This window comes from Passer montanus, unplaced genomic scaffold (assembly GCF_014805655.1).
Source record: "Passer montanus isolate IOZ18808 unplaced genomic scaffold, ASM1480565v1 scaffold20, whole genome shotgun sequence".
NCBI lineage: Eukaryota > Metazoa > Chordata > Aves > Passeriformes > Passeridae > Passer > Passer montanus.
The window spans coordinates 5,006,800-5,150,978 of NW_024366592.1; the positions used below are offsets into that span (position 1 = coordinate 5,006,800).

General features: G+C 40.3%; 3 protein-coding genes across 5 annotated transcripts in view; 2 read left to right on the plus strand and 1 right to left on the minus strand.

Annotated features, from left to right (window-relative positions):
* SMC1B (structural maintenance of chromosomes 1B) overlaps window positions 1-983 on the minus strand; it is a 28,533-nt gene extending 27,550 nt beyond the window's left edge. Inside the window, exon 1 of the mRNA XM_039708111.1 lies at window positions 834-983. Within this exon, the coding sequence (XP_039564045.1) occupies window positions 834-942 (109 nt within the window). The 5' untranslated portion in view covers window positions 943-983. The remainder of the gene's footprint in view (window positions 1-833) is intronic.
* A 290-nt stretch (window positions 984-1,273) lies between these two features.
* Window positions 1,274-12,206, plus strand: RIBC2 (RIB43A domain with coiled-coils 2). The gene is made up of 7 exons (XM_039708150.1): window positions 1,274-1,486; window positions 4,941-5,022; window positions 6,474-6,818; window positions 7,387-7,505; window positions 8,293-8,520; window positions 9,861-10,027; window positions 11,154-12,206. The coding sequence occupies exons 1-7, from the start codon at window positions 1,370-1,372 to the stop codon at window positions 11,233-11,235; spliced, it is 1,140 nt and encodes a 379-aa protein (XP_039564084.1). The 5' UTR covers window positions 1,274-1,369; the 3' UTR covers window positions 11,236-12,206.
* Window positions 12,207-46,061: 33,855 nt separating this feature from the next.
* Window positions 46,062-120,824, plus strand: FBLN1 (fibulin 1). Of its 3 annotated transcripts, XM_039708075.1 has the most exons (17): window positions 46,062-46,792; window positions 59,209-59,308; window positions 67,422-67,557; window positions 73,396-73,567; window positions 76,078-76,137; window positions 77,825-77,926; window positions 79,089-79,226; window positions 81,335-81,472; window positions 82,968-83,111; window positions 83,928-84,056; window positions 84,558-84,683; window positions 85,799-85,918; window positions 86,731-86,862; window positions 87,922-88,045; window positions 100,768-100,910; window positions 102,735-102,866; window positions 119,656-120,824. In XM_039708075.1, the coding sequence occupies exons 1-17, from the start codon at window positions 46,717-46,719 to the stop codon at window positions 119,793-119,795; spliced, it is 2,112 nt and encodes a 703-aa protein (XP_039564009.1). In that variant the 5' UTR covers window positions 46,062-46,716; the 3' UTR covers window positions 119,796-120,824. The 3 variants fall into 3 exon arrangements, with proteins under 3 accessions (XP_039564009.1, XP_039564010.1, XP_039564011.1); XM_039708077.1 differs by lacking the exons at window positions 46,062-46,792; window positions 59,209-59,308 and adding an exon at window positions 62,859-62,927; XM_039708076.1 differs by lacking the exons at window positions 100,768-100,910; window positions 102,735-102,866; window positions 119,656-120,824 and adding an exon at window positions 95,959-96,406.
* Window positions 120,825-144,179: the final 23,355 nt, after the last annotated feature.

Sequence of the window (144,179 nt, forward strand, 5' to 3'; positions counted from 1 at the left end):
GTATCAGTAAAGCAAGAACACTAGGAGGAAAACAGAGAAATAAAAATACTCAATTCAGGGATTATGTAATATTCACACCTTTTATTCTCCTGGATTCATGTATAAAATGTACTCTGATTTAAATGAAAGAGCACCTGGAAAAAGTGTCATAGTTTTGAGACTTGACAATGCGGAACAGTGGGGATAGGATGACAAAGAACATGATACTAAATATTTTCAATTTACATTCATAGATCTTACTTCAATCAGGTAAGTGAGGAAACTACAGGGCCTAAAATCTGAATTATACACTAAATCATTAACAGACTGGGGAAAGAAAAGTGAAATGCTAAATCCATCCTCATTGCTCTGTTATGACAGCCCTCACCTCCCACCACTTCGATAAACAGACATAAAATCCCTTTTGTTGAATTGTACTTTCTGAAGCAGAGATCAAATGTTGGGAAGTTCCCGCACCTTGGGATCACCACGCAGCTGCACCTTCAAAGCCGGGCCGGTGCGAGCTCCCCTCACGGCAGCCGCCATTTTGCAGAGCTTCCCGGAGGAAGCGCAGCAAAACCTTCACAGATTCCCCTCAAGAAGCAGGTTTCCAGATACAACCCGCAGTGTTAAAACCATCTTTATGTGATCCTGCCCTTCCATCTTGTAAAAAATACTTTCAGCTAAGAATTACAGCGCAGGTGCTTCCTACGCTTTATTTATACTGCCACACCTCCAGGTGCACATGGTGAGATTTTCAGCATGTCCGTGAGGTTGAATTCCACCAAAATGCGCCCTTAACGTCGACAGCTCATGGAGCAGCTGCCCTCTACCCGCACCCCCACCCACAATACCTGATCCATTGGGCCCGATGATGCAGTTGAACCTCATGAAGGGTCCGATAACCTGCTGCCCCCTCCACGACTTGAAGTCCTTCACCACCAGCAGCTTCAGGTAACCCATCCCCGCGGGGAGCTGGGGCCAGGAGCTCCTGAGCTCCGCACCTCAACCCCCTCAACAACGACACCTCACCCGTTAGTTTACCGACAGAAAAACACCCCTAGCCCTCTCCCACGATTCTATCGCCTCAAATGGACGGGCGGCCCCGCCCCGCCCTCACAGCCTGCGCTCCTCGTGCAGCGGCTCCGCCCCGCGGGGCCGCTCGGGAGTTGCCGCTCCCGTTCCCCTCGCGACGGGCCGCCCTGCGTCCCGGCTGCCAGCGCCGCCGTCCCGCTGTTCCCATCGCGACGGGTCGCCCTGCGTCCCGGCTGGCCAGCGCCGCTCCCGTTCCCATCGCGACAAGCCGCCTTGTGTCCCGGCTGGCCAGCGCCGCTGCTCCCGGCTGCCGCTCTCACTCCAGCCCCGCCGTCGCGCTGTTCCCTGCGGCGCCATGAGCGGGCTGGGGCCGCAGCGGGAGCTGGAGGAGGCCGCTGCCCTGGAGCGCCGGCGGCGGCGGGAGCTGCTGCGGCGGGGCCGCATCTTCAACCCGCGGATCCGCACCATCGGGGTGAGGGCGGGCAGGACGGGAGGGAAGGCGCCGTGTCGCCCTGGATTCCCAGGAGTTCTGAAGAGAGCGGGGGTGGCGGGGGAGACCCCCAGTGCGGGGCAGGGAGGGAAGGGGCGGCTGAGCTGGTGTGAGCCGCTGCCCCCGTGCCCCCTCCTCAGGTGTGTGTGTGTGTGAGGGGCAGCCAGCAACAAGGGAGAGCCCAGATGCAACTTTCAGAGTCGCGTTTAAAGTTATTGGTGAAAGAAATCATAGAATATTTACGGTTGGAATCAGTGGATCTCTGAAGATCATCCACTCCAGCCCCCCAGCCACGGCAGGGTCACCCAGGCAGGTAACACAGGAACGTGCCCAGGTGGGTTTGGAATATCTTCAGGGGGAAAGACTCCGTGACCTCCCTGGGCAGCTGTTCAGTGCTCTGCCACCCTCGATAGAAAGAGGTTTTTCCTCCTGTTGGGGCAAAACTTGCTGTGTTTTACTTTATGGCCATTGCTTCTTGTGTGTGCCTGTGCCCCACTGCTCTGGATTCAGGGGCCAGGTGTCATTGCCCCCTAACAGCAGAGGGATCAAGCCCTGTGTTGTATCTCTGTGCAGTAGTACTTGGATGGAAGCTAAGGGCTTCCAGAGTCAGTTCATGTAATATGGCTGAGGCAAGTAATTATTTTTAACCTCTCTGCTTTGTGATACTGCCCTTTTCTGTCTGGACCTCGCTAGAATTGATGCTGTGGGAAATTTAGTGCTGCAAGTGTCCTGCAATTAGTCCACATTTTGTATCAGACAAAATAGGACAGATCCATCCTTGTTTATATAGAATTGTTATTAATATAATTGCAATTAATTATTAATATAATTGTAATCGATACAATTATATATATATAATTGTTATTAATTTTTGTGTCTGATTTTCCTTGGCGTGGATGTGCAAATGTGAACACACTTCCAGCTAGTGGATTTTCTCCAGAGTTTACTATGCAGTTTGCATCCTGAACGTCAGGAAATAATGTCCTCTATACCTATTTGACTTTGGATGTAATAGTATTTTGAATATCCCTGTGATATGTCCAAAGGCCCACATTAATATTTTGTGAGCATGCATGGAGGGAAGAGTACTGTGAGGTGATTTCATTGAACTGGTAAAATTGCAACAGGTGTCAGTTGGATCCTCTTAGGTACAGGAACACATCTCAAGTCAGTGGAAAAACATCTTCACCTTATCTCTGACAGGGCCTTGAATTTATTGTTTTCACTCTTATGCAAGAGTCATTGTATCTGCAGAGCAATTAGCAGTTCCCACTTACTGAACCTGACAGGTGTATGTGTCCACCTGGTACAGCATCCCAGCACACACCAACAGTGTACCTAAGTACCCAACAATATACTTCAGTGGAAGGAGCTAATAACATTTTTTAGCAGTTGTGGTATGGGTTAAGATACTTGAAATTTCTTAGTCAGAGACTCATACTTTCTCTATAAAGTGGCTTTTCTAGAGCCTTAAAAATGAACATCAAACCATAAATTCTCAGTTAATGAAATAGCTGACAACTAACGTATCCTGGTGTGTTTTATTGAGCTGTACTGGAGTACACCATCTGAAGGTTTTACCCAAATACTTTTGTAAAATTGACTTGTTTGGTAGAACTGACTCAGGCAGGTTTTGATAGATCTGTTTACATTAGACAAACATCTAAAATGAAAGAGAGTTCATCTGGAGAATTTTGATTAACAGCTTATTTTGCTTTAACATCATTCAATTTACCTGAAAAATGATGCTGACAGAAGGGCTGTTCTTATGGTTTGAAGTTAGACCAGCTTTGAACCATAAAGAGCCAGGAAATCCTACAGAGCTCTTCTGTATCAGTATTTCTGTGTGGTTTTATGATTCATTGCTTCAGTTCTCTGACCAGTTTACCTGAGTGGCAGTCAATTTCAAGCTGAGAAAATTTAAAAATCAAGACAATATTTGACTTAGAAACCAGAAATCCTAAAGCATGGTTTGAATATTTTAAAAACATGGAGGTAATATACTGGAAAGCAGAATGGGAACCCAGATTTTCTATTTTTTTCCTTGATTATTACTGGTTTTATTACTACTTTGACTTCTGTATCTGTTTTGTCATCTGGGTAATGGAAACATAAGATAAAAACATAAGATAATGCCCTCTTTACTTACAGATTGAAGAATCCATCCTCAGTAAACCACTGATTTTTCTAGAGTTCAGATGAGTAATCCAAATGAAATACTACTTTCAATTTACATGTAAACTTTATACATAAATAGAACAAGTTTAGAAATTAGCTGCCTCAAACTGTTCATAAATTTTTTATTTAAATGCTTAAAAATGAAACCTGTAGTTTTATGTGACTGGGAATGTTGGTTTTAGGGATGTTTTTGTGTAGAGTGAAGGAGTTTTCAAGAGGTCAGAGCCAGTAGTGTAACACAAGTCGATTCACTGACCTACCTCTATTATTGCCAGAATGCCAAGAACTTGTATTGAATTTCTCTTAACAGTATTTGCTGTAGTTATATTGTCAGCTTGGCTTTCCCAATGAGAGCTGATATTTAGAGTCCATTGTTTTTGGAGGATAGAATTCTTGATGGTTTCAGCCCTGCTTACAAACTTACCTCTTTGCTTGATGGCTCTTGTCCGTTGTCCTTTACAGCACTAACCCTGTCTATTTTCAGCCATGACCTGTTTCTGTTTTCATCTGAATAGGTTTTAGACAAAGGCTATTAAAATTGATTGCCAGATTCTTGATGACATTGAGTGACTTGTCAATAAAAAAAAAAAAATAAAAAAAAAATCCATGTTTCTGCCTGTTAATTTGCCACAATCTGCCAACAAATGTGGGGCCACATTCTTTTGCCCAAAATGGAGGTGGCTGCTCCCATTTGATGTTGTGGCCTCTATTATCCTTTGCTCAGGTCCCACTTGCCATGGATGTGGATGTTCTGTACCATATCTGTCAGCTCATCACAGATTGTGTATCCTGTAGTGTGTTTTGGCAACCATGTGTATCTCTCTGATAAGACTGGAAACATTTCCATTCCTTCCTTATACTGAACTCTTTGTATTTTTTTCAGTATGAACTATTGCAACTTCTTGTCATCTTTACTGTATAAATGAAAGCAGAACAATAAAATGGCCAGCTGTAATGGGAAAAAACATATTCTATGTAATGCAACTGAAAATATTTATAGCTCTATGTATTATGTAAATGTGGTGTTTTCATCTGATCAGGTGCAAGAACATACCTAGCATTATTAAAACAAAGCAAAGCAAAGTAACAAGAATATTTCTGTTTCTGGATTTTGTTTTGCCTACATTAGTAATGTGTATATTCTGTTGCTAGTGGGATTATATCTTGTGCAACTGTGAGTCAATGTAGCTTGACAATACCTATTTTAATTGTTCAAACACTGTATCTCCTAAAGAGCTGCTTTTTTTCATTTTGATAGATTGATAAAGAGGCATTGGATGCACAGGTCAAGGAGAGGAAAATTCAAGAAGCAGCTGAAAAAGCAGAACATGAGAGATTTGGTATATTCCTAGATACTGTGATATTTCTGTGAATAGCTAAATGTTTTAATCCCTTTCTTGCTTTCTTTTATCCCTTCATATATTCTCTAAATTCAGTCATCCAATTTATGTCCTATTTATTTTCATGCATCTACATTGGCACAGTCTGTATTCTCCTTGTTATTTTAAGATTTATATTGTCATGATTAAACTGGAATACATTGCCTAACAGGCCAGAATTTTTAGTGTTTTCTTTTAAAAGGTATTGAGGAATAGCATCATTTAAAAACCTGAATATGCAGCAGGATTAAAAAAAATAAAATTAATTCCTTACCACTGTCCTGTTCAGTATGGTGGTGGCTAATAATTTAAAACCTGAATATGCAGCAGGATTGAAAAAAAAATTAATTCCTTACCACTGTCCTGTTCAGTATGGTGGTGGCTAATGTGTTTAGTTGTTTAGTGTTTTAGTCTTCTTCCATAGAATATATAGATTCTCTGGAATCCTCTCTAGATTGTTATTGCTGGAAGCATGGGTCATGTACAGTACGGTGATAAGAGGAGCCCTTGCTGAGTCAGAACTTGCAGCCACACCAATATTTCATGCTGTGCCCTGACCTCAAACCCTTTGTGGCCTTCTGTGCTTGGCATGCTTTCCTGTGCCATCAGATGAAAGGGTCCCACAGCCTGAGCTCTCTGTGTGCTTCAAGAGGAGCTAAAATGGAGCTGTCACTTCCAGCTGCTTGGGATTTTCCTGGCTGGAAAATGCCCCTGTCAGGGTGTGACTCCTGGGAAACTACCAGCAGCAATGTGGAGTCTGGCAAAAGAGGAAATGATCTTTTCTAGCAAATTATTTTAAATAACTAAAATGGCTAGTTGGGTGGGAGTTTTGTTGTTTGTTTTTCTTAAAAATGCTGGAATTTATTTAGTTCCAATTAAATGGGCAGGAGCTCTTAAGCTGTTCAAAACTTAATGCCAGCCAATGATTTTAGTGCTATGGTTAGAAAAATCATTGGAACTGTGGAAGAGCTACCTATATTCCTTTCAGTTGCTGCCCAATTTTGGTTTGTTTCCTGTCAAGTAACAATGTAATTCATCTGTAGCTGTAAACTAAGAGTAAATGGGAACAACTGGTTTACTGTACATTTCTTGTGAAGCAGGTTTTCACCAAACAAAACTTCCTAGTTCTAGTACTTATTATTGTATTTGTTTCACATGCACGTATTTCATTGTAACATTAATAAAATAATTTATACCTAAAAAGCTGAAAATATTTCATAAGTAAATATTACTAACATTAGAGTGTTTGGTGGGCTGGTACTTATGGATCAAATACTCTCCTAAGGCATAACAGTTTGAAGACTTATATTCTGTGTATTTATCTGGAAAATTTTATTTTCACCTTACGTGTGCACTCCAATGACTCATGCACCTCCAAGAGTTGTGGTTTCATTGTGTTCATTTTTGTCTAGCTCATGACATGAAGAAAAATGACAAGCTCATGTGTCTGCTAGAAGAACGCCAGAAAAATGAAATCAAAGACATGAACAGGGCTCTAACTGAATTTCATAAGAATTTTCAGAAGCCAGAAACAAGACGTGAATTTGACCTGAATGATCCACAAGCCCTAAAGAAAGACAGACCTGCTCGAGTTTCAGACGATGATCCTCGGTGTACCATATCTGGCATGCAGAAGTTTATGGGTGAAGACTTAAACTATGATCAGAGGATGAAGTTTCAAAAGGAGCAATTGAGGGAGTGGTCTCTTCAGCAACAGAAAGACTCAAAAAATGCATTAGCCGACCAAAAATTGGCAGGTAACAAAAAAGATAATGTAGTTTTGATCTTCTTTTTCTGAAGTTGTGGTGTATCTGATGAAAATATGGTATTGTATGTTTAACTTAGAAATACTAGACCAGCTAGAAATACTAGACCAGTTTTTACTTTATAAGCTTTAATGTATTCACTGTTTCTCTTAGGAAGTTTCTATTTCATAACATGTGATTGTAATATCTCCCAGGTTTCATGTCTGGTTTGTGCCTCCAGTTTGTATCTTCATTAGGCCAAACTGTCCAATCCCTACTGTCCTAGAGCAGAAAAAATAATACTGATTTTTCTTTCCCAGCTTGTCATGAAACATTACTTTCTGCAGTACTTAACATACTTCTTTCATTTTAACACTAAATGTTTAGACAAGATAGGTTACATATTAAATTGATTTACGAGTCACCTGAAATCCCAAGATGGACAGCTTTGATGGTAGGATTTTTGGAAATAGTTATTCATCCTACTGTATCTGTAGCTCCCTCCTGCCCCTTCTCCTGGTTAACTCATGGCACACCATGTCCATGAATATTGACTATGTTTTATTGTAATCTAATTTAGATGATCTTTATGACAAGTTTAGGATTGAACTTGACCGAAAGATTATGGAAGAACAGAGAAAAGAAGAGGAAAGCAGGCGTGCTGTTTGTACAGCTACTAAAAATTTCAATAGAATCCAGGTAAATGATTACTAAGTTGGTTTGTTGTTTTTTTAGAAAATGTGGAGACAGAGAAGGAAAATAAGATGGACAAAATCAGAATAAGTAGTGATGTTTTCAATGGGGGTTTCTTATCACCCGACTTCCAAGGCTGCTTCAGCTTGGAACAAGATAAATTTTATGCACTTTGCCAAGTGAGCAATCGATGCAAAGATTGAGATGTCTTCTATCTAGTTATCCTCTGCAAAATTGTCCCTCCTGGTTCTCAGCTTGACTGGTGGGCAGAAACAGCTCCCCAGTCATTCAGAGGCTTTGAGCTGGTAAACTGGGGTATGGCAAAAGCCTCCCATGCTTCTATCTGGGTTTACATCAGACCTCCCATACTCTTATGTGTCTGTCATGCTCTAGTTCTTCATCTTCCTGCAGAGGGTTTTCTTCTCTTCAGCTTCTACATACAGCCCAAAGGGTTACATGGATGCTATTAGCTTAAACTATATTTGTTGTGACTTAGGTTTAAATGTTTTTATCACATCAAAATAAAACACATTAGAGTTACCTACATTAAGTATGGTATTTTTTGGTTTAGCTGTATAAGCATGCAAGTCTTTAATGTTGCTTGAGCCTTTTGGGGGGCATTTGTCATATAATTTTGTTTTTAGACAGCCCAAGTTAATTGAGAATCAGTTGCTTTTGACAGCTGTATACATGTTGGAAAGACATCTGTTATGATGTGCTAACATTTTTTCATCCCTTAGTTCATATTTTTCTTGGGAAAAAAAAATCACTTCTGTCTTTCCATTGAATTTAGGCTGCTGAAGTAGATCATAAAAATGAATTGGAAAAGGCTCAAAAAATAAAAGATGACATGGATGAAATTACCTGCCTCCTTCGAGGAGACTTCCTTTCTGAAAACCCTGACCAAGCTTTCAGTCCCTGGGCTAAACGTAATGTGCTGGTGAATCGATGGAAGGGAATGAATCAGGAGCAGCGGATGGCAATTCGTGAATTTCAGAAGGAACAAGCTCTGGAGAAACAGGTATTTAAGCTCACATGCATTTTCATGCATTGTTTGTTTTCTTGGTTAATAATACTATAGACAATGTTTGTAGAATAAAAAAAAACCACATTGTTTGCCCTGACATGCCAGTTTGAGACTGTGTTTTCCATTGATCTGCATTTTACCCAAACTTTAATCAGTCTAACTGAACACAATACCTCTGAAGCACCTGGGAGATGTCATGGGCTGGAGCCCTGGAGTTGGACTGGGAGGAAGGTTGCTGAGGACCCCAGGTCCAAGGGCATCTCAGGGCATGGTCCATGATGGTCCAGCTGAGCAGTAAAGTCCTGCCCAGCCTAAGACCCAGGCTTCTTGGTGCAATTCAGGACCTGAGAGTGCACAAGCTGCCTGCAAGGAGTAGGCTGCTCTGTAGGGGAAGAAGATCCAGGAGCTGAAGGTGAAAGCAGGGCAGGCCAAAGCATTCTCATGCTCATGGGTGCCCAAGCAAGGCAAATAGAGCAGGTCCAGTGAGGTAATGCATGTTTCAGAGGCCTAAAAGTTCATGAGTGTAAGAATGTGATGGAGTTTCATTTCTACCATTTCACACCACTATGAGCCATGCTATAAAATGGAATTTCAATGGTAATGGTTGATGCTCTAGAGGTGTATAGAAGCAGGCAGTTAAAATGAAGATGTCTAGGCTCCAGGCCTGCATATTGTGAAATAGGAAGTGACTTCCTCCCTTGTGCAGAGGCTGCATTTATGACAGCTAAGGAATAGTGTTTCATTTTTATCTTTTAGTCCTTACAGTACTGTGGGCTATACTATATCTTACCTAGTACTGTTATTAAACCTGAAGGTAGAATTGTTATTTTTCTGCCTCTCCTATTACTCTGAAATGAACCCATTCAAGTCATTAGGCTGGCTGAAAATGAGTAAAAACAAAAAAAGTAAGTTTTTTGTGGGCCTGTTTTTTTTTTGATTCTGTTCAGGGAGGTATCAGACAAGAAGTGAGACAGAGGAAAAAGGTTTCTACTCATGTGGTGTTTGTGGCTCCACTTTTTTACCAAGTTAGCCATATCATAAGCCATACTGATGTCTATGCACCTCTTGCTTCAAGAAGTTGCAAGTTGCTAACAATAATAAAAAAAATAATCTGTTGCTGCTCTGGATTTTTACAGAGAGAAAAGAATAACTCTTTCATTGGCTGTATCTTGCTTCTGCCTGGTTTAGAAATCCTTGCTCCTTTCTCCCCATTTCAAATGCTACCCCTAGTGTTCAATAAAGGGAAGGAAGTTTGTTTGGATGAACCCATGAGCCTTTATGTACACACTTCCACCTTTGAAAGAGAAAATGAAGCCTTTTGCTCACTCCTGCAGAGAGCCAGAGAGCAGGAGCGCCGCAGAGATGCTGAATGGGACAGGCAGCGTGTGCAGGCTGCGCGAGCCCAGTTGCTTCAGGAGCGGCACCAGCAGCGGCAGAACCAGGAACAGCGCCGAGATTTGGATGCCATGAATGCAGGGCTCTCTCAGGAGCAGAAAGCAAAGTAAGGACCAAACCTTCATCATTATTAACCCAACAGCTTGGCTTTCAAAGAGCTCTTTTGACTTGTTCTGTTTGTAACTTTATTAATACATTTGTTACAAGTTCATGCTTTTAAAAGAATCAATGCTTTGCCTGAAGTGTGTTTTCCAGTATTATTTAATCAATCTTCAGAGAGTAGGTTTTGAGTGTTACTGACTGACATGAATGAGTTAGAATCTGGAATCCTTAAAAGCATTCCACTGACAACAGACTGTTTATATAGATGGCAAAATAGTGAATAAATATAATCAGCTATGCAGAAAATTATATTATCAGGTAAAAAAACATTACATGTTTCTTTAATTTATCTTAGTTTTCTGAAACAAAAAAGGATGACCTGCTGGTAACCTGCCAGTTTCTCATATCTCAAGGTTAAACTAGCACCACAAAGAGCATTTCCATTATGTATGACACAACTAGATGATTCTTTAGCTAACCACTGGATGTGTCTTGAAGGGCAGTTCTTGTGTCTGCTCTTATGGGAAAGGAGAAAGATAATACATGCAGGAAAAGAAAAACAAACATAATGATTTGAAGAAAAACAAACATAATGATTGTTCTATTTTTCCAGGTTTTTTTTTGTTGCTGTTGTTTTTTTGGGGGTTTTTTTGGGCATGAATACAGAAGCACAGAATAGTCAGAATTGGAAAGAACCTAGAAGGATCATCAAGTCCAGCTCTTAAATGAATGGCCGATATGAGGAATGAACCCTTGACCTTTGCATTATTAGCCCCATGCTCTGACCAACTGAGCCAGTCTCAGGTTCATATATACCTTTTGCAAATGAATTTCCAATACATGATGCCTTCTTATTATGAAAACAGAACTTTGGAATTGTGTTAATTCAGGCTTTTTTACTCTGGAGATTGCTGGAGGGACATTTCAGGAAGAAAAAGCCCCAGTTTGCTATATTGAGATGTGGCATATATTTTGCAGAACAAGTTCTAGTTACATTGAATTCCATTTCTAATAATTTATGAACATTTATGGGTGTTAATGCATTATATCTTTTTTAGATTTCTCAGGCTACTTCTGAATAATAGCAAAAAAAATTACTAATGGCTTTAAAAAATTTTATTTATTTCTAGGAATATTTATCTTAAAGAGGAAGAGTATTCAAATGTTCCAACAGAGGAGTTTTACGCACAGTTTAATACAACCACCCGGTGATGATCTGGATAAATCAACCAGAATTATACAGAAGTATGTAGACACATTAAAATTTTCAGTTGAGCAATCCCATGTTTTATTGTTTTTATCTGTTCCCTGCCCTGTTCAAACACCGCACGCAAACTAAAGGACAGATCTATTCTAAGAAAAGGAAAACATTGTAATAATTTTTAAACATGATTGTTGTTCTGATAGGACTAGTAGATTCAGTAGTAGGTTGTTTGACTCTTGTGTCGCAGGCTTAGCTGTAATATTTACATTATTCATGCCTATAGAAATAAATTTCTGGAAAGAAATCTGAATTTTAACTACAGTGCTGCTTTATGCAACTTGGCCAGAGGGGAATGCTTCCTGCCATAGTCCACAAGAGATGCCCTTCTCTGGGAGGGGAGGAAGATGACCTAGGCAGAAAATTTTGTGTTGGTTTGTTTGTGGTTTGGTTTTTTTCTTTTTTTTTTTTTTTTATTTTGGATTTTCTTAAAGCTAAAAACCCAGCCAGAGAGAAAGACAAGAAAAAAGGAAGAAGTGGTTAAGTTGGTCAGAAATGTTGTGAACAGTGGGAATAAGGAGAAAAAAGTTCAATAGTCATTGAGGTGATTAGTGCACTGAGACATGGCACTGAAACAGAATGTGTGTAAGAATTAGTGTGGAAAAGCAGGGGGGAAAGTATTCTTACGTCCACCCTGATGCTTTGAATCACAGAATCACAAAATCACAGAATAATGAGGTTGGAAGAGACCTCTAAGATCATCGAGTCCAACCCATGTCCTAACACCTCAGCTAGACTATAGCACCAAGTGGCATGTCCAGCCTTTTAAAAATACATCCAGAGGTGGTGATTCCACCACCTCTCTGGGAAGAGCATTCCAGTACTTTATTATTCCGTCAGTGAAAAAGTTTTTCCTAATATCCAACCTATACCTTCCCTGAGGTGGCTTGAGACTGCATCCTCTGGTTCTGTCAGTGCTGCCCGGTGGAAGAGACCAAACCCACCTGTGTACAGCCTCCCTTCAGGAAGGTGTAGAGGGCAATAAGGTCACCTCTGAGCCTCCTCTTCTCCAGGAAGAATCCTAAGTTTGTCCAGTTTTTCCTTAGTAGAAGTTGTCACACAGATTTCTCAGTCCTTTTTACTGACTTATGTGCTATAAAAAAATTGACTATATAACATTTTTGAGATGAGGGGGTCAGAAGATTTTATAGTAATTATATTTTCTGTTTAATTCCTATTTTCCTTAATGCAAATACTTGTGTACTTATATAGAATTCTAACATTGGGGGTTTTGGCCATTGTTTACCACTGAGAGGCATTTTCATAGAACTCTGTAGTATCTCAAAATATCTCAAATATATCTTTTTCTTCAGTGTATCAACTCATTCAGATCCCCCAAAATGTATATTTAAAACTGGGGGGAAAGGGGGAGGTGGTTCTTGGTATGTGTCACTTTTGGGTTTTCCTGTATGAAGCTTCGCCTAACCTTTTATCTGCCCATCATCCTTTTGCTGCACAGGTAGGTTAATAGGATCAGGAAAGTATATGATCACAACATTTACTTCCTTCTTTAGGGTGTTGAATAGCATTTCACCCAGGGCTCATGGAACTTAGCAATTTCCCTCCAAAGGGAAGTTTCAAAGGGAATTTTCATTCTGTGCAACCTGTTACTGTCTATTTTGTTACACTGTCCTGGACTGTCTGTAATCAACACTACAGCTTGAAACACTACCAATAAGTTCCACATAATGCAGTGTTCTGCTTTGGAAACATCCCTACTCTTCACCACTGTATTTTTGTGCATTTTTTGTGAATACACAAAACATCTCTTCAACTGTTTGCAGTGACCTTATTTTTTCTGCTGCTTTAAGAAATTTTGTCTCCTACAGGGTTCTTTTTAAGATCACCTGCTTATGAGGCATTCAGAAAGGAACATAAATTTTATACCTTTATTTTAGAGATCCTTAAACTTTATTTTTGGACTATGTTGTTAAGTTTTACATCCAACTTGCCACAGTTTGATTTCCCCTCTGCTTCTGGCATGGACCTTTGGAGGAGTTGACAGCTTCCTTGAAAAGATTTTCTCTGCTACCTAATGATGCTTGGGGAAGATTTTTCTTCTAAGGTTTGGATAATGTTTCATTTTGTTTACTCTTATTTTTTTTAGAAGTATTTTACTTAGCTAGGAATTTTCACATTTTCTGGCCAATTAATTTAAAAAATCACTATGTTAAAAATATTTTCCCATAAAAATATTTACTTTGCTTTTATAGGTGAGAGAGACAAATGAAAGAAAGGAAAAACTGGTTCCCTCTTACCCTCATGCCAGTAGGCAGTTTATTTTCTTCTGGAAAAGTACTTTTAATTTATTTATCTTTTAATCAAAAGTTTAAAGAAAAATAAGTCTGCTGCTTACTTTGCTATTTTACAAGAAGAGATGACTGAGTTTCCAAGTTGTGATAATCTCTTTCTCTCACTTCTGAAGCTCAGAAAGGCCAAGTAAGAGTCTTGCAGATGTTGTGAGCTTTGAATCAGAAGTGAGCAGGCACAAGTTCAGCTCTTTTCTCTTAAAACCCCAGAGATCTCTGCAATTAACTTCACAACAGCTAAGAAAGACAGCTTTGAAGTAAAATTTAATACTTCTACTACAGTTACATTGTTTGCATGGTGCAAGGAAGATGTTTTAAGTGTATTTTCAACTTAACCACACACACTGACAAACAAAGAAAATTTTCAATTAAAAAAATAAGCCAATGGAACATCATAAATCAAAAAGGAGTGATCAGACTTTATAAAATAGTTTCTTGATGTTATTCTGGCTCAGGTTTGACCCTTCACTACTTTTTTTTTCATCTGTTCACATCAGTAAAATAAGTATCTGAATTTGAATAATCAGAATGAAACCCATTATATTACTGAATTTTGTATTTGGTTGGGCAGATGACATTCCGTTTGTAGTCATTAAGTTCTATGCAAATAAAAATATCTGCTGAAAGAGTTAAAATGTGTATGTGTAAAGTTGTTATAACTAATGGTTTTGAAGGATTTCACCAAGTAAATTACTGCTTTTTTATTGTTTTTAAGTGTATTACTTTTTTTTTACTGTTATGTTGGCAAGTTGCATAAGCAAGTAATGGAGAGTCAGGTTGAAAATAGCCATTACAAATACTGAAGTCTGATTACAGAATGAGAAAAAGTGCAAATTCCCTTTCTCTATTCCGTTTCATATCTCTGTGAGGATCCTGTTATTTCTCTTTTTGAGTCAATTATTTTAGAACATTTTCTCAGAACCAGTTTTTAGTTCCTCGTTTTAAACTGAAGATACTGTTTCATATCAAATGCAATTCAGAGAATACTAATCTCAAAATTTGGCAATGCAGGCAGATATGTTATATAATCCTAAATGTAATTTACAAATGAACAAGCGAACTATTCATGGACAAATGGGCTTATAGATTTCAAAATCAGAAAAATAAATTCTGAATGGAGAAAAAGATCAGTTTCTGAATCAATAAACTACATTTCACTAATTTCCTCAGTTTTCTCCTGCAAAGGCAAAGTTTTGTTTGCAGCTATTACTGAAATGTTGCTTGTATTTTCAACTTACCTGGTACAGTAATGCTAAAAAACAAATAAAAGCATATAATGAAGGAAGCTACATCAGTCCTGGTTTACCTACTGTAATTTTTTAAAAATTTGCTTCACATACTCTTCCAAATTTATTTCCTGAGGATATTGTGTGTGTTCCCAGCCCTGTAGTACCAAACAACTGTACTTCAAATTCTCAAAGCACAAAAATATTCTGTATGAATTTGGGAGGAAATTAATGTTCAGTCTGTTCCAGTGAATTTTATGTGTCATTTCTGTCATACCTTGTTGCAGTTATTAATGAAGTTAAATGCTTTTCAGATGACAGCACATGGAACCAGGGAAAATTTGATATCTAGTAGATATTCTAATCAGTTAAAGGCTGATGATACAATGGGAGTATGAGGAATACTTCAGGTGATCATTTAATCAGGATAGGTACTGCTTTTTGAAGGCCGAGTTTTATCTAAATATGATTTTTTTTGAAGTTTGGCTTAGCTTACTGATTTTAGTTAACTTTATTAAATTGATTATTATTACTCTTCTGTTGCCACAGCTATGTCTATGTGTGTGTATATATATATATATCTGTGTCCATTTTTGCATGAATCTTCCAATACTTTTTTGGGACTTCAGCATACTTTCTGTTGGTTTAAATACTTTTCCAAATATACTGTCATTTTCTAGATTTATTACAAGAGTTATGAAATGAGGACTTTACCTTTGGAATGTTTCTTGCTATTGATGCTCTAAATGTAGTGCTGCTTAACAGAATTGTATGAACTCTCACCCTGAGAAATCTAATCCCTGTGGCTTCTCATTAGCAATCCTGGTTCTTCACAGAAGAAACCACAAAAATCTTACCCATACAAGAAACCACAGAAAATAAGCAGCAGCCTCTAGATGTCATAGTAGAAATTGCACAATTGCTGTTCACACAGCAAAATATATTCATGCTGAGCTCCTTAGAAAATAGGGAAAAGGGTATTTTTTTCAAATAATACAAAGACTAATCTAACTATGACATTTTGCAATAATACAAGAGAGTGGAAATACTGAGGCTCCAGATGCATCACTGTCATATCAACTTGAACAAAACAGTGCTCCAGTGTGTGATATGGCCCTTCTAATAAGAATATTTGCTATTGATGTGGTGGTTGAAATACACTAAAAAACAGAGTACTTTAAATATTGTGGGTGTTTGTTACAGAATATAAAAATGAAAATTATTTGCCTTTGAGATTTATTAGATTTTCAATGAGCTTCATCCCTCAATAAAATTTAAGAGTTAATTTAGGTTTCTTATTTGAAAATGCTAGGAAGGAAGTGAGGATTGAAAATAGAGTATATACAGGAAAAATTGACAAAAAGAAACAGCCACCTACATAAAGATGTTAGTATTTTAAAAAACAAAATATTTAATTGGTAATATTAAGATATTAGTTGCTAGTTTAATGCTGTCACTGGCAATTAAGTGATGAGATGTTTATACATGATGTCTTGAAAATTGGTTAAAATGCCTGAATGACACTGCTCTGAAATCAGAATGAGTGGGAAAATTAGTGAAAAGGTAAGTGAAAAAAAAAATGGTACAAAACTGCTGAACAGTTTCATAGTATGGTATATGAGAAAATTCAGTTTAAAGAACATAATAATTGGGGTTTGCTGAGTAGCAAAATGGGTAAAATAGTCAGTTTCAAGCAAAACTTCGAACTGGAAAATACTGTTTGTCTTTTCACATGCAGAAGGATCCATGGTCATTCCCTGGGTTCAGGCTTCTGCTGGAATAACAGCCAGTGTGAAACAATGACAATTTTGAGTTATGACTTCTTGGGAGATGCAGGTCTGCTTTTATCTGTAGTTACCTAAGTCCAGCTCAGAGATCCAAGTACCAAGCCTAGACTCAGGATAACTGAAATTGCAGTGGATAGATGTTTGTAGCCTCCCACAATACATGTGAGCATGTAATGTGTAAGTATAGATGTGTGCACATAGACAGAACTTAAAGTGCAATTTTCAAAACCATCTGTTTAGCTCCTGCTGGCTTAAAGAAAAAAGAAAGATAAAATAGTAGTTTTTTGGAAGGATGACCAGGGCCAGAGTTCATTCCAACAGAGATCATAAGCTTATTTCTACAAAGAAAATGTTTTTCCCTCTAAGCTTTAAGGACTGAAGAATGAGAGGTTCTGCTAAGGCTAGCCAAGTGTTATCCAGCTGGTTTTATCCAGCTGGGAAATAGCTTATTGCTTTGATGAACTGCATTAAGGAATGGTCTGCAGGCTCTCTGCTTTTCTGTTTTTGAGGCCTTAGTAGGATGTGTAACAGTTCTTCCAGAAGTGAGAGCATGAGTCATGTATGGCATAAAGAAGTGAGCTCTGGTGGGGTGTGTACCTTTGTATGCTTAAAAGGTACACAACCTGTGTAAACACAACCCCTGAGTGGAACCAAAATTTCATCCCTTACCTCTCCCTGTTGGATTTTAGTTTGGTAATCTATTATCAGCATCCCACAGGGAATACTGCTATAGTTTTTATTTAAGGTGATGAGATAGAATTTACTGATAAAAAGGTTAGTGGCAAATTTTGTATTAGCCAAGGGAAAAGAGATTTTATGCTGGTTAACTGTATCATCTGTGTTTTCAGATATCTAAGCAAGAAACAGAATGGAAAAAGAAAAAAAGTAGAAAAATAATTAAGTAAAATACAAATGAAAAATCAGAAACACCAAAGCATGGCTGTATAAAAATCTGAGTAAATTATGAAAGTAATACTTCATGCTTCCAATTTTTGCACTTTTGAGCTTCTTTACAGGTAATTTATGAACAAAACAGAGCAGAGGTCACTGAGGTTCTGGTCAGGACTATGGACACTGTTGGCTGCAGCCATGATTTGAATGTTCAGGTGTGTACAGCTATGTGGCCACTCTGCCAAGCATGGGAAGCAGCATGTACTGACCTCAGGAAAATGGAAGGTGACAGTTTCAATAGAGCATCTTCCACTCTGAAGTAAGTCAGCCCTTCTTGTTCTGTAGTTTACAATGGGTGTTGATGCATTAGTATTCTGCAGGGAGGTCACAGTTTGCCACATACCTGTTAGAATCTTTTCCTTGCACATTTCTAATTTAGTTGTTTATAATTTGACAAGAAATTGCACATTCTGCACAGGTTTCCTTAATGCAGAAGGACACTTGGTAGACTTAGTCCCCTTACAGTCTGAGTACCTTTTTTGAAACATGGAACATTAAAGTTTGAGTTTCTTCCTGCATGATTATAATCAAGGAATGGGTTGCATAGAGATGGAAGAATCTCAGGCTACCAGATGGGTATGTATTTCCAGTTACATTCCATGTTGAAAACAGTGAAGCACAAAAAGGGAATATTACAGAAAAAGGGAGACTCTCACTGCAATGTTCTTCTGGGTTAGGATTTTCTTTCCTCCCTTCCTTGTAAAATTCAAATTGTTAATTGCATGCATTGAAGAAGAAAATGATTTTGCATCCTTACTGAAGATGAAAGCCCTTGCTGTATTAAATCTGGAATACAGCATCAGTTTTCAATTTGACCTGTATATAAATAAGCCATAGAGCTGTGACATAATTCAGTTTATGAGGAAATGCATCAGCTTGGAGCAGAAAAAGCCTTCTGTTAGACATAAGTAAGGCTGAAAAGATTTTAAAGAAATAGTACATATTTTTCTCTTCTGGAAATGTGACTTCTGCTAAAGAAAGTATATTTTTCTTTTCTGTCAGATAAAACCCATGTGCCCTGAAGTTACCAATTATGGCTCAACATATCAAAGGCTTGGGGAAAAAGAAAGGCCTCAGCCTCCTCCTTCAGGGCTTTTTTAAGTGCTAGAAAACTGTTTTGTTGTCATATTTCAGTACAAAAGAGCAACTTACTAGAAAAAGTCAATGAACAAAAGATGAGTATAACAAGTTTGTGCATCACAGTGAATTACTTCTATTTATTCTAGTATTATTTGTTAATAAGATGAACTCTTAAAGATACCTGTATAACAATCATTGTCCCAGGGCTTACAGACCTGCCTTACTATGAATTTAAATGATTATTCAGTTCTGCTGTGTGTATTAATTAATGTTTCATTTACTGGAAAATTTTGTAGTTTATAATTACCTGATGTAGGATAGGATTGTTGATGTTGTCGTGAACATAAATGTCAAGAGAAAGTACTTGAGTAATACCAGCATCTCTACTAAAGGAAATTACTTTGTACAGTAGGTCCCTAGCACATGAGACTCAGTATATTCTGGATATTATGATGTATTTATAGATGTTAGATTTATAGAAAAGCGTTAATTCTGACTGATGTAGTGTTATTTTGACTTCTCCTCCATGATGCCATTTACAGTAAAATTCTCAGTGTCCCTCCTGTGTCACCTGACCATGAGCTGTGCTTTGTTCAGGCCGGCAGCTGTGCTGCCTGACAGGGCATGGAACAGAAGCCACGTGGAACAGAAGTGTTGAACTGCTGTGTCCTTTACCTACACAGGTCAATCACCTTTGTTCTTTCCACCTCCTCCAAGCACAGCTTGTGAAAATAATAGAAAATTCTATTTGAAAACTTTCCCTTCTTTTGTTTGGATTGAAACTGGTAAGGGATTCAGTGTGTGAATGGAAAGCAGGAATGCAAGACAGGAAATATGGCTTCTGTCACTGTGCAAGCCCTATAACCATAGGAAAAGAAACAAGTCACAGGGATCTATGGACAAAGCACAAAAATCAAACCTTTCCTAGCCCAGGTCTCTGGAAATACAAGACACATTAGGAAATGCTTTTTTATAATAGCAGCACATATAACACTTCACTGATAAAGCCAGTAAGCAGCACAATAATGCCTTAAACCTAGTGGAAGACAATGACTGCTAAAAATAATAATGACACCTATTAAGGAGAAGTTGTAGCCACTGAAGAAGAAGAGCTAAGACAAGTACAAACTGATGAGGGAAGGTTTCTAGCCAGTTTGTCACAGCCCCAAACCCCAAACTGATTAAGGAATGACATAACTGGTAACATGATCCAATACCTTATGCTTGGCTGTGAGCGTCCTCTGCCAAAAAATTCTGAACTACAAGAGGGAGCATTTTGGAGATGAGAAAGAAAAAATATCTGAATCTCAGAAAGAATCAGTTTGTGCAATAATTCAGAACACTGGGGACCATGATTGCGTATCCTTGGTCTGCCCCATGTCATGTCTGACCAGGACAATTTTAAGATTTCTCCAGTTTCATTTCTAGTCTGCAAAATGAGAATAATTCAACAGCAAATAGTATTAAAAATATATATAGATTAGATCTATTTTCTATGCTCACTTTGAATTTGAAGCAACTATTTCACAGCACTGCAGTCAAATGATAAAGTTAAATAATGGCATTAAGTTATAAAGATAGATAAAACAGAAGAACTGACTAGAACAAAATATAATAAAATATAATAAATATATCAGAGATTTTATGTCACTAGACAGAGATATAAAAATACATAAGACAAACTGATAAGTAAAACAGATGTCAAGTACTGGGCAACTGGTAGGCCTGAATATCTCAACAAATACCCACATAGATCAAGTCATTGCAGGTCTCATATTATTTTTACTTACTAGTTTTGTAGTTCTCATGGGCATCTTGAGGTTGTAAGTGACTTTTGTTTAACTGCCTTCTTTGCAACATGATAACATCAACTGCTCCTGAAATGCAGCCAACCTCAAGAGTAGAGAAGTTGCATTTATGCAGAGTTGCAAACCAAATCAGGTTTGGGTTAGCTCAGGTGTCTCCAGCCACTTGAGCTTTGCACAAATACTACAGCTGAGAACACAGTGAATGGGCTGTCTAACTGAGTCTCTGCTAAGGGAAGAGAAGACAATGAAAATGGAAGGCAATATGCTTACCATTGTAGAAGGAAATGTTTGAAAGCAGCACGTAAAGTAAGGAAATAGAATCTTTGAGAGGGTTAAATAAAATTGAACAATTTCCTTATATACTTAGTGAGAAGCTATTGAACCACTTTGGGCGTGTTGTGAAAATGATGATGTAAACAGTCATGTTCAAGGCTTAAATTATTAAGGACCACTGTGTGATAAATCACTAAATCAGGTTAGGAGGAGGCATGATTTCATTGAAGGCTGTTCATACTCAAAGATAAAGCATACCTCAGTGCTCCACTGGCTCAGAAGCTCATAGCTCAGTGGTAGAAGTTCAGCTGTGGGCAGGTTCTTTGGAAGGTGTCTACTATACCTTTCTCTTACTTCCCTCTAATGCATAAGTTACTGTCCAAGGCAGGATATTGTGATAGATGGACAACTGGTCTGATCCAATAAGTTGTTCATGTTCTCATAGTTTCCTGTAAAGAGCAAATTTTCAATATTTTGTTTTCCTTTCTCTGTAGTACATTGAGGAAAAAAGGAATTATGAGCCTTATCTTCTTCATGATCTGTTTGACCTCTCTGAAAACAGACTTGTTCCCACTGGGAAATGTCAGTTTCATGGACATGTATATGGTAGGAACAGACACTCAAAAAAAAATGTTATATAGTATCCAGGTTTTTTAAGTAGCCAGGAAAATAATTTCATTTTTCAGCAATGATGTCACTGAGCTTGTAGTCCAAATGGTGTTCTCATTCTTGGCAAGGAACATTAAACAAAAAATGTATGGTTTTCAAATGCTACTCAGATTCAGTAAAAAGCATTTACGCAAACAAAAGATGTTGTTGTGTCTAGAAACTGTTGTTTATCTTTAGAATGGAGCCATGTTAATAGTTTTAATATGCTAAAATGTGAGGTCCTAGATGCACAGAATAATCAAATTCTGCTCATCTGCCTAAAAGCAGTCATCCTGTGAGCTGAATTAGGGCTGTGCTGAAACCTCAGGCCCTGAGTAATCTGTGCATGAACTAAATATCATAAAAGATATTTTTTCATTCTTACTTTCTATGGAAAGTATAGTTGTCTTTATCAGTGTTACCTGTATTTTTTGGAATGTCTAGAGAAAATATATGTATAATACATATAATTGTCATCATGCTGCATCAATATACAAATTTACTGATGTCTGTTTTTTTTTTTCCTGGAATCTTGAAGGCCATTTACATTGGAGAGACATTGTGAGTTTTGGTTCAGATTGGTTTATGTCTACATCCAAAAGTATTAAAGTCAGCAGTGGGATCTCTCTCAGTACTTTTGGTATTGTCTGTTTTCTTATCAAGTGCTTAGGATTTAATCAAAGGATGTGATGGTATTGAGTGTGAACATGTAGGGTTATCTTCATATTCATGTCACAGAAAATAAACAGAGAGTGAAACTTTTGGTTGAGAGTATTATCACTAATAGTTGGTAAGAACACACAAATAGATATGAAGTAAAATGAGCAAATATTCTTGTGATGATTTGACTGCCAACCTGAATTTTCAGTTTTAGCTTTTCTGGCTTTTTTCTAAACATTTATATTTCATTGTAGGACAGTGTGTGGTGCCATTTTTGCATGGGGCTGTGCTTTTGTACTTGGAAGTACATTCCCAGGAGAATGATAGAGCACTCTAACAGACTGCCCAGAGCAAATGAGTCTTGATTCTCAGAGATACCCAAAATTCATCTGGATACAGTCCTGGGTGGCCAGCTCTAAGTGCCTCTGTTTGGCTGAGGGAGTCTCCACATCACTTCCAGAGGTTGCTTCCAAACATAACCATTCTGTAATTTTGTGCTTTCATTTTTTGTCTCTAAAAAATGAAGGGAATATATTTTTTCTTCATTTAAAATATTCCTCTGTGTATCTAGGCATATTTTATCTCAATATCACTGTGACATTCAGAGAGGAACAGAAAAGGAACAGCTGTATGTCAGACAGTTCTAAAGCACAACCTCAGGGCCATTTGGATAACTGTGTAATTTAGCAAGGCAAATGAGACTTTTTAAGCCATTTCTGAAGTAATATACAAGTAAAATAGATTGTTAGTTTCCGTGGGTTGGTTTCTCTTTGCTTTCATTTGTTCTTCCATTTTATTAAATTAGTCTCAAAAGGTCTTGGACAGAGAAATAAGAAAGGAAAAACATAAAATAACAAAAAGGAGGAGAAGGAAAAAATAAAGTAAAATGAAGTAAAATTAAATTCGTTAATGTAATACTGTAATAAAAGTAATGCTGTCCACTGACAAGAAAAAACTCTGATGGAGTAAAATTCTTCTATGTAAAACCAGGAAGTTTTAATCCCTTCTGGGATTATTTACTCAGTAGTGTTATTCTGGACAGAATTAATCAATCTACCTTCATAATGAGTCAGCCCATATACAAATACATATATACAAAGTGTATGTTTTCCAAAGAAATTCTCAGAAATTACACATTCTTGGTTGTTTAAGGGGAGCAGAGCCAATATATTTCTATCTTTAAATAGGGAAAAGCACTGTGCTGTTTCGAAGGCAAACCAGCAGGATGAATTAACTCCACATAAATATGTTGCTAGAGATTCCAAATCAGAACTACACTTTAATAGGAAAAATTACAATAAAGGCAACAGTGCAGAAACACTGGCTTAAACCAACAATGTCAGAATGCAACCTGGCATCCTGTTGGTCAGGGTGGTGGCAGCAGTGCAGTTGGAATGATGGATGAAGTGGTGATCCTGTACTGTCAGAATACAACCTGGCATCCTGTTGGTGGTGGCAGCAGTGCAGTTGGAATGATGGATGAAGTGGTGATCCTGTAGAAAGCTCTGGTCCTTCTCTGGAGGTCCAGTGGTGCTTGTTGAGAGCTCTTTTTCTCTGGACACCCATGGTGCTATTGTGGTGTCCCAGCCCCAGATTATGCACAGGTAGGAACATTCAGTCCCACCCCCAGTGGGGCTTTTCACAGCAGGATGGTGTAGTTCTGTGGGTCATTCTGGGAAGCCCTGTTAGCAGAGCTGGCCCCCCTTTAGGCTGAGTGTGCACTGGGCAGCTGTTGCAAAGACCAACAGTGACAGATCATCAGAAGGTGATGCAGGTGGTCATTGAATACATTCCTTACATTGCAACCAAAGACAAACTCTGCAAGATGCACAAATAGTACCAACAACCTGCAATTGAAGCAGTTCTATGAGGCAGAGAAGGAAAGGTACGGGTGCTTGAGAGACAGGGAAGGTGATTTTTATGTCTTCTCCTGCTGTGAAATACTGTTCTCCTCCAGCTGAGGTAGAATATTCCAAATCATTTTAGAATATGGAGAGTAAATGTATAACCCTGTGGATCTCCACCTTCTTGAGAGTATGGAAACTCTGTCTTACTCTATCTTACAATTTGAGGCAGCCATGAAGATGTGTAGATTCTGCACAACTTGCTGTTTAAAACTGTGAGAAGAAAAAAAAATCCATTTTCTTCCATCTTTTCAACTTGTGCTTTTTGTTTTCAGTGACAGACGCCAAGATCTAGTTGCTTATTTTCAGTTGTTATAATAGGCCTCTTACACAAAAATGTCAATTTGCCCATGTCACATTCCAGTCCACAGACTCGTCCCAGTGATTAGGAAATAATAAACTTTCCTAGAGCATGATACATAATCTTTGTATCATCTATAATGCAATCTTCCTCGTATAAATCTGAATCTTCTGTTTCTGAGAATCCAAGGCAACTGTGTGTGACCATTTTGGAGTTCACCATGCCAGTTCCTAATTTAGCACTAATATTTTTTGGAAAAAGTGCAAAATAACCAGAAGTGGTGCTTGCTTCATGTGTATTTATATCTCAGATTTGGAGTTTTGTTTTTGCCCAAGGTTATTCTTTCTCTCGCTGGCTCCCTGTCATGTAATAATTCTCTGTCATCTAATTAAGTAGAGACCTGAGATCAGATAAGGCCATTCAGTGTGTCTGTTGAATTTGGCCCAGTCTGTGAAATTAATGTACAAGAGGGAGAGATGTGTGAAAGCACTAGGAGCAATTTAATTTTGTTTTTAAAAGTATTTTAGACAATCTAAAATTCTTTATAAAACAAAATTAAATTGCTCCTTTTTGCCTCTGTTTCTTTAATTTTTTTTTAGCCTTTAATGTTTGTTCTGGAAGAAGACTTTTGATCTACAGTGATTTACACCAGTTCAACTGGAAATCACTCAGCAGAGTTAAATGTAAAAGGAAGTTGCAGTAACACAGAACAGGAATGGGTATTTTTGACGTGCCAAGGTAAAAACTGGTTTGCAAATGTGACAGTGTGCTGAACAGAGCAATGTCTGACACATTCCCCTGACACTGGCTCCCTGGCATGGAACAAAATGCAGGAGCATCACCGTGGGAAGCATTTGCCATTCATTGCTCAGGCAGGTCGGGTTTTCTATTGTGCAGAGAACAGTCCTCATCTGATACTGAGATGTGGCATTTGTACTTGGGGTTACAGTGTTTGGGCTGAGAAAGGAGGGATTTCTAATGGATTCTTCACTTACAGAAGTTTCTTTGTAGGCAGATTCTTGTCTTTTGGAAAATTCTTTCGTCCTGCATTGTATGGTGCACTGAAGAGGTGGGTAAACTGAATTTCAAACCTGCACTGGAGGGAAATAAGCCTCTGTTATCAGAGACCTCTAAGTGTTCCTAATGCAGCAGTTTAGTAGAAGCACAACTGGTGCAGAATTGAGGCTTTGTGTTCACAGAGATGTTAAAACAAAGGATTGTCTTCCCACACTCAGTTCTTACATCTGGGTATAAAATGTTTTGGGGAACTGAACAACTACTTGCTGTACATAGAGCAAATAGATTGGGTGGAGAACAGACACTGACATAGCTATTTGATTTATTTGAATGATATTGAATGGATGTTGGGTTTTGCTAATATTTTAGACAAAAAAATTTTTTTGATAAAGATGTATTTTGTTGAAGATACTCTGCAAACAAATTAAGTCTTTAACTCACTGCAGTCTCAAATGAATACAGCAAATTTTAAGTTAAAAAAACCAAGTAAAAAACAAACACACCATTTCTTTTCTATGCCTGGTGTTTAATTGTATTATTATTTTAACTACTAAAGGCCAAAAAGTTGTTCACTCATGTGCACAGCTTTTATTGACAAAGACCCAGCAATTTCCCCTAAAATATTCTGATTTTCAGCCTGTTGCTTTTCATCCTGCCTTGCATCCGTGCCAACTGGACTTCCAGTACGATGCTGTAATTGGAACATGCTCCTTGCTGCCTTGAGTAGTTTTCAGAGCAGTATTTTCCAAGTGTTTGTGACACTTACCATATGGTTTCCAACTTCAGTGCTGGCCAAAGCCTGGCTGTCACCAAGCAGACATGAACAGCACAGCTTCAGGAACTCACGTTCTTTATTCCTTGTGTCTTGCATCAGTTCCCTTTTGCAAAAAATCTGCACTGAACTACTCTTCATTAAAAGAGGAGAAATTGAAATCAGGTGTTCTATACCTGTAAAACTGCTGCTCACACACAGGACAATGACCTGCATCTTCTCTACCAGCACTGTTTGTCCTTTCAAACCCCCTGAATTTACTTTACAGTTCCTTTGATGAATGACTTAGGGTTGATATTGGTAAATGAATGAAAAAATAAAGATACTGAGAGGGGGTAAGCAGTTAATCTATTATTACAAGAAAGACAATTCTGTGAATACTGCCATGTTTCTGTTAGCCTGTGCTCCATTTGTGTGTTTACCTCTCAGTGAAGTTTTCTGTCCTAAATTTTAATCAGGAGTATTTTGGCCCATGTATACTTTTAGCGTCTAAAAGGAATTCTGTTTCCCATTTTGTCCTACATGGTGGAGTTTTAAATATATTTAGGTGCTAATTAATGTTGAATGCAGAAAGAATTAAATGCCTTTATAAACATAGTAATAAAATAAATAATATAGACTCAATATAAATAATAATTAGAAATTTATCCAATACCTTTGGAATCTCATGTTCCAGACAGTATTTTTTTACTTATTGATTTTGCATCATAGGGAGCTTTCATGGATAAGCCTAGGAGACTTGATGTCTTTTAGACAGTAGAAAAAGAGTATCTGTTTGGGTCATGGTTTCAGAGGACTATGAGCCAGTGTTGTATGGAGAGGATACAGGGTGTGCAGCTGGCTATGGAATACTGGCTGTGGGTATCACTATAAAAATGTAACTGTAATGAATGCAATTGTTTTTAAATCAAATTATTTGACAGGGAAGGAAAATATTCACAGTTTGCTGTGTTTTTCCTTGAAGGTTTTTGCAAGTACTTTTTTTATCTGGCTGGAAAGGGTTCAAATAATGATATGAGTTTTCTTCCTAGACAACTTTAGTTTTCTGGGTTTCTAGGTTTTCCTAATGAATTAATTAGTCTTTTTTCTTCTATGAATTAAAGCAAAAGAATGAATCATTTGAGTTCACATTTTTGGTAAAACAAGATTCAGGCTTACAGAATGGTACATTCCAGTGAAAGTAAAAGCCAAGCAATCCTATTTACCACCCATGTAAATAGAATCATTAAGGTTGGAAAAGATCTCCAAGATCATCAAGTCCAAATCAAGGCAGCTTCATAGAATCATGGAATTGTAGAATGTTAAGGGATTGGAATGCTCCTTAAAGATCCTTAAAGTCCCAACCTCCCCTACCACGTGCAGGGACACATCCCACTAGACCAGGTTGCAAAAGGCTTTATCCAACCTGGCTTTGAACACTTTTAGGGATGGGGCAGCCACAACATCCCTGAGCAACTGCCTTTCTTTCTTTGCCATATTCATTTGTAAAACAGTACCTTTTGGGTTTGGAAATACTAACTTATTCCTGTTTATAATGTACAGTGATCTGTTCCATGCAGAATTCAGTTATAAATTCATAATAACAATTAAAATGGGGAAACCTTACTCAATATGATCTACATAAGAGAATCAAGAGACTTTTGCCTTATGGACCTCTGGGTGATCTTTCAGAGGATCAGTGAAGTTGTGGATAATGTTGTTATTTCAGGCCATAGTTTGTGTAGACATGCAGTGCATTTAAAGAGGCCTGGCACTGAGAGCTTTTAAGAAAATTAATCAGCACAGACAAAAAAAGGAAGGTCCTTGCTTAGCTAAAAAGTCACCTAAAATACTGGCTAAGGAGGATAAGTCTAAAATGTAGTTTTTACAATGAACAGTCATTTGTAAATTTAAGGAGTGGTCTGTGCTAAAATCTACTCTCTTCAATGTACTCAAAATAACCGAGAAGCAGATGTGAACATTCAGATTAAAAGTTTGGAAGATAAGTAATTCAGGATAGATGGAAGAAGAGGAGATGGTAAAGAAGAGCTTATAGGACTAAATGACCAGGCAATAAAATGGCAGTTGAAATTCAGAGTAAATAAATGTGAAATCAAACACATGGCAGAAACAACTCAGGAGTCACATAAAACTGAACCAGCTGTTCCCACTCAAGAGCAAGATTCTGAGGTTATGATCTTTAGTTTCATAAAACATTGATTCATTGCTCAGTGACAGTCATAAAACCAAATCAACTGTCAGGCATTTTCAGGACTGAAAACAAAACAGAGAACACTATTGTGCCACTATGTTCCTTTACAGTTCAATCATGGTTTTTTGGATTTTGTGTAAGTTCTGATCTCTTGATCTCGAAAAGGAATGTATTAAAACTTGAAAATATTCAGTGAAGGCAAAAAAGGTAACAAAAGTATGGAGTTTCTCTAGAAGGGGTGGGTTACTAGGCTAGCCATTTTTAACTCAGAAAAGGGTGATTTAGAGGGCTGATAAGAAATCCACAGGATCCTGGCTTTCACAGGGATAGTTGATGCAGGTCAGCTGTTCCCTGTCTCTTTTCATAGAAAAACGAAGGACCATCAAATGAAGATGATTTCAGAAAAAATGCAGTTCTTTATGCAAAGAGTGATATGCCCCTGGAACTGCTCACCAGGAGGCATTGCTGATGCTCATATTTATGTGGACTTTAGGGGGAAGTGGACAAACACTTTGAAGAGGAATCCACTTAAGATTACTAATCAGAAAAGAATCCAGTAAGCTTAGGAAATCGTGTGACCTGCATATAATTGAAAACTGAGAGACTTCTGAAGGAAAAGTCTGTTTTTTCTGTGTTGCTCTTCACTGAGCATCCACTTACAGCTACAGCTAGAAAAAAAATACCAGTCTAAATGGCCCCCTGGCTTGAATTCTTGTTCCTGAGAAGTGCAAATAAAGTGTTTCTTTTTTAAAAACAATGAAGACCAAAATCACAAAATTTAAGACAAAAATCACCTGTTTGGGGCATGTGGTGCACTGTATTATGAGACTATTTAGATATCCAGGCAAGAATTTAGAGATGATATTTTCGTAAAATACTAAGGGACTTAATGACTTCCAAAATTACTCAAATGGACTAAATGGCTTCCAAATCTCACCAAATTACATTCTGGTTTAGACATTTCATTGTATTTGTTGTCACTGAAAACTGAGGCATAAAAAACTATACAGGCAAGATCAGAGAGTATTGATTACAGTAAAAATTGCATTTACTTTGGCACTTTATTAGGGATTTATGTCTTCTGATATTTTTTAAGGTTATTTATCTGCTGTACATATTTTCAATATAGCGTGAGTAGAAACTCATGTTTCTGTTTTAAAAGCCTGGTATGAGAAAAAGGAGATCAAAACTAGTTGATGTTCATTCAAGTAGAATAGTGTTTTCTTAATTTGCTGACTTATTGAGGCTGCTGTAGCACTCTAGAATGCAAAACCCTTTAGAAGGGTTATTTCTGAAGAACTAACTGGGGCTTGGGGTTTTTTTTGTTTCAGCTAAAACTCAACAAAAAATTATGTGGTTCTTTAAGGCATATATTTCTTATAACTACGCAGTTTAAGATCTAGAAGAATATTCCAGTACAAGATTATAATAATGCTTTCAAATATTTCATCTGAGAATTTATGTATGAATGGGCATTTCCAAAGCATATGTGTTAGATTAACATTCAGTCCACCACAGCCACAACACAGTTTCCTTTAATGGATTCCAGGGACTTAAGAAAAGTATATTTTACATTATTAACTTCAGCTTAGTTCTATTAACAGCAATTAATCCTCTTTTTTATTCAACCTCATGAGATTTATGTAAGTTTAGTATTTTGAAATTAATATTGTTATATTAGCATAAAGCTCCTAAAGAAGGGATAAATAGGGAAATCACTCTTCACTGTCTGTTCAGTGAAAATGCCCTGTCTATCCAGATGCTAGCATGCTGTCCATCATTAACATACCTACTTGATTCACAATTAAATGAGGCTTATATTAGGCACCCTAGGATGCTGAGTTCACCTAAAGACTCCTGCTGATTATGAAATTAATGTATTTTTATATATGTACAAGTATATGTTATCTCTAGCAATACATTACAGCATTTCTGATAAAATTAGGAATTTTCTTACTACACTCTTTTGCTTATTTATTGTCTGAAGTATATATTGACCCATAATAATAATAATAATGATAATAATAATAATAATGTTCTGTAAAGTTAGCAAAGCACTTTAGTTCTTCATGTCAGACTAATGTGTAATGCAATAATATCACGTTGCATGTGACAGCCAATTTATTGGGCTGCCTATCAAGTAAATAATAAAGTGCAAGAATTCAAAATTTTTAAGTTGGAATAAGAGTATTTGTGAAGCTTGGAGTGAAGGAGGAACATTTACTGAGAATTTGCTCCCAACATCAGTGCATCTAAGACTCAAGTCTAAATTACAAGCAGCATAGATCATAATTTTGTTATTTTGATTGGACTTAAGAAAAGTATATTTTACATTATTAACTTCAGCTTAGTTCTATTAACAGCAATTAATCCTCTTTTTTATTCAACCTCATGAGATTTATGTAAGTTTAGTATTTTGAAATTAATATTGTTATATTAGCATAAAGCTCCTAAAGAAGGGATAAATAGGGAAATCACTCTTCACTGTCTGTTCAGTGAAAATGCCCTGTCTATCCAGATGCTAGCATGCTGTCCATCATTAACATACCTGCTTGATTAAATGAGGCTTATATTAGGCACCCTAGGATGCTGAGTTCACCTAAAGACTCCTGCTGATTATGAAATTAATGTATTTTTATATATGTACAAGTATATGTTATCTCTAGCAATACATTACAGCATTTCTGATAAAATTAGGAATTTTCTTACTACACTCTTTTGCTTATTTATTGTCTGAAGTATATATTGACCCATAATAATAATAATAATGATAATAATAATAATAATGTTCTGTAAAGTTAGCAAAGCACTTTAGTTCTTCATGTCAGACTAATGTGTAATGCAATAATATCACGTTGCATGTGACAGCCAATTTATTGGGCTGCCTATCAAGTAAATAATAAAGTGCAAGAATTCAAAATTTTTAAGTTGGAATAAGAGTATTTGTGAAGCTTGGAGTGAAGGAGGAACATTTACTGAGAATTTGCTCCCAACATCAGTGCATCTAAGACTCAAGTCTAAATTACAAGCAGCATAGATCATAATTTTGTTATTTTGATTTTTTCTCATCCTTTAGCTATAATAAACAATGATAGTAACTGTTTTGCAGGATGGCATTTAGATTTTTTTTGTGTTCTAGCATATTAGTTGAATTCTCAGACAAATTGCCCCCCTTCCTGTGTGTTGGGCATTCATTCATTCATTCATTCATTCATTCAGACAAGTTTTCTTGTTAAGAGCACTGTTCAGATACTTTGGAGCTGCACTTGTGTTTAAATTCCTGCTGCAGAGGAAATTTGTTTCCTAAAGTAACATATGCCACTTTTGACATAACCAAACCATTTCTGTCTTGCCAACAGATGATATGTGTTTGGATTCAGGCAAATTGCCAAAGAGGCTCCACTATATTACCTTTCTTTTACTGTTTAAAAGTTGCCCTGAATACATTAGAGGGGCTAGGCAAATCTGTTTGGAATTTAGATTCTAAAGGGGCTGTAAAGAGCTGGTTTAGGAGCAATGAAAATTTTAGTCTAGAGGAGAAATTTCATTCCCTTGTTTTCTTTTCCTCACAGGAAAGACTGGAGAGCTGTGTGTGGATATCTTTTAATATGAACTGAGTGTAGTCTGAGAATTACATTTCTGATCAGCACAGCAGATTTATTTTCCCTGTTCCTCACTGGGAAGCCAAACTGGCTGTTTAGAAGGAGACACAATTGGTACAAACAAAACCATTTCTTTTGAAATGTTTTGGTCTGTTTCTTCTTTGCTTTGTACTTCAGGGAGTTTGGTAGAATAGTAAGAATGTGATGATGATTTTCATTCTTGCAGTAATCTCATTGTTAATTTCCATAATGAATTTAATATATGACTCATAACTGATAGTAATTACTAGTAATGCTTTGAGCACTCTGGATGCCAGAAAGCCAGACATAAGCACTGCTCCCTAAATATTGAAGAGGAGACATTCTGAGCTTGAGAGGATGCTTGGGACACTTCTTTGAGACCCTGAAATATCCTCTAAGAAAGCTTGGTAAAAACTTAGTGTTCTTACTTGCATGTTCTGTGCAATTGTTACAAGAAGATGGCAGTTTGCTTTTCTCCATTTCACATACATTGTTAAGCCTTCTGTTCTGTTTGGAGACTTTTTATGAATCCAGTACTGAAACCAGGGATTAAATGAACAGAAAAATTACTGGGTAGTTTTAAAACAACACAAAGGTGACTCCATGTTGGAATTCAGGTGCAGCTTATGATTGCACTAAGTGAAAAATGCACATGAATTTACTTTTAAGTGAAAAACTCAATTTTTTGGTGAAAGTTAAGTGCCATCTCTCCTTCTCCTAATCTGATGCTTCCATAGGGATATACCTTCCATGAAGACCAGTGGCTCCCATAATACCTTGTAGTATGCCAAAGACCTCTCTTACATGAAAGGGAGTCAGAGTCTCTGGTGTTACTTGTCAGAGTAATTATATCACGTCATGGATCTAGTGACAAAAAGTGATCTTGAAAGCAAAAATGGGATCTCACTATTTAAAACCTTTCTTTTCCATACCAGTGTATTTCAACTGCATGATTCAAATGTGGATCTTAATATTCACCTGACCATGAAATTAAGTGGAAAAAGAACTTACACATTAATAAATGGCATGTTAAAATCATAATTATATGGTTAGTTAGTATATACGTACATATTTACTGCCTGCCAGTTTTCATTTTATTTGAAGGACAGAGTATGTCTAAAGCAATCTCCACAGCAGAAAATGTTGCACATAACTTGGATTGGATCCTATTTCCTATGAGGTAAGGAGTGTATTTCAATGGACCCAAGTTCTTATATAGTCATGAGACAATGAAAAGAAAATGAAAGACAACTCCCACTTTTTTTTGACTTACTCACAATTAGCACCAGGGCTAATGACTAACATGAAACACAGGAAAATGGACAATAAGCCTGACAAAATACTGTAATTGGTAGCATGCCAGAATTTGTATGTGCAATTGCATTCTTTTATTGTATAGTAGGAAAAAAGCCTTATAAATAAATTTGAAGTAAACATTTCTAATGGAACCCAGGTGTTAATATCTTAATTAAATAATTGGCCAATAGTGAGTGCTCTCTGGCAGTTTCAACCAGTTGAAAGGTGTTTAGAATTGTTAGTTGACTTCAGTGGTCTCTGGACTAAGCTTGCATGTAAATGTGCAGAACTGTCTTGATTATTTGTAATTTGATAATTTATTTTTTAAAGACTAGATTTCAAATTAAGTATTTGTGTTTCAATGCAGTGTTTTAATCCCATGGGCAGGAAGTATTTCTGTTTATTCATTTAGTGCAACTGTAATATAGTTGCTCAGCCTTTCTACCCTTGAAATTAATGGCAATGTTCCTGCTGATTCCAGCAGCAAAAGCAAATCTGCATCATAACTAACTGAAATTCCCTGTACTTCTCCTTCCCTCTCCAAATAATGCATTTATTAGAGAATATTAATTTTGAAATGTTTTTTAACTAGTGATTTGCTGAAAGACATTTAACTCCTTAAATTTAGTTTTTAAATGTCAGATGTTAAGAAACAAAAGACACAGAGTAATGTACTTCTCAGTCTGTGCACATGCTGAATCCCTGGCTAGAAGAGAGATATTTACATGGTACTTGCTATGTTACAAACACTAAGAGCTTTTAGAAAGACCTATATTAATGTAATTTCCCTGCTTAAATGTGTCCTCTGTGCTTTGCGTGGTGCTGGTTAAAGCTGATTATCATACAATGAAATGAAACAGCCCAGTGAAACAGGCTGTTGTCAGATCCCACATGATGATTTGTAACTTCAGGCATCTCTGTGTAAATCTCTCTGCTAACCTGTTCCCAATTAGTGACATCTGGCACCAGATTTTCTTGTATTTGAAGCAGAGGCTGTAAGAAGTTTTTACTCTGAAAAAAAAAAGCATAAAAAAGAGGAGATGGGAAATGTAATAACAGAAAGAACTTTAAATCCAAGTCCTATATATGATTTTACAAGCAGTGTCAATAATTTTAAGTATGACATCTCAGTGTAGTGCATTATACTCTGAAATATTAAAGGTCTGACTTTACAGTGATTGGTGTTCTTCCAAATCTAAGTTTCAAACTTTAAAAGGCCTTTCCTTTTTCCTTTTTCCTTTAAATTAAGAGATGAACTACAATATCTTTGAGGACACACTAATAAACTTCCTGCCTTACATATTGAAATTCATAGGATACTGCACCTCCTTTTTTCCCCCAAGAGTTGACGATCCTTTTCTGTTGCAAATTGTCACAGTTTTGATGAAAAGAGTGGAGCCATGAGGATTTATATAAGCCATGAGATTGAGATTCTTCACATATAGATATTTGTGCTTCCATTGCATTTTTAGTTATTTTATCACTTTTGTTTTTCTCCATGGCATGGATGAGTTTTTAGACTTAGTATCTGTTCAGTCTTTCCCTGAAATTATGGTTAGAATGTAAGAGTCTGAAGGCAAAACCATGTAACTTCCTGAAGTGTACAAAAGGTCTTTTAAACAAGAATTTTTCATTTTGGGAGACACTGAACATTAACCTCCTGAGCTTTTCAGCTGAAATTGGGCACATGTTGAAGAAAGAGCCAGGCCAGCATAGCAATGTATGCATAGATACATAAATAAACAAAAAAGGAAAGAAACACGTTCTCAAACTTGGCACTTTTGTGATGTTTCACTACTAATTATGGGTGCTTTTTGTAGGCATTAGTGTCAAAAGAGAAGGTGGTTGTGTTTGTCCCAGAAAACACACATCCTGTTCTCGAGATAAATACCAGTGCCTAGACAATTCAATATCTAAATGTAGTTGTACGTGCTATAGTGACAGTTCCAGCTCTATATTGCAAAGTGCAAAACTTGTATTCCTTTGTTGAGTCCTCTGAAGTAGAGAGGAGCACCATGAAAATGCTTCCAAATAAAATACAGCTTGGGTGGTACATAGGAATGCCAAAGCCAAACTTAGTACAAACACATAAAAATGGGAGCCAGACAAACCCACATTGCCTGAGCATTTTCTTATATTCTAAATAAATATTGAAAAACTGTATTTTGAAGAGTGCCCCGTGGGACAGACAGAGAGGAATCATTGTGTGTGCATTCTGGCTCTCAAGTGCTCATAATACAGAGCTTAAAATTGCTGCAGGCTGATGTGTATGCTTCCCATCTGTTTGTGTTCATGTGTTGGTTTTGCATGGCCTGGTTTTTGGTAGTGGGGGAGCCACAGAGGTGGCTCCTGTGAGAAGCTGCTGGAAGCTTCCACCATGTCTGGCAGAGCCAATCCCTCCTGGCTCTGAAAAGGGACATGCCACTGGCCAGGCTGGGCCAATTAGAGATGATGGTAACGCCTCTGTGATAACATATTTAAGAAGAAAATCAAAATAAAGAGAGTGGGGGCAGTTTTAATTGCAGATATAGAAGAGGAGGAGGTGAGAATGTGTGAGGGAAACAACATGGAGGCAGCAAGGTCGGTGGGGAAGGAGGGGAGGAGGTGCTCCAGGGGCCAGAGCCAAGATTCCTCTGCAGGCCATGTGAGACCTGTGCCTTTAAGCCGGGCCAGTTGTGCCCTTGGAGTGTTTTTCTCCCAGTCCTTATCTCAGCTCATTAACCCTTTATTTATTTATGTATGTATTTATTTATTTATTTTTCTCTCCTCTGCCCAGCTGTGGCAGGGGAGGGCAGGAAAGTGGCTGTCCTGAGTGCCTGGCATTTGGCCAGTGTCACACCACGATAATTAATAACAAAGATTGCAAACAGAACTTCAAACAGAACAAAGGACTTTAAAGGGACTTTATCAATCAGTGTGTCATAAAGGCAGAGAGTAGCCATGGAATACAGTGGTTCCATGACAGCCAAAGCAATCATCAAAATGAGTGCAAAGGGGAAGAAAGGGTAAAACCCCCAAAGAATAACATATATGAAATAATGAAACATCAGCCTGAGGTGGGAGAAAAGTACAAATTGTTGTTCTTTAGCCATGTCTTAAATGGCAGCTTCATAGATGACTGTCCATAGACAGGACAGAAGCCTTCTGTAGGACTTTCCAGTTAAAAAAAATGTAGGAAGAGGTATTTTGACATTCCTCATCCATATGTCTGGATGGAAAGGCAATGTGGGACATAACACTGTAGGTAGGCATTAGAAAATGCTGTGAATATTCACAATAAGCTTGGAAAATAATCTAATTCTGAAAGCATTATAAGAAGTGATAAAATCTTTATCATAAGTACTTTCTGACCTTGCCATCGTGCTGGTGAAATAGTGAGGGCTTTTTTAAGTCACATACATAATAAAGTCTCGTTTCTATCCTGGCAATGCTCTTAAGAACAAACTTGTCTTTCTAGCAGGAAAGCTCTCTAGTTAATCTTTCATCTCAGAAACCATCAATCTGCTGAAAAGGTATTAGCAGCTCTGACAGCTTAAAGCTCCAGTATTTTATCTGGTGTCAAAGGTAAATATTAATTATATTGTATGAGGAGGAGAATGTAGGGAGAGAGAACAGATGAATTCTTTAGGCTTTTATTAGTATTTCATAGATCATTACTACTGCTAGTTGCCGTTTATATGAATATGAAGGCAATATCTAGGGGCTCTGGTTTTACAAATGTCACTCCACAGTGCTAGATCCTCTAGGAGTGGCCAGCTAAAATCCACGTAAGCAAATAAAGGAGTGATTCTGCTGTATAGAACCATGCCTGGAAGAGATGACTTTCAGCTAAAACACAATGAACAGTCAGGGGGTTGAGACAATGTGTTAATGAGTTTGTCTGTAATCTCCTGAAAGTCCCTACTCCTCTATCTTCACTCATGAAGAAAATGAATACAGGGTACACTTTTCTGAGATACAAACACATTCTTGTTCCTGTGAAAGTAAATTCTGAAGAAAAATTGAATGCCAAGATTGCTAGCTCTTTAAAAAGAACAGTCATTGCCTCCTTCACAGAATAAATAAACTCAGAATAGAAGTGGGAAAATTTCTTTTTTTCTTTTTCTTTTGAAAATCTACATATGAAAGCAATGCTGACATTACTATTTGGGTCCTCTTCCTTACTTGAGGAATGAACAGAAATCTGGCAGTAAAAACTCCAGCATGATTTTTTTTTTACTAGAAACAGAACAGCAAACCAGAAGAGAATTTACAGACATTTCTAGTAAGTCTGGCTTTACTAAGAAAGGAAACAGCTCACTGTGACAGGCAGTGAAGTGAAAGGGATGTCAGATTCTGTGAGCTGTCAGAAAATACAGAAGGAGGCATGAACACCATGTGTGTGAAAAAGATTCCTTTGACCCGTGATGGAGTCTGGCAAATGCTGGCTTCCGAAGTCATAGTGAAAAACTACAGTTCTTAACATACAGTTTGGAAAATGAAAAACATGAGTGGACTTTTTTTTTTTTTTAGGACACTTTATATAACCCAGTTCAATAAAGAATTTAAGGGCAAATATAAATTAAGGTCTGTGAGTAATCCCAGTGAAGTTAATAAGCCTGTTAAATAATGATGAAGTGTTTGGCTGTATTGAAATCAGGCTACATACCATCCCATGAGAGCAAGTCTTACAGCACTCCAACAGAAATATTACCAGTTTCTTCATTGGCAGTTCTTTGCAAAGTTAAAGCTATTCTTAGCTTTGCTGCTTCAGAGCAAACAGACCAATTTCTTCCAGCCATGATCAGAACAGTACTTGAACATCTACTGTGAAACTTTCCAGAGTCCAAAACAAAAGCAGCTACAAAGATTTGCAAGGGAACACAGAGAGTTAATGACCACTAATGTGGATCTGCATCTGTGTGTTTAGCAGAGGACTCTAAATATGGACAATCCTTGTAGAACTTATAGAGGGAACTCTCCACAGCTGGATTTTTAGGGGTTTTGTTGCACTATCACAATGTTGCTGAATTTTCTGTTCCATATTAAATTAAGTTCCCTGTGTTTTTTTCCTATTCACAAAGTCATCTTTGTATTTTGATGAGAACAAGGAAACTGAATGGTTTGGTGTAGTAAATGGTCTGTAATAGACATATATTTAAATGTCTACATTTAAATATACAGCCCACCCCATTTCACTCCCTGCCATGGGCAGGGACACTTTCCACTATCCCGGGTTGCTCCAAGCCCTGTCCAACTTGGTCTTGAACACTTTCAGTGATGGGGCAGACACAGCTTCTCTGGGCAACCTGTGCCAGGCCTGACCACCCCCCTCACAGCAGAGAATTTCTTCCTAATATTCAATCCAAACCTGCTCTCTGTCAGTTTGAAACCATTCCCTTTTGTCCTGTCACTCCAAGCCCTTGTAAATAGTCTCTCTCCATCTTTCTTCCAGGCTCCCTTCAGGTACTGGAAGGGGCAATTATGTCACCCCAGAGCCTTCTCTTTTCCAGGCTGAACAATCCCAATTCACTTAGCCTTTCCTCACAGACTATAAATCATCCTTAATTCTGATCGTTTCAGAAGATACAAAACAATATACTTATATTTCAACAAATTTTATATATTTTAGTGCATTTATAATGAGATGTCAAACTTGGAGGCAGAATGTTTCATCAGTGTTCATTTCTTTTGGGAAATAATAAATTTTTTAATTTCTGTAAAACTGTCAGTGAAACCACTGGAATATGGAAGTCTACATAGGTACTTTCATTTATAAAATGAGAAGTTTTGCTTTACTCCAGGGTAAAAGTTTGGGGATAATTTATTATGCTAGTTTTGTCTTGAGGATTTGGCAAATTCTCAAGAATAACAGCTTTCGTAATTGTACAAAGTCAGTTCAACTTGTAAGCAGTCTGGTCTGAGGTCTTAGCAGAGTCAGGCCAGCTTCCTAGGCAATCTGGGTTTTCCTTGTAGGGAAGAGTTAACAGTACTGGCCCCACTGAAGTCAGTGGGAATTTTGCCAATGTTTTCCATAGAGCCAAGCTTTCACTTGTCTTTAGCAGAGCTATTAAATACAGTATATCGAATAAACGGAGATGAACAAAGGCATTTCTCTTTCTGGATTCATGTAAATGCTTCTGCAAGTGCTTTTCATGCTACCTATTTGTTGCAGGAGAGGTAAGACATCCTTTATACAGCCCCCAAGTACACCTATTTGAAAGAACCCTGTTTTCTGACTTGCAGTGCAGCTATTACTGACATGCACAAGTTAGATCTCCATAATGACAGCCTGTGTGTTTGTGGAATATTTCAGGAGTACAAATAAAGTATCCAGCAAATGTCTATATCTACTATTCAGCTGGAAATGAGCCTGTCTGTACATTTCTGAGTTTGGAGAAAATATGAGAGCTCTTCTAAACACTAATGTTACTGTAATATAGACTATATAGGATGCAGCTTTGAAACAGAGCAAATAGAAGTTAAATTAAAATTGGCCTAAAATACTTCATGCCACAATCTTGGGAAGCTAATGGCTTAAAGCTGCTAGTTTCTAACAACTAATTCTTATGTACCTTGTTTAATTTTATGAAACTCAAAACATTTTACAATTCAGGCTATCCCTATAGACAACATGAGGCACCAAGAGGTCCAGTATTTGGTCAAAAGAGATCTCAGAAGCCAGAGAGAATGAGCTAGAAACAGAATGTCTGTTAAAGTCTGCTCAAACTTGCTGTTATGCAGGCCACATTTCTCCTGGATAATTAATTCCTAAATATTTAGAACTTTCAGGGTGTGGGGGGTGATTTTTGTGAGTAACCTGGATGTTTTTTCTACCTCCTTTTGGTGTAAGTTGCTTCTGTCTGTCTGTCTGTCTGTATGCCACGCACTATTTTCATACATTCACTTGGGGCTGTTCTTCCCTCTTGCAGGAATGTCTCCATGACCCAATCCCAAACTCTAGGACTATATGAAAGAACAGTTGTGAGATCAAAGTCAAAATAAATAAGAGTGTGAGGAAAGGGTAGTCTGGAAAAGAAAAGGTTAGTTGTTTCAAGTTCTTTTAGCCAGAACCTAATTTCTGTCTGTCTGTCTGTATGCCACGCCCTATTTTCATACATTCACTTGGGGGCTGTTCTTCCCTCTTGCAGGAATGTCTCCATGACCCAATCCCAAACTCTAGGACTATATGAAAGAACAGTTGTGAGATCAAAGTCAAAATAAATAAGAGTGTGAGGAAAGGGTAGTCTGGAAAAGAAAAGGTTAGTTGTTTCAAGTTCTTTTAGCCAGAACCTAAACTTTGTTGATTACTCTGCTTCCAGAGCTCAGCCAGCAGCTAAGAAAGGAATGACAGAGTAGTCCCTGACAGACAGAAAAGCTCAATGTTATCCAAAACTTGGAATATACTATCCAAAGACTCTGAGCCAGCCTCCTGATCCTCATGGGCTGTGGCTAATCCTGGAGTACATACAAATGAAACTGGCTGTCCTGAGAACCACAGGACACACACAGCATGGAACATGAAGCTCATTCAATATTTATATTTTGCAGTTGTACATAGATCTTCTGATCCATTCACCTTTCCAATTAAAACTCCGTGTGTACAAATTTCACACATACCAGGTATCAACCAGTTTCTGTGGAATTGTACCAGATAATATGGTAAGTTTATAATATTTTTATCCTAAACAGTTTGCTACGCTACAATAACTTTTAAATTCATGTTTATTAAGGTACCCTCCCATAGCCATTGCTCAGAATTGTGTCAGCATTTTGTAAATGCAAGCCACACTCCCTGTAAATAGTATTATTAACATGTGTTTGTAGAATCAGACCATCAAGACTGATCTTGGGCTCCTAGGACAAAGATATTCAGCCCAAGGCTGTGAAGTCTGAAAGATATGGCACAAGAGTAAATAAAGTTTGAGAACCTCTGATAAGGAAATTGAGACTGAGGAAAAGAAACAGGCTGTTTGTGAAACTGGGGGAGAAGGAGGAAATGAGTACACATGAATTTGTTGCAGAGTTTTATCAGTCTTCATACTCTTTCCACTGACTGCCTGCTTACATTATACTGTTTTAAATCACAGTTTTTACTAGTAAGATAAAGGTTTTCTGGCAAGCTGGAATTGTTTTCGGATGGGTAGGATAGGTTCTTGTTCATTAGAATTATGCAAAAAATACTTGTAATAATACAGGAAATTCATAAAACAATGAAGAAACAGCACTGAATGATGCAGGTCTTCAGTGACCATGAGGAAACATAGAAAATTATTCCTGGTTTGAAGCTAGTAGGTACAACTGACTCTGGGATTTTATTTATGCAAGACTGAAATGTCTTATATTCATTTGTATATTTTCTGGTGCCCCGAGATCATTGGGTCACATACTTGGATATTACTTTTGTTTGACAAGGGATGGAGTTCAGATTTCCCGGGGTTATCAGGAGGGGAAATGGCCTTTACCAGAATAGCCATTTATTTTACTGATGGATTTTCCCCACCCTTTATAATGAGATTTTATTTAGACTGCAGCTAAAATAATGGCTGATCCCTGCTGTTGTTGGATTTGTGGAGGCTCCAAGCAGAGTCTAAAGCAGATGCTGTTGTCCCCTCAAACCTGTGTGTGTATGACTCACACTGTTCTCCAGTTTATCCAGAGGATCCCAGCCTTCCTAGGGCTCAGTTCATGGAAAACACCTTGCAGATCCACACATCCAGCTAGTTCAATGTGTGGGGACATGAGAAAGTTTAGAAGAGGAAAGGAAATTTATGGGAAGTGAGATCTGAGAGGCTGGGAGGATGCATCTCTAGAAGGAGAGGCAGGAAATGCCCCATGAATGTCAGATTGAGTTATTCCTGAATTCTACAAATAATGCCACAAGGGAAATGACATGCATCATCAAAGCGTTTCTTCATGCCCAGATAAACTCCCCTCTTGTCTTAGAAGCAGTCCCCAAACATATTAATGGACAACCAGTGTGTGTTCTGTGTCCAAGAGAGCTATAACTATTTCCCTAAATCAGACAGGAGAGAAAAGAAAATGTAGGCAACCTGTAAAAAATGGATACAAGCTCCAAAATGGCCAAAACCTCAACATGCTTAGAAGCAATGTTGTTGAAAAGTACTCAGGGTTATGAGTCCCAGCCTGGAATATTTAACTGATCCATGCAAAGTGTGAAAAGAGGTTTTGTCTGTGACAAGGAAAGCTCTTGAAGAAGAAAGCCAAGCTTCTTCTGACAGTCTTAGGCATTTGAAACAGAACCCAGGTAGATTCCCTTGTTTGGATACAAGCATCTGTATTTCTTGCATATGCAAATGGCATAGGAGCTTGGACTACTGGCATCCATGTAATTATACATACACATATATAAATATATTATATTACTTATTTATGTATTTCTATTTATATGTAATACAATTTATATAAAAACCAGTCTAAATTTAGGATTGTTATGAATGACATCATAATTATTCTAGAAGGAATTCCAGCTCTGCCTTTAGCTACAAGATGCTGTAACAAGGCTGGTGGTGGTGCCTGGGTGGGCTTTATTGAAGGTGCAGTTTTGTACTTGTAGAGCAACAGATGAGGCTCACAGCCCTCCCATTGCCTTTTATTTACCTAGGCTGGGAGCCATTTATATGGATGTTCCATAGTTTGGGATTTGAGGATGGGGATGTGCCTACATCCTGATTTATTCCAAATTAACCCCTCACAAGGATATGGAAAGTGCACATGAAATGTCCCCAAGTGATACTACCCAAGGGCCTTTGGTGATTCAGCGGGATGCACAAAGTGACAACTTCACCATGAACACAAGCCCAGAGAGCCATTAAAAACTAAACTACATTGATTTTGACTCAAAATAAGCAAGCAATTGTTATAATGACAGTAGCCATTTCAAAAAATAACCAAGGATTACTGTGCATCCATCTCTGAAAACTGTGCTGAACTTCTTTTTGTTTTCCTGCTCCAGGGAGGAAAGAAGCTGAATGTCAGTTGTACCATGCTCATACCAGTGTTTGGAGCTGAGCTGAGTGGTCATTTGCTCTCCAACAGCCATGGATTTACCTAATGTAGAGTTTGAGATCTTATATTTACTGTGGGAGATGGTAAGATCCACATGAATCCTCTTAATCCTGGTGTGTCCGTACCAATCAGTGATGTATTCTTCCTATTAAGTACGAAAAGAGGCCTTTTTTATGCATCTTTAATGCAGCACATAACAAGAGACAATATGTAGCTTCATTTTCTGCCATAGGCCCCAAGGAGTTTCCCTTTGCAGTTACAAATCTACAGTTAGATTTAATTTCTAGGTGAGTTCTATTAACTTCCTTGCAACATTCTTCCTGAAAACAGGAAGGATAGTACAATTTTATTTCCCTCTCTTTCACTCAACTTTTGGGACAGAGAGGTGGACTGGTAAAAAATCAGGCTTTGGGAGCTGCAGTAAAAGAGATGAGCTGGAAGACACAACAGCTGGGACTTCGTGTCAGCTTTGTTCATTAGACAGAGGTTGATGCCCTTACAGAGACTTAATCAGGCCATCTCAAGAATTCCTAAGTAGACAAATGGGAGCTGTGAACCTGCTGCCATAGATGGCTGGATTTGATAAAATAATTCTAAGTTCTTTGTCAATCTACTTGCATGCATCTACTCTCAACAGGACCCTTGGAAATGACTTGTGCAGCGGTTTGTTACGCTGTCATTACTCGTTAATCTGAGCTTCTGCAAATGATTTTTATTCTTCTGAAGTAGAAACAAAATCCTCATTAAAGAATTTGTTTGTTTTAGAGCTACACAAAAGATTACACAGCTTTTACAAACAGATATAAGAAAAAAAAAATCTGGTTATGCAAAATGTTCCCTCTCGTAAGCCCTTGCTTTCCATGGACTCCCAGGACCTCTGGATTGAGCCTGCAGTGCATGGCTCAGCTCATTACAAAGCTCGGGGTCAGTAATTGGAATCACATGTACTCAAGGCCTCTCAATCTGACTGTAGGTGAGAGTGCCAATTTATAGTAGAAATGTGTATTAAGCAAAAAACCCCCACCCCAAACCAAGCTAAAACCTGTTGTCAGATCTGCAGATGACCACAGCCATGATGTTTTCTAGAAGTACTTCTTAAACTTTTATTTAAATTTGCCTCATTTCTAGTATAGTTTGTGGTGGGGAACTAAATGGGAACAAGGAATTCTTACTCTGGAGTAAAAATGTCCACACATGGTGTTAATCAGGGTAACTCCATGTGTGGACAGGCTATTATGTATGACTTTACACTGTTTTAGGCATGCTGGGTGAAGTTCTTTCTACCCATCTTTAATCAATTAGGGGAGGTTTTAATGTAGAGTGAAAAAGCAATATTGAACTGAACCCAGAGTTACTATAAGAGGGGATTCCTCTGGTTCAGTAAACTGGCATGAATTTTAGACAAGGTGCAGTCTTTGTTAGGTGACTCTCCCAGCTGTCTGACATATGAAAAATGGTAGCTTGGAGGTTGGAATGAAACACTGGCAAGGTCCTGCTGTAACTGATATAAAATCCTTTTAAACGGAGTTAGGGCATTTAAAGAAGGTAGAGAAATAGACATGCTTATGGTAGAAAATCTCCCAATTAAAATCCCCCCCCAATAAAATCAGCCATCCATCCTTCTTCTCCTTTTCCAGCTGCCCCTTCCCAATAAAATAGAGAGGAGAAAACCAACCAAAAAACCCCACCAAAAACAACAACAACAAAAACCACCAAAAAAACCACCCCGACGCAAAAAACCAAACCAAACAAAAAAACCCCAAAACCAACAAAACTCTCCCTCCCAAAAAAACCCCTCACACAAAACCACAAAAAAACCACAAAAAACCAAACCAAACAAAAAAACCCCAAAACCAACAAAACTCTCCCTCCCCAAAAAACCCCTCACACAAAACCACAACAAAAACCACAAAAACCCAAAGCAAACAAAGAAACAACAACAAAAACAAACAAACAAACAAACAAAAAACCCCAAACAAACAAACAAAAAAAAAACCAAAAAAACCCCAAACCAAACAAAAAACCCCAGGAGTTAAAGGAAGACAATGTGGACATTTGAGTGTGGATGGAGGTCAGTTCTTAGATAACTCTGCAATATATGTGGGAGGCAGCACCAGAAGGGCGTTGGAACCAGGTTCAAAAGGAACAAAAGGAAATGGCCCTTCACACAGTCACTGGTAAGTGCATGAAACCAGTTGCCAAAGGGTATTTTGGATGATAAAGTTTTACAAGAACTCATGGGGAGACATGATAAATACCTGGAACAGAAATTCACTGAGGGCTACTAACTACACATAGACCACATTTCACTGAGGAAATGCTCCAAACTCAAAGGAACTGAAGGCTGGGCGAGTAATTGTGACAATTACCACGTGTGTTTTTCTTATTCCACTCTTCCACTACTTTACAACTGTGGCTGAAGACAGGCTATTGAGATAGTTGGACTCTTGGCCTTATGGTGGTATTTATGTTCTTGTGTTAGAAAAGTTCAAATAACTTGGTGTGGAGGAAAAACACACATTCAACTCTTACTGCCTTAAACGCTTTTTCCATTTGGACATTTTGAGGGGAAATACTCAAAAGTTGCATTATTGAGTAGTTACAAGAGGAATAGCCCAATCAGACTCCGCGTGGCACAACCTGGAGGCAAACACACAATGACTTCCAACCCTTTGTTTGTGTAAAATCGAGGGCAAAGTATACAGGGGTGTTGAACTCTCTGTGTGTTCCATCTCCATGCAAATATTATCCCTCCCATTATCTAAAAGATCTCAGCAACAGCATTGCCAACTGGGTCCTCTGACCACTATCAGTGTTTGTGTTCCTGTTTAAATAAGATAAGGAGGTTAAAAAAAAAAAAAAAAAAAAAAGAAGAAGATGAAAAAGAAGGGAGGGGAGAGAAAGCAGAGCTGCCTCATTTGGGTTGAAATTCTCATCCTGACTTCTTGAGAGTAGGGGGAGGGAAGAAGGGATTTTTATTTTCCCCGATGAATTTCATTGAAAGATTCTAGAATCTCTCTCCTTTTAAAAATCATATCTGACTGACAAAAGCTGTCTTGGGGTAAAATCCACGGAAATACCTAGAAGGGGGGGTTGAATATCTCCCCTTTAGAGGTTAAACCTCTGCTAGGTGGTTTCTTTTGTTTTATTTTGCTCTGCCTTGCCTTTGTTTGTGGCTTTCCCCTACTTGGAAACGAGAGAAGTCGCTGCACTTCTCTTTCACACAATCAGTCACGGCGGGCCGAGGTTCAGGCTGAGGATCCGCAGCTTCCCGAGCTCAAGGAGTCACTTTCAGAGCGTGTGGGGGCGGCGGGGTATCAGAGGCACCAGGCTTCGTGCCTCCGAGCTGCGCTGACGGCTCTGTTCTGCCGAGCACTTGCAGGCTGTATAATTAAGCGGGCAGGCACTGAATTAAATCTTTGTAAAGCCCACCGAGCGGGGGGTTCACTGCGAGCTCTTTTCCAGCCGGTCTTGGGCGGCTGGGACAGCAGCAGCAGCAGCAGCAGCGAGCGAGAAGGGAGAGCCCGCCGGACGCCTCAGGAGAGCCGAGCCCCGCTGGCAGCGAGCGCTCCCCGCCGATGGACAACCTCGGCGGGCCCCTGCCCCTGCCCCTGCTCCTGCTCCTGGCGCTGCTGCCTTCGCTCCGGGGACAAGGTAAGGGACAAGCCGAGCGGCTCCAGCCCCCGAGCCGCCCCGCTCTGCCGGGCATGGGCTGCCGCGGGATGGGGATGGGGCCCCCTTCTTCCCCGCGTCCCTGCACGTTCCGGGCAGGCTTTAAAGCGCCGCTGCCACGTCCAAGTGAGCAGAAAGGCGTGGTGTGCTGCCCCCGCCGCTGTCCCCGGGCGGGCTCGGTGCGAGGAGCTCTGTCGGACGGGACGGGCTGTGCCCGGGGAAAGGGAGCGGGGTCGCCCCGCGGACACCCCCGCCCGGTGGATACGGCAGGAATCGCGACGCGTCGCGCTGCCCCTCGTCCCCGGCGGTGGCACCGCGCCTGGTGATGGGTCCGAGCCCGGCGGGCAGCGCAGGCGTGGGCTCCGGTCTGCCGGACACACAGCTGCACCCCAAAAGCACGGGAAACTGCGCCCGCGGCTCAGGAATGCCGGAGGAGAGGGAGGAATAGCGGAGCAAAGGATGCAGGCTTTTTGGAGAGAAAACGTGGAGCGTGTGCGAGTGGTACCGTGTGATGTGGTTGCTTTTGAAAGCAGGGATCTGGATCCGAGCCATGACTCCTTTCCGTACTGCACGCTTTTTTCCTGATCTCTGTCTGAAGAGAGGATGTGAACTTATTAATTCATTGTAGAAATCTCATGCAAATCTTAATTTGTAGGAGGTGACAAAGAAAGTATTTGTCCTCTGGTGATAATGAATTTATCACAGCTAACAGGTAAGTGACTTTTCCATTAGAGTAACCCCAAGGGGTCCATTGAGGTTTCATTACACTCTAGGCAAGTACTTGGAAACACATGGTCACTGGCCTAGGCAGACAAAGCCAGTGAAGTAAATAATTTATTACTATCACAGTGTCTTGAGCCTTGGATTTTCATATAGCAGAGCACTTGTCACAGATATCTGTCAAAATACCTGCTTTGTAAAGAGATTTTAGTGCTCATTTTAAAGAGGGACACAACAAGGTGGTCAGAAGACCGGCATTCACCTCCAGAATCAAAATAGCTCCTACTTTGCCTTAGACAACAGAGCACATCAGCAAAACTGTGGCTTTGATGTGTCACAGTGAGCAGGCATAGTAATTTTAAGCATTCAACATTATTGCAGAACATGGATAATTTCAGTTTGTAACCTCTGTACATTTAACCTTAGTTACTGGATAACTTTTTAGAAAACTGGGAAGGCGTTAGCTCTATAGCTTCAGTTTTTTAAAAGTTTTTTTAACACAAAAATTATCAGTAAAATATATATCAGGGTTTGATTTCCAAATTAGAATCCATACTCTAATTTGACTGAGAATTTCTATTTCTTAAAGCTGAACAGTACACTGGATAAAATTAGACTTAAATGTCTGAAAGCGGGTGAGGATCCTTGCTTAGGAGATCAGCATTTAAAGAATATACTTCACTAGGGTGAAATAATTAATCAATATTGAATAATAATCTGTGTTTTGGAGGTAAATGAAGTAATTACATGGTGAAGTCATGTTGTTGAAGTCTTTGGGGCAGAGCCTGTGCTCCCCTGCAGGTCTGGAATGAGGGGCTTGGAGCAAAGAGGAGCTCCTATGTGCTATAGTGATACAATTGACAAGTTACTAGGATAGCGTATTTATGAAATACAGTTTTCTTCTGAATTTGTCACCATCAGTTTTCTTAATTGCTTTTCCTTACTAATGAATCACCAAATCATCAGTAGCTCTCAAAGTCTTCATTCTGAAGAAACTGAAGGGACTGCCTTCAGGGGAACTGCCCAGTGCACATTGACATAGGGTATGTACATGATTCTTTGCAACAGTAAGGATCTTAAAACATTTCATGATGCAACTTTGTTTTACTGCAAACATTGCATTATTTAACACCTATCAACTACCATAAAATGAAGAAGATTAATTCCACCACCATGGCCAGTCAGTGTATTAATAGTTCATCCTGTAGCTCTCTCTTTGGCACATCTTGGTACTACAGGCACAGTTTTAACTCACTAAACATCTGGAAGCTTGTCTATTCAGGGGAAGCTTACTGTTGTAATAAAGAAAATGTTCCACTGACTTTGTGGAATGAGTTTTATTTTAAGATTATGATTTTTACATGTGCTTTTATAACAGTACATTTGTAAGAAGTATATGGGTGGAGGTAGGACACATAAAAGGCCAAATCTGTGCTTTCTTGTGTGTTACCATAAAGTCTGCCCCAAAAAATCACATACTACCAGTTCTAAAACATGAGTGCTACCTCTGAATTAGTTTTTGGTTGAGTTTTTAGTTGAGTTTTGTTTTAAGTGGCCATTTTCAGAAGTGGTATTTTATTGCAATCAGGAGAAGAGCAAGATGTTAAAGCTCTTTGTTTTTCATCTGTGTAATTGAAAGCAGACGTGTTAGTGAAACCCAAGAGAAACCCCCATAAACCAGCTTATCAAGTTACTGCAGTATATTTATATTGTTCTGTTAGGTTTCAGGCATTATCTGAGAGTAGGTCAATACACTTTCAAAAGTTATTTGTCATCCTACTTTAGCCCATTCTGCAAGTTTCGTATCAAATTTACATGTGTTTTCAATAAATAGTTGTGTTAAGACCAACTTGTTCTACAATACTTCTATTCCTATTTTCTGAAATGAAAGATGGGCTTTAGCCCTCTGGGACTTCACTGAAATAGTTAACTGGGACCATGAAAGATTTTGAGTTTGGTTTTTTGAGTTATGGATACTTCCAGAGAAGTAGGTGGTAAAATGAATTCAGTAAGCAGAAAATCTGGGTTTACTTGATTTGTAAAATGTCTGTAGAGAATAAAAGGGGATGAAACAGAGAAGGTCAAGAAAGAGAGAGCTGAAATCCAAATAAAACATCTTCAGAGCACAGGCAAGAATTTCAATGGTAACACAGAGTGGGTTAGTAGGAAAGAGATGAATGAACAAAGGCTTTTGTGAAAATGTAACAGAAAGTGATGGTTGACTGTTACAGGAAGCAAAGAAAATTACTGAAGTTAAGAAATAACAAAGTAAGCAGGTAATTGTAGCCAAAATAGGCAGAAGTTTTGTGAGCACTCTGGAAATGTTAGGCACTCATGTTTTTGTGTAGATTCGATGGAAGGAGATAGGCCAGGAGTGGGATTTTAATAGTTAAGTCATCACACAATTAAATTGGGAGATTGGATAGCATTGCTCCAAGATAAGATGTAGAACTGGAAGCAGAAGGTTGAGAAGATTGCAGGGTAAGAAAGAACAGAAAAATTGTCTGTAAAGAAAGCCATGAAGGAGTTGCCAGGAGCAAGAGAGAAAACATAGGAAGGAAGAAGCCACAACAAGCAAAAAGCCTAAAAAGGAGAGAAAAAGTAAGCACAGATCAGTGAAGAGTTCCAGAAAAAGGGCTAGAATTACTGGCCATAATATTTTGTGAATAAAAATTAGCTTAGAAATGCTCAGAATAATGTCAAGTAAGTGGGGAAGGAGTAGACAAGGACCTAGTGAGATGATCTACTGTGTCATTTATAGTGACAGTGTACAGTGACGGGGAAATTGTGACAGTCACCTGCATGTTTATCACACTTGGCAAGGTTACTTGTCCTCTGGTGAGACTGAGGACAGTCCAGAACAAATTGTGTTGAAAGTCTTCTCTGATCAACAGGATGCAGCATGTCTTAGGCATCTCCCATGCTTGTTGTCTCCTCAATATACCAACAAGCCTTTGGCTAAGGAAGTTCATTAAGTTTCTTCTGTTCACATTTTGAAGCAAGCAACATTTCTATTTCCCCCAGCACTAAGGAGTACTTTGTCTCTGATTTGTACCTCCTATGAGGTAAGTTTTAAGAAACTTAAAAGTTTTCAGAAATCACCTTTTGGATTTGAAGTATGTGCTGCTGTATCTTAAGAAGAAAATAAATTTCGAGATTCTCAGGGATTTTCATTCACACTCTTTTCAGTTAATCAAATTACTGTTACATTTTCATTCAAGGAAAGCTGATGTAGTTTTGGGTACTGAGTGCACAGGTATAGGAAGTACCTATAGGAAGTATTGTTTTCTGGGTTATGGTAGCACCACAAATGAGCAATGATGCACAAGGGTGCAGTATGTTCCCCAATAAATAGGTTTTTTTTCAATCTAATAAAAATCTGGATTGACACTTCAATCTTAGTAGTAAAGGAAGCAATACCAGAAAAGATCTTTTTTATCAGTGCTGAAGTGTACAGATGTAGAAACACTTTGTGTGTGGTATATTCCAGCTTTTTAGGGTGTTTCCAAGGATTCATGAAGCTTTGGAAGGATATAATGTGCAAATGCTACTTGCAGTACATCCATTGGAAATACTGCCACCTTCCAGCTTTGCTCTTGTCACTGACTAAATTTCAGGTACTGAGTACTTTTAATATAAATGCTTAGTCAGATAATCTGGGAGAGATAGATACTGATTTGTGGCTCAGTATAGATAATAGCAACATGAGAAAAGTCTCATGTAGGAGTTCTGGTAATGTTTTCTCTAAAATGAAACCTTCCCTAAAGCATTGCTATATATATATATGCAAAAAAAGGATCTGTATTTTCTTCCTGCTCTGTTAAGTCTGTGGTTCCTTCCATACTTGAACCTTGACCCATTGTGCTATAAATTTTATCCCATCTGCTTAATGTTTCCTGACTATCCTTTAAATATAGCAATACTAGAATATCAGAATCTTTCATCATTGTCCATAATTTTTTATATTCAGCAATAAACTTGCTGCCTACAGAGTAGATACATTTTATTTTAGCAGTATATAAAAGCATAGTTATTATTATTAATTTTCTAGTCAGATGAAAATACAGAAATCCCAGTGTGAAAATGTTTTTCCTGTAATCATTTTACAGGAATAACAATAGAAATAGAAATAATTTTATAGCAATAGAAATGCTTGAGCATATATGTTCAATATTTGGAGATGTGCTGCTCTGTCACATTCTCATGTCCTTATTCAAGTAGCTTTATTTTGGATATATACATATATTTGGACTCAATCCAAAGTTCTTTAAAGTCTACCTTTAAAGAACTGTCAATTTACTGCAGTACATTTGAGGTCATGGCCTTTATACAGATGAACAGGACTAGCAATAGGCTAATTTTAATACCCTAAATAAAAATTTCTCATCACACAGTTTTTCATTATTTGACATGAGAAATCAAGAGAAGATTAAAATTTGCTCTTAAATGAGAATGCCATATTTGGCACTTTTCCTGTGAGGTTATTTCATTATTTGCATAATTTTCTCACAGGGGAAAAAGCGAAGGGCAAAGTTTAACATGCATTTGGAAGGGAGAACAGTTGCAGTTCTTCCAATTATGAGTCTTTTTTGTATGTCCTTCCATGTCATCTTGTGAGTTTGGGTTCTTTAGTCCTCCTGTGTCCATCAGAGCTGTGAATGCACCATCTTTTTTCATGTTCCTGTGAGTATGTAAAGTCTGGGACAGAAACTACACGTTCCTAGCTGTTTACACAATGCTGATTCAGTGGACTCCAAGTTTCTCTCAACACTTTAATGTCTTCTAGAAATTTTCAGAAGAGTCTTCATTCTTCTAGTCTTAATGTCTTTTGATCTTCAGCCTCTTCATGGAAGCACAAAAAATAACCTATCAAGAAAAATGAAAAAATAGGTATCAGTTTGTTCCCAGGAAATGCATCCTCAGGGAGAAGCAGTCTTCAGCAACACAAAAGGTTGGGTGTTTAAGAGGTAGAAACAAAAGAATAAATTGAAATGTGCTTTTGGAGTGAACAGTGAGGTAATAAATTATCAAAATAAATCTGTTACTGCTGAATGTATGAGATCTTGGAGCACAAGAGGACATTTCCTAGACAAGCTTGGGAATCAGCCTCACTTGATACTGATTTTAAACAACTACAAAGAGCTCTGCCCACAAGTGACTGAATTTTATCAGGTCTCCCTGAAAGTAGGGCCTAAGACAAGATAACCTCTTGAGGCCTTCTATATCATTATCTTTTCTGACATTTTATGATACATATATATATAAAAGATGCCTTATTCCTGCAATAGAGGGAGTTGTCTTTTCTAATTTTTAGTAGCCACTTGCCTACTTTTAGGAAGATTTTTTTCAGACCCAAGGCATAATAAAAACTCTGCAGTAAAGCATGTGCTTTCCCCACTAAGGACATAATTAATTGCACCATAGCTTTGCCTCTGTCAGGCTTGTACTCATCACCAGCTATTGCCATGGAAGGTTTTAAGAACTTGTTTTATAAACAGCACACAGATATCTCATAAAATGAGGTTTGGCTGTATCTGAAAAATATCCCTAGTTGTGTGATGGCCATTGCTGGTGCTACCAGAGTCACATTCCCTATAAATGAGTGTTCTCCAGACCCAAATAATTTCCAGTAAAACGTTGGCTGTTTTCAAACCAACCACAAAACACACTAACATACCAGGCATTTCCTCTAGGGTGCTGCTGCTTTAGTTACTGTGTTAACTGGGTTTCTTCGGTGATTTCAGCTGTCTTGAAATAATCACTCTCAGCTGAGAATCCATCTGAAAGTAAAGGCTCAAACCCTTTAAACATGTTTAGAGAGGATGTAGTATTTTTTAGCTATATGTAAATTGTCTATCAGCCCATAAAACTCCAGTATTACCCCTCACATTTGGAGGAGAGAAGCCCAGAGTCACAGATCCTCTTTGGGGGACTGAGCAGGACAGGAAAGGGACAGCTGGTGAGGAACACAGCCTTGCATCCTACAACAAATGAGGAGAATTCCTCCTGGCCATTGCTGCTCTGGGTGTTAGGAGAGATGGTGTCCTGGCTCCAAGTTTTATGCTTTTATTATGAAGTTCAGGCTGTCTTTAAGGGAGCAGAATGACCAAGAATATCTTGCTGTCCAAAGATGACTAGGGCCACAGGTCAGATGTGTCTGTTCATTGTACCCCATCAGCATTTTGGTGCATTTAATGAACAGTCTTGAGCTCTTCTCTGCAGAAAAAGAAAAGCTTCTATTCACTTTGCTTCTTTCTTTTCATACTAAATGGAAGAGAGGCATCTTCATTCTGAAGAGATCCATCTCATACTCACATTGTCTCAGATGAAGAATGGCAATGCTCTCCTGCTTTGCTCCTTTACTTCTGGTTCAAACAATTTGTGTGATCATGGGGCCAGATTTTCTGTTGTACATCTTTCCCTTTCATGGTTTAAGGCCTCCTTCAGCTTTCCCCTGCTCTGTGTGCCCAATCCCTAGCTTTACACACAAGATGAAGATGAGCAAAGCTGTATTCGTCATGTTAGTCTATTACCAGTTGGACTTTTGAAGTCAGCTGGCTTCCCTCTTTTCTAAACATGTCTCCAGGTCCATTCAGTACCTTAAGAGGCCAGCCAGAGTGTGTTTGCATTGCCAAAGACATCATTTCCACAGTTTGTTGTAAGAAGAGGGAAAAAATCAAGAGCACACATCCCAGCTGCCAGCACTGTTGTCCCTGCTACAGAAGCAGCTGAGTTTGTCCACCTGATAACAGCCCAGTGTCATTGTTCAGGAGGAATTAATTTGGTGTAGCAGACCAGGCCAAGCACACTTTGTTTGCCCTGAATGTTGAGCAAAGGGGAGCCTTGGTTAAAGGGATATGCAGTTGCTGTGGTTTTGTGAGAATGCAGATGTAAAGGGAGATTGGAAGACAAAGAATGTGACTCTGAGTATTATGGCTGGCCAGTCTGTCATCCTGAGGATCAAATTCTGTAAGTTTTGGAGTTTTTTTCCAGCTGGCAGTTAGATGAATGAGCATCACTAGTGAGAGAGTTTTCTGGACAGGGTAAGAGACATTTTATCAGAAAGGTACACAGTGGCTGCTGAAAGTGGTTTCCTTACTGGAAACCTAAACCAGTGTGTGCCTGCTGTAATCACAAATTCCAGAAATTCTGCATGACATGCTGTTACTGAAACGTGTTGGATTAGTGCAGAGCTCTCCCAGAGTCTATCTGTTGCTGTATTCTCATATGCTGAGAAGTGATGATCATGCTTTGTTTTCTCACATTCCACAGTGCTGAGCCTCTTACAGAGCAAATTGAGTGAAAGGCAAGATCTGCACCACATTTTGCAAACACAATAAATTCAAGTGCTTAAAGGATTATAAATATCTTAATAAGAAGGTGTGATTTTGACTCCTTGACCTGGACTCACTTCCAAATCTACACCCAACTACAGCTGGTTATGTGGGCTGGGAAATCAAAGAATTTGAGGGTCACATCACTGGGTGACCTGAAGGACAGGCAAACCTGGTTGGCACTGGCTTGGTGAGCCCACCTAGGCTCAGGTGTCACTTTGGGTTGGTTTCACCATCAGGCTGATAACTGTTCCATAGATCAGTAATGAAGAGCCATCCAATCCTGGAATGTATGTAGGCCTTTCCAATAGAGGCAACAGTGGAGAATAGCTGCTGTTGTAGATTGTTACCTAAAAAAAATCTCTCTTTTTGAAGTAGCTGGAATGCTACTGCTATGAAATTTGTCCAGTTCTTTTTACTCCTGCTTATCATTTGCACAAGAAACAATTCAGAGGTTCTTATTCCAGGAATCATGCTTTTTTGCATTCTTCAGCTTATCTTTCTTTTGCAAAAAATATTCACTGCAGCAGCTGAATAAGCAATTATTGCATCACAGAAGTCTAAGGTTATGCAGATATTAACCTCATTTCTTGCTTTGAACTCCCACAAGTTATTGCAATCCTGTTGAAAAATCCTTTTTTTTAAAGCAACATTTTCTTGTATACATCATGTCTGTGAAAACATAGTTCTGAACCAGCATATAAATGCATCATGCACAAATAATGTTTGAATATTTTTGACTTTAATCATGCCCTATCTGATAGATTTTCTTCATGACATCTTTTGTAAAATTAGAGGACTTAGTTCCAGCTGTGTTTCTGCTGTCTTCTTCCCAAGACTCCTGAAATCTCTCTCACAGTCCAACATACACCAGGTATCCACTAGGACAGACATCCTTGCTGTTGCCATACTGACAGAGCTCAAGCTGTTTTGGATGCCCTGCTGCACATACCTTTGTACAGGAACAAAGGAGGGATAAAGTTGCATTGGATTTTATCCAAAGTGAACCTGGGATTTTCTGAACAAATCAGTAAGCATGCAAAATTACTGCATCTGATGAATGATGCTATTAACAGAGCTCTGGTTTATCCTCATATTTTTCTGTCTTGTGATACCACAAAGCTGAATCAACATTCCTCAATTTTACAAAATGGATCTGACACCGTGTTTTGGCATGTTACAACTTTCCTGTAGGGTTTCTCCATCCAAATAAAAGGGCACATTTAATCTGAACATCTGATGATGCCACCAGCATTTCCCATAACTGCACTGTCTTTAGGATGCCTGAGATTTCTGATTTTTTGATCGTCGCTGGCACTGCAGGTCTGAGGTGTGCCAGGAGCCCACCAGCTGAAGTAAGAAATGTGGTTAAGTCAAGAAAAAAACCCAAACTATTATTTTCAATGAGATTCCTTGAGTTGTCATAATCAGAGTAGTTTCTGCCTTGTGCTTCTCACTGCCTGATTCTTTGCCCACCCTGCAGTACCAGCTCATAGTTGGGAGAGGCTGCAGGGAGGCCACAGCTCCTCTGTGCTCTTGGTCCCCTGAAGAGGGTGAAGAAGGCACAAATAGCCTCAGTATGAACTTTTTGCACAAGGATTTCCAACTGGCACATGAGTGTGCACGCGTGTACAGCTGAATCAGCAACAAAACTGCACCTGGGAGATGGTCTGTCCTGTTTCTAAGTACTTATTAGCAGATCTTAATGCCCAAATGGAATTACTTCCAGTGCAATCAGAGGTTGACACCTAATATGTGAGACACACACTTTGAGATTTTGAAAGAGTAGGGATTTGCCCGTGAACTACTGTTTTTAAACCAAATTGCAAAGCCAAGAGAAAATATTTTTCACTGTTTAATTGTTACATTTTAGAAGAATGGCTTTGAGGGTGGAGCACTTTTTTTACTGCTTGTTTTTCACTTCCCTCTATTCTCAGGAGATGTCTGGCAGGATCTTTAGAGGGTATGAATTGTGATGTCACCAAAACAATGGGCCTGGACCACAGTTCTCCTTCAACAAACTCTCCATGATCCTTCTTTGCTTGGATGCACTCCTTCAGACAAGCTTGCTTAGCTTGGCCTGCTTTAAATTCTTGGGTTATTTGGTTGGAGTAGAGGTGTGTTGCCAGGGCTTGGAGAGAAGAGCTGGTGTCCAGAGCCAGGGATTGTCCTTCTGGGGAGGAACTTGGCTAAAGACTCATTTGTACAAAGCCCTGCAAAAACCTGCAGCCAGCTCTGCATTTCAGTTAAATGTGTATCATTTTTCAACACGCTTAAGATTGATTGCAGACAGCAGCACTAAAAATAAGGTTATTTGTGATGCTTTGTATGAAATTTGATGCATATGAGTTTGTCAGAGAGTGTCCCTAAGCCCAAAGAAGAGCTCAGACACAAATGCATGGATTTCAGGCAGAGTTTTATTTACTAGACTAGTTTAATCCGAAGCATTATAAATTGCACTTAGCTTTCGGTCACTGGCATGAATTCTGGACACACTGAGGGATTCAAGAGAAATATTGCCTTGACTTAGTAATGACAGAATTTTGACCATTATTTTGGGTAAGACTAGAAGAATGACCTGGGTCATAGAATACAGAGCACTGTTACAAACCAACACTTAAATGCAATTCTGTTTGTATTCTGTTATAATGATTTTCTTACTAAAACGTGTTTGCTTTACTTGATCCAATAGTTTTGATTATTCTTTACTGTAATAATTCTGTAATACTGCTATTTTTGTTGACAGGAACTCTGTCCTTTCACAGGTTTTACTTATCTATGCCTAAAATGATCTGTTTCTCCCAGTTTCTCCTCATTTAGCAGGTCTTTGATTCCCCTAATCATCCTCCTAATCTTTCTTTACACATTTTTCATTTTGATGTAATCCTTCCTAAGCAGGGAAAGCCAGGAGTCTGTGCAATACTACAGAGCTTTGCACTATAGAATTGATAACTGCCTTAAGAGTACCTGCCTCAAAATACCTGATGCATCCTAAAATCTCACTTAACTCTTTCATTTTTGCTTTGAATTATAATCACTAGTTGGGAATATAGATTGTTTCCTGCAATTAAAAAACAAAACTGAATTACTGGAGGGAATTACTTTCTCTATGTGTTTTCATCTGCTTTTGCCTTCCCCACATGTGAACTCCTTGATGATCTCAGATGTCTTTTCCAACCTGAATGATTCTGTGGTTCTATGAAGGTGATCAGCTGGTACTTTCCCAGATCTTCTCTCTTGTCCTTCTTGAAGTCAGGGAGACACTTGTTCTCCTTTATCCTTTGGGAGCTCCTCTCATTCACCATGAGCTCCAAGACCATTGTGTGTAGCCTGGCAATGTCACCATCCCTGTCCCTCAGCACTTGTGGGTGAAACCTGTCAGGGCCATCAGTCAAACAACTTAGGAAACAGAGAGAAATCATAGAAAGCTGTTCCTCTGGAGAACCAAAGAGGGTTTTTTTACATAGTTTGCATATTTGTTACACAAGGAGCTGTTCAGTGTTCAGACTACAAGACAATTAATAGAAAAGTGTGACTCCTGTTTTATTCCAAGTTCTGATACACCTGCTGTGCGCTGAACTTTTGCTCTTGGAACATGAAGCAAACCTGTAGTGCTTGTCAGTTCATTAACAGTATTCAGTTTTATTAAATTAGAAGCTTGCAAAAATATACTCTGCACAAATAATTGTCTTTGGGGTGGTTCCCCTTAGTTTCAGTGTTGGTGTAAGTTGGTAACAGGATTAATTTTTTTCATATGTTAAGTGATCAAAATACCATGTACTTTTTTGTTCCTCTCTACAGTACTTTTGCATTTGCACAGACATACTTCTGAGTAAAAAACTGAAAAGAAATTAACTGGATAATAACCTCAGGAAAAAAACAGTTCTGCAAATTTCCTTGTAATGAGATTAATTTTTTTTCTATCAGGTATTTGATTTATCCTGTATTTTTGAGAATTTTAAAAGGTTGCTTATTGTTACTGCTGCTTTTAATAAAGGAGTGCAATACCAAAGATCCTTTTATTTGGCAGGACAATCTGAACTGGTTTCTGCCTGTGTATCAGTCCTTAAGCTGTGTCTTTGTGTGGAATGTTAGGAGAAAATGCAGCTGGCTTCACCAAGAAAGGAAAACCTCCAGCACTGGGCTGTATTGCAAGGTGCTGACAGGTGCTTTGTTTGGCCATGGCTGCCTTTTGTATGGGTGCCCTGTTTTGTGTATGTAAGTCAGGAGGGAAAAACTGACTTGCTTCTGTTTGGTTGGGGTTTTTTAACTGGCAGATGCAATGCCACTTGTTAAGATTGTATTAAATATATTGTGTTTTTCTCTCTTTCCTCATTTCTACAGATCTGTCAGTGGAAGAATGCTGTGACAAGGGTGTTGAATGGGCAAACAAAAACAGAATATGTGCTTCTCTGCCGTTAATATCCGAGTCTAGAGAATGCAGGTAAGTAGTCACATATTATGTATTAAAACACAGTTTATACTCTGATATTAAACCATAGGAATGGCAGGTGTTAAAGCTAACTTAGAAGATGAAGCACCCAACTCTTACATCCCAGCTTTTCAACTCCATATGTAGCTTTGGGGAGTACTTCCTGAATAGGTAATTTTCATCCAATTCAGTCCTTTTAATTTTTGGTGTAAGTCCAGCATAGATTCACCCAGCCCTGACCCATGTGGCATGTACTGTCTCTTGCTCAGAGGTTTTCCCTCTGTGCTCTGCTCACAGGGCTTGGGCTCTGCCTGCAGTCAGGGTATCTCCAGGCTGGTTGTGGATCTGGCCACCTGTAGCTATGATATTTTATGAAAAATCCTTTGCTAGGATTTTTCCCTCCTGGGAAGCTGAGGAGCTTCAGGAGAGAAATGTAAACAATAACTATCTGCTGCTGTGGAATGCCACAGGTGCATCTTCCATTGGTCCATGTGGATTGTTTCCAAAGGATGACCAATCACAGCCACCTGTGTCGAGGCTGTGAGCAGTCACAAAATTTTGTTATGCATTCTATTCTTGTTCTTTCAAGCCCTCTGATCAATCTTTTCTCTCTGTTCTTTTAGTATAGTTTTAATGTAGTATTTTAATATAATATATACCTTAATATAATAAATGAGCCTTCTGAGAACATGGAGTCAAGCCTCGTGTCTCCACACATGGGGCACCAAACACAACAGCCACCTTTCTGGGCAAATGTTCATAAGGGAACACAGCAGATCCTGCACATGACTAATCTATGATTTGAATAAGCACATGTGTGTACTTTATGTAGGATAAATCATAAGTACATATGTGAGGCAGCCTTCTGTGGTGCTGCACAGGTAATTGTCCTGCAGTCCTTAGCTGAACTAAGCTTTGATTTCCCCCACAGAGTGATTCAAGGAAATTCCTAATTAGTTCAGCTTAGGAAAGGAGCCTACAAGAAAGATGGAGAGAGACCATTTACAAGGGCTTCACACTGACAGAGAGCAGGCTTAGATTAGGTATTAGGAAGAAATTCTTCCCTGTGAGGGTGGTGAGGCCCTGGCACAGGGTGCCCAGAGAAGCTGTGGCTGCCCCATCCCTGGAAGTGCCCAAGGCCAGGCTGGACAGGGCTTGGAACAACCTGGGATAGTGGAAGGTGTCCCGGCCCATGGCAGGAAGGGTTGATGAGATGAGCTTTGAGGTCCCCTCCAACCCAAACCATTATGTGTTTCTATGATTCTATGAAATGCATTTGACTGTAGAAAATAGAACCCTTCATTTAATATACAGATTTCTTAATTCTGCTGAGAATTGACAGGATATTTCTGTTTGGTAATCTACTAAATGAAATAATGAAAGCAAATGTTTAATTAAGATTTTGATTCTACTGCATCTCTTATGTTATTATGGCATTTGTACTTTTTATGTCAGTGATCATTTGCATTATTTTTGCTGTTACATGCACTTGTTACATTTAATTAGTGTGGCAAACAACTGGTAGTTTGAGAGGCAGAGAAATTTGTATTTGAAATACTTTGCTTTGCTCCCCCCTACTCAAACAGACTGCAGTGTGATTTAGCCTTGGTAATTATAGAAGGGTTGAGTTGATCTTTATTACAGAAAGAATGTGTCTTCCAGGGAAGCTGATCTGTGTTTTCTGACTTTTGCATTTACACTGGCATTGAAAGCAGCCTCTTACGCAGAAGAATTGACAGATAGGAAATAAATCCAATTTAGGAAATAGCTGAGGATTCATAAGAATTACAGACAAAACAGAGGCAGGAAAAACAGGAAACCAAGTTTATTGAACAATCTGGGAGTATCTTGATGATTTAATAATAATTTGATTAATGTGAGTTGAGATTCTGCTGCAAATAATTTATTCTTCAAAATATTTTAATTTTAGAGACTTACTAGGACTTCATACGAACTGGAGAAAAAATTCACTAATGATCTAGCTTTTGTGCATAACTGAGATGTAGTTAAGAAAATTACACTAGTAAAATAAAATGCACATATTCTGTGAGAGGTATGAGCACTTCTTGACAAAACCTTAAGTTGATAAACTCAGTTTGGTTGCATTTATTCATGACTGCATGCTCCCCATGAAGCTTGGTTTTGCTCTAAAAATCACTAAGTAAAATTGGCACCTTGGAGAACTTTTAAAAACACCAATATTATTCTATTCCAGTTGTAATTGCAAACTGGCATATCTGTGAGAGGTACAGAAAAATCACTTTAGGATGCCATTTCAGACACAAAGGTCAGGGCCAAATTCTGCTCCTAATTTCTGTTGTAACTGGAGCCAGGATGAGCACTGAGGGAGCATGACTCTTTCTGAAGGCACATGAGGGTATTGACACTGATGTTGTATCTTTATTCCTGTTGCTCAAAGATGGGAACAGAGCTGGGTTCATGGCCCTAGCTGAGATCTAGGCCGGTGAGAATAGGGGATTGGGAAACAAGCTGCCTTGTTGGTCACAGATTTTCAGAAGGACTTGGTTCCTTCACAGACTCCTGCATGAAGTGGAAGCTGCTGGGGGCCACATGTCAGCATTCCTGGGGTTGTTTAGACCCCAGCTGGGATCCCCTGGCCACCCAGTGCAGTGCAGGGTTCACCATCTGACTTGAGTGCTCTAGAAAAGTGGGAGGGTAGAAAGCCATATCCCTTGATGCCAGGGGGAGTTGTTTGCCCTGGATATTTCACCTTCAGTTTGCAACATTAGCAGGTGAATATAAGGGGAAAACGCATTCTGAGGTGAGCAGGCTTGATAAAGCTCCTGAAATAAAAGAGATTTTTTTGCAGTTATTATGCAAATACTGTGCAACACAGAAGAGAATGGGTGTGAGTGCTTTCCCCAGTGTGCTTTACAAGAATTTCCACGCTTGTTTTGAATCATCTCTTTAGAATAGGAATATCAGTGGTGTTTCGGATCCAGTTGCTCCCTCAAAGGAAGCCCAGTGCTAGAGTCTCTTTGTGAGGAACCAGCTGCTTCATTGAGCTGGAATTGCATCCTCTTGGCTGTTTCCCAACCATTTGAAATACATCCATAGTAATCATAGAACCATGGAATGGATTGGGTTGGAAGGGACCTTAGAGACCATCCAGTGCCACCCTTTGCCAGGGACACCTTCCACTGTCCCAGGCTGCTCCAAGCCCTGCCCAACCTGGCCTTGGACACTTCCAGGGATGGGGCAGCCACAGCTTCTCTGGGCACCCTGTGCCACTATTTCACCACCCTCAAGGGGAAAATGTCTTCCACAGAAAGAATTGTTTTCCAACCCTGTCATTCTCGTATCTGCCATGCATCCCAGGAACAAGGTGACAGTTCTGGGTTCCAGTACATTTGTAGTGTGGGAGGATAGAATATAAGAAAATAAAGATAGTGCAGAAAGTAATCTCACCCCTAAGGAGTTGCAGCTGGACCAATTATCAAAGATTAGGAGCAGGGCTGACTTTAACAGGCCACAGCTGCAACCATAAGAAAAAGAGGGCTATAAAAGAGTGGGTTGGCTGGTTGGAAAGGAATTGGAGTTAGTTGGCTACTTGGTGAGGAGGAAGGAGTCAGTGCTCTGAAGAGCTACCCATATAAACCACCCCAGGAAGGTATGAAGCTTTTGCAATAAGGAGATAACAATATGTAACTTTTGCAATAATATACTCTTGAAGTACTCTTCTCCCAAAGTCCCTTGTGGTTCCCAACGGAGCCAGCTGTGTCAGTGTCACTGAGTGTGGTGTGGTTCACACTACAGCCATGCTCAATTTTTGGCCTACACAAGGTGAGCCAGACCGTGTGTGAAGTTCACAAATTCCAAAAATTCCCCCTGGTTGCTCTACTCACTTTTTTTGTCCTACACAAGGTGAGCCAGACCGTGTGTGAAGTTCACTAAATTCCAAAAATCCCCCTGGTTGCTCTTACTCCTGCTTCAAGCTGAGACAAGGCTCTGGGCGCAACGTCTGCAATCTCTCACTGTGGTTTCTTGCCCCACACATGATTTTATCTCACTGCATTATCTCTCTGGACAATGTCAGTGTTTATCTCTGTGTCTTTTTGACTCAGTTAATACAAGTGTAGAATTTTAATGAGTAATATCTCTGGCTGTCATCACAGTGGGTCTTTTCCCATTCATTCATTTTCTCGTGGTGTGGTTAAACTCAAGGCAGCTGGAAAGAGCTGCCAGTTAATTTTGGAACTCAACCTGTCCAATAAGTCTTCTTCCTTTCTAAGTGAAGAGTTTTCCCTGCACAGATCTCTTAGCAAGTTAATTCTCATGCCAGAAACAGTCTATCTCCATATGGTATTTGCATGCCTTTAACAATGTGTAGCCTTTCTGGAATTACACCAGGAATAGCATTATTTACTGGTGTTGCAGGAATGCACGCTGAAGAATCCAAGGCTGGAAGACCTAGCTTGTTTTTGCAAAATCATTCTTTTTCATTTTGATATTTTGTCCAAGACTTTCCACTGTACACGTGAATAGCACTGACATAGCTTGAAGGAAGTGGAATGAGAAAGACAGAGGGTAATAAAAGTATATCAACAAGACATTGTTTTCAGTAAAAAAGTTAAATTTTAGTGCTTTTATGAAAAGAAGAGAAATAAAAAAATAGATGATTATGAAATCTGTGCTGGTTTAGGAGTGTATCCTCTAGACAGGAGAATAATAAATGTGAAAATATTGAGGATGCAAGTGGGTGTGTAGATTTTCATTTGGGAATTAACTCCATGAAAATCAGCCACATTGGTTAAATTTTAGCAGAAAGTAAAGTGAGACTATAAAACATTATTTCTTAACTTGATTTATAATCAAATTATCTAGTAGTGAAATTACTTTTAGATCAACATCTGAAACAACAAATAAGGATTTTTTTCAATGTCTTGGTGATTTTTGTTCACTAATGAGCCATGAATGAATCTCATCCTTCAGAAATGCATGATTTTACCTGAAATATCCTGAATGCATATCAGTTATGAGGCCTCATGCTCCTAAAGTTTCAATATTTAATGTTAGACAATATCTGCCATATTGTGAATACCTGTTTATTTTCAGAAAAATTCTATTGCTCTCTTTTAACTGAAAGTCAGAATAAGGCAGATAAAGAAAATACAGCTTTTGCCTTTTTAAAGTATTACTCTTAATTACAAAAAAAAACAAAAAAACAAAAAAAAAAAAAAAAAAAACCAAAAAAAAAAACCCAAAAAAAACAAACCGAAAGTCAGAATAAGGCAGATAAAGAAAAAAAAACAGCTTTTGGCTTTTTAACGTATTACTCTTAAAAAAACAAAAAACAAAAAAACCAAAAAAACCCAGACTTATAGAAAGGTACTACTTTACTTTCTCTATTTTTAGAGACCAATATTGTAATGGTCCACAGTCTGTCAATGGTACACCTGGAGGTATAACACCAAGAGACAAATCTAAATGTCCTGTTGGCTCCTTCACCTTGCTGGGGAGCAGAAAGAGAGCAGGTATTAGCTGAGGCTGGGAGACACTTGTGATTTAGGGAAGACAGGGAGAGCCCCTGCTCATCTCAAACTCCCTGGAGCCTGCCTTGCTGCTTGATCTGGCAAACAGCAGCACCTGGGCTGGTGGAAGAGGAAAGAGGAAGACCAGCACTGCGCAGGTATTTCCAGTATTTTCCCTGCCATCTTTCAAGGAGTTCTGCTCCTGTTACTGCCACACTGGTGTTTAGAGTCTCGAGCAGTATTTGCTACCAGTGCAACTGGGCTGCAGGATTTGGGCAATGAAGTGTGATTTTATTGTTGTTGTTCTCAGAATGAACAAATGGTGTTTTAATCCAGTATCCAATTGATGTTTAATTCCTTATTACAGTTGGGGTGGACCACATGACTGATGAATACAGCTTTGGGAAACATTTTAACAAACTTTCTTGTTTTGGTTGAAATTGCCTGTTTTTCAGAGATTTCAAAGAGTTGGCTTGTGTTTGAAAAAAACAAAGCCACACCAGGAATCAAACAGATCTACTGAAAGACTGCTGTTGTTTGTTTATTTGTTTGCTTGTCTGTGGCTGACATATCTAGCTCCTCAAGAGAATCTGAAGGGGTAAAGAGGCTGGAAAGTCTCAGCTCCCACACTCTTGGGCTTGGAGTTCAGTTTTCAGAAGCTTCCAAAGCCCTGAAAGTCAGACCACCCTGGAGCTGGGCAGGGAATGGAAATTCTGCTTCAGAGGGAATTTCAACAACAAAAAAGCTACATATTCTTCCAAACTGGAACTAAATCAGATATCAAAAACTTCAAATATCCTGCCAAATAAAGTTACTGGCCTGGACTTAACTTCTTGCTATGATTTTAGGGTCCATTTTTGAATAATTTGTTCATGACTTTATCCTGGCTTTTAGTTCCTATGCATTGATATATCATGGCTGTTTTTGTCCAGTGAGCCTGCACAGTCAGATCATTACTGATGATGGAACTGTATAATTTTAGAGTGGTTTGGGTTGTAAGTGATCCATGTACACTCTAATAAATAGGAATTGGAATCTTCAGGAATGTATCTGAACAACCTGGCCTCACCCACGTGCACAGAGATGCACAATCTGAGCCCAGAACCCACATGTCCTCTGCTTTTAGTTGCCTGGCCTTAGAGCTGAGGGAGCTGGAAGGTCATTTTATGGTCCTGGAGAGGAGGAAAACTCCTCCAGAGGGGATGCATGGTAAGCCATTTATCTCAGGTGATGGTGGGAGAAGCCTGTGGTTCAGTAGTTCCACTAACCCACTCCTCTTCCTGATATTATCAAAATTTCCAGCAGTGGGATAGGGGATATTCAGGAGTACAGGGTATTTTTTCTCTGTGTCCCAGTGTCTGTAACAGAAAGTAGTGGTGGAAGAGCTTTATCCACAAAACTACCCAGCAAAGCAGAGTTACACATAAAAGCAGAGTGGGGAGAGGAGAAAGGACTTCCCTGGGCTTTGTATTCACATGACAGTAGCAACCAGACTGGAGGAGTTTAAAGCCTCCCCATGCAGATTTTTTCCCCCTGCAGGAACAAGTTTCCAGTTTGTCCACTGACATTGAGATAAAATAGAATGATTTAATGAGCAGTGTAACAAAACTAAGTTTCTTGCTCAATTTTATCCTGTCTCCTCTCCATGTCTCCCTGCCCTGAAATATTTTTCTTTCCCTTGTCTCTTTTCCTCTTGCTTGCAATACACTCTGCTCTTTCTCACTGTGATTTCCCTTGGTATCTTCATTTCTCTCCATTATCTCCAGGTGTCCCACAGAACAATGTTCTGATCTTCCTTCCACATGCCATACCTGTTGATTTGGGGCAGCAGGTGTGAGGGAAGACTGGGATTGCAGGTTTTCACAAGACCCAGGGCCTGACTTCTTGTCACATTCATATTTTCTGGAAAAATCCCTTCGCCCAGGATTTTTCTCCTGGGAAGCTGAGAAGCCTCAGAGAAAAAGGAAAGCAATATTATCTCATTTGCTTCTCCTGTGTTTTGCTCCTTTGGAATGTGTTTGGAGATTGTTTACCAACAGGTGATTTTTTCATTCGATTCTGGTGTGAATTGTTTTGACTCATTGGCCAACAAGTGCCAAGCTGTGTCAGGACTCTGGAGAGAGTCACGAGTTTCATGATTATCTTTTTAGCATTCTGTAAATATCCTTTCTGTATTCTTTAGTATAGTACAGCTTAGTATTCTTTAATATAATATAGTATCCTAAAATAATAAATTAGCCTTCTGAGAACATGGAGTCAGATTCCTCATTCCTTCCTGCCACGAGGGACCCTGCAAATACAATAACTTCTCCCTTCCATCAGTCTCCTCAGCCACCAGCTGTTAGAAAACATGCCAGAATGCAGCCCTGAGTTCCTTGAGCCCCGAGACAGGTGTGGTTAAAGTTACCCATTTGTTTAAAAAAGTTGTTAGGGCAGACTGCAAGGTAGATGAGCAATGAAACTGTATTAACCATGTCGCACAGACAATCTGCCTCCTGCCAGAGAATATCTTTATGTTGTAACAATGCTCCCACAGAAACCCCTTTCTACACAAATAGTACAAGTACTAATTGCCAAGTGCTGCATCACCTGTTCCTGACCCACGTGTGGCATTGTTCTCCCCTTTGTTGCAGCATGACCCAGGTGCAGTGCTGCCGCAGCCAGCTGGAGAAGCAGTCCTGCTCCGACGGGGTCGAATTTGCCAACGCGCGTGAGGAGTGCGACTCGCATATTGCCAAAAATTCCACCTGTGAAGCCGAATACTTCAAGGTGAGACACCAGAGATACTCCTCTTTGTCTCTAAGAAGTGGAATTGAGGTTATTTAGGGTTGGCCCTGAAGGTTATTTGACTCGATTTGCATCACGTGAATATTTTTTTTCCCACCTGCACCTCATGTCTCTGTTAAGGTTGTTTGCATGGTCCTTCTATGGAGCCCTGTTCAGCAAAGCAGATTGTCACATTGCATTTTGGCTGAGGCAGAGGGGAGAATGCAAAAGGGTGGAAAATCTTGAATGGGTAATTGCTCAGAAAACTACTTTTGCATGAAAAGAAGACATCAGTGCTGTAGTGACAGATGGGTAAGAAACTCAGACGCATTTCAGACTTCAGCTTCCACTGAAGCATTGTGGCCTAAGGTCACTGGTCAGACTCATTGGTTTTCAGTATTGGTGGTCCAAAGGGGTAGGACTGAAGTTAGTTCTCTCAGAGTACTTATAATTCTAGCTTGTATAAGTGTTCTAAGTTAACATGACTTTCATTTACAGCTGGATGGAGAGATCTGTAAGCCTGTGATACCAGCATTTGATATCAGAATAAAAATGCCTGTTGTTGACATCTGCAATCAATCTGTGCCCTGCCCTCCACCTTTATTACTGTCTTTGCCTCTCACTGCCTGGAAGGGAGCATAGTTATACCTTTCTTTAGAGTATTTTTGGAAGAAAGTTCCACCAGTAAGATCCTGACTATGAACCAGTCATGAACAGCTTTGGTCTTGTTATGGATTTCTTTCCATGGTGATGAGAAGAGATGAGAATGATTTTAGTTCTTCCCACTGCTTCAAGACACTGAATGGTTCATTCAGTTAAAATAAAAAAACCTACTGGACAGAGGATGGCAGACAGTTTCATATTATAGAAAATTCTGGCTTGATCTGCTCCTGTCAGTGGGATGTCACTGATTCTAGGGCAGGGAAGTAATCCAGGGTCTCCCTGGGAGCAGAAGAAAGGTAACCCATGCTAATGAGGCTGACACTTGGGTTCTCCTGAGTCTGTCTGCACGTGTGGGATCTCCTTGTCCCATGGTGTCTCCCAGAGGGGCCATGCATCCCTTGTTGATGATGTCCAGGTCTTGGCACACAGGAATTCCTCTGTACAGCCTTTACTATCTGAATGCAGCACAAAATATTTCACCCTCTGTGTCAATATTTTGAAGGGCTCTGAGCAGATGAACAAGGACTGATGGTGAGGACTCTGCAGACCCAAGTGCTTGTTACCAAAGACAGGATTTTAGCAATAGAACTCTTTTAACCACATGCCACAGGACAGCTCTAAACCAGAATGCAGCTCTTCAAGGAAACCTACTGACTCACCAACTGCCTGATCTTTCCCTATTGAAATGTGTCAACATGAGGAAAAACACTTAACGGTGTTTTTGTAAATGGCCAGACTTCTTTAAAGATGGCAGATTTTGATAGTGACAGTTTTATCGTTAAACAAATTGGACTGGGCCTTGATCTCTGGCTCTGAGAAGAAGTGGCTGTCACGTAGCTGCTGTCCTTCCCCTGCAACACACAGCACAGGAGGGCTGTGCGGGTCTCAGAACACACTTCGGCCTTGTGTGATGGAGTGCTTGTTGCCATTAGAGCTTGCTGGTATTTAAAATTTACAGGTGATTGTGGAGTAATGCCCTGAGCCCACATTCTGTCCCTGTTTAATTTACTGGTATAAACATAGCCTGAGTTAATTAATCTTTGTGAGTCACACTCTGCCCTTCCACTCCCTAAGAGGAGCATCCTACACTTAACAGCTTCACTGAGGTAGGGGTACCTTTGAGGGTAATCTGATCCATGGTGGACATAGGTGACTTATGATCTAATATTAGTGAACAATTCATAATTTCTCTGTTGAATACATTTTGAATTTGATCACCTTGAGATGATCAGTGCCTGGAAGTTGTGTCTTGCTGTAGTAAACAAACTTGAATCTCTTTTTGCCTAAGTTGGTACATTTTTTCAATCTTAGGTCATGTCTTTTGGATCTTCTTTGTTTCCCTTCAAGGAAGCAGAAAGAATGATTTAGTAATTCAATTAGTAGGATTAATTGCAGCCCTTTGCAGCAAATGAGGCAGCAAATCTTTCCTTTGAATCAAAACTTGGGATTGGAAAGAAGATAAAAAGACCATATCTCAAAAATGTTTGCCTTAGCTTTTACACATAAAGGCAACAGGCATAGGAAATGATGGGCAGAATTTTTTTCCTCTGAGCCTTGGAAAAAAAAAGAGATGCAAAATGAATGATTAATCTCTAAAATCTTCATCAAAAGAAAGCAATCAATTTCCAGATGTGATGATAGTACACAAGATGTAGAAATTATTTTCTGGAAGTTTGTACCACAACAGCCCTGCAGAAAGGAGTGCAGCTTCTAGAAATTTGACCACCTTTAAGGTACTTGGACATTTTCCCCAAAATTTGGCATAGATCATTTCCAAAGGTTGAGATCTGTCCTTATCTCAAAAGTTATGTCATGAATATTTTGGTTGTGTGATAGGTGAGCACAAAAATTTTATTGCTTTGGACTGTTGAAAATAGTTTTAATTTTTGTTTAGCTCTTTAAGAGTTCTGGAAAATTCCTCTGAGTTATTAGTGGGGTTTTGGTTAGCATCTAATGGATTTCAGCAAGGGAGAGACCTCTTGTGGACAGACACCAAAAGCTGTGTTACTACAGGGTTCACACCAAAACTGGCTTCAATCCGAACATAAATAATAAGAAATATTGTAGAACTATTGTAAACTTTACATATTCAAAAGACCTTATTAATCTAAGGAACCTTAGACCTTATTAATCTTCAGGTGCTTCCTAATCACACCAAAAATTATATTTTCAAATTCCTGACGTGTAACTTTATTCCTTTGTCCCTTGCTGTGAGAAGGCAGTCAAGGCAGGACACAGCTGTCTACTCTTATCTATTCAAACATGAGGAGCAAGGCATGGCTTGGAAGCTGCATGGGATTTTGCTAATACTAGAGGGGGCAAAGTTTTATATTATTGTTGGGGTGACTTAAGAAGCAGCGGCCTATAGGCAATGAAAGGGTAGAGTAACAAGTTGATTGTTAGGTTGTACCATAAAGGAAAGCAGTGATGGTTCTAGCAAATAAGTAAATGGTCATCAGAACTTGCTTCCAGGCAACTGGCAGCCTTTAGAAAATGGCTGCAAACACCTCAAGAACTCAATTAATATGAAGGTTAGACTGCACTCCTGACTAAAGGATCAAAGGCTTTCAGAGCAGGCCAACAGCCAGGAAATTGGCGTGAAAAAGGAAACATTGAGATTAATTATACCAGGATTGTGCTAGTAGTAGTTCCATGCTATTTTGTGTCTTGGAATTCCGGAGTGGGCCATGAACATAACTTAAAGTCTCCTTATACTGCTGTGCTGTTCCATCAGTTCACCACCTGAGATTTTCTTCTATTGCTCTGGGAGAGGAGTACTTCTCTGAGACCATGAGGTCCCTTCCCACAGGAGACTGTTCTCCATGAACTTCTCCAGCGTGGTTCCACTCTCATGAGCAGCAGTCCTCCCAAAACTGCTGCAATGTGAGTGACTCCCACAGGCAGACAATCCTCCCAAAACTGCTGTGGCATGGGTCTCTCTGCCACAGGGTGCAGCCCTCCAAGGACAGCCTGCTCCAGCCTGGAAGCAGGGCCCTCTCTCCATAGAGTCTCCCACTGGATCACAGCCTCCTCCAGGCATCCACCAGCTCTGGTGTGGGCACCTTCCCCATGGGCTGCAGATGAATCTCTGCATTCCTGTGGATCCCCAGGGGCTGCAGGGGCTCAGCTGCTTCACCCTGGTCTCACATGGCCTGCAGAGGAATCTTGGCTCTGGCCCCTGGAGCACCTCCTCCCCTCCTTCCCCACCGACCTTGCTGCCTCCTTGTTGTTTCCCTCACACATTCTCACCTCCTCCTCTTCTCTATCTGCAATTAAAACTGCCCCACTTTCTTTGTTTTGATTTTCTTCTTAAATATGTTATCACAGAGGCGTTACCATCATCTCTAATTGGCCCAGCCTGGCCAGTGGCATGTCCCTCTTCACAGCCATCAGGGATTGGCTCTGCCAGACATGGTGGAAGCTTCCAGCAGCTTCTCACAGGAGACACCTCTGTGGCACCCCCACTACCAAAAACCAGGCCGTGAAAACCTGTTAAAAAAACACTTGACACTTTCCATCTCTGGATCATTTTGGCTGAGGCATACAAACATAAATTATTCTCATTATCAAGAAGTTACATCAAGGGTCATCATGCACAGTTAGAATAAATACAGGTTGGAACAAATGGTTCAGGGCACACAGTTTTGTTAATTGAAGATGCAGTGTCTTACAGATATTGCAAGATTTAGCAAGTTCTCTCCTTGAAGTTTCACTCAAACTGGAGACAGACGTTTTTCAAGTGGTGGCTTAGCCTGAAAGAAATAAGGAACTTAAGGCTGTTCAACTGTTCAAAAAACAGCAAACTTGATGATCGCTCTTCAAAAAAATTCCAGAGAAACTCTGTAACTCCCAATATGAACATCCTGTGACAAGATAAAGAAATAGACTGAGTCTTCCAGCAGAAGCCAGTGAGGGTGCCAGAATCATATAATGTCAGAATTTGTCAAGGCATCAGCCTATTCAATACTTTAAATAAGATTTGCTTATCAAAAATATGTAGGTTCAAGTCAAGTAATGAATCTTTAGCTCACTTTCATATTTGTCTTCCAATTTATGGTTGGGAAAATTGAAAATTAACAAAATTATTGTCACACATTTAAGAAGGGTGCCTCAGGGAATTGCTTGATATGTTAGAATAAATATTGCGAAATGTTTCAATCATCAGGGGTTTATTTCTAAAGTCATCCAAAAAAGCCAGAGAAGATGGAATTATCCCAGACATAATAGGATGAAACTGGAGCATCTGCCACTGGATGGAAGTATTGAGGAACTAGTAAAAAAAGTGGATAGTAGGAACCATCTCCAAACAAGAGTAAATAAGGGAAAACATTTATCCTAGAGACTGGGAGGGCATGAAAACAACACCCCAGGAGAGAGGAGTTCCAGCCCCACAGCAGTCTGCAGCACAGAAAAGTTTCTGTTGTGTATTTAATGACTTCATACAAAATGGAATACTTACATACTTCAGGATGCTGTTACTGTCTTGATTTCACACTGCTCTAAATTTTGAAAGTGCCTTTCAGTTCAGTACAGGGAGAGAAACATGTAATTCCTTCCAAGGGAAAACTTAGAATATAGGCAGGGATAGACGTTTCAAAGTAATGCAAAGCATTTCATAGTTGCCTTCATTTTAGCAGGTGTGATGCTTAAAGCACCAAACTATAGACATTTAGTTGAAAGTTTAGTTATTTTATATTCCATCTGTTCTGTCTAATGGTGCAGGCAATTTTCTTCAAGAAAAATGGAGTCTGGAAGATCTTAGAAAACTAATAAAAAAAGCTTAAATCTGCTTTCATGTGACAGTAGCAATTGGCAGACACCAGTTCCAGAGAACCAAACACTTTTGCTGCTTTCTGACAGCAAGGCAGAAAACTGAATAAATCATCAGCATCTTCTCTATTTAAAATAAAGAAAGCCTCCACAGGATTAACCTGTCCTGTCCTTGCTTCTGTGGTGTATTCCAGGGCTGAAGAGGCAGATCCAGTGTTGTTCCTGGAAACCAAATCAGGATGGTGATGCTTTCATATAGTGTCTGACCATGCTTTTCAGAGAAAAAGAGCTCCTCTCCGAGCTACTAACACAAACCTTGGACAAGGCATGTTTGTTCATTCAGGGAAGAAATTGAGTAATCAGCACATTGCTTTGACTTTGTTAATATTTTCATTTTCTTTTTAACAGACATGCTGTTACTGTTGTTTGCTGGGGAAGGCTGCCCAAGTTCAAGGACAGAGTTGTGAGCCCAACCCGAAGATAGGATATCAGTGTGGAATTGTCTTCAGAAACTGCTGTGGGAAAGGAGAAGAAGGGATTGATCTGTCCATCAGTGATTATGCTCCTAAAAAAGAGCCAGGTACTTTATTGCATACTTAAAAGAGTGAGACACAAAATGATGCAGGGTACAAGGAGTGTTTTCACTTTAAATGATTTCTGTTGGAATTCCTCTAATTTGACATCTCATCTGAGTAATTTAATGATGCATGTTTTGGAGCTCATTTTTTTGGCTAGTAACAGCTGAAAGGCTGTTGTTGAAAATAAGAGGTGGGAAGAGGTCACTTTGTTTCTGGTGTCAGAACTTAAATGTACAAGAACTTATTTTGGCAACTAATGATCTTACTTTGGAAGCTGAATATAAGCTATTAATTTTAATGGCATTTTGCCCACTGACAAATGCTTAATTAAAATGAAAATCAACAAACAATTCTTTGAATTGTGTTGAAAAGCTAGAGGGCCTTCGCCAGCTCAGCAGGATGAAAATGTTGCCATTATGTGAGAGGCAAATGCCCACAAACCAGAGGGATTTGGAATGCCTGGACTGCCTGGAAGAACTGAAGGTCACCAGGAAATGTGGAAACTGTTTCTTTTGATATTACCAAAGAAAGAGGGGTACCTAGATGGCAGGTACCTTCTCCATAGCTAGTCCACAGATCTGAAGAGGATGAATGAGTACAGACTGACCTTTATATACTTCCATTTGTTTGGGGTTTTTTTTCCCCCTTTTTCACTCAGACAGACCTGAAACTGCAGACAAGTCATGCTGTGTGGTGTTGCCTCCCTCGTGGGCTGCTGAGCACTGAAAACATACCATCTAGCTGGCAGATCACAGGCAACAGATTTTGGGGGACATCCTCCTAATCAATCATTTAAATGCAAGCCCCATCACAAAAGCTTGCACTGGTCTGCCTGAGCCAGCATGTTATCAGAGTTGTTCCAGGTCTTTCCAGCCTGGCTTGTCTCAGTGTCCCCCTTATGAGGTAACATCTGGAATTTCCCTTTTGGGCAGTTTCTCTGTGTGTGCTGTTGTCACAGGAGGGGAATTTCCCCTGCCCTTTAGCACTGGACTTGTAGTTACCTCATACTCAGACATCTCTGCTAATAACAGAAATTTGCATACTCAGTGTACCTGCATGGCATGAGAAGTATGCCATTATGAGAACTGTGAGCATGGCAGAGCATTTCCCTGCTTGCCTTTGTGGGCAAGTGACACACACAACAATCATTAGTGTGGTTATCGTGGCACACATAAGAGCCACTGTGCATTGCAAAGCTGGGGCTGTGTCCACGAGCAGGGCAGGACAATGTTCTCATCATTCAGCTAAAAAACAAGCAGGTGTTTGAACATACATCAAATAACACTATGGACAATAAAAAATGCCTGTAGAAGGGTAGAGCTAACAACACAAACAGACATTTTGGTTCGTTGTGGAGGGGAGATGAGGCTCCATTTTGCAAGGCAGATTTTTGGACTAGAACCTTGTGTTTGTTGTGCCACAGCAGTGCATGAAGGGCATTCTGCTGCAGGGGTGAGGCAAGCTGGCTCTCTGAGTCACACAAAGTCTTGTCCACAGGTCAGACTTGATGGTCTTGGAGGTCTTTTCCAACCTAATTAATTTTGTGATCTCTGGTGGTGTGTCCCCAGAGGCCTGTACCAAGCCCAACCAGACCTGAGCAAACTGATTCCATCAGATTGCTTTGCATAACTGAGATGTGCCCCTATGGCCTGAGGATTCAGTTAACCAACCCAGCCTCATGCCATTGCACAAACACTGCTTGCACAAACACTGCTTTCACATCCTCTGTGCATCACTTGCTTGTAAGTGACTGCTGGAGGAATGGGCTCATGCACAGTCACTGAAACAAGCTCAAATTTCCAAGTCAGTAAGCAGAGTATTTTGGTGTCTTTTTTTGCACACTACCAACCTACCTTTGCCCCTGTGTTCAAAGTTGTGGGATTGGAGAAAGTCCATTAGCTGGTTCTTTGGGGATGCAGTGGATTCAGGATGTGTTTGGCCCTTGCATGTTCTCATGTGGAGAGAGTGGACTCTTGGAATATGCACATGTGGCAGGAGTACCACAGAATAAAACTCTCCAATGTATATAAGTACATTTGAAAGAATGCTGTAAGTATGTGCCCAAAAACTTAGGTGTGGAGTTCTTTTTGAAATGAAGTCTAAATAAATAACTGAGGTTAATCTGATTCTCATTAAATCTCTGAGTACCCCAAGCTACTGTAAAGTCAGTGGAAACCAAGCATGCCTCAACAACATGCCTTATGAAAATGAGGTTAAGCTCTGGTTAAAAGCCTGACATTAAGAACCTGTGTGTGAAAATATCAGTCCATATGTAATCTATGATCACAGTGTGACTTTCATATTGAATCAGTCAGATGGAAAATGCCCCATGGCCATGAGCATTTGCATGTCAAATTTAAGTAAGAAATAGCTGTAAAATATGTAAATAATGCTTTTAAATTTTGTTCTGGTTTGTCCAAAACCCTGGTGTGAGTTCCATCCCAGGCACACAGTGTTTTACCTTGAGAAGAAAAGTGCTTTTTCCTCTAATGCCTATCTTTCCTCTTTTCAGTTGAAATTTCAAAGGAGGAACTAGACCAAGAAGATCCTTATCTGCATGATGGCTGCAGAGGTGAGTCAGGTGACCAGTCCTGCTAGCCAGCTCTTTTGTGATTGCTTTCAATAAAGTGAAGCCACATTAGATCTAGCCAAAGCACTTTACCTGGCATAGTTATGGGTAAAAAAACCATAAGGAAGAGCTTTTCCAAGGAGTAATGGCCCATTATGTGATGTCTAAATAGTGCCCAAATACAAGGGAGGCATTGTCTCTCACAGTGCAGTCCATCTTACCCAACTGAAGCTGAGACAATACATTTAACTTCTACTTAACTTCTAGTGGGTAATACCTCAGAAGTGTCACCTTTGAACCTGTGGAGTACTTTGGATTCTTCAGAATATGGTGATCCTATATTAAATATGTGCATCTTTTATTTTTCTCTTGGTGTTTGAATATCAGGGTGTTTGAATATGAAATTAAACTTGTTTGAGATGCATCACCTGCAGAAAGGAAGACAAAAGTGGCTATTGTTCTGATTAGTCATGCTGCTCTGCCTCCTTGGAAATGTGCATTTGGAATATTGCTCTGCTAAGTATTCAGATTTATTGCTTGTCACATATGATTTACATGTCTGTAAACCTAAATCAGCAGTGATTCATTGTTTTCTGCCAGCATTTCAGAACTCAGAAATGTATTTAGGATAAAATCAATTTAATAGGCTTTTATTCCAGTTGAAAAATGATTTACCGTGCTCCATGTTCTACAGCTGTTACACTCTGGAGAGAATGGGAATATCTACCAGGTCATTAGTGAACCAGAGTCAACAGTGCCTCTCCTCCTTGTCTCCAGTTGCTAATTAGAGGAGATGACATAGAAATATGTGTTACATATTTTCTAGCATTATTTCTTCATGTAATCAGTTGTTGTATTTCCCAGTTAATCAGCTGCCTGCAGGAGATGGATTGGTACTGCTGTTTGCCAATGGGTGGTTCTGTCTACAGTATATTTTCTGATAAACTTGGCATGTCAAAATTACTTGTAATTTCCTGAACTTTAGCAGGGGAAACTTAAATTTCCTAGGCAATGGAACTTCCAGCAATTTGTTTTGGAGCACCTTCATGTTAGATGGAGAAATTAATTCTGTTCTTCCAACACCCCCACTACAGGTTTTACTGTGTCAGGATGGAGCTCACAGTATTAGCAGAGATTCAGAGAGTAGAGGCTGTTGATCTCAGCTACAAAACTACCTAATTTTCAGTGATGCATGAATGGCTCTGTCCTCATTAGAAACTGTTGTACTTAAGAATTTATTTATAATGTATTATAGCTGCAATTGCTCACATGGATTGTGCCTATCTCACACCTTTTGTTTAATGCCTATCTAAAAAACAGGACATGGGTTCTGTTTGTAGTAAGAATAACTGCAGCCTTACAACAAATATTTGTTGTTGGAAGTATATAACCTTTTCTCTGTTTTTAGAATACGAAACTTTAAAATATTAATTTCTATCTTAACAAGGTCAGAAAACGTTTTCTTAATGATAAGCCAAATTTTGTGTAAATTCTCTGTAGTATTCTCTGTTTGTCAGAATAACCCTTCTTTTATTATTTTTGGAGCTTTCAGTGTTTAGCCCTTTCTTTCTTTTGTATATGTGTATTAACTTATTTTCTAAATAAATCAAGTATCCTGTAAATTAATGGTTTGTTTCAGTTCCTATGAGGAGCCCCTTAATTACATGAGGCCTTTTAACATCTCCATTAGGTGGTGGTCCCTGCTCTCAGCAGTGCAGAGACACAGGATCCAGTTACGTCTGCTCCTGCTTTGTTGGCTATCAGCTCCAACCAGATGGTATCACCTGTGAAGGTAAGAGAAATAAAGCCATTGTTTTGATCATAAATATTCTTGCTTTAAAAGAGCAAGAATAGATACAAAAATACCCAGAGAGAAGAGAGCAGAATATGCTTATGTCAGCTGGGTAAAGAGGTGAAGTCATAAAAATTTGATTTGAATGGAGTGTTGAAGGGAGAATTACAGGAAAATGAAGTTAAGAGAGGTCAGTGGAAAAGGTGGAGAATTTAGAATGGAGAAGAGGCAGAGTTTGAATTTGTTGTTGTGAATAAAACCAAAACAGAATACCTATTCCCTCTTGTAAAAGTGGATTGCTGTTGATAAGGCAGACAAAATAAATAGAGTAGGATTCTTTAGCTTGTTAAGGACACAGCTGATAGAAAGGATTAATGTTCTTTATGAGTGGCATGCCAATTGTCAAGGAAGGATTGTTAGTACCTCAGATACAAACTTCAGAATATAAAATAAATATTGATGATTGGTAAGATTAACACTAACCTAATTGGACATAAAAAAAGGAAGAGCTTTTACATTTCATACATATGGTTGTTAGATTTTCTTACACATTCAAAGTAAAAATGAGAAAGAAATTCACAAAGGAAATGTCTATCAGTAGCTGTGAAGTAGAAAGCCACAACTTGGCTCAGAGAGTCCCTCAACCATATGTTGGTGGGATGCAGAGCAAGGCGAGGATTTCTGAAAGTTTGCTTCATTTATATAGTCACTATAATCTGACCATGAAATCACTGAGGTTGGAAAAGACCTTAAAAATCATCGAATCCAACATAAACCAAACACTGCCAACTGCACAGCAGACCTTGTATACACATCTTAGCTGAAACAGCTTTAGACACATCTGGAGACATCATCTAGACATCTACTAGACTCAATCAGATGATGTTGAGTCTTTGCTCTCACTCAGTTAAACTTCCTCTTAAGAACAGTGTGTCAGCAAGTCCTGGTACCAACAGGGTCCAAATGTCTTGGCTGGCTCATGCCCTGGTGACAGCTGTGTAGCAGGATGTGAATGTGAGGCCAAATCCACACTTTTGAATCCAGAGGAATTCCTGGTTGGAGGTGTGCCCACAGCGAGCCTTCAACCTGGTCTCTTCCCAGGTACATCATGCTCCTTATTTACACTCTCTCATTTACTTTTAAATAATTTTGCATATTGTAGATATTAACGAATGTATCACTGGAACACACAACTGTGGGATTGGACAAACCTGTGTCAACACATTGGGGTCCTTCCGCTGCCAGCGGGACACGAGCTGCGGAACTGGTTACGAGCTGACAGATGACAGTCGCTGCAAAGGTATGTCCTGTGCAGAGAAACTAGAACCTTCCAGGCTTTAGTTAAAAACTAAGCACATCATCGTGTCATGCTCTTTGGGTTTTGGTAAATAAGACACACACACTTCAAGGACAGCAGTTTTTCCACCTCGCAAAAAAACAGATCATGCAGCTGGGGGCTGCTGCAAAGACTTCCAGGAGAGATAACTGTATTTCACACTGGCAGTTTGTGTTGCGTGTTAGGAGCTGCTCTAGGGACTAAAACAGGTGATTTCCAAGGCCCAGAACTCACACTAGACACAACACCCTGGAGATTATTTCTGGACAGCTCGTCTGGTCTGTGGGATTGATTGCTCTTTTATGAGTGCAGTGCCTAAAGTCCTGCTCTTGGAGCATATCTAGTGGTTTAGATGCACCTGAATGAATCAAGTTTGCACATTCTGGAGTGTGAAACAAAGTGTGGCAAGTGGAGCAACCAGGTGATTCAGTTTGAAAATGTGAAGGTGGATGCATCTTTAGAAAAAGAAAGCAAGCTTTTATCCTTAGGAGGTTACACAGGGATTAATTTCTTAATGACAGCATTCCTAGGGATTTAAAAATGTAAAGGGGTTAAAACCGCTGTTCAGCTAGTCAAGAACAAAAAAAAAGTTACTTATTTCAAGTTCCATCTAGCTTAAAGAATGCTCTTATGTGCATCTGTAACTTCACCTGGCGTGCTGCCTTTACAGAGATTTAAATTAGCAGCAAACTCCAGTTGATGTGAAATTGGTTTTCCCCATGAGAAAGTCTGTTCCCCCTAAGCTTAGACTGTTTTGTAAGTAAACTAATTTCACTCCACTGAGTAAATTAACTCAACCAAAATTTTAGGTAAGGTTTTACTGTAGGAACTGATCAGTGATGAATAATAAAAAGATTGAATAAAAAAAGATGATGAAGAAACTCCAATGCCAAACCTGTAGAACATCATGCAATGTTTTTGGAAGTATCGTGGTGTAGCTGTGATCCCTTTGAAGTAACACTTCCATTGGTTTGAATGACACCAGATTTAGGCCAGCAAATAACTTACTGGCAAGTATTAACATATTTCTCTGTTGGAAAAAAAGAGTACAGATAGTAAATTATGCCCGCAGCTAATGTTAGAAAGTTCTTATCTGGGTGAGATATATTAATAGTGTTAATTATTAATGCTGTGTTAATAGTGATAAAAATAGTTATGTATGGTTTTTAAATGCCAAGTAACAAGACTGAGCTGTGCTACGTGTAGAACCCTGCTAAACCCAGTTCAGTATTAACCCAACCCAAACTTCAACTGGTTTCCACACTCGTTTCTTAAGTCCCATAAAGCTCTAGGGCTGCTGTTGTATCAACTGCATGAATGGGAAAGCTGAGGTATCCTTTTGCTGGGGAGCTCTGTATTTTGATAGCTTTAGGAGAGTTCATCCCATTGACAGTTGACAAACATTAAATTTTAGTTGCTTTATGTGGACAGGACTACATTTGTGAGTGAAGCCTCATTTGCTGTTGTCTACTTTATCTGCTTTATATGAATAATAATTTATTCAGAAATATTTATTGTCTATTCTGAACAGGAGTAGAATATTAAAGAAAGCAGAAGTCATATTTATTTGCATTTTAAAGCATAATAATGCAGGGATATTGCAAGCCTTAATATGGATGGGAATCAAAGCCAATTAATTCACTTATGAAAGAAATGAACAATATCTGCACTAGATCTAAAGCTAAAATGAAAATTGCACTTGGGTAATTAAATCTTCCTGACTTGAAATCCCAGCACACTGCTGAATCAAGGCTGAGCAGCCTGAATGTGATGCTTTAGGTACTCTATAATAGTTTTGAATCATTTTGTTGTGAGAACTAAACTTGTAAAGCATAATATGCACAGACACCCCCCTATGTATAATATTAATAATGAAACTGTAAAAAAATCTTAACCTACATGGTTTTACTGTGATCTTTTTTGAGGTAGGCAGATTAATCCTGGATCACAGAATTCCAGGAAGGCATGCTGAGGATTAATCTATGTGATGATTTTAATGATGTCTTATGTTTTAAATGTAATGGAAAAACCCGTCTAATTCCTGCTAACAATTTTTTTTTGTGATGTACCAGATATTGACGAATGTGAGACTGGTACTCATAACTGCCCCCCCGATTTTATCTGTCAGAATACTCCAGGATCTTTCCGCTGCCGACCCAAGCTACAGTGCATGAGTGGGTTTATACAAGATGCACTAGGCAACTGTATTGGTAAGGCTTGTTCTTGTCTTGGGGAATGCTCATGTGTTGCCTGGGAGAAAAGTTTTAGTGTCACTGGGTAGGTTCTGAACTGCTCAAGCCGTTCTTCATCTGTGTGTGCATTGCTCTTTCCTTGATCCCACAGATGTAAGAGTGACAGATGAAAGACATTTAAATAAAAGACTTAAATGTTAGGTTGCTAAGAGGTAAGGGTGACAGATGAAAGACATTTAAATAAAAGACTTAAATGTTAGGTTGCTATTTTTAATGAGATTGCATTACCTGAAGTGGTTGTTAGCTGCTTAAATCTTTGGGTGTTTTATCTGAAACAAAATTTGTAAAAAAAATTGTCATTTATTTTATCTAACCCTGTCCAAAAGGTTTTAGCCAAAGGTTTATGTGGAAAGTTGTAATTATGGCATCCTCTGGAACACCCTTTGATATTAGTCTGCTTGATTTACAGGCATGTAGGTCTTTCCAGACCTGTCCCATGTTATAGCCCATCAAGAGTCTTGCTGTGTATGATAGGACAGTTATAACATACTGTAGAGAGGAGTTTTACTTTAAAGACTGATGACGATCTTGTCAGGCCAATGCCTTGTTTCCAAGACTCCCCAAAACCAGAATTATAGCCTTCACATAAATGCGTTAAAATTACTGGTTTCCAGCAGGCTTTATATGAATTTGTCTAATGTGACCTACAAATCTATCAGTTATTCCCTTGAGTATTATTTTCAAGTCTCAACTCAACTTTTAATTCCCCCATTGGCATAGCAAGCCTTGGACTTGTGGAACTGGCCGAGCAGCAGCAGCTGCCAAGTTGCACTCATTATCAGCCCCTTATTCTCCTGTAGTGTTGAAATCTGACACTGGAAACAGACTGAAAACAAAACTGCAGCCTTTAAAATGAGGGGGGCCAGTGCCTGTGCACAACAAGCCTTTTGCAAGCACACGCCTGCCACAGGTAGTGCCAGGTCCATGGCAGCTTTTGATTAACTTGCTCTCATGGACATCAGTAAAGCCACGTCAATTTGCAGCAGCAATAGTTATGGCCCGTAAAATACATTTGCTCAAAACATTTAGGCAGTTTCACAGCCTGACTGGGGATCAAATGTGTGGAGTTGAGGGGATTTTGTTGTTGGATTTGTGACTCTGATCATCATGTAGAAGCTAAGAGCTCCATCAGAACACACAGACTGAAGCAGAACTGGATAAGATGGTGAACTGAACTGTTGACCAGTGCTTTGTACATTTAGGAGAGACTTTTAAAGGCTTAGAAACAAATACAAGTTCTATACCAAATTTCTACTGCTTTTCAGTGGTATCTATGGCTTTTATACCTCCCCGGTCTTCACTCTGGAAGCATTGTTATCAGTGAAGCTAAAATGTGATGAAAAGTTGTCTTCTCCCACAGGCAGAACTTCTCTCTGAAGGGTTACATAATAAGAGCATCTTACCTTAAACCTCTTGAGACCAGAAAGAGTTATACTGACTTGTGCCCTTGTAGATATCAACGAATGCCTGAGTACCAACATGCCGTGCCCAGCTGGCCAGATCTGTATTAACACTGACGGCTCCTTCACCTGCCAGAGAATCTCACCCAGCTGTGGCCGAGGTTACCATCTCAATGAAGATGGGACAAGATGCGTAGGTGAGTGGCAGCTGGGAAGAAAAAGCAGTTCTAAGAAAATAACTCACATAAATAATTTATGTTTACCAGTTTCTTGCGCTTTGTCTGGGTTTTTATCATTCCCACAGTCAGTTCTTCGTTCTGTTCTTTCCCTCATGGCAGTCCCAGCAAGTGAAGAATGACAAGCATTCACCCTCTATCCTCATAAAACTCAGGAAACCTTACAGTTTGAGAAAAGGAATAATTATTATCAGCCCCCATAAATGGCATTGGCTGTGACTGCATCAATGGAACAATGCTGTGTGGTCCCAAATCTCCTTAGTACAGGGAGATAACACGAGGTCAACTTAATGCTCCACGGAAGCCATACAAGTAACACTGAAAGATATAGATGCCTTTGGCTGGCTTTTAACTGAGGTGGTTTTAGCAAAGCCAGGCATTTTTGTATGTGTTTTCAATTTCTGTGAGTGGCTTATCAAAGCACTACTGATGACTCTGGATCTCAAACACCTTAGACTAGATGAAAATCTGATCCACAAATATGAGTATGCATAATAAAACAATTTTGCCCCTGAATTCCTCCAAAGATTGCCTGATTACATCATTGTTTTCATCCCAAGTCCATCAGCATTAAGGACACCTTAGAGCTAACCTGCTTTGGTACGAATAGTTTGGATTTGTGACTCTGATCTTCTGAAACCTGAAAGCATGATAACATCTTGTTTTCTGTTTCAAAACACTTTATAGCCACCAGAGGACAAAAAAATTATGTTAACATGTTGCTCTTCTCTCAACTTGCATAGTTAGAAGTGTACTTAAAATCCCATTTTGTTTTAGATGTGGATGAGTGCTCATCCTCCAACCAGCCCTGTGGAGAAGGGCACGTTTGTATCAATGCCCCAGGCAATTACCGCTGCGAGTGCAAAGCTGGCTACACCTTTGATGTCATCAGTAGGACGTGTATTGGTAAGTTGCACCATCAACCCAAATACCTGCAGCCACAGCACTTAGAAAATGATCCAGTGTAAAGAATGTTACTGCTCTGTGCATAGCCTCTGTCATCAGAATGTAGAATTGACTGCTCTGTTATCTGGCTGACTCTAAAACCATATTAAAGAATTGCTGATACTTCAAAAGAAGCTGTATTAGTATTGTCAACATGTTATCTGCTATCCTATTAAAAGGTAAGGTTGTGAGAGTGTGTGTAATTGTTTTCTGTGATATTTTTATAAGCACCGACAGCAAAAGATTTCTTTGGAAGATCAAAGCAACTTTCTCCTGTATAGATCTAATCCAATTATGCTCTGGCGTGCTTCTAAATGAGCATTTTGAGGACTTTTTCTCTCTTTAGTATGAACCTTAAATCTGGAAAATAACAATCAAACTTTTATAATCACATTCTTGTCCAGACTGGCATTGCAGTGAGCCAGGCAGTGCACAGAGCTCTCTGTGTGTTTGTCATTGCAGATATCAATGAGTGCAGGCGCTACCCCGGCCGCCTCTGTGCTCACAAGTGTGAGAACACTCCTGGCTCCTACTACTGCACTTGCACCATGGGCTTCAAACTTTCAGCTGATGGCAGATCCTGTGAAGGTACGTGTTGCCCTGTTCTTTTGAGTTCTTCTAAGCCTTCTGATGTTTACATTCTTGTAACAAAGTTTCTCACGGACTTTATGTAAATAATTAATTGTTTTGCATTCTTTTCTGGAGAAGAAATTTGATGGACTGTTGGTTTGTCCAGTGTCATTGGAGACATGGCATTTTCACCCTCCAATAATCCACTGTCACTTTTGGAAATCTGTAAATGTTAGAGTCAGAATTAAACTTCCTTTCTTTTTTTACCTTGGAGATTCCAGAGTCCACATTGTTCTATTTCATGTCCTAAAGTGACAGGTATGGCTGGCAGTGCTTTGGTTATGGAGTGTGAGAAACAGCTCATTGCTCTTTTAGCTGTTTTTTATTTTAGCTTGCAAGACTGCACTGGAATAGCATGAGGAATCATCACAGTGCAGTCTCTTTGATTACATGAGTGCTGCTGTGCTTGGTCGAGGCCACTATAGCCCACAGCTTGAATATATCACCCTTAGACTGCATCATTTCACAGGAAATGAGGGCAGAGCCTCAAGCTGCAGCAGGGAAGGTTCAAGTTGGACATCAGGAAGAATTTCTTCCCTGGCAGGGTGGTGAGACATTGGAAGGGGCTTCTCAGGGAGGTGGTGGAGTCCCTCTCCAGAAGGTGTCCAAGGAATGCCTGGACGTGGCATTCAGTGCTCTGGTCTGGGTGACAAGATGGGGATTTGGCACAGGTTGGGCTGGATGGTCATTCCAGCCTGAATGGTTCTGTGATGCAGAGGTGCATGGGTCTGCTTTTGCTGCACTTTGAAGGGTGATTCAACTCAGTCAGGTTCAAAACCTTAAAAACCAGCCTTGTTGATATCCAGACACAAAAATGTAAGTGTTGGCCTAAAGATTCCCTCCCAGTCTCACACTTTGAAGTACAGAAGGAAATTATAGCACGGTGCAAATTAACCTAGACTGCTTGTTAACAGTAACACACTGAGAGTCTCCTATTTCCAGGTCGCTCAGTGACATGTACCATCCGTTTTTAATTTTAAAAATTACCTTACAAAATTGTGTCTTATTCCAGTATTAGGAGTGATGAATATTGCAAGAAATTTGGGGTTCAGGCCTCTAACTCTGCATTTCAGATTTGAATGAGTGTGAGAGCAACCCCTGCAGTCAAGAGTGTGCCAATGTGTACGGCTCCTACCAGTGCTATTGCCGCCGGGGATTCCAGCTCAGCGACATCGACGGCATTTCCTGTGAAGGTGAGCTCTGTGGTGCTGCAGGGAGACAGTGGGTGGCCATTTCTCATTGTTGCTGTAACAAACATGAGCAATTCCATGTAGTTTTTTCATTTTAACATTTGCATCTCTTCGGTATTTTATTTTCTTTATTTTCTAACTGTATTTAATGAAGGTCTCCCGCCCATGTCCCTTTCTAGAAGCATCTCTTTGTATGTGCGGTGTCATTTTTGCTGTTTACACTAAATTGCTGCTTGGCATAATTTTATAAAAGAAATTTGTCTTTTTACTGAGGAACTACCAGAATTTCTAGCCTTCAGCAAGTGGAGATATGAGCATATTTATTTTATATATCCTCTTTTTATGGCTGATTCTGAACTAATGTGTTCTCAAATACGAGGAAGACGTGGGTGTGACCTTGTGGCCAAGATCCTGAGCTTGGACTTAGGTCTCCAAGACTTACTAAACAGTGAGGCCTTGGGCAGAACACCTAATTCTGATTTCCTTTTGTAAAAATAAGGATAAAACTATTCCTCTCCGTCCTTTTTTTTATGAAACACTACAATACATGTCATTGTAAAGTGCTTGCTCTTGTCCATTACTTTGTCTCTTGGGCTCTCATATAGCTTTCAATTTTCTTCAGAGTGCTATTGATTCCTCAAAATCTTTGCTATTTAGATGTTGTTGACTAGAGCCACACCTATCTGATGATTTTGATTGCCCAGAAATTAGAATAATCAAATTGTATTTGAAGCTCATAGCAGGAGCATTGCACACGTGCACTGGGCTGAATGTCAAGAACACATAAAAAATTAGTGGTGCTTTTTTTCTTGCAGATATTGATGAATGTGCTTTGCCCACTGGAGGACATATCTGTTCCTTTCGATGCGTTAATATTCCTGGGAGCTTTCAATGTACTTGTCCCTCCACTGGGTACAGGCTGGCACCCAATGCACGAAACTGCCAAGGTGGGTTCAATAACTGCAGGGAGACCTCACTGGATTGTGTAATTCTGACAAGTTCTAGCAGTTTTTGTACTTAAAAAATGCCTTTCCTACGACATGATAGGTACTGCAGTACACATCAGCTTAACATCTGAAGAAATAATACATATACAAGAAATTTCAGTTACAAAGTAATTCAGTAGAGACTACTTTTAAAAACATTATTAAATAATTATAACAAATTCTTACAATGAGGATTCCAATGTTGAAATGCTATGAGTTAGTTTAGCCATTAAAAGGAAATACCCTGCTGTAAACATGTCAGCAAATATTTAGGTGTTGTCCACTTAGTGGCACTGCTGCTCTTCCTTTTCTTCTTCTTGCTGGTTGGTTGGGTTCGTGTTCTTCTTTTTAGTTCTTCTGTCCTCCCCTTGCAATCCTGCAGTAATGTTTAATTGCACCCCATGTTCTGTAGTACCTGATAGGATACTGGCCACATCTTGAGTGCTGTGTCCAGTTCTGGCCCCCCAGTTTGGGAAGGACATTGAGATGCTTGAGTGTGTCTAGAGGAGGAAAGGAGGCTGGAGAGGGGCTTGGAACACAAACCCTGTGAGGAACCACTGAGGGAGCTGGGTGTGTTTAGCCTGGAGAAAAGGACACTCAGGGGTGACCTCATCACTCTCTACACCATCCTGAAGGGTGGTTGTAGTCAGGTGGGGTTGGTCTCTTTCTCCAGGCAGCAGTGATAGAACCAGAGGACACAATCTCAATCTGCATCAAGGGAAATACAGGTTGGATATTAGGAAAACTTTTTCATGCAAAGTGTGATAAAGATTTGGATTGGTCTGCTCAGGGAAGGTGGTAGAGTCACCTTCCCTGGATGTGTTTAAAAAAAGACTGGATGTGGCACTCCATGCCACATGGAGGGTTTAGTTGAGGTGTTAGGGCTGGGTTGGACTCCATGATCTTGAAGGTCTCTTCCAACCTTGTGATTCTGTGAATTCTGTGATTCTGTCATTGTCTGGCATCTTCAAGGAGAGGAAAAGCATGTGTTTAACCCACATCCCTGTTTCCATTTGGCAGATATCGATGAGTGTGTTGCAGAAAGCCACAACTGCTCTTTCAATGAGACCTGCTTCAACATCCAGGGCGGCTTTCGCTGCCTGTCTTTGGAATGTCCCGAGAATTACCGCAAGTCAGGAGATACGTAAGTACCTTCCTCCTCAAGGTTAATCAGGTTTTTCATCATAATTTCCTCAATGTCATGCTCTGCTGACTGAACACAGAGCAATTTCTAGCAAATATGTATTGTGTGTGCAGGCCTACCCTTTGTTTTGCACTCACAAGTCTGGTTTCTTTCTCATGCTCCTCTTTCTAAGAAAAAAGATACTCCCTTAAAAAATGCCCTGTGTCAGTGGTTTGCACCATAATGATCTCCAGATCCGTAAGCAGATACTCTCTTCCTGGCTCCCTTACAAGACAGCCTGATAGGAGGGCTACACTGGGCTTTGAAATCCTTGGCTTTTATTTCAGAATCACACATAGTCTTTCCTTACCTTCACACTTCAGCTGAAGCCTTCTTTTTAGCTCCCTCTCTGGATTCTCACCTGTACTATTGCAAAGCATTGCAAGAATGTCTTATTTTTGGTACCATTTAATTGAATATTAGAATATTAAGGGGTTAGAACGGACCTTAAAAATCACCTAGTCCCAACCCTCTCTGCCATGTACAGGGACATGTCCCACTAGACCAGTTTGCTCAAGGCCATATCCAAATTGGCCTTGAGCACTGCCAGGGTTGGGGCATCCACCTCACTGCCCAACATGCTTCAGTGTCTTACCACCCTCACAATAAAAAATTTCTTTCTAATACCTTACATAAACCTCCCTCTTTCAATTTGTATCCAATTTTCACCTGTATTAAAAACCTGGGAATCCTAGCAAGGGTGGTATATTAGCTGCAGCTCATAATTGTGTTTCTAACCTAGCTCAGAGATAGTCTGTGCATTCTGGGTGTAGTAAACAGGAGACAGCTCTGGGAGGAGGGGCAGCTGGCAGCTCTTTTATACCCATCAAATAGAGCCAGCAGAGAGGAGAAGTTGCTGCAAACTCTCATTTGTGCAGCTAGACTTTGTGGCTTGTGAAGGTGATGCTTTGCCTCCTGCCCTGTGGCTTTCAGACCACCCTGTACTCCAGCAGTTCTGCTTTTCATGGTCCCCCCGTGTGCCCCGTATTCAGGTAAGTGTGTGCTCCACCAGCCAGGGAGGAAAGCTGATAAATCCCATTTGTTATCAGCCCACTATTGCTTTTCCCACTCAGTGCTGGTATAGCCACCATCTGTCAGACAGACCTGAATCCCTCCTCTGTAGAATGAAGCCAACAATGCTCTCCATCTCAGGGATTTTTTGGGGATTAGTTAGTTTGCATTTAAGCTTTAGTCTTTGAAATGTCACATAAGTGGCACAGCAGATGTATTTGACCAGAATGCTGGAGAGGAAGTTTGTGGTGTAAACTCAGCTATTTATAAAGCATGCTTGTGTTCTGGGAAGGGTAATAGGAATTGAATTTTAAATCAACTTTGTCACATCAGTGACCAAGCAGTGCCTCATGATGCAGATGTTCTCTTTATTTGTAAGACTCTGGGTTCATTGGTATCCTAATTTTTAAAAAAGTGAAAAAAGTGCAATGGGCCACTAGGCAGAATTAGCAGATTTTCTTACATTCCTGCATTGCAGAGTTCAATTTATAAAATACCTGTCATACACACATTACATTTAATTTTCTCTCTTAGCTCTATTTGACTTCATTGGCTATTTGAGCTATGTGGGATGTTCTGGGAAAGCAGTAGAGTGTCTGAATGATTTTCTGTGTCTAGGTTGTTGGGCTCTGTAATGGCTTTCTCTCCCTAACTCAGACCTACCCATAGGGTGAGATCCTCCTGGTGTGCTCAGGCTATATTTAGGCTGAGTCAGACACATCCTGCAGCTGCTCAGTGAAATTCTAATTATTTTAATTCCTTCAGTTATTATCTTGTTGGATTTATTAGGTTTTCCCCTCTCAACAGCTACAGATAGACTGCTGAAAAGATGTTTGCATAAAGCAAAGAGAATGTGAGTTCCCTGTTGCTTTTGGTGAAGCACAGTGGGTTCCAGAGGACAAATAGGAATGTTACACCAGTGTGCAGGAATCAGGGTTTGTGGCTGGGATTACCTGGTGCTCACTGGGGAGCAGTTCATAAGGCAGCTCTTTAGCACCCTTTTTACATCCAAACTGCTTTACATCTGCTTGACTGAATCAGGTTTGCATATGTACCCCAGCAGGGCTGATAGCCAGCATATCTTTGTTACGCTCTGCATGATAACGACATTAAATTGCTTTTTCACCCAGGCTCTAAAATCAAAGCAGTTGGCTTCTTATCACACCTAGTACAGATACCATTTTTTATCTCCTTTTTATTCAGTTTCACCAGCTTGGCACATCATAAGAAAGACAACTTATTTTTCCATTCCCATCAAGCTGGAACCTCAGAAAAAATTTTTTACCCTGTTCCCCATTATTTTCTTTGGAATAGCTGTAATTTAATAGGTCTCAGTCCTGTAAATCCAAGTTTCCTTATTTTTCCTTAAAATCCTTATGTTCAGGCAACAGCACTCAGTGATCCAGAAGCTTCTTTACCAAGTGCCTGTAAAGCAGAGGGTTTTGCATGGTGGTGATTGCCATCAGGTAAAGTAATTGCAGGATCATCCCAAGCTATGGGCTGAAACCTCAGGATGCTGTTTAGATGCTCTGAGCTCCAGGAGGAAACAGTCAGTGTTATCTTCCTCAAAGACAGCAAAATGCCTGGCTTGATCTAAATGGTAACAATTTTATTGAAGGCCTTATCTCTTTTACTTAAATTCTGCTTTTTGTTTGTCATTGATCAGTCTGTAGGCTTGGGATTTTTTCCAGGATAGATAAGATCTGCTGCTCCTCATAATACAACTTAACTTGCTGCACTGCCTTGCCAAACAGTTTTTGTTTTCAAATTGCATAACAATTAACTTCTCTTTATATGGCACTGAAGTCTAACATTTGTAATATTTAAGCCAAGAAAAATAGTAGAAAAGATAAAGAAGCGTTTATGGCAACATGTCAGACGTGCTGCATTGAGCCAAATGGGGAACTATTTGTGTTTTCTAGACATGTCTGTGCATATTATTAAGGTTGCCTGGTGCTTATCATTATTAGGACATGATTTAACTCTTTAAAATTTTGCCAAAATGTAACCAATGGTTGAAATTTTACATGCCAGGTGTCTTACTCAGGCTCAAGTTTTGGCAAATTTCAGCCAGAGCAGTTCACCCATTTCCAAGAACAAGTGTAGAGAGGAACACACTGGTTTTAAAGACATTTTGGTGATTTATTTTTAAAATTTATTTTAGCAGTTTGCTGTCATGTTATGGAGCAGAAGTCTGAAATTTGTTATGAAATTGCTTTTGCACTTTTTGTCACCCTTAAAAAAATCCTCTGAAACTTTTAAAATTACAAAATTTGTATAATTTGCAAAATTGCATTCAGCCTTTTTTAAGAAATTAAGAAATTACTTGTTGGGTACACTTAATACACTCCTCTGTGACAAAATAGGCTCAGACATACCTAGAATCTTTCTGAGAGTTCTTTTGCTTCAAGTCCTTGAAGGATGAGGATTTCATAGCCTCAGTAGCAATCTGTATTTGTGTTTGGTTATCTGCCTCACTGCAATTTAATTCTTCCTATCAATAGAGAGGTCTTTTTCTTCCATCAGCAAAGAGTCTTATTCTGATTTAGTGGTCCTGAGCTTCTTATTGCTCTTCAAAGTAGTCTGAGACATGCAGATCCAACTCCACAGACTCTGAGCCTGCTCCCACATAAAGTCACAGTAGAGGAGCCCAGTCTGTCCTGGGCCAGGTTGGACAACCCCAGCTCCCTGGATAAGTGAGCTGTGTCTAGCAGGGGTGAGAGAGGAGACAACTTGGTAAGAAGAAAATGAGAAAAAAAATGAAAACTTGGAGATAAGGAGGTACATTCCCTTGAGCGTAGAGAGGGAAGGATCTGAAGGTATGTCAAGGTGAGGAGAATGAGTCTGGGAGATGCTTCAGGGGTAGCAGGTAAAATGGGGTAAAACTATAAAGGGGGAAACCACAGGGGTCAGGTCCTTATGGTCAAGGGTGGCTGATTCCAGGGAATTAATGACAGGACAAGAGGACAGCAGTAAGCATTCCTTCCCTGAAATGGTGGCCAGGCATTGGAAGGGGCTGCCCAGGGAGGTGTTAGAGTCCCCATTCCCGAAGGTTTCCAAGGAACACCTGGACGTGGCACTCAGTGCTCTGGTCTGGGTGACAAGGCTCTGGGTTACAGGCTGGACTTGATGGTCTTGGAGGTATTTTCTATCCTTAATGCTTCCATTATCCTATTGCAGTTTTGGGTGAGGACCACCAAAGGAAGTAATAATTTGGGATGGCAACACAAAGATCCTGAGGGAAAGGATCTGTGCTTTGGGTCTAGGGCTGTGAGGTGGAAACAGAGAAGTGTCAGCCAGGAGAGAATGGAACAAGAGGAGGATTGGCACTGGCTGATGCCAAATATTTGAGTGGGAGGCAAGGCTATAGGCTAGGAAAGGGGATAGGACGAAGAAACTAGATTAGGAAAGACAGATGAAGGAGACAAGGATTGGATGTAAAGGGTCAGTGCTGAGGGCTAAGACAATATAGTTCTGTCTCTTCTACAGCTTGAAATGTCCTAAAGGCTGTCTATCTCCAGTCAGGAGGAGCATACAGAGTGCTTGTCCATCCTCATCACTACTCTGTTGTATCCTGTTTTCCTTCCTGAAGTGGGGCTCCAGATTCTCCTCTGGTTAAGAGCTGTCTGTGAAGACCAACCATCAGTTGGTTTCATTCCCTTAAAGTTCTGGTTTGTTTAAGACAAAAATCACCTTCCCTGCACAGCTGATCATCAGCATCGATGTCCATGATATGGCAATGGCTCACCTGGACCTCATGGTGTGGTGCAACCTGCTGAAAAGAAGTCACACCAATGACTTGCTATTATCCACACCTAATAGCATGAGCAAGAGCCTTTGCAGTGGAATATATTCCAGGAGGCCTGGAAGACTGTTACAGCTCTGGAAATCTACAGCATAGAATGTATAGTGAGGGTATAGTATAATAAAACTTGGTTAGTTGTTCAGCATGTTGAGTTGGTTTCCCTGTAGGAAGTAAGCCATAAAGCCACAAATCTTGCTAATAGAAAGTTTGTTTTCCTTCAGTACGTGAGGAATTGTTACATACCACTCAACACCTTTGAGCACAATGAAGTGAAAATCTGACTCAGAAATTAATGTGAAGGAAGGCACAAAATATTTTTTCTCCTTGTTTTCCTGTTACAAAATGTTGTATTTATTATCTACAAATGGAATCCCTCTAGTTTTGGTAGTTTTCATTTATCAGTGTTTGGTACATGAAATTCAAACTGGGGGTAATTCTTTGAAACCAATATTTCAGCCACATAAATAAACATAATAGAACAGAGTAGAAAGTGAGCTAAAATAACTAGGTTCAAAATCAGGAATAAGCATTTAGCAGCAGTACACACTTACTTCTGTAGCCCATGCACCTGATTTCAGAGTTTTGCAAAGACATATAAAACTGCCCCCGGGCTCTGGGCTGGTTTTCTCTGGTGGCACTTTCTGCCTCCTCAGCTCTCCCCTCTCCTGCTGGGCCCCTTGGCTCTGTCTCGTGGCTCTCAGTGCAGTGGCAGGACCCAGGAGCTCTGCAGGCAGCTCCCCTGTCCCAAGGAGCCACAGGGCTTGGGCTGCTCCCTTGTTGCATTCCCCACCATGTGGTTTCCTGCTGCCCGCTGAAGTCTGGAGAGCACACCAGGGCTGAAATGCTCTTTGTTTCTCACCTTTGGGGTGTGTGACCCCAGCATGAACTCTGGTTCTTGAAAGCAATAATATTTGCTATCTCTCCTCTGTGGTTATTTGATGGAACAATTACTGCACATTAACTGAACCTACAGTGCAGTGTGCAGTGCATACCACCAAAGCATGAGATAAAAGATGATGAATTTTGAATAATTTTAGTCCTAGCTGCAGGCACATCTATCTTCACAAATAACTTTCTGAATCCACAGAGCGTCCTTTTTCTTCAAAAGCTGGAAGCTTTGGGTTTTTGTTCTCTTAAAAAATTCTGGCCATAATTTAAAAATGTATTTTACTTTTATAAAATAATAAGGGAGAGCATTTTTATGAGAGTGTAAGTGCTCATAAGCATGTACATGCTTCTAAGAAGTTGTACTTGAAGAAAATATTTCCAGCTAAGGAATTAACTGTCTCAACTTGCTCCATGATTTCAGCAAAACCAAGTAGCCTCATGATTTTAACAATACCAAGTCTTTCTCCTTAGTGGAGTTATTAATGACGTTTCAGAAAAGAATGCAGAGCTCTCCATACCTGAAAATACTTCAAGAGTATCCACACCTAATTAGCTGGCCATCCTGTGAGGACTTGTGCATGATCTTTAAACACATGAATAAAACTAAGAATGCATTCAAATCTTCAAAGAATTGCTTCAAGGAACCACTTTTGTTTGCAGGTAGTATTAAAAGAAAACATGCAACACGTTAATTGAAGAACTGAGGGTACTTTTAATTAGTCTTCTTGAAAATGCTGATTTTGCATATGATGAGAAGTTCCTGGAATTCAGATCACTGTGCGTTGGCAACAAAGTGGGGCTTGCTCATGAACCACAGCTCTGTTGGTAGCAGATACTGCTGATAGGAGCTCAAAGTCATGTCAGAATAAAATAATGGACACTCACATTTCCTTGAGGTGGTAAGAAACAAACCATGCTTTCATGCTAGAGCATTTCTTGGTAAGGAAAGAAATTGTTTAGGTTCCAAAATTTCAACCGGTGGAGCAAGTACTGCTTGGAGTGGGGAGACTCTTGCATATAATTTAATTGATTCATAGTTTTGCATGAGGCAAGTTTGGAGCTAAATGCTCAACCTGATCATGATGAAATTTTGCAAAGTCATCATCCAGCTGAGGTCGTTGTTGTCTACCTTTAATTCCACACACCTACCTGAAAGGATATTTGGGTGCCTGTGTGGTGATTTGGGCATATCTTTAATCTGAAATGCATACAGACTTACCCAGTAAGCAATCCTTTACACATTTCTCAAACCCACCAGGTACCATGATGTCAGATCTTCATTAACACGTTCATAAACTATAACACTTAAACAGCAGTGACTTGGATGCCCACAGCTTTCTACCATATTTTCTGGGCAAAGTTCTCTTTTCTCTGGAGCAGAAAGCATGAAGATTGTGGCTGCTAATGCAAAGGTTTGTTGCTGCCTGCCAGCCTGTAGGGGTGGTCTCCTGCTAGTGCTCTGGATTTTTCACTGTGACTGAGGGAATGAAGGAGCAGAGGGCAAACTCCTCTCTCACCAGAATAGTTTCCATGACTTAGGGCTATGTAGGAGGAGACTGAATGTGTAGGACACATGCTGGAGACATCAGGCCATTGGATCTTGTTTTCAGGGCTTGCCTAGATGGGTGTTAGACTGACATAGATAGCAATACTTGTGACATATCAACAGGAAAAGGTTCTTCAGAGACCAACTCCTTGGACATTCATGGTTTTCAGAATACTTCACTCAGTCTTAAAATACAGCCAGACATCCCAAGTAAGACACACTCCCTTAGCATTTAGAATCTCTTCCTTTACTGAACATATGTCCAACCAGCAAAAGAATAAAACTTGGAGGGGAAAACAGTGGCAGTGTTCTCCCAGGGGGGCTTGGCTGACGTAAATGAAAACAAACTCTCACCCCTGCTGAGGTGCCTGACTTGATCCATCTGTGCGTGCAGAGCAAGGGCAACACTCCTGAAAATGGCAACGCTTCTCCCAAAGCTCCAGCTCCAGTTCATCCTCATTGAGTTCATATCCCTTTGCAGTATGAGTGAGGTGCCAGGCTGAAGAGTGGATACAGGATGCCAGTCAGCCTATCTTTTCCCACCCCCACTGCCCTTGCTCTCCCTCCCACTCGCTACACGTGCGCTAATCTTCCTCTTGTCTTGTGTTCTCACTTTTCTTGCAGTCGCTGTGAGCGCTTGCCTTGTAATGAAAATAAGGAGTGCCAGAGCCTGCCTCTGAGAATAACCTACTATCACCTCTCTTTTCCCACCAACATTCAAGTACCCACCGACATTTTCCGCATGGGTCCTTCCAATGCTGTCCCTGGGGATAAAATTCAGCTGTCCATCATCAGCGGGAACCAGGAGGGGTTTTTCACCACAAAAAAAGTGAACAACCACAGTGGCCTTGTGGTCATGCAGCGTCCAATCACAGAGCCCAGAGACCTTCTTCTGACAATTCAAATGCGACTTTCCCGCCACGGAACTGTCAACACATTTATTGCCAAGCTTTTTATCTTTGTCTCTGCACAGCTTTGATCCCTCACTTAACAGTCATCATTGGCTACTCTTTCTCTTCTAAGAGTAGCTTTTTTTTCCCCTCAATTTTAATAAAGTTTTAGTTCATCTGTTGCATGCTGCACTTGCATTTTGTTTGCCATCATCATTACAGTTTTCCACTTTCCCCTATAACTGAACATCTTAATTTGTGGAGATTCTTCTGTATACTCTGCATCATAATACAAAGCAGAAGTTGGTGTCTAAGAGTTCATTACCTGAGTATACTGAGGACTGAAAGCCATTAATTTACTTCACACAGTCAACTGATCATACACAGTTATATAGATTTAGGTCTAAATTTTCCAAAGAAAATAGGTACATATTTTGAACTGTCTCAACTGAGACATCTCTCGAAAATTCCATCACTTATGCAGCAAATAGTGTGCATTTTCTGAAAATCTGTTAAAAAGGCATAACTTGGACCCTTAGGACCCCTGAGGTGCCCCAGCACATGGGTCAGTATAAAAGTTGCAGCCAGATTCTCAAGTTGTCCTATTTATTGTTGCTCTGTTGTATCCCGTGAGCTAATACTGATTTCCACCAGGTACAGATCCCAGTTCTAGCTTCTAAGGATGGTACAAAAGCTAATCTCCTCTAAAGAACATTTATTTGAGAGACATTTCATCTTTCTTTCTGTGGAGTTTTTGCTGAATGGAAAAACTAATGACAGCAGAACAGCAATGAACTTCATAACAGCATTCAGCTAATAGCAGAGAGCTCCTTTCTCTTTCACAAGCTGTATCCTGAAACATTCCCATCTACAGGAACATTTGAAAAAGATATTTGATTTGTCTCATAACACTTTTGTCTCTCTAGCTTTCATATTAAAGCTGATAAATTTTGACCAGTAAAGACTTTATCCACAACTACCATCACACCAAATCATAAGTGCTCTGAAAAGTCAGCCAGAATTCCAATATCCAAATCTTTCTTACTTTGCTTTGACTTTCTTTGTTTACTTCTAAGCAGTCAAGAACAATACAACTGGAATATCTTTGGAACTCTTTTGTTTTCTGAGCTGGAAGAGGATTTATTTATTACACAGAGTCCTTGTGCTGATAAATATTAAAAGCTCACTCCCAGAGATATGATCCAAAAATTAATGTTCTACACTACCCTGGGCTCACTTATCTCTGCTGCTCATTAGAAAGGCAGAACAGTCATTCCATAGAAGAACGGGGAATAATCCATGTGAATGCACCTATAGAAAAAATATCTCACTATGTAAGTGCTGACAGCACAGTCAGGGTACAAGGCTGGAAACTGGGAGCCTTCTAAAGCAAGATCATGAGCCTTAATCACCTGAGCACAGGGAATGACTCCACTAGCTGGAAGCTGCAGGCTCCCAGGCTCATCCTCAGCCAAGGCCTGGATCAGGGCAGGATTGCAGCACTCTGCCAGGGTATTGCATGTTCCCCAAGGCAAAGTTTATCACAGCTGGCTGACAGGAGTTCAGGTCTCATAAGGAATGCCAGGCTTATTAAAGCCTGTTGACACATCCTTATAAAGGTGCCAGAAGTTGCCAGTGGGGAGAGAGTCCCAGGTTTAAATACTGAGAGCACAACTCCATGATACTTGAGCTAGTGGGGTTAATATAAATATAATATTCTGCCACAGTATTTACATATATGTAAATACTCTCTAACTACCACTTTCTTATGAGGCCATAATGAAGTAGGATAAATATTCCAAAATAAACTTCATTTTTGCAAACATTAATATATATTTTTTGGCAGGAAAAGAAGGGAGTTTGAGAACAGGGCCCTCAGTGTTGTAAAATGCTGTCACATTAATTGTATTTAGCAAGGAATTCAAGAGCACAAAGCTCACCTTCCACTGTGTTAGATGCTTGAATACTGCAGTGTCACTGGGACTTTAAGGAGCGTGTAGGTAATTCCATAGTGCTATTTATATTTTCCAAAGGATAATTAAATCACAGCTCCTGGTTCAAAGAATTATTGACTGAATCTAAGAGACAATATGAAAAGAGTCATACCAGAACCTTAGAAGAATGAAAAGATTATACTCAGGAAATAATCAGAGCAGCTGAGCTGTTTCTTAACTTTCTTCTCTTTAAATGAAAATGCCCAGAGGGAAGAGGATCTCCAAAGCTGTAATTTGTGCTAGAGGCAGAAAGCTTGAAGGAAAGGTACAAATAAAAAAGTTCTCATCACTGAGGAAGAAACTTTTGCCTGTCATAGTCCCCACTGTAGGAGAACATGAGCAAAATGGAAAATATCAGCTAATCAGAAGATGAAATGCAAAGATGATGTGTAAGGATAAAATTATTAAGTATTATGAGAACAGAGCATATAATTTATAGCAAATATCAGGATTTGAGATAGATGTTAGTTGTGAAAGAAGTTACTTCAGTTCAGAGATGTCCAAAAGATGAAGCAATGAGAGAACAAAGTGTTATCAACTGCACTTTGGGTATCCTGGCTTGAGGCAATTAGCAGGGATAGCAAAAGAAAGGTGAACAGAGAGTGAGTATAATGAAAGAACAAATTCCAGTTTAGCAGTGTAGACAGAGCATGCAAAAAACCCCAAAAGTTAGTGGAATTTGTAAGAGGAGTGACAAAAGGTGCAAAGAAATAGAGCTGACACAGACATTTATCTGTCACAAGTGTGGTTTTGAGCTGGATGGATCTAAAAACTCAGTTTAGATGAGAGCTAACAAAAATCACTTGTGATCATTGAGATCCTCTGATCTGTACCAAAGTCATGTCAGAAGGCTTTATTCCACAGGTGAGAACTATGAATGCAAGTCTTATTTAGGACTTCATCTTTCACTAAATTATGGCTTTATTGGCAGAGTATTTCAGAAATCCTTGTATTTGCCTTTTGTTCCAGCTGAAGTTGAGAGTAAAGCTCCCTTTAATTCCCAGGAGGAAGCAAAAGGAGACCACTACTGAATGCCTGAGACACTCCCATCACAATGTTTTCTGCATACAAATTCTATTATCTAAATACAGTAGTTCAGGATATTCTATGTATTCTAACAGTACTTAATCTGCAATAGTGTCCCAAAAGAACAATTACAACTTACTGTAAGTGAGGTGTCTAGGACATGACAAGATTTTGTACACAGATAATGGTGGAAAGCAAAAGGGAACAGGCCACATCTTCTGGCCTGTATCTCCTGTCCAGTCTCAAAACATCAAGTACAGGGTGTGAATATCAGGCTCAGCTGGTGTTTATTAACTCAGCTCTGTTGCCTCCCCATGGACTGTGCCAGTTCACATCAGCTGAAGCATGAGTTCCTTGATGTTGATTTGTGTTTTCCCCTTATTTAACTTCATACTGTATCATCATGCTCGGTTTAATTTTTTTTGATGAGCAGAGTTGGGAATATGTAAGGAAATTACTGATAAATTGATTATAAATAGAGCCATAAAGTCCCTTTGAACATCTGAAAAAAATGTTTTGTAGGTGTGGGCTGGGATAAAACATTTTGAAAGGAGCAAGAATGATTTGTTTTTAGAACAAAATAAATCTTCCTTTTTTTGTTTCCCTTTAACTCAGTAATTTTTCCTTACTTTTAATCTTTTAATTCCTCCCTCTCTGACACTGCAGCATTTTCTTTTTCCACTTAGAAATATGTAGAAATGGGCAGGTCAAAGTTGAGATCATTTGTGGGGCTTAGTCACATTTGAAGTCCCAGCACAGCCCTTTCATCTCTCATGAAGACAGAGTGGGCATTGTGTGAAGTTCTTGAACTGTAAGTGACTTTGAATTCACTCTAGTGGACAAGGGTGAGAAGTCATTTAACTTTTAATAGACTTTCAAGGCCGAATGAGCAGCTGCTTGAGATGGAATATGAAATGATCCTTACCATTTCCCCAAGCTCAGAATTCAACCTTTGAGATTTTAAATAATGTGGTTAACTTTTTCTCCCCCCAGTTTCCATTTCTCTCTGTTTTCTCAGTTCTTTCAGATGGAAAGGGTGTGAAAAAAAACTTAAAAGAGGCTCTTCTGGCCCTTGCTACACTGAAAATCATGAAAGTTGGCCCTTTACATAGTTGTGCCAGGTTTCTAAAACAGAAACAATTCTGTCTGCTTCATATGTCTTGAGTAAAAAAGGCTTGTGCCAGTAGAAGTGGCTCCACTGCAATTGCTGAGAGCAGGCCAGCTGAGAGGGTGTGGGTCTCACTGCTTGGTCCTGTTTGTCCTTGGGAAAGGACATTGCATGGCATCTTGGGCACTCTTTGTTTTCACATGCCTGGCTTGAGGAACTGGGTTTGAGGGGGTTTTAACTCTGAGCCAAACCAAGTTCTTCAGGGGTCCCCAAGTTCTGATGAACTGCATTTGTCTAAGTTTCTGTGGTGAAGAATCAACGCTTATATCAATTACAGTTTCTGGCTCCCTAGATTGCAAAACACAAAGTATTTAATATTCAGCCTATATATGAATCTCTTTTTGGTTTCTCTTAGTGTCAGACTAGAAAAGACAGATACCATCCGTTGCATTAAGTCTTGTCGACCAAATGATGTCACCTGTCTGCTGGATCCTGTCCACACAATTTCCCACACTGTCATTTCACTGCCCACGTTCAGAGAGTTTACAAGACCTGAAGGTAAGTGGTTTGTTCCTTGTTCCATTTAATAGACTGCAGCATATAAAACCTGCACTGGAAACCCTTGCCTAAAGCCAGACGCACTACCAGTGCAGTAAATGTTTGCACAGCTCCAAATTATAGTTTACCATTCATTTAATTAAAACCTTCGATACCCAGGAGTTTTAATTTTATGGAGGAAAGAAAGTCATTCTGAGCTCTAACCCATACTGCTTCCCAAGAAATATTGACTCTGAATTCCCATGTACCACATGTACTCACACAATAGACATATGCCCCATGACATATTTTCTTCTCTTGTTTGCAGATTTTGCTGTAAGAACAAGGTACTAAATATATTTCTCTCATCTGTCTATGACCTGTTATTTGCTACTGACAAGTGACTTGTTCCAAGAATAAAAACCTTACATGCAGACATGAATCACAAAATAAATTACATTGAGTATATGATGATTGGCTGATTTTTGACCTGTGAACAAAGTGTTGTTCATTATAGATTAAAGGAAAGAAAATTGCAAAGACTGGGCAGAAAGTTTTTAAGACAAGAATTTCAAAAAGCACCCAACTGAGGGGCTGTCATCTGCAGTACTTTCAAGTTTTTAAGTCCTGCAGTTTCACACTCACTTTTCACTCACTTTCGTAGCTCACATAAAAACTAAAAACTTACAGATCAAGAGCCAGTTTTTGCTCCTTGCCATTTGTATGGATTTTCTGGCAATGCATCCATCAGTGGATGACTGCCTGCAGTCCTGCTGCTCTCAGCACTTTACTAAGTGGCACAGACACAGAGAGAAGGGTATGGAGGTAAGAAAGGTTATTTTGGAGGGGTTTCTAAAGGTCTTAAATCCTCATTTCTGATGCACCCAAAGTCTCAGCCTGGCTGTTTCTGAAGGTTGTCCTAAATGAAAGCCAAAGCTGACTCTTCCCTTCTGCACCAGGCAGGAGTGGAGAAAAAGACATCCCAGTCCTTGCCCAGACAGGAACAATTTAACCACTGATGCAGAGCTCCTGTAGGTTCTGTTTCAGGCCTTGGCTGGCCCTGCTTCACAGGGAATGGAGGAATGCCCCATGGCCACTTCTGCTCCCATACATACCCCTTCAGCTCCACCAGGTGTACTGGCAGCAGAGCTAAGGATTTGGCCCAGGATGCTTCCTCATTAGTCCATCCTCATATTTTAATAAGAGATGAGACCTAGTGATCTGAGATTACTGCTGAAGCCCAGAAGATGTAAACTGTAATTCAGTGCATGGCCTCAGGTGAATTCTTACAGCTCCAAGTCTGGTTTCATCATCTGTAGAGTGAGGATAATAATGAGAGTAATAATACCTCCATCCCTCACAAGGGACTTGAAAATAGTCTCACTTTTCTTTTTAAACCTAAAGATCTCCAGTACTCCAAAGGACTCTTTAATTTGAAATGGCAATACTTTGTGTAACTGCCATGGGGAATCAGAGTGGAGAGATTTGTCTGTTTGGCCCCTTCCTCAGCCCAGCCTGTAGATCCTTGGTGTTGTCCTCTTTGGGTACATGCTGGAAATCTGATTGGCTTCTTCAGAGCAGTATTTTTTGATTTGAAAAGTAAGAGCGTTTTGGCTTCAGGGCCCTTGGATGGTGAAAACAGGAGGAGAAAGCCAATCTATCCAAATCCTTGCTTCCCTTAGATCTTGTGCTTTTCCATTTTAAAGGACGAACTGGGAGTGGTAAGGGAGGGTAATATCTTCCACCAACTTTGAGGACAAGTCATTTTGGATCAAATTCTGTTGGATTCTCCAGTGATGTTTTCAAATACTTGTCAGTGCATTCTGTGATACTCTTTACTTGCAGAGATTATTTTTCTTCGTGCCATCACACCTACATATCCGGCCAACCAGGCAGATATCATATTTGACATTACAGAAGGAAATTTAAGAGATTCATTTGATATCATCAAGCGTTACATGGATGGTATGACAGTGGGTGAGTAGTGTTTTCTGCCTACTTTCTTCTTTCAACTAACTGTAGGACAGGGTCACAGAAATTAATTAAAGTCATTAATTCCTACCTTTATTTCCAAGCCAGTGTTGATTTCATATTCTTCAGTCCAATATGTGTAATTTGAACTAATATCACAGATAATTTTGTATGCAAAATACCAGAGGCCTATTCTTTAATTTGGGAAGTATTTTAAATTTTTTTTTTCAGAACTAGCCCTAACTAAAAATGCAAATGGCTTAGTTTTAAAATGATGAGGAACCTAATGTAACCAGGAGCAGTTGGCAAATGATGTTAGGGAGGAGGGCAAGAGCAGATCCCAGCTGATGTATTGCTCTGCCCAATGGGAGCTGCCCAGGCAGTGGGAGGAGAATACACTGGAATCCTCCTGCCAGGTATTAAAAAGTAGCATTTGATTGCTTTTTATTCATGTTTATTTATGAAAAGAAAGACTCCTGTTCCCAGTGAACCCTTGTGCTTTGGAATGTGAACATGCAGATTCTGCTCAGGTTCATACATGTGCTTCAGCAGGACTTGTCCTGGGGAAAAGAAAAAAATCACTGCAGCTTTCATAAGGAGGGCTGTGAAAAATCCCTATTTCCCGTGGTCTGAAGGTGGCACTGGTGCATTTCAGAAGCAGGATAGCACAATGTCAGCTCTGCAAAGGTTTTATGAACTGTAGATAAAAATCCCAAGTCATTAGGTTTCTATTTCTTTCTTGATCAAACAGAAGTATACATGTGAATGCTGAGAAAAAGGGAGAGTCTGTTAAAACAGGATAAGATTACAGATTTCAGTTATTGGGGCATTTCTTTAGCAGAGTATAAATGTTATCAGATCTCAGGGGAGTTACAGTAGTTTGCTTTTCGTGCCGTGTGCTTCTTTCTGTCTGAAATAAGAAAGAAGGATGTGTTTGGAAATTCGACTGGCCAAGGTATTTGCCTGAGGGAAGGGTTCCCATTTTGAAGAGCAGGACTGTGTGTCAGTAGTATTTTACTTGGTAAACCGGATTATTTGCCTCACATTGTAAAGAGAGAAAGGATATTCTTATACACTGAGTTGAGAAGATATGGTGCATGCCCAAGTGTATTCCCAGCTCTGTGAAAGAATTGGGCAACCCTTTCTTCACCTCAGTTCCCCCTGTGCAACATGGAGATGATAAAACATGCCTACTACTGTTTAATTAATTCTTGTGTGTAAGACTCTTAATTAATTCCTCTATGTAAAAGTACTTTGAGATTAATGGATGGAAGCTGCAAAGAAAACTGCCTACAGCAGAATTGGAAAAGGAAAATCAAAACAACCCCCCAGCTGAAATTACCTGGAGGGGCAGAGGTTCAGGACAGCACGTTGTCTGTGTGATATTAGGATTGCAAATAATTCTGCCATCAGCAGTTCTGCTGCTCTCATCATAATATAATTTTTATTATTATTATTAATAATAATCAGAATGTTAGGTGTTTCTTTAAAAAGTTCTGGGAAGCTTTCAAGACAAATCAGATGGGATCCTAGTCCATGAGAATTCACAAAGGCCCTGTTTTAAAGAAAGAGAAGGGTTTGTGTAAGGGAGGAAAACCCCAAAGGGTATAGACAGTATCAGAAAGCTTTAGTGTTTATCCCACTAAGTTACAGGGACATCAGAACTGTGTGGAACACAGCAACTCCAGCAGAGCAAATGCCCAACTAGGGCAGTAACAGAAGGGTTTTCAGGAGTCTCTGTAATTACAATGTTCCAGCTTGTTGAAAAATCAATTTATGCACTTCTGGGAGAGCATACCTGGACCATCATGCTGGATCACATATACCACTGGGATCCATGCAGCATATTTTAAAATATTTTTATACATACTTTTTATGTCTTTTTGCTGCCTATTTAGGAAAGAATACATTTATTTTATAATAAATCATAAATGCACTGGTAAAAGAAACAAGAAGCATGCTTCATTCTGTTGTACTGTTTCAGGAGAAATGGCCAGAACATCAAAGCTATTTTGTCTGCTAATGGAAATTAGATCACCAAATATCTTTTTTTTTTTACAAGACTAATTTTCTCTACAAGAGATTTTTGATTGGGTAGTTTGGTTTTTTTTGTGTTAAAGACATGGACTAGTTCAGGGCGTGATGAAATAAATAAGAGTATATGGAAAAAAGTAGGAAAATAATAACCAGAATTGCTGAAAGACCTCAGTATAATAAACCCTGACTCAGTGTCAGACTAGAGGAAGCTGACGAAGGGATTCAGAGAAAGGAGGGAGCACTGGGAAAAGAGGGGGAGGAAGGACAGACCAATGAAGATGCACTTGCAGGAAGACCCTCATTAGTGATACAGTTTTAGGCTGTCACTAACAAGGACAGAGGTGGTGCCTTAAGAAGGACCTCATGTAACCTGTGCTTGTGTGAATGCAAAAGAACAAGATGCCCTCAAAGTGCAACTGGGGGAAAAAAAAAGTGAAAAAGTACAGTTATTTTGGGGAAGGTTTAAAGAGTGGGAGGAGCTGTTAGAGACAAAGTTACAGAAGAAAAGTGGGGGGTTCAGCACTGAGAATTTTGGGCTGAAAAGATTCAGGTTACCAGTTTCAGCCATTACCCCTCTAAGCTGACACTGAAACTTAGGGAAGCTGAGTTTTGTGGGAGCTGGGATGGAGAATGGCTGAGCAGGCTGGTTTGTGCTTTTCTGAGGTCATTGGAGGAGATGAGTGTGAAGGAGCAGCTGTGAGGTACACAAAAGAAGAAAATAGAGGCAGAGGAAAGGACTGCCCCAGGGAATGTTACAAAAAGAAAGAACACAGCCTCCCAAAAGATATGTAGAAGAAGTAGGCCCAAAGGTAGGAGAAGAAAGAGGCAAGGACAGTATGGCAAAATCAAGGAAAGAAAACATATCAAACAGGAATCAATGATGGGCACCATCAGACATGGAGGAGCCAAAAGAACTAAGAACAAACTCTAGAAGTAGCTCTGCTGACCGACAGAAAATATCTTCCAGTGGAAGAGGAAGAATGAAAGCCAGATTCCTGGAGAGGCAGCGTGTAGACTTCACACAATCTGATGAAAAAGAATTGTATAAAAAGCTGCTTCCTATATTTTTACCCTGTTATATGAAAAAAAAAAGTGCAAATCCCCAATCCTGGGGATTTCCTGGTTCAGAAGGTGCCGAGGACTCCTTGTTTCCTGGTGTGGTTACAGGCCAAGGGGGCAATGAATCTAAATGATATTGTTAAAATCCTAACATCACTTACTAGCATGGTGGGAGAAAAACAGAAGTGCAGACCTATCCAGGTTTGGTGTTTCTTTAAAGCTTTTATAGACTTTTCACTGCATTCCTCCTTTAACCAGCTGTCAGTGAAAAATGAAGAATGCATTTTCAACCTGTGCAAAAATGTCCTATCAGTGCCTAAGGTATTATCAGTTGCTATAAAACACTTTCCCCTTCAGCTATGCATTCATTTTTTTAAAACAGTAATCCCACCTTGTAGTCTGGTAAACTTCAGGAACGTTTAAAAATTTCATAATACATCTAAAAGTAGTTTTGATAGGCTGAAATCTTCCATATTGCATTTGGTTAATAATCTAAGCCTATAGCCTTGCCTATAAAGCAGATTGGTGCTATTCTTCTGGAAAACATCCAGAGCCAATATAGATATAAAAAGTCACTGTAAGAGTTTCAATGGGGGGTTGTGCTGTTGTTTGAATGCTCACTGATACAGACTACTGCTCTCCATTGCTATTTGCAAGGGTTCCATTGCTGTCTCTGTCCCAAATTTCCTGCCTCTTTTATGTGGGTACAGCTTGTGATGCTACTTTTGAACCACTGAAGTGTCTCAACTACTGATAGCACTATGCTGGATTTGTCACTAACCTAACTTCTACTGTGGTATCATGATTGTTTAGTGTGCTCCAGAGTCTGAGGAGAGACTTGCCAAAAATGATCAAGAAAATGAACAAAATTGGGTGCCATGAGCAAGTGTGTTTGTGAGATCCCATATTAGTTGGGGCAGGAGAAGGAGATTCGAGATTTGTTTGACTTCTGTGGCCCCTGTCCTTAGCACAGGGGTAGTAGCTCTGTATCTCCTAAGTAGTTTGGCCAGTAGCAGTGTGGCAGTCTTTCTACAGTCCTCCATGCAAATGTTTGTCTGACATTAAATTCAGTCATTGGTCTGCAAAAGATTTGGTTCTGAACTTTGTCCCTGAACTTTGTCTCCATTGCCGGGCAAGTGCCTTCACATTTCCCTCTGCTCCTCTCTCCTTCTCTGTTCCTCCAAACTCTGTCTTTGGGCCGGAGCCTGACTGGTTCTTACTGTGTTTTGGTGTTCAGCAAAATGTTTCCCAGACTCATGTGGGCTTCCTGGCACAGCTGGTGCTGGAAGCAACATTTCACTACAGCTGGGTTCCTGTGAGGCAGGGAGGTGTAGAGCCAGGGCATCCAGGCAAGCTCTGCTGCTTACAGGGGCAAGGAGAGAGAACACTTATCTCCCCATGTGGATACTCTTTCTAGAAAGTAAGCAGCAATAGGAACATTTTGTTGTGATTATAATGTCATTAGTGTGAAACAACAGTGGGGTCTGGCCATACAAAACTGGTGCTGCCCAGTCATTGCCAGGCAGCTCATGGAGCAGGACAGAATTCAGTAGGTTTTTCAACAGGGCTTTGCAGCTGTACATTCAAAAAGACACAGTCCCTTTCAGTATCTTAATTCTGGTTTGATCCCTAGGCTTTCTCTCTCACAAGAGGACCTCCTCAGAAAGGAATATTGTGTGAGTTTTCCTCTGTGCCAGGCTGCCCTGTTGAAATCAGCAGCAGTGCATTTGAGATGAGGGTGCCCAGAAGCCATTTGGTAAATGGGATCCTGGATTTGCTGCCTAAACCTGCCCTTTCAGGATGCTGCTGACTGCACTGCTCAGTAGTCAAATTGTTCAACACCCTCCCTCCCCTCCAGAAAAAAATGAGGATGGAGAGCTCTTCTAGGGGCTAAGAAGCACCTTGAGCAGAAGGCAAATTTTCATTTCATATCTGAGAAATGCTGAAGGTGCTTTTCTGGTGAGAATGAGGGGAACAACCTTCCTAATGCCAAATTTCACTCTATCACACTGCAAGAGTCTGGTTAATTCAACTCTCCTCCTTGATCTATGTTCATCTCAGCTCTCAGGTGGTACAAGGTATTCCCATTGGTACAGACCACCTTTGGTTACAGTTCCCATAAGGCTCAGCAGGCAGATGAATTATACTGCAGGTCTGATGAAGTTTTGTGAACTGTGGTGGGAAGTATAAAACCGGACAACTTGTGAAAGAAATGGACTAAATTAGGGACAGCAAAGAGCACCAAAGTCCTTGGTTCAGGCTGCATAGCATGCATGTTCTGGTATTCATGTTGAACAGTGCGATGAGGTACTGCACAGATGAGCAAATAAAGCCAGACTTGAAATCCAGTACACCAAGAAACATACTATAGCAGCTCCTCTGAGAGATGTCTGTGTGAATCCAGCTTTCTGAGGTGCTGTGCCCCAGTTCAAAGCAGTCAAAGACCTGCTTTTATGATGATCTCCAAGTGTGAAATATATGTACGATTGATTAATGACTGGGTGTGATACCCAGTGCTCTGGTTTGACTGAGACAGTGGTGTTTGGTCAAAGGTTGGACTTAATGGTCTTGAAAACCTTTTCCAGTCTTAATAATTCTGTGATTCAGGTGGTTCTGCTGCTGTATCCAAGTTTGTGTGTCGATAGCAACCATCCTATTCCTGCAGCAGCACCTACACACCCCATAAACATGGAAAAGGAAGATAAGACCCAAGGTGTATTGTAAATCTTTCTCAGTATGATACACAGATGCATGGCTCACTTAAAAACAACCCTACTTTGACTTTTGTTTTTAAAGGGGACAAATGTGGTGAAATGAACCCTTATTTTAACCTTTGAGAACTGGTCAGGAATTGACACATTAAAATTCAGGAAGCCTTCTTGTCAGAATTCTGTAAACAGGAAAAGCAGAGCTGTTGTCTCAAGGTGATGACTGAGCACTCTATAGGGGCTTCTGTGTCAAAGCCTCAGGATTAAGTTCTTTTTCTTCCATGGTAAATCAAATCACAGAGCCATGTCATGCTGAGTGCCATAATTGTGGCTCTTTGCCAAGTAATGCTTTTATCACAAGGGTTGCAATAATTAATTGCCCCAGTATCGTGGACCCAAGCATGGTTAAATCAGAACAATGTGATTGTGAGACAGGCAGGGCAAACATAGCCACTCTCACAAGAAATAAGATATTGGGAATAAAGTAGCAAGAGTGATAGATGTGATATTGCACATTTTGGACATTCATTGCTCAAGTTTTTCCACCTGTTTTAGTAAATGTGTAAGGCTCTTCTAATACACAGAGCATCTCACATTCCTAAAGGTGGAACAGGAAAGATTAAAACTATATGATGGAAATGATTTCTTAATGAGGCTACTTCAAGTACAGTTATTGCATTTTAGGCATGAGTGATTTCACAGCATTGTCAACAATGAAACCCACTGCGAGGTTTGGCTGGAAGGCAAACCAGACATCTTAAAGCACTTCAAGTTTGCCAAACCAAGATAAGAGCACATCTCTCTGAAGTTATTTAGTGTCCTTAATAAAGATCACAGTATTTGTAAACTAGCCAAACCTCAGTAAAATCAAAGATTTTAAAAAATTCTTTCATAATACCAACAAGGCTCCATATGATCCAGCATGACAGATAATAGCTTTGAAAATATTCACCATTTGTTTCTGGCCAAAAAATGTGTTAATGTGATGACACCTCTTTATGGCCTCTTTATTTGATGCATTTCAGCAATCAAAGATTTCTAGAGAAGCCCAAGTATTAATGAAATTAAGCTTCATGGAGTTGTTGAATTCATAACAAACTGAATCCTTAATTTCTGATCTGTTGAATAATGCAGAAATATCCTTTTTCCATGCTGAAATGTAATCCCTGTACTGTAATTTAATTATTTTTCTCTTTGGAGTTGAAGCAAAAGGGAAAAGAGAAGATTCAGAAGTTTTAGGTAAACTTCAACTAACAGTTGTACCCTGGAAACTTGAAAGGCTGGGAGTACCCAGGGAGTTTTAGGCAATAGTTTAAGCAGTTTTTAAAAGAGAGCTTTGCCTTTACATGGCTCATAAATGATTCTGGTAGCCACAGATCTTCTGCCTATGGGGGGGATGTGAGCCAGAGGTGGTGGCTGCTGTCCCAGGCATCCCCACCTGGTCACACTGTTTTCCTGAGGGATGTCTTGACCTGCCCCTGGTCCACTTTGACACTTCTCAGAGGAGCATCCAGTGCTGCCTCGAGCTGCACTGTTGGAAAATGGTAGTTGAACTTCTCCAGCGACACACACACACACACACAGATATATTATTTTTATGTCCCAGGGTAATGTGCCACTGCAGTCAGCAGGCCTGGGTCATTAGGAGCCCTGTTCGTGCCACCAGTGCAGTACTCACTGTGACAGTACCCAAATCACTGCTACCTTTCTATTCCCAACAGGGGGTTGGGTTCAGTGTTATGGGGCTTTGCTGGTGCTCCAAAGGGAAATCCCCTTCTCCTGCCCACCTCTGAGCACACACTCCACCCTGTGGTCAGATGAGTGCTTGTGTGGCAAGCTGTGGTTTTGGTTCTTCCAGGTGTTCATCCAAGGAAAGGGGTGGAGGATATAACAGGACCACTATTTTACTATTTTTGATGAGCTTAAACCAACAGTGAAATTACCCTGAGTGTCATATAGCTTATGAAAGTGAATTTTATGTGGCCAAAGTGACTTCTGAAGTATTTTATAAGAACTTGGTTGCTCAACAGTTGAAAACGAGGCCTTTTTCCTAAATAAAGATCTGGGACGTTCATGTTTGAAAAGTATGTTTTTGAAAATCTTGTCCCCAGATATTTCAGCAAAGATACGTACAGCCAGCCACATTCCTGTGAAGCAGTTCTCCATCAGCATGGAAACCTTGTTAACATCCAGCTCTAACTTGACTCTCCAAAACTTTTCTTTTGTGAAGTGCTCACCATCAAACTTGAATGAAGGTCCAATTCACAATCTTATGAGGGCAATATACTTCAAAGCATGAGGAAATCTATTTTGGTACTTGTATTTTGATTAATGAGTTTTCTGAATCCTTTCACTGTAGTTATGTTTGTCAGGTGTGGCATCTTAAGGATTAATGATATCTTCAGAGCTATTTTTCTGTATATGATTTGATGCCTGAAGTGATGATTACCAAGAAATATTTCATTTTACAAAGAGCAGCCACTTATTAATAAAACATATTATATCAGAAACTATACAGCACCACATAGCAGGGCCCACATTGTTATTGTGACAAATAATGGAGAGAAATATAGAAAGCTTTCACACACACAAGAAAAAAAATGAAAAAAAACTGTTAAGCTTTTGAGAGATGGAGGAATCTCAAGTATAAATTAACTTTCTGAAGTCAGCAGACAGATATCTGGTGGTCTGGGAAATGCCTGCAGTTTGACAGCTAGATTGTTCCTTTAGGCACAGTCATGAACTGGAGGGGAGTGGAGGGAAATAATGCCTGTGAGGCTGCCTGTGTTGGCAGGAATAGGGCAGGAGAACTGGTGACAAAAGACACGGAGAAAGCTGAAGTATTCAATGCTTTCTTTGCCTCATTTTTACTGGTAAGACTGGTCTTCAGGAGTCCTGGGGCTCTCAAAGCAAGAAGATATGGAGCAGGAAATACCCACAGTGGAGGAGGTTCAGGTTTGGGAACATTTGAACTGGGAATAACCAAGTCCATGGGTGCTGGTGGGATACTGAGGGACAAGTGCTGAGGAAACTGGCCATTGTCATTGCAAGGCACTCTTGAGTATTTTTGAAAGATTGTGGTGATCAAAAGTTCCCATAGGAAAAGGCAAATGCCACTGCAATCTTCAGGAAGGCCAGAAAGGACCTAGGGAAGTACAGGCTGATCAGCTTCTCTGTAATTAATACTGAATAAGAAATTACAAATCTTACCATGACTTCTTGTGAGTTAAGGTCTGAAAAGCCAAAAATTGGCTATGTAGTTTTAGCTTCACACTACAGATATGTATTTACATGTTGAGGGCTGAGAGAGCTTGGTGTTCAAGCCTAACCTGCAACTCCTATGATTTGATCCAAAGAAGCATAAATTCATGTCTGGGTTTATTTTCCTCTTGCTCATTTCTGGAATGATACCATCAATTTACCTTTTATAATAATCTCTGCCATGATCATTTCCCTAGTCCTAAATTTCCTCATTGCCTGAACATCTCTTCTGAAACTATGACAATACTCCTAAGTGCAGTAGAGATGTTTACTCTTAATTCTCTAAATCTTGGCCTGCAGTATAAAGGAAAAAGACTTCAGGAGAAAAGAAAATTTGAAGTTACAGTCCAGGATCTCACATTAACATGAGGAGATTGGTCTTGTATTACTTAAGTGAAAGTTTTGTGGGGAAACAGAAGCCCAGGAACAGCTAAATCTAGAACTTCAGAGAATAGCCTGAGATTATCTGGAATTTAATATAAAGGCAAATAAATTACTTGAGTTTCAGCTGAGTTTAGGTTCCAGCTCCACAGCTCTCATCACATCTTATATTTGAATTTTTCTCAATTGATCATTTCATGTTCCAAGTATCCATTTAAAGCACAAGGAAAATAGCTGGAGGAAAAATTGTAAGGTGGGATTTTTTCATGTCATTGAAATCTCTGTAGGTGTCACAAGCTCATCCCAAAAGTTCCATCTGAAAGCAGACAGCACTCTCTCACCAAGTAATAGCACATCCTCTTGACAATCCTTCCTGTGCTTCTTTTCAAAGGGGGAAATTTTCAGTGGGTTCATAGTGGTTTAAAAGTGAAAGAGGGGAAATTTAGGCTGGATAGACAGAAGAAATTCTTCCCTCTAAGGGTGGTCAGGCCCTGGCACAGGGTGCCCAGAGAAGCTGTGGCTGCCCCATCCCTGGCAGTGCCCAAGGCCAGGCTGGATGGGGCTCTGAGCAACCTGGGATAGTGGATAGTGTCCCTACACATGGCAGGGGAAGGAACTGAATGTACTTTAGGATCCCTTCCAACCCAACCCACTCTATGGTTCTGTGGTTCCATTTGAGGATGAAGCTTTTTAAGCTTTCTCTTACAGTCAGACCTGTCATAGCCCAAGCGTTAGGAAATTTAGGGGGAACACCAGACATGCTTGATCTCACATGGGATTTTACCTATCTAATGAGAACTAGACATTCATATATTGCTGCCAGTATGAGTTTCCAATTCATGGAAGTTAAAGTTAATAGTGCATGGCCACTGCAAACCCCAAAATAGCCTGAATAGCAGCATGTGCTTATTTTGAAGGAAAAGCAAACTATGAGCAATGGTCAGACTTTGCAGCATCACAGAATCATTGAAGTTGGAAAAGACCTTTAAGCTCAAATCCAACCATCAATCCAGCACCACCACCACATTCACCATGAAACCATGACATTTGTTTGACTGCCTATGGTATTTCAAATATATATCCCATTCCTATTATTTTACATTGTTTTTACAGAGTGTTTAATTTAAAATAGGTCTTGGACTTAATAAAAACATGCATCTTGTTCTATTTAGGCTCCCATTAATAAGTTAGCTATAGATTAATGATTAAGAAAAGTGAATTTTCTTCTTTTTATCATTTCATGCTTTCTCAGTAACTCCTTACCATACATCCCACATTCATTCAGTTCATGGTCAGTTTTCAGCTGACCACAGATCATACAACTAAATAATGTAAAAGAAAGCAAATTATCATAAAACAATTGTTTGTTCCCAGAAAAAGTTGCTAAATTAGTACTTGCCTGTAATGTCAAGAGTGTTACACTAGTGAAAATGGGGTAATACTGCTGGATTCACCCAAGAGTAACCATCCAGACATCTCTCTGTTAACTTGCCTCCTGAGAAGAGTCAAGAAAGGACATTGTGTGCTTGCTGTGAGCACAAAGGGAATGAAAAAGGTGGCTTTTCACTGTCCTTTTGTATATGGTCACAGGAAAAAGCAATATAGCTGTAAGCCCATGGGGGAAGTGATGGGAAGGGGGTAAGGGGAACAAGAGCTCTTGTGCTTGTTACTTAACACAAAGCTTGAAATGTGGTTTAGGGAGTTGATCCCAATTTTGATAACTGTTTCTTGTATTTCCCTGAGTGTAGCCCACAGGTTATTTGGAAGAACAATTTTTGATTTGGCAGTAGCTGGGATTGTTTATATATACACAAATACATCTGCCTGCATATGCAGGCAAGGCAAGAGGCGTTTACTGCAGCACATCCCCTCTTCCAGCAGCCACCAGATACAGCCCTAATGTCAGGCTCTGATTCTTTGCCTGCTCCACCAACATTTCTCTGCTTGATTTGGGGGATCCTTAAAAATTTAGGATCTCTGAAGCTCTCTTTTTGAGGAATGGCTGCAATTTATGTCTGTTCTGTGCTCCTAATGATGATATAGGTTTAAATATTTGACTAGACTCAAGAATCAATCCCTGTGGAGAATCCTATGAGCTTCACCTCTGAACCATAAAATGTAAAATACTGCAACCTCTCTACCAATGCAAACCAGTTGTTTCTTATGGCAGTATGAAAATAAACTGCTTGGTTCTGCTTTGCTTTTTGCACACTATGGTGATCCCTCCCAGAGGAACTTTCTTTAGGGGAAATGTAAATGCAGTGTGAGGAACACCATGACCCAGATCCTCTTGGAGTGTAATTGCAGCAGATTTTGTGGAAAGCAGTGAAAAAAGAGGGAGAAAGGTTCATTTAAACAGGACCATTTTAAGGAGCTAGAACAGAAATCAGAAATAGGAGTCTGGAGGGAAGATGTGAGTGCATGACAAGGCAGGGACTTGTCAGCCAGAATGGGTTAATATGAAAAAAAACCAGCAGCTCTTCTCCTCAGCTGAAAATAGAACTTCTTAGCAAATCTGCTGCCTAATGCAGAAGTACAAGCAGAAACCAAACACAGAGGTGAAGTGCCTGAGGATCTCACATATTTCAAAGCAGAGAAGTGCAATGATATCTTAAAGAGGTATAGAAAACCCAAGGAATACCTGTGGCATCTGGAGAACCTGTCTTAGGAGGAGCAGCTGAGGGAGCTGTGGGAGAAAAGGAGGCTCAGGGGGTAACTTCTCACTGTCCCCAACTCCCTGACAGGAGGAGCAGCCAGGTGAGGGTCAGGCTCTGCTCCCAGGGAACAAGGGCAAAGGCAAACAGCCTAAAGTAGTGCCAGAGGAGGTTTAGATTGAATGTTAGGGAAATTTCCTTCACTAAAAGGGTTGTCAAGCATTTGGGCAGGCTGCTCAGGGAAATGGTTGAGGCACTAACCCTGGAGGGATTTGACCAATGGGTGGATGTGGCACTTGGGGACATCAGTTAGTGATGGCCTTGGCAGTGCTGAATTAATGCTTGGGCTTGATCTTAGAGGCCTTTTCCAATCCAAACAATTATATGATTCTCCCAGATTAAAATACTAGAAATGCTGCTGAAAGGCTTAGGAATATTAACAATATTATCCTTGCTGTCTTATTTATCCCATCTTCTCTGATAAGCAAAGCTTTGGTAAGTCAGTGACAGTTACTCAGATTATTGGCTGTTGTCATTGCTTTCATTTAAAAATATGTATTATATATTATTTAGGTTATTGTCCTTACTATACACAGTGACATGCTTTACCTCAGAAAAAAAAACCCCAAAACTAAAATACAAAACATGAAGTAAAAAACAGGAGAGGAGAGTAGCTCAGTGTTTTAGTTGCAGAGCTTTAGGAGCTGGACCATGGTTCAGACCATTACTGTGACATCCAAAAACTTGCTGCCTCTCACTCTGAGGCTTTCACAGATCAGCAGGTGGAGAGGATTGCCATAGATCCTGTTTGTAGTAAGGGTAAAGTGTGCAAGAGAAAGAAATCTCATCACTGTTTTTTAAAAGGAGGTCAACAAATCATGAAGATACCCAAACAGATTTGGGACATGTAGTGACATCTGTGCAGAGTTAACAAAGCAGCAAATCCCAGCACAGGTGAGCTCAGGGAAGGCATTCTGCCTGGCCTGTACCACATGGCGTTTTCTGCAGGTTCAGTCTGTGCTTGGGTCACAGATGATGAACCAAAGAGAATGAACAGCACCAGCAGCTCATCAGGCTGGATGGAGAGCACCAACGCTGGTCCATGTGCCTGCAGGCAAGACAGCACAGATGCTTGAGGTTGCCTGACACATTGGATTCAGCAGGGGGAATCTCCATGTTCATTTATGATCAAGGATTCACCTTGTTGTTCTTCTTCTTTTTCTATGCTAACCTAGCTGAAGTCTAACATTGTTGGAAAATAATTGGGGTGAACTTGCTTAAAGGAACTCACCTTCTTTGCCAGCTGTGCAGCCTGTAGCTGTGGTCCCTGGTATGTGAGAGCCCTCTGTCTGCAAGTAATTTCCTGAGCAGCCCCACTGGTGCCCCTGACAGTGACCCACAGAACAGTGGGCACTGCTGCAGTGCTCCAGGACTGAGTCCAATTATCCCCATGGCAAATCTGAGTGGCTCCATCTAGCTACTTTAGATTTGGACAGGTAAAAAAGAGATCAAAAAGTAGCTGCTTAATTTTTACATTTCCTGACTTCTCAGCGCATTTAAAAAATCTTAACCTTCCTGTTACTATAAGGTATGCTTTTGTGCTTAGTGTTCAGCTATAAATGCTGACAGCTGCCAGACCACAAATCTGGATCCACGAGTTTGCCAACAGGGATAGTGAAACAGCATGTTTATGCAAATGCTGCCGTGTCTCACAAATCCATGTAACTTCAAAACACCCAGAATTATTACATGTGGCTTCTTCAAATGTGTCCTGGGCTAAATGCTTTTGGGATACTGACTGATTTGTTGAGCCATGTGTGTGAAGTACATGGACCAGGCCTAGATCTCAAGATTTTTTTTGGTCTTTTGTGTGAGTCAGCCCCAGGCACTGCTGGCCTTGTTTGGGCCTGGCAGAGCTATGCCTCCCTTATATGTGATGTGAAAGGTTTGAGACAGGACAGAATCAGACACAGAAAGCATCTTGCATGGTTTCCACCTCTGTTTGTCCTTGAGTGTGGTGAAGAAAAATTCTCTGGTTTTCCATTTTAGCACTTGTCACAAAACAAAAACGCAAAACTCTCAAGGAGTGGATCTGCCAAGAGCAGCAAAGCTCTCGTATGAAAATTTCAAGGGTTTCTCCTCTTTTTTTTTTTTCCCCCGCATTCTACCTATTCAGAATGAATGCATCCTTACATATATGCTGTAGCACAAAGCCATCTGCCTGTATCATCCTGTATCATCCTCATTCATTTAATGGGAGAGAAAAGAAATAGTTCCTGCAGTGGATTCAGGACCATCTAGAACAACATACTGTAGAAATAACTGTTGTCAGAGTATTGTTTTTTTCTACACATCCTTGAGTTCTTTCTTCAATATAGCTGTCAGCACGTGTGGCATTCACTTCTCAAGCCATTTTATCAGCTGGATTTTAAAACTGCAGCAAGAGAACTGTGTGAAGAGGCACTGCCCCATGGACTGCAGTGCTTGCCCATTGCACCTTTGTCCCTGCCCGTTAGCAGGGTGCATCTCAACACGAATGAGAAGGTTACAAATGGCTTTGAGTGCTGCATCAGTGATGTGTGAATGTTTGCCACACTGCACAGCAGAGAAAGCACCACCTGCAATCCCACCTCTAGAGCAGAGTAAACTAGTGGAGTGGTGCAGAAAGTGTAGAATGCTATAACAGGATTGCTAAACCAAACCAGCAGCTCTCTAGGGCTTGGTGATGACTGCAGGAGCTGCTCACAGGGTTGGTTAAAGATTGCCAGCACTGAGTGATTTCAATGCTGTGCATTTCCGTGGTTCTCATTTAGAGCAGTGCCTGCAATAATGTGATGTGTTGTTAGTAAAATGCTTTAAATGCTACCCTAAAGGGAGGACAATTTTAGCAAGATTTTTCTGTGTCAATACATCATCTGCCAAGCCCATTCATTTTTATAAGATACAGGAGAGCAGCCAAGAAATCTAAGGAAAATTAAAAAATAAAATATAAGTATGTATATTTATGCATGCATATAAATTGAAGGGGGCAGGATGCTTAAAAAGTGTATTCATCAAATATGGCAGGCAAAGTGACTGTGGTGAGAAGTTTGCAATTTCACTGCATGCTGAAGATATTAGTTAGTGTTTGAACAGGACAGAAGTGTAATGCCATCACTGCCTTAGGAAAAGGTGCTGACAGGCTGCATAAGCAAACATTTACGTCTCCCATCAGATCTCAGGCCAGAGTGTTTGTAGGGAACAGCTGCAGGAGCTCAGCTGGGACTCCATTACAGTCCCCAGCATCAGGAGGAGTACACCTCAAACCATCCTTCCTTAAACTGTGCATTTCCTTCTGAATCAAAGAGCCTGTCAGAGCAGTCTGCTGTCAAAGGGAGGTGTCTGTGGAGGGGGGTCCCCACCAGACTCCCTGTGCCTGCTGGCTGACCTTGGCTTCATGCAATTTTGACATCTGGGGACATCCTTTTCAGATGAGAGCAGTTTGGTGGCTGCCTACTCTGTAACACCAGGCCTAGAAAATAAACAAGAACTGAGAATATGTTTAGAACCTGATCTGGAGCCTTTGGAATCAAGGGCAAAGCTTGTGTTGACTTTGTTTTGTAGGTCTGAAGCTGCATCCCTATTCTGCGTAGCCACATTGCGTCAAGGCACAGATATGACCCAGACATGCCTCCCCAGGGTCCTCTCCCACACCTACCCAGAGCCCAATGTCACCTTCAGTCCCTCTCTGAGCAGTGCTGGGAGAGAGCTGGGCTCTGGCTGTAGCACAGATGAGGGTTCCACTTGCTCTTGTCCCAGTTTGACTTTGGCCCAGCATCATCCCCGAGCCAGGGCATGATGTGGGTCTCTGGCTGAACCTGGCTGCCCCTGGGCTGCCCTGCTGCCTGGCTGGGGAGGGGGACAAGCCCTGCCCTGCCACCCTCTGAGCACCCCAGCAGTCTCCAACACGCTGTGCCCGGCACTGGGGCTCCTCCATGGCAAACCAGTCACAGGACTGGAGGCCTGGAAGACACAGTTCTCCCTGACTGCTTCCTTCCTTATCAAACCCCAGTGCTGGCTACCATTCACCTGATAACACAGGAACAGATGCAGAGACAGCCCCCTTTCCTCATTAAACTTTATTCCTGCTGTGTCCAGTGGGGTTGTCCATCCATGACTCAGCACACTAATGATCCGCAGATTGGTGTCATCTGATTTACATCATTGTCAGTGATTTACATCATTGGTGTCATTCACAGGGGAAGGGTTGATTTTACTGATGCAAGACAGATAGTTTCCACTGCTCCAAATGAAACGGGGTTTTCGACACGATACCAGGAATTGCATGGAGTTCCCAGGTGTGCTAACCCAGAATGTGTGTTCTGGGTTACCCAGGGAAATCTCCCTATGTAAAAGCAGCGTCGCAGCATGCTTATTGACTTTATGTCTCCAAATAAAAGGTAAAAAAAATTATTGATTTCAGAATATATAGGAAGGTTTTGCCATTTGCAACACTTCAGTGCTCATTATAGATCTTCCAGATATTTGACTCAAAAGTTGTATTTTATCCTTCTTTTCCAAGCTTTCTTGCAAGCTATTTACAGACCCAACAGATAAAATACCTTTCCCTGGGCTACACTGAACACCAAGGGCGGTGCAGCTCCCCCAGACTTAGCTGGATCTGCTAACCTCAGCAACCTGTTTGTGTCCCAACAGGAGTTGTTCGCCAGGTGAGGCCCATAATTGGACCTTTCCATGCCATCCTGAAACTGGAGATGAACTACGTCATGGGCGGGGTGGTGTCCCACCGCAACATCGTCAACGTCCACATCTTCGTGTCTGAGTACTGGTTCTGAGGGACACCCACAGCAAGTGCTGGAACACTACCACAAGCTATTATGTCATATACTTGTTTTTAAAACCCAATAGTGTTCTCTTTTTTTTTTTTTTAAATTTTTATTTTTAAATATTTGGTTTATAGTTTAAGACAAATAACAAGCTATTACGTTGATTAGACATAGAGCTGAGCAAATTAAGTGAGCCTGACGTAGTTGTTTGTATAAATACGTAGTGTGTAAAACTGCTCAGCTGCCTGGTGAAGTTTGAAACTTTTCTAAATGTTTGGATAGATCTCAACTGGCTCCTTGGCCAGATAACCTGGGTGACAGGCTGTGTGACAAATCAGATGTCAGTGTTCATTGGGATGAGTACACGGTGTCTTTGGATGGAAGAAGATGGATAAGGATTAATAATTTCACCTCAAATTAACTACCTTGAAGAGGATTGTCAGAGAGTGATAAATAGGTTTGGGCCCTCTGAATAGGTCCCCAGAACTGCTAATTATTCCTGAAAAGTTCAGCCTGGATATTTAAAAAGTGCCATTCAGCTGCAGCTACCAGAGGAAGTGCAAAAGGAATTAGAAATACTTAGAAACTAACAAGCTATATTGCACATATAAAAAAAAATACTCCTTTTTTTTTTGGTACTTATTATTTGATTGTAAGATTGATTGATTCTAGTTGAACAGGTACCTCTCATTAAAATGAATCTGTTACAGGAACACAGCATATTGTTTCAATTCCAGTCTCACCAGTACTCAGCAATACGTGGGAACCTAATACCTTATCTCCTGTCTGTTATAAAGTTCCATGCCTTTTTAAAATTGGTAATAAAACTAGCATGTTAAACTGTACATTTCCTATGCACCAAACTGAGGCATATGTAATTATATAATGAAAATCTCACCAATAAATGAATGTTTAATGTATTTTCTGGGCATCAAAATACTGTATCTTTTTTATTACAGAACAGAAAAGAAATAACTCCATGTTTCAGTTTGTTATGTTTGTTAAGATATGAGGAAATAAAGAAGGTCAGATGGGAAATATTCCAAAGTATGACATGGTTTCTGATGCCCAGGAAAATTACATGATACAGCTTTTGTAAGCAAATTCATCATATGCATATTCCCCACTCAAACCAGACCCCCTTGGTCATTATTGGCACTAAGCATGGAACAGGCTGCTGTGAGAAACTCTGGCTGTCCCATCCCTGGAAGTGCTGGATGGGGTTTGGAGCAACCTGGGATAGTGGAAGATGTCCCTGCTCATGGCAGGGGTTGGAACTGGATGAACTTTAAGGTCAGTGTGATCCTGCTACCTTTACTTTTTAAATGTGTGTTTGTGGTCTGGGTGTATTTGGGAGGTTGTTATTGATGCAGAAAATAGCAGGTGCCAGCTGTGGCAGAACAGGAGTGTGGGCTCTCAGGGATGTTCCTGTGAGCACCAGCCTCTAGCAACCCCCTTGCTGTGTTTCAGCAGTTTGCATTTATTGTTACAGAAATGGCTTTTACAGGGATGCTGACACATGACTTTTCAATATTCTGTGGTGGTGTTAAGCCACATTGTGTAGGAAAATATATTTATGTTTGTATTCAGGTGCTGGGCAGGGATGGAGATGTTCATGCCATGACCACATTGCCTTTTTCTTACCAGTCTGAGCTTGACAACTCATCTCCCAAGTCTCACTCTTGACACCAGGGATCACTAATGCAGCTGGACAAGGAAACCACCACTGGGGTGCTCTGATCACCTTGGACAGCTTTCCCAGCTAGGTGGGCTTTCCCAGAGGTTGAACAAAGCGTTGTTCCCTTTGCCATGGCCTGTGTCACTCACAGAGATGGAGGTGGTTGGCGGGTGGTGCTTTCACCTTATCTTACTTCACTGGGGTTTTTCCCTCTTCCTTTCCTTTACTGACTTCTCTCCCTCTCCATATTCTCATTCTCTGCATCCATCTTTTTCTTTTTTTGTATCAGTAAGTGTTTCCTTGCAACTGATCAATTGAAGTTAAATATGATCACCAGACCCAGGAGAGAGTTCTTGAACAACTGCAGAGAGAAAACCCCTCCTGGGGTGACTGCAGACAAAGGCTCATTTGCTTTCATACCCAAATTATTTATCATGATACTCTGAATCACATCCAGACCATGCCAGGAGGAACACTTTCATGGGACATTTTCTGGCCACCTTCTTTTAAACTTCAGTCTTGAAGCACATCTTCTGTGAGGAAAGGCTGAGAGAATTGGGATTGTTCAGCCTGGAAAAAAAGAATTGACCTAATTGCCCCTTTTAGTACCTGAAGGGAGTCCTCAAGGAAGATGAAGAGAGACTATTTACAAGGGTCTGGAGTGACAGGACAAAGGGGGAATGGCTTCACATGGACAGAAAACAGGTTTGTATTAGATATTAGAAAAAAAATTCTAAGGGTGGTGAGGCCCTGGCAGAGTTTGCCCAGAGAAGCTGTGGCTGCCCCATCCCTGGAAGTGTCCAAGAATAGGTCAGATTGGGCTTGGAGCAACCTGATCTAGTGGAAGGGGATGGGACTGGATGATCTTTGAGGACCCTTCCAAACCAAGATATTCTGGGATTCTATGGTTCTTACACTGTGTTTGAGAACCCATGAGGGCAAAGCACTGTTACTCCATGGTCACACCTAGCTTAAGTCTGGCTTTGGTACTTCTTAGGTGGAAGGCAAGCCACCCCACTTAAATTAAAAACCAATAAATCAAATGGAAGGTGATGCCTTTTTCAACCTAGAAATGAAACACAAGATAGTTTTAGTGTAGGAGACAATATAAAAGTGGATCTTTATTGGAACTCCAAGAGCAGTCATGGAAGAATGCCCACAAAAATCCACCCCCAGAGCGGTGCATACATTTTTATAGATTTCAGAAAATTAGCATAATTGATAAAAAACACCAATTAGGAGGACAAGTGGTGATGCAATTCTCCCCAAGTCAAGCCCCTTCTCTGGAGCTCCACCCCTCCACCCCACCCCACTTGGTACTAGCTGTACTTTGTTGATGAAAATGTGTCTCAAAGAGCTGTTTCCAGCCTTGGTTCCCAGGAAAAACCAAGACAGGATAGAGGCCTTGTACCCCCAGGGCTTGGAGCTCTGGAGAATTTTGTTCCTGCCTACAGAAAGGGCAGGGAAAGCTATTGGGAAAACTAGCTATGAATGCAATCACAAGCTACAGAGCTCCAAATATATGTGTAAAGAATACCAAGAATATATAAAGAAAAAAAAAGTAAAAAACAATAGACATGAAAGGAAAGCAGCTGTGCTGTATCACACCATAGATGATGGGTATCTTGGCCTGGCCATGCTCACAGAGCAACATTTGCAGGTTGATCCCCAGGATGGTGATAAGGTTTTTTGTTTTGTCATTAGCTGAAGGTTCTCACATGAGTGAGATCTGGTGCAGGTCATACAGTGATGGTGGGGGGAGAGCTGATAAAAGATTTTGGGTTCCTCCACTCAGGCAAAGCCAAAACCAACTTTATCAGAACCCAGCCCATGGGTGACCTTGGACCTGATGAGAGCAACAACCCCTGACTCTGGATGTGAGGTAAGTTAAATTTCACATTGCCAAATTGTCCTAATACTGCCAACATTTTGAGAATAAATTGTAATAATCATAAAAAAGCACTACTGTAATGGATACCATCGTAACTCTGTAACTACAGTTTAGGTTTTGAAAATTACAAATATGTGTTTAACTAAGGCTAGCCAGAAAATCCTAAATGGAGCTTGAACTGTGGCCAGCTGTCTAGAAGCTAGAAATTAGGGAAAAAATGGGGTTTTTCTCTTCCAAAGTGGAAAAATTGTGTACATTTGTACCTATTGAGCTGGTGACCATTTGTCCAGCTCTACCACGAAGCACCAGATTTTCTTTGGTATTGAGAGGCTGAAGTAGTTTGTAAAACAGCTGCCAAAAACTTGAAGAAAAATGGACTGTCAAGCCTTCAACCTATGATGCACTTTACATCTTACAGATTAGGGATCTCATTTGCAGCCACTAAATCTCCTACTTTTTTTTTTTTTTTTTTTTTTGTTATTAGACCCCATCAGTTAACAAGCCATGGTAAACTTTGTTTTCTTTAGCAATAGTGAGTTTCATTTTGTCTTGAATTACATGCAATTATTAGACCTCATCAGTTAACAAGCCATAGTAAACTTTGTTTTCTTTAGCAATAGTGAGTTTCATTTTGTCTTGAATTACATGCATTGATCAATTTTAGTGCTCTTTCTTCAACTCATATAAGCAACTTGATTTTTTCCAAATCACTGTAGAAGAATCCCCAATGTAGAAGAATCTCTGGCTACTGAGCTCTCTAAATGTTTATGATTACAATTATTTTTTACCTCTCCTCTGAGTAAGATTTACACCTGACCCCTTATTCCACTTCCCTCTCCTTAAGTTTCTCAGATGAGGAACACCTGGGAACGTGGACAGAGTATTTCAGCTGCAGAAATGACTGTGTCAGTCAAAGAGAAATGAGATGTTCTGCTCCATAAGTTACTGTACTGTGCAGCTGCTGTGTCAGAGACCAGAGAAGGTGGTCATGGGGATGGGATGGGCAGGAAAGTGTCTGTGTTAGCAAGCAGGAAGGGAGCATTAATGCAGTCTGAGAACATGTGGGCTTCCCTGAGCTCCTGCCAGGCAAAGCTATGCTGAAATCACCCATGGCTGAGGCTTGCCTTTGGTTTTGATGACTGGCCAAGTGCAGCTATCTGATAGGTGTGGGTGGCTACAAGATTGCTCCCATTGAAGGGCACTGAGAAAATGAGCTGGTTTTTTTTCCCCTAATCCCACAAGATTTCCCAGATCTGCAGATGCAGTGGTTACTGGGATGGGGTTAAAAAGCCACTAAAGCAGAGTTCCATGGGCATGGGCTTACCTGGGCCGGGGCACAAGGACTCTGACCAGGCACAGACAGCTCAGGCAGGATCTGGAAACCCCCTCTTCAGCAGTGGTGTTGTATTTGATGCTTGGAACAGAGGCTGCCTCTGCAGGAGCCTCTCTGTTGGGAGAGAAATGGGAGAACAGTACTTCCATGAGGTCAGCAAAGCCTCTCTAGTGCCTCTGCAGCAAAGCTCAGCCTCCCATCTCCTGTGACACACGGGGCAGGAGTTTGGCAAGAGGGACTGGGACCCACCCGGTCCATCCTCTTTTCCAAGGTGGGTCAGTATGGCCTGGTGACATGGAGAGGCCGTGGTGCTGGACTGATGGCTGTGTGCTCTTTGGACCCAGGGATGTGCAGCTGTGGGAGCCCATGGAGGGCAGGAATGCCCTGGAAGGGCTCCTTGTGCCTCTGCTCTCACAGAGCACGGGCTCCTCACTGGGCTCAGTGTGCCCAGCCTGTCGATGTGTTTGTGGGTCCCAGAACAAGGGAAGAGATGAATCTGACCCCATATTTCTTAGAAGGCTGATTTATTATATTATATTAAAATGCTATACTAAAAAGAATAGAGAAAGGAATACATCAGAAGGCTGGGAAAGGAATGAATAATAAAAGCTCATGACAGACCAGAGTGTCTGACAGAGCTGGCTGTAACTGGTCATTAAGTAAAAACAATCCACATGAGAGCAATCAAAGATGAACCTGTTGGTAAACCATCTCCACACCATAAAGCAATCAGAGAGGTGATTGTTTATATTTCTTTTCTGAGGCTTCTCAGCTTCTCAGGAGAAAATCCTAGTGAAAGGATTTTAATAAAATAGCATAGTGACAGCAGCCTGCCTTCCCACCTGCTCAGCTGCTCAGGCAGGGCTGGGTGGTTTCTCTGGGGCCAGCCAAGGAAGTCCAGGGCCTGGGGGGATCCGAAATTATCTAAAGCAGGACCATCCAATTACCCTCTGCAACTGCACTGGGGGCAGGACATTTTGACTTTCACTTCAACTTCTGGCAATGACATTAAAAGCCTAAATTGATGTCCATTGAAGTCAAAGAAGAGCTCCTACTTTATCAGGCACACAGCATTTCAAAGAGACCTTGGGCAAGTTTTTCACTTCTTCATGTTTTATCCATTCCTGCTGTGTATGGAGATTATGAAGATAGATGTCTGAAAAATCCACATTCTGATATTTTGTAAATAAAAGCCAGTGGTACTGAACCCTTGGGTGGCAGACTCTTTGAGAGAACATGGAAATGTTATTAACTGGTGTGTCTTTAATACATATCTTTAGCTGTATAAAAATGTTTTCACAACCCAGAAACTTGACAGGAAGAGTGGAAAGGCTGTCTGGGACCACTGCAAGGGGGCAATAGTTACTGGGGAGGTCAAAAGGGAAAACACCTTCAGCACAGAGCACAGCTCTGCCCCTGTGTTGCAGGGGATGCTCACGGGGTGGCTTCCCTTGGCTCTTGCTGTGGAATAGCCTGAGCTGGGAGCATCCTGAAGGGTTGGTTTGATCCTGCAGAGTGAGTCCAAGGACTCAGCACCCTGAAGAGCTCACACCTATAGCTCTTGGTCCCTAGGTCCTTCTTTCCTTGAATTGTCAGAACCCTTTAAAATAACAAGTAACTACTTTTGGGGTGGGAGAGATCGTTTTGTCCCTGTAAGTGGGAGAGAGAAAATGTCATAACAAAAATAAAGATAAAGCATAGCTATAACTAAATTAGTCACAACTAATTTACAGTGCTGTGTTGGGGGCTATCAGATACATATAAATTCAACAAATCACCTTCAAACCACAGAGGCCTCACTCAAGGCTGCAAGTCTCACATATGTGAGGTTAAAGGAAATCCAAGAATGTAATTACCTGCAGTATGTGAAAGAGTTTACATCAGATTTTTTTACAGAATTTGTAAAAGCAGCCTATCTGCAGCTATGTTCTTTTTTTTAATCTCCTTTTAGTGGTATACATGTTTTCCTCCCCTCCCTCTACAGTTGTTTGGCACCTGCCAGGCTCTTTGGCATTTCTTTGGAATATCATGTAAGCCACTGGGTTGATGGAAACTGCTCTTTTTTGTAGCTTGTAATTGTTCATGAAACTGAGCTCATGCTCAAATAAGGAGCCTTTGGGTAAGTGCAGCCTTGGGTCTGACTCATAAATGCATCACACTGAAATACCTGAGTAGCATCTGTCTCTTAAGTTACACTGCATGTGTGTCTTGTCCACACAAGTTTCTTTAATTCTCTTTGAACTCTTTGAGTTGCAGTTCATAGCCTGAATTTGCTTTTTTGAAGTCTAAGGAGCATTGCTATTAGTTTTGACCACTGAATTTCATTAGTGACTGAACATCTTTTGCTAGCTCTCTCCCTAACTTCTGTTTTCTTTTCGATTCTTCTACAATGCTTAATGCCTTAAATCCTCTATAACATATCAACAATATGTTTTATTTACCAGCAATGAAACTCTTGAGAGGGGTGTACCCAATAAATATTTGACAGGCTGTATGGATCCAGAGCTGTTTTCCACATGGCCAGATTCCTGAAAATCTGCAGATGCCTTGTTACATTGTCATAAGAGTCAAGACAGATTAGCTATCTGTGGTACTTTGGTATGTCAGTGCATTTTATTATCTACCCCTTAATCTCAAAATTTGGCTGTATAACAAATAAGTAAGCATGCTAAGGTATTTACAGAAAGGCATTTTAATACTATTTTTCTGTAACTAGAACATGAAAATAAAATACACTGAACTTGCTAGAAAGTAACATTGTGTTTTTTCCACTGTCCATCCTTAAATTTAAACCAGAGATTATGTAAAACTTGCATCAAATTGAGCATGGTATTGACCCTTCAGTTGGGACTGAGGAATAGAAATGCCAGTATTTTATGGGAGTTCAAGGTAATATCAATCAAATAAATACAACCAACCTACACAGCAGAGCAGTCACTCGTTAAACAGTGGAAGAAAGTCACTGATGAATGAGCTGCATCCTCTCCACCTTGAGCTTGCAGTCAATAAATCTCACTTGAAAAGTGATGCTGCCACTTACCCTGTCAGCACCAAGCTGTATTATTCCTAGTCTCACAGGATTTGTCCTGCTGACCCTTTATTAGCCACGTGATTTCAGCATCCATGGCTAGGTTTCATCAGAAGCTGGTGGGTGGAATTGTCCCAGGTCACTGTGGAGCTCATGGATGGAAACAGAAGCACTTTTCTGTGGGAGAGCAAGATGAGAGGGATGGGCCTATCTGATGGCTGGTGTCTTGTCTGGCTGTAGCTCGTGGCAGGTCAGATGTGATCCTGATACGAGGCTGTAAGTAGCCCCAGCTGCTTGGCAGCCCAAGGTTACACTGCACATGTAATTGCTGTGTGTCTCAAGAAGCAGCACCAGAGGGCTGAGCTTTGTTATCACACTGCCTCCCTATGCCCTCCAGCAAGATGTGTAGGCTGCCCACACCAGCAGGCAGTAAAGCATAAAAGGATCACACCTGGAGACTGAAAAATTTGAGGATAAGGAGATGCCCTGCAAACACACAAGCTCTCCAGGCTGAGGGGTTTCCCCCAAAAAAGGTCTGGTCTGATCAATAGTGCTGAGCATGTATGAGGCTGAAGCACAGCAGGTGCCCTCTTGACATTCATCTTGCTTTAGTTTCACCCAGGCTGAATCCAGCTGTGATGTCTCTGCAGCACCCAAGGTTCAGCAGGTGAAGACAACCCAGGAGTGCAGTAGTGGAGCAAGTGAAATGCCCCTGCAGGTCACCCTGTCACTGCTGATGCCTCAGAAGGAACTGAGAGCTTCATTTGTGTGTGACCTGCTCAGCACAGCGCAAACACTTTGCCCAAAATTCTTTGCCCAATTTAAAATGAGGACTCCTTATCAAGTGGTAGCTTGAATCCCAGTGGCATCCCAAGAAATACAGTTTCACTCCTTCTCCATAGACTGGGAAGATCTGGCTCTTTTTTCTTCTGGGGTTTGTCTGTCCCAAGCTGTAAAACTTGCTGAGGGTGAGGACTAAGAAGTCCCATCTATAGAAGTGAAGAAGGTAGCACTATCTACTGCATTCTAGGGATTAAGAGGTTATAACAAAACTTTAAAAACAACCATGTCACCTTTTGAGCTTCCAAGATCGTAAAGCCTGGGTAAATTTTTTTTAAAGCCTGCCCCATCCATTTAGAATAGTTAATTTCTGCAGAAAATGGAGATGGAAGTTAAACCATTTTCTAAATTACCTGAAAGAATACTGTTTTTATTTTTCATTCTTTTTTTTTTTTTTTTTTTAATCAGAGGTATGTTTGTAAGGATGGAAAATGCTGCACAGATAAAAAGCACCCTGGGCTGCAAAAGCGGGAAAAATGAAGTAATTGAAAGCAAAAGGCAAACTCCAAGCTTGTTTTCTCTGCTTTACAGGATGAGCTGGGCATAGCTTCTGCTCAATATGCCCTGTTACATGAGACTCATTTCAGCACTAGGATTTTGGGGAAAAAATAAGAGTTTGGGACAGAAATTTTGTATATCTCAACTCAGTTTTTATTTCTTAGTTTATGTTCTCAAAATTAAAGTTGTGGCAAATCAGAGTGAGTGTTGACCTGAGCTGATGGGTGCCACAAGAGGGGAAAGGGGTGCCACATGTCTCCTGCCATGGAGGAGCAGAGGATGTGCAGCCTGTAGCTAAGGAAAAGTCTAAATTGGCACTGTTTCTATATTAAAGTATTCATGGATTCCTTTATTTTTGGGGTTTTTTGTTTTTTCCTGGCATGCAAATGCTCCCTAGTTCCCAGGAATGGCCTTTCTGCCATGCAGGCAACTTCTTCCATCTCCAAGAAAATCCATAATAATACAAGAACTGACGGTCTTGAAAACCAGCAGCCTGAAAATGCCTGGACAAGAGGGATACCTTAGGCTTCAGCAGCTTCTTTTTAGCTAAACTTTAGGTGCACATGTTTCAGTGAAAGCATCAGATCTCACCAAGGCTCTTTGATATTGAACCATTTTAAGTTTCCATTATCAAGTGCTTGATTCTCTGCCAACAGCATGCCCTGGACCTTCAGAGTTCCCACCTCCTGCCTTGGATCATGAGGGATTCATGGGTCAGGCATCTCTGCAGCCTCTCAGCTCCCTGGGAGCCCAGTTTGTCAGGGGTGCCAGGCCCTTTCCTTCCCAGGAACTAGACTAGAACAATTATATGTCATCTCTAGAATAAACCAAATATTCTGAAGGGGGCCTGGTCCCAGTTGTCAGACAAACTTCGAACAAAAAGGTGATAAAAAGATAAGAAATCTTAGAATGGAAAATGGAGTTTGAAGGAAAAGTGTCTGCAGCCCATGGTATTATAATGGTGGTGAAATTAACTGTTTGTTTTCCAAGAAAGGGCATTTATTTATACAAAATCTCCCAAATCCAAGGCAATTCTGTTCCACAGGTGGCCATGTAAGTGTGACACTCGGGCTGTTCTGCTGCCAGAGTCTGCCTTCAGCTGTATTGCTTGAGAGATTACAGTGTCCTACCCAGCTGAGCAGCATGGAGCTGTGACTGTGCTTACTTTGATTATATTTTGAAATGGGACTAATGAATTCAGAATAGAGCTGGAGGAGCTGTGTGATTTTACTTGGTTCTAGTTGTGTAACTGGATTAAAATGGCATTGCACAATAGTATACCTGTACTTGACATCCCAATTTCTCTTCCTTAAAGGGTTTTCCATGCCTTCAGCTGCTTTTTTAAAAAAACTTGTGGTAAGAGTTAGGATGCCAATTTGGATGGGTTAGATATGTGTTTCAGCAATATTATGATTACTTTTTCTTTAGCTATTTTTTTGTTGATATATGAAATATAAATTTTTACAAATTCAACAAAATAAACTGGCTTTAAAACCATAATACATGTTCATTTTAGCAGCAGATCTGTAAGGAAAGCAGGATAGTGTGTCTGTTGCTAAAAGCTGCTGGTAAAGGGATGCACACAAAAAGCTGTTTGCAATGCAGGGAAGGAAGCTTGATCTGGTCTGGAAGAAATCAGTGCCATCCACTTGGAATTCATCCATCAGCAATTAGCATACCTCCACACACATCTCCTTTCCAAGATGTGCCCATTTTTTGCTCTTGTGAAATGGAGCTGTGCAGTATGGCAGAACATGGCCAGATGCTTGAAGGAGCCAGCACAAACCAGAGGAATCAATCTGGAGCAGAGCCCCGGGACTGTGGGAGGAATGATGCTGTGCTCCCACTGAGTCTGATTTTTACACTGCAGTGTGTTTCCCCATGCATTTATGCAGTATTTTGTCTTGCCAGCATCTCAGGGCTGACAAATTATGGGCAGAAGCGAGAGCCAGACCATCCACCCCAATCCTTTGCAGAGATAATGTTCTTGCATTTAAGGAATTTCACCTCATCCCAGGCAGGTAATGGAAACCAGGTCAAGCAGGCCAGCAGCTCTGCTCTCTGTATTGCAGCAGCTTTTCTTGGTTTCACCCTTGCTGTCGTGCTGCTCTCCCAGTCCAAGGAGACATTGGGTCTCTCCTTTGTGCGTGCTGGCTCCTCGCCCTCTGCATTCCAAGGACAGCTCTGCCCTGGGCCCTGGGCTCAGTTTCCTTCAGCATTTTCTGGGTATCTGCTTGCACTGAGACAGCACTGGTCTGCCCCACACGTGTTTGTTCTGTCCTTGGGCTCCTGAGCTGCCCCTGACAGTGGGATGTGAATTTGGAGAAACTGGGGCTTGACTGTAGATGTCAGGCAGGTTTAGGAATCTTAGTCCAATTAAATTCCTCTAATGAAAAATTTGTCTTGTATACAAAGTCCAGCTAATGCTAGAGTTTTTGCTAAACCAAGATAGGAGAGAATCCTGCGTCAGAACAATTCAAGGAAGAAAGTTTCCTCCCTTTCTCCTCTGAAGAGTTTAACCCTACAGGCCAATAGATTTAGTTGACAGAGGGATTGGAAAATCTGATACATGCAGACAGATGCAGACATGTATAAGATACATAAAGCAGTTACCTGTAGGCATAAGGATTAGCATACAAACATACTGAGATTTGTCCTTGCAAAGATGGGAATACCAGCACAAATACTGAAGTGATGGTTTCTATGCATCACACAAGGATTAAGTTTTGAACCTCGATAATGCGTGGCCCAAACTTACCTGTTCTGTGGATGAGCACAGAAGCAATCTGCCCCTCTGATGGCACAGGGCTGCCTGGACAGGCTCAGGTATCTGAAACTGGCTCAGATCTTGTCAAGGCTCTTTTACAGCCTGCCTGGGCTCTGACTGCCCCTCTGGAAAAGTGTGTTTCTTCCACAGCTCCTGCATCACCTCTGCCAGGCTGCTGTGGGTGCCACAGCTAGCCCAAATCACCTACTGCACATCTGTGCTCAGGTGCCTGAACTGCTCCCTTCAGGAACCTTGCTGGAGCCTGTATTTAGAATTTTGACCATAGTGGATTTTTGCCATTGGGAAGACCAACACACTGTGGAAGGAAGAAAAAAATTAGAATGGATTACACAGGGATTGCCTGACTAAAATGCTACCAGCTGTGTGTTGGAGCAAGGAATTCTGTTACTGCAGGGAGGAAAGGGAGAAAAATGTCCACTTTGTTAGTTGAGAAAACCCAATTTGTAAAGTTCAAATCTGCATTCAGACCAGAGTCCAGGGTTATTTTGATCAAAGGGGTAAGTACAGCTTGCTGAGAGACAAAAACAGGCAGGGAGGGAGCAAAAGCTTTCAGCCACCAGCTTTTCATATCTTGGGAGCATTGAGCCTGGATATGGCTGTCTGGGAGGGAATAAAGTGCACAAAGCAGTGCACATTTGGGGGCACTGAGGCTCTGGTAGGTAGATAAAGCACTAGGAGGAGATTAGATTGCAGTGTGCTGATGCAACGTGGGGTTTGGGGAACAGCAGGAGGAACAGAAAGAGAAAATATAATGTGCAGAAGGTAAGGTTTTCACAGTATTGTCAATTATTCGAATTTTTGGATTTCCAGGAGAGTTCTCCTTGTCCAACTTCTGTCCAGCTTCTCCTTGGTGAACTTCCCTGCTGTTCCCTGCTGGGAAGGAGCTGTGTCCTTGCAGGAGGTACAAGGAATCTGCATGTGATGGTTACTGCAGCAGAGAAGGGCCACTTCAATGGCCACACTTGATTTAAGGGAGTGAACCATACCAGTGACAGGGTTTATGATGTTGTAAAAGAAGCATCTGCATTGCTCAGGGTTATTTAAAAACTGTCTTTACTGAATCACTGTTTGAGTCAACAATATGAATTTAACAGCACACACCACTCCTGCTCACCCTTTTTTCATTTTTTAATCTCTCTGCATGTTGTGCTTTTGTCCTGAAAAAATAAAAATAAATGGTCCTAACAACACCAGTCATTTGAAGAAATGAAAATGCTGACAGGATGGAATGGCTCAGCAGCAGAGAGCAATTTGGCACTTAGGGTTTCAGAGGCTACAGAGAGCTTCAAGTGCTGCATTCCCAATGAGAATTACACTATTGATTTATTTCATAACTTCACCTGCCTCTCACTGATAGATTGCTGCTTGTTTTGATCCCTGGAAAACAGTTCTGCACAATAACATAGGTGCATTGAATGCTCCAAAGGTCAGGCAGCTTGAGCATGGGAAAATATTTGTGAATGAGGCCCAAAAAAACTACTGAAAGAGGTGATTTCTGGCTCAAAGATTAGTCTTCATTTAGAGACTGAGAATTTATTGCTGCCCAAACCAGCATTATCAGCTTTCTGTCAGCAACAATCATCAGGATTTCCTTTCCCAATCAACATGAGCTGTGACCTCATTGCTGCAAAGGTGAAACCCTGACAGGGATTAAAGGCTAATAGAAAGAAATGAGGTAGCAGGGCTGAACAAAGAGGAGCTTGTTACACAGCAATGGCCAACTCAGGCACGAAAACACGAGCTGAAACACGAGCCGCCGAACCGAGGGCGAAAAGGAATATTTTTAAGAGCCTGAGTAATGCTGGGTCTCCCCATCTTTCAGTGCAGAAGGAAGGCAGACTGCCATCCTTGCCATCAGAAATTTTTGAAGTGGGATTAGCATAGCCTTGTGGTTTGTCAAGTGTTTAATTGCAATTCTGCAGGGATGCAGCCTCAAAGACACTGGAAGCCAATTTAACAATCATGCCTATCATTATATACACCAAATTGCTCCTGTGCACGTATGATATTCCGTAGTCTGAAACAGAGAGGCTGAGTCTAGGGCAAGGTTTAGAATGTGAAAAGTGATGAAAGGCAAATACATGTCTCATATTCATCAAAGCAACTTAATCCATGGTGGAAGAGTGAAAAGAGGTAAAGATGGGTTTATGTTGTTGATCTGTGAGTTGCTAGTTTTTTCACTCATCCCCCAAGTTCCTGGAACCAACAAGTGAGGCCATTTTTTTTCAGGGGGGATTCCTTTCTCTTAAAAGTCACCCCTGACTGCCACAATATCTTTTTATGTTAAAACCCACCACAGACTTGGTTCAAGTCCCAGTGCAACCACATGTATCATAACTTTCAATGGACTCTGGATAAGTCCCTCTGTCAGTCACCAACACATCCCTGCTTTTTCCAGTAGAGGTAGACTTGTACTGTAGTCCAGATCCAAGTCTTTGGGAAGTCTATGGCATCCAGGATGCTTCCTGCATGTTTCAAATATCTTCAGCCCACCAACACAGGATAGCATCTCCTCCTGCTGTGTGCTGGGACAAAAAGGGACAGGATAATCTGACCTCTCACTGGAGCACAGAAATCCCCTAACAGCACTTGACACCTCATGGCATGAAGTGTCTGGGCTGCAGACTATTCTGAGGCTGCAAGTGGAGGATTAGAAACCAAATCCATCTCAAACATACAATACTATTGAGTTTGATGTGGACCAGATACTCTCATATTTGACATGGTGTACTTTGAGCACCTCTCAATCCAGCACAAAGAATCCAAGTGAATCTTAAGCAGAAAGGATGAAAGGAAACATTCTTGTTATAAGTAGATGCATAAATCAGGTTCCTTGCTGATACTGAACAGGCTGCAGAAACTATTCAGAATAAAAATATCTCCACATTATAGAGCTTTCTGTGAGGAATCAGTGCATCTTTAAAACCTCCCAGGTGCTTCATTCTTTATATTTTAGAGATTAACGCCAGCACAAACACAACAAGGTTAAGTCCTTTTCTTGTAAAGAAATCACCATCTGCAGCAGTCATGCTGCTGGTTGATCCCCAGCTCCCAAAAGGTGGAGCTGCAGGAACAGCCTTCAGCTGCTCCTGAAATGTTTGTAAGCTTTCTCCAAAACCTGAGGTCAAGCCATGTGGATAATCCCCAGCCCAGCATCAGGATGCAGTGTTCATAGCTGCAGAGCGTGGCCTGGCTGAAATTCAACTAATGATGAAAAGCTCTGCAGCAATTTTTGAAGGCTGGGCAAAGTCAGTATCCTTCCTGGGCTGGTTTGGGTGGAGTTTGATATGGCTAAAACTTTTCACTCAATGGCAGCAAGATATTTAATTGTATGAAAAACTTAGAAATTTTAGATTTAGCGATGCTATGGCTTGAGTTTCTTTCATTTAGTACTCTCAACCTAATAAATAAGAAGCTGATTGGGGTAGAGGAATATTGAGCCCTGTAGCAAAACCCAAAGCTACTACCCAGTATTGAAAGGCAAGTGACAGGTTTGTCAGACAGTTTTCAGAGAGGAAGACACGTACATAATGCTGAACTGAAGGGGAAATTTAGGTAGGGACAATGTAATTACCAGGCCAGGAACCTGGGCTAGGATTTTTATGAAAATGACAAAGATTGATGTTTGGCAAACTACTTGCCATGAATAATTTATTAATTTATATAATTTATTTTGATTTCAATTTCATTTTTAGTGACTGACCACCTGCAAACAAAGTTACCTTTTCTCTTTTTTTTCCCCCTCTGCTTCATGCAGAAATAACACTGGCTCTTCAGGCACAAGAAAACTAAAAAGAATGCAAAGCTTAGGTCTGTTTTAAAGTTGGGTTTGAACATTTTTACCAACACCTGTGAATGGAGAAAGTTTTGCAGATTTTTACAACATGGGGATATTTTAACGACAAAATCAAAAGTCTCGTATCTCTTGTTGCCATGTCTTTGTCAGGAGTGAAACTGGAAATTTCACACTGGCCTGTGCCCTAAGGCACCTGTATCTCCCTCAGCTCACAAGGCATACTGGCAGCTCTACCAAACCTCTTATCCTCCTGAATTAAGATATGATCCTTTGAGATCTTTCCCTGGTATGTTTGAGTACCTTTTTATTTGTATTATAATCAACTTGGAAGCATGCCAGGGGAAATAGCTGTGCCCTCCACAGCAGGACCTATTAAGGGCAGAGATCAGCATTACTCAGCTACAACTATCAGAGCCTTCCTCATTTCCTCCCTTTCTCTGCAAACACACTTTAATCTGGAGTGAGCTAGAACTATATTTTTTTGCCCTGCATATATTGAAGACAGACTTGGTGTTTGTATTGGCACAGGGCCTGACGTGGCATTTGTGAGGATGAACCACAGGCATGTGTACTTCAGCTAGGCTGAGCCAGGGAAATGTGTGCCAGAATCAGGAAAAACCTTCTTCCCCTCTCCCTCTGCTTCCAGACCAATAAGGCAAGGGGGAAAACACCCTTCAGGCTTCTCCTTTGCAACCTGCAGCCACAACTTCCTCTCACCTCTCTGGACATGCACACACGAGGCCCCTTCACAGGGCTGGGGACTGTCACACCTGCACGAGCAAGTTTTGGGAGGTGGCTTTTGCACGGGTGCAGGGGGAGGAGGACAGAAGTGGCCATACATGGATGGCACTTTTGCTTTCTTCTCCAGTAATTTGTGAGGCAGCACGGGTAAACTTTAATGGAAGAGAAGATAATATGCCCCTAATATGGGCAGTAATTGAGCATATTCCCAACTAGAACAGAATGGAGAGATCTCTCCAAGGAGGCAGTTATAACTCTGTACCTGAATTTTGTCTCTGGAGTGCTCGTGGAGTAGCCCAGCCACAGCCAGCAGTAACTTATGTGCTGTGATGAGCAAAACTCCATGGCATTTTACAAAGACGTGTTTTGTAGTAAGGTTAGAAGAGAGTTCAAAGAGCAGCTTGGCATGTGGAGCAGGGAATGAATTGAGGGACCTTTTCACTCGATAGTCATCAGATTTCACCCAAGCTGGTACCAGCCAAATCTCCTAAACAGACTCTCCTGTTCTTGGGTGTCTTTCACAGGGAATCGTGGCTTTTTCACTGCTACTCCAACATCCACTACAAACAGCTCCCTGCTTGCTAACTTCCCAGAGACAGACTGGTCCTGTACCAACAGAGCCAAGAACTAATCCCCTTTCAGCAGGGACCACCTTGTGGTACCACCTTAGTGAGGGACATCAGTGCTGGAAACTGAGTGCCAGTTGAGCAGGATATTTCTGTCCCTTTGTATGTATGGGAAAAGCTCCTGGGATACTGCCCTGCTGGTATTTGTGCTGTGCTCATTCTAGGGGCAAACCCAGACATTATTTCCCAGCAAATGCAGACTGATGTAAGAGGAGATGAAGTTAGTGTGGGTACATGTGGATCATGTCCCTAGAGTGTAAGGGCTTTTCAAGAACCACTACAGAGCAAACTGTGCAGGGCTCAGCCCCTCTGCACTGGCAGAGATGCTCAATACTGCAGCAATTGGACTGAGAGGAGGCTACTGAGAATGGCTGCTGTGCACAGGGGTCCTGGAGATGCTTGTCCTTGCTTGAGGTCAGTGGCAGCTTCTTGATACCCTGGTAACTTCTGCTTTCAAAAAAACACTGAGTTTCCACCTGTGCTCAGCAGTGTGTTGTTCATCTCCTGGAGGTAACTCCTACAAAGTATCTTGGTTTGCAGTATGACTGGAAAAAATACTGTCACTTCAGCTCATTAGATCCTTTGAGTAATTAACAGTATTATTTCTGCTGCTAAATCAGCAAATTTGGTCTGTAATTTTTTTTTAACAATATTCCTTGAGACTGTAATATTGGCACTTAGTAATTGCAGTATTCTGTATTTATATTGTGATTATAAAAATAGTTGTGTGTTGTCATTCCTACCCAGATTAGGATATACTCTCTTTACTCCTGTTTTATCCAAATGCTGAAAATCCTTTAATGAACTTTTCTTTCCTCCTTCAAATTAAAATGCTCATAAACATTTTAATCCTCACTTCAAAACTGGAAAATTTCAGAGAATAATGTACCCAAGAAGGAAAAAAAATTGTTACTGTTCTTGTAAAAATTTTTGAAAATCACTTTATTTGATCTAAATAAAAAATGTGCAAAGGCGATATCATCCAAAATTTGGAAAGCTTTCCAAAGAACTGAGTCAGTTTTATTAACTCTAACAAACTGGATATAGTGTGATGGGGGTTTCTGTAATTCTGAAATGAATAAAACCTCTTTACGTTTAATGTTAGGAAGAGCTAACTGAGACGGTCACGTCAGCATCTCCTCTAAGTAAATTATTAAGAATGCAAAGGTAGAAAAATCAGGAAACTGCAGTTAATATGTTTCCCTGATAGATTCCTCAGTCATTCATACCTCCTCTTTTTGTTTAATCATTAAATCAATCAGTCAATCTTTTCTGCTCCACATGTATCTAACTTCTATCGCTGTGCAGCGATCTCAGACAACTTTTCTCTCAGAAACCCTGCAGGGATTAACAAGATGTTTTTATAAATCAAAGGGGAAAAATCAAGAAAAGAGATTTTGTTTTTCTATAAGCAGACTGCCTTTACGTTCTTTGGAATTTTTTTCCCCTTTACTCTCAATAAGAAAAAATAATCTCCCTACCTGGCTTACTGTGAAGTGCTCTTTGCAAGTTTCTTAAATGCTAAAGACAAGTAGGATGGTGGTTTTAAGAGAGATTATTAGACAGAGTGTCTGAAAAGGTTGAAATACAACTTTAAATAAAAGGTATTTTTAAGAATTTGGGCTTGAGGGAAAAAAGTTGCTGTCAGCTCAACTCTTTGTTTGCCAGAGGTCAATGAATGATGAGGAAGAGATTACACAGCAAGCAAATAATGTTGAATAACGAGTTTGAAACTCTTCTGAAACTTTAAGCTTGTGTTTACTCCTTTTGTTTCTTCTGCACTGGTCTGAATAAATCTTTTTAATCAAAAAAATCAACATCTGGAACAAATACTGATTTGTCATGTAGACCACAGGCCTCAACAAACGTTCTTGCTGTTTCTGGCTTAGCAGACTGAGTGTGTGGTTATGGCTGTGCTGTACCTGCTCGGAGGATGTACTCTGGAGGGATTGGTCCTTCACCCTTCTTGGGAATGTTTTCCCTTGGATGTAATCTTCTAGAGCTATCCATGACTGGCATCTTCCTGCCCCATGCTCAGATAGGTCTGGACAGCCCTGTGCTGTCCTGTCCCAGGACAGGACAGAAAGGATGCAGATGTCACTTTGTTCATGAGCTGCCTGTGGTTTCCTTGGGTATGTTCTAGCTCTGAGCTGTCACAGCCACAGCTACAGGTGCTGTGCCATCTGCCCAGCACCAGCTGCAAAGTTTATCTTCCTTTCCAGCTCTGACTTCCCAAAATCACCTGCCCCAATGCTCGGTGGGAAGGTGGCAATGCCACTTTTCACATCCTGCCCTCTCATGCTTCCTGTCCCTTGCTCCTGCAGGATCCCATCTCCTGCCTTGTGTTGAGGTATGTGTTGAACCACTCCATGGTGGATCAGCATCAGGAACTAATCAAAATAACAGCAAGAATATGATAGTGCAAAATTGGAGCTGTTAAATCCAGTCACCAACCCACAGTGGCCACAGAAACACTCACAGAAGCACAGCACGAGGTGTGGGGGCACCAGCAACCAAGAGCGGCAGGAGGAGGAAGGGCAGAGAGTCCTGGAGCCAACTTCCAGCTTTCCTGCTGGATCAGCCCTCTCAATCAGCTTGTTCCTCTACTGGGTCACTGACTGAGAGACCTCAAACAATGGAGCAAGGATGGGAAATGGCCCCCAGGGCAAAGCAGGACTTCCAGTTTCCGAGAGCCGTCAGCTCCAACATCAACCTGCAGCCATCGTGTGCACCTGGCTCACCAGCAATCACCACTGCAGGAAGGAGGCCAGGCCACTTCAAGGCAGCCTATTTACATCATCTTTGGCTTCTGAGAGTACAATCTCCTGCAGGACATTCACTGCTGTTCCCTCCATCCTTGCCTACCTGCCAGGGAATACCATGGGGTAGAAGTAGGGCTGTGAGGTGCGTTGGCAACCTCCTCTTGATGTTTGCCACTGCACCAAGTGCTGAAATATAACCCAGTTAATGACACCCCAGTAAAATACCAGTGTGCCAGAACACTGCTCTTGTGTAAAGGAGTATATGAGAGGACAGCTCGTTGAGAATGAATGTATCCTCTGAAACAAGCAGCTCCTTAGAAAGGCTCCTTCCAGCATATTAACATGTATAAAATACTGGAGTAAAGCAACACAACTTGTTTAAGACTGGGATCTGAATGCAAGCTGAATGTACTGCTGTGTTTAAATCTCAGCTGTCATTAATGGGATGGGAGAGGGGAGGAAGAAAAGACAGAAACAACCCATTCATGATGAAACCAGTCACTATTTCTTCCTTTACAAACAAAGGGGGGGAAAAAGGGAAAAGAGCTCTCATAAGAACCTGTATGAATTTCCTTAAGAGAGTGTACTTTAGGTGGAGAATAAATCAAATTCTGTGAGATGGTGAGGTTACCAGGGTAACAATGTTTTAAATACAAAACCAAATAGATGTATGAGCCCAAAGTAAATCATTAATGTGCATCAGTATATTTGAGATGGGTTGGAGTGACTTATATATTGTAGTCCTTCTTTATTTAATATTTCAAAAGTGTTCTTTGATTTAAAAGCAAACACTTAATAGGCCTCTTTTCAGACAATTATGTCCCCTCTTCTACAAAGCACTTTGAAAAGAGACTAGTCATTGATGCCATCTAATAGAACAAACACACAAATTTGATGGAGTCAAACAGAATAAAGGGACCTTGGTACATCAAGAAACTTAAACATGGGCATTATTTTAAGCTTGGTAATCATCCCAACACTGCTCTGTTTCTTGCACACTCGCATTCAGCACTCTGCTGAATTCAGGCTTACGTGGTCAATCTGCAATATACTTTTTAACAACAAGAAACATTTCTTGGTAACCATTTTTGAACTAAGTCTTTCAATAATATATGAAAAGAGTTGTTATAGATAGATTGGGGCTGGATGCAATCGTTTCCCAAGCAATTATTTTCTCATTCATACCTATTTTCCTTGTTTAATACAATTAATTCAGTCCAGGAGGTATCTTCATAGTAGCATGATAAATAACAGCAAAAGTAAGTTAATTGGTCAGTTGAAGAGATCTCTCACAGGATCCCAAATTAGCCCTGGCAAGTAGTGAAACTCTACTGGTTAACAGTTGCTAAGTTAAGTTGATTGCTTTCCTCCCCTAAGATCTGACCATTCTTCCCAGCATTTCTTCCCATCCTCATTGCTATTCTAGGGACATACTCAAAGCTTGGGCTTCATAATTAGTAGGACTAAAACACAGTCATTTAACAATGCCACTATGATGGAACAAATGGAGTTACTTTGCTTATTGAAGTGTGGGGCAAACACCAGAGAATAATATCCTAGAAGAGAAAAAACATACTTTATGCCTAACGTTATGGAAGGGAGTTAAACTCTGACTTGCAGTTGGAAAATCATTGTAACTACTTTCCTTAGTCCAATAAAAGAAACTCAGTTCTTCTCTGAAATAGGAAGTGTTAAATTTGTGGCAATTTGTAAAATGCTGGAGTTTTTGCCGTTCACAGTGTACTTGAATGATTATAAAAAACAAGTTCTTAAGAGCTGAAGTAGTGTTTCTTCCAAGGATTATTTTTGGAAGCTCCTATTTGTTGGATGTGGCACTTTCCAAGTGGCAGTGAGTTTAAGCAACTTCTGTTGCAGGGCTGAAGGAGGACATTGGTGAATAAGAACTCCTCTGGCTCCTGCAGCTCTGCTAATGGTCTGACCAAACACACCTTTCTGGGGGAGAGCAGCTGCATGGTGAAAGGTCAGCACAAGAGGAAGGGGAGCTCTGCCTACCTCCCCTGGGAAGCTGCAGCCAGATGACAGTACCACACCACATCACTGCTGACAGTTCCTTGAGCAGATTCCTTCCATGGGCAATTAGCCTTCACAAAGCATGAACAGACTAGTTTTCCACGGGGAGACTGAATTTTAGCTGACAAATTAGACAGGTTCCCTGAGGCCAGAGTTATGCGGCTTTGCCAGTCTCACTAAAAATGTGATTTATAACAGATTCCTCAGCAGAGGCACGCCTTGCTTCAGGAATGAAGGTGCACACTGTACTTCATCTAACATGATGATCTTACAAACCTTTGTCTTGTGCAGGAAAAATTGACTGTTACTTGTTTTTGACTTAGCAAGTGACTCCTCATCTGTGGATAGTGGATAGTGGGAAACTGCAGTGCATATTTAGAAGTCAGGCATGCACTGGTGTAAATAACAATTTAGGAGGTAAGAGCATATTAGTTTGGGAAGTTAAGTCAGATGTAGTTGGATGGAGCTTGCAGCTGTGAAAACAATGCAACAGACTTTGTCTAAGATGTGTCTGTGCCTTTTGATGACTCTGGTATAAAACAGAAGCAGAGGTTGTGGTGCACAGGACTGCATTAATTATATGTGAAGTATCTCACCCTGCATATTCCCACGTGAACTCCTGATGCCTGGTGGCTGTGATACAGCCAGGGGCAGGATGAGCCAAGGATGGCTGTTCCATCAGTGCAGGGCAAGCAGGGGTGAGAGGCAAAAATAAAGTCCAGCAGATGCAAATACCATATTGTGCTTTGTTGCCTTTAGTTCTGCCTTTAAACCAGACCACTCTGAAAGGGAGGAAAAAAAAAAAAGTTTTCCCAAAGGTAATGGAAGACTCAGAGTTTTTGTGCAGTTGCAGAGTCACAAAAATTATGGGCAAGGAGAAAAGGGAAGAGAGAAGTCAGATCCCAGAACAAATTCCTGCCAACTGAGGCTCCACCTCTGACTCATCATAAGGTTTTCTCCTTGTTTCCCCCTCTGGTGAAACCAGTATTTGTATTCTGTGAATATCAGCACTTGCCCAGATCAAAAAGCAGGCTCACCCATCCCTGACAGTGTGTTGAACATGTCTGTGTTTGCATGGAATTAATAGTTAATATTTTAATTATTAATTTATATTACTTCATAACTGCCTGCTGTGCTACTGAGGAAAGAGGCATACTCAGAGACTAAAGTATGGGAGGGGAGGCTAACAAAGCTTAGGTGGCCTAGATCTAGCAAGTGGATAATGTGTGGCACACAGATGCAGACACAGGGGGCTGATTTTATTTGGATGAGTTTTGGTCTTAAGGAGAACATTGCACAGGTGAACAGATGGACAAATGCCTCCTTCAATATCTGCTTTTATCTCCATGTGAGCTGGGAAATTTATAACTCTGAAGTATTATTACTCCCAGTCATTAAAGAGTGTGGGGTTTTTGAATTTAGAAGCCTTTCATACACATACAAATAATGACTTCTTCAGAGGCCAAATCTTAAAATCAGTAGATGCAGATGGAAACTATCAAACTCAACTTATACTTGTGTCTGCTTAAAAAAGATGTTAGTTAAAACAAAATTAATAACCTATCACTTTTAGTCTTCTGACATGACCTTGTGGAAAAAGACATCTAAAACAAGAATGGATCAAAGCTTCTCTTCAGATACGTAATTAGACAAATGGTTTTGGACAACCTTTACATACTGGTTTAAAAGAAACTTAATTTTCTTTTTTGCAGATCCACAGGTATGGCAGGGAAGTTTCATCAGATATTTCTTCAATAGGTTAAGGTTTTGAAATTCAAATGCAACAAAATATCCTTATATCTGAACCTTCTGAAACCTTCTGATGATGTTATCTTAATAGCAACATTTGTTTTTTTTAAAAAAAAGTTTAGGTCACATGTTTCTTTCAACAAATATTAAGCTAGCATAGGAAAATTCTGAGAAAATAAGTTCTGAGATTTTTATCTAGAACTTCACAAGTTTCATAGTATTATATCAAAATGAATGCTCACAATTTTCAATAACTTCTTCTGGTAAGTATCAGAGCTTTTCTTATAACTGCAAAAATTGACAAAGAACTAAAGAAAAAGATTCTGTAGAACTGAAGTTTAACCCTTTATTTCTCAGTTCTATCAGTCTAGCAACTCTATATAACTGGATATATTTTCTCCTCAGAGACAAATATATAATGTATGTAGCAACTTCTAGTTACCAGTAGCATCTTCTAAAATATTATTTCTTAAGATGACATTAGACTGGCTTTCATAAATTCTGCAAAAGCAAACTTTGTAGGTATTTGTCTCCTAACATGAAAATAGCAATCCCAGGTCTATTGCTCTCACAAAGCTTATCTGCTGGCAGATGTTGTACATATGGAAAACCTTCTAAAGGCTGAGGTTATT

Bases quoted from the DNA above. Each gene is read 5' to 3' on its own strand.
- RIBC2 (XM_039708150.1), top strand. From the start codon at position 1,370: ATGAGCGGGCTGGGGCCGCAGCGGGAGCTGGAGGAGGCCGCTGCCCTG. The intron at 5,023-6,473 runs GTATATTCCTAG...ATTTTTGTCTAG, and splicing joins AGCAGAACATGAGAGATTTG to CTCATGACATGAAGAAAAAT. The intron at 7,506-8,292 runs GTAAATGATTAC...CATTGAATTTAG, and splicing joins AAAATTTCAATAGAATCCAG to GCTGCTGAAGTAGATCATAA.
- FBLN1 (XM_039708075.1), top strand. From the start codon at position 46,717: ATGGACAACCTCGGCGGGCCCCTGCCCCTGCCCCTGCTCCTGCTCCTG. The intron at 46,793-59,208 runs GTAAGGGACAAG...TCATTTCTACAG, and splicing joins GCCTTCGCTCCGGGGACAAG to ATCTGTCAGTGGAAGAATGC. The intron at 84,057-84,557 runs GTAAGTTGCACC...TTGTCATTGCAG, and splicing joins CATCAGTAGGACGTGTATTG to ATATCAATGAGTGCAGGCGC.